Consider the following 121,896-nt stretch of genomic DNA (forward strand, 5'->3'; position numbering starts at 1 on the left):
ATTTTATTTTATTTTAATTGTGAGATCCAATGTGTACTTTTATTTTTTTAACTCTTATTAGTTATTACTATGGATAAATAACAAACTAAAACAACTACTCCCTTTGCCTCTAATGTTACACTTTCGAATGTTAACGGTATTCATAATTGAAGAGAATCTACTAAACTCTTTCCAATACTTAAGAAAAAACATATTCATGTAGGGTCTTGTTTGATCCATTTTTATGGGTACATTAAGAATATCAATGTTATTATTTTGTCTAATGTATTATTAGAGATTAAAGTGATACAAAATACGTATTGGCAAACATGAAAAATAGAAACTGTAATGTCTGATTATTTGTTAAAAAACAATTTAAAGAATTTCCTAGATCATTTTTCTAAATAAACCCGCCAAATCATTACAACATGTGTTATCATATATAAATAGGTGTTTTATAAATTACACATATAATAGAAAGTTAAAATAGATCCCTATTCAAGTTAGAATATAAATATTTTCTTAACATTGAAAATGTTTATGCATAAGAGTCTCATAGAAAAACCGAGTTTATAAAATGGTTAGTTCAATAATGGGAAAACTCGAGTTAGTTATTCATGTGATGCTATTAGAACTCTATTAAATACTTAATAATAATTATCATAATTAAAATTTATGATATGAATTGATCCAAATATCAAACGTTTAATATAAATAAAACTCTATTACATGCTTGATAATTATCTAAAAATAGAAGTTAATCGTATATCATGTGTATGTTATCGCACTTTTATAATAATGTATTAGTAAAGTAATTGTCATTACCTACTTGTTACCAGCTTTGAAACATTAGTTGTTGTTTTCTTGGTAATGTCGTGCTTAAATACTGTATACGACTATAATAATGTATTAGTAATTGTCATTTGAATTAATTATTCGCATCTAGCACTTGAAGAGTTGTAGTCTTGTAGGGGTTTAAATCACGGGTTACACTCTATGTTACGAATATCAAAGGCTTAATGTAAGTAAAACTCTATTATGTTAAAAAGTAGAAGTACGTAGGATAAATTTACGTTGAAAATCTACTATCATTTTGTTTGTTATCATCTTTTCAAATATTTATCTTATCACTATGGATAATTTACACGTAGTACAAAACATGGAAGAGATAGAATATGATAAATTTTCGTTAGGATATTTTATTCGTATGGGGTATTTTAAAGATAATTAGAATGCTATTTTAGTTATCATCTTTTATAATATTTATCTTATCATTATGGGTAACATATATAGAATATAAAGCATGGAAGAGATAGAATATGATAAATTTTCATTAGAACATTTTTCATATGGAATATTTTAAAGATAATAATGATGCTATGTTAATTATAGACTCCTTAAAAAAGTATTAGCATTATCTGACTCAAATTCCAACTGAAAAACGCAATCCAAACTGGGAAAAAAAGTTGGATCATAATCACACCATACATTAAAGAAGTGAATACTTATTAAAAATTAATTAGAAGCTATCACACCATGCATTATTTTAATAGTTCGTCTATTGTTTCAGTATAAGACCCCAAATTTAGATTCGTTTATGTTCAGGCTGACCATTATTTTAGTTTAGTATAATATGTTGGAGCCAACTATTAAAAACAACGTTGTTAATAGCTTAAAGTGTAGCCTAAACTATATCAATTAAAGTTGTTACCGTTTAGGCTAAAATTAAATTGTGTTTACGTATTGGTTTACTTGTTTACCTCTTTTCATCCATCACCTCTCACGGTTGTGATTAACGGTTTTATGTGTGATATTAGGGTAGAGTTCACCTTGCTTTTGTAGTGTACATCTTATATACGGAAAACCTATTGTTGCAGCATTAGTTTATATATGCAGCACATGATCTTGAATCTGTTTTTGTTCTCTCTTTACAGTGCTTAAACAAATACAAATTGTTTATCTCCAACATAATGGACTTGCTTAAAAAAGGAAATATCTAGATATCTAAACATCTAAAGAATAAGAGGGATCTGAGAAGGTAGGAGGAGAATTGAAAAAATGAAACAATTGAGGAGTTTGGCCAAAGTCTTCCTCCTTAATTGAAGCTAAGGGAATTCTATAGTATTTTAAAGGAAAAGGAAATGCAAGCAATTAAGGAGAGAACCAATTTACTTTTATTAATCATCAGCACAGTTTTAGGATTATACTTTATATAAACTCTAATTCAAGTCACGGCATTTATAACGCAACTTCAACTAAAATTGTGAAGGCTATTAAGATGAAAGCTTCAAACACATGAAGGTTCCTTTGAACCATGCAAACTACTTCGTATACCATTATATAATAACGAAAATACTCAGTATATAATTGTGTGCTCGTATATTAATTACGGCTACACGGACCTAATTAACTAAAATTATACCATCAACCGTGAGTTTTTGTGGATTGTTGAAGTAGGATTTTTGGTAGCCATGAGCTTATATGTATATATATACAAAAAGGTAAAAGAAAAGTAAGATAATTTTTTGTTGGAATCTATCTTTATCATATTATGTATCTATCTTTTTTTTTTAATTAATTAAAATATATTAATAATGATTATATTTTAATCCAAGTAGAATTATAATGTAAATAAAATTCTAATGTAAATGTAAATAACATTCTAACGAAATTTTTAGGTGTTAGCACTCTTATGGTGTTAGGATTCTTAACATAAAGTAAGATTTTGATACCTAACATTCCAACGGAAACTTTGATCCAATGGAAATTTTAATTTATCCTTTTTTTTAATTAATTAAAATATATTAATAATGATTTTGTTTTAATTTATCTTTTTTTTTAATTAATTAAAATATATTAATAATGATTTTGTGACTGGACATTCCTACGTGGCGCTCCGAATGCTCTCCAAAAAACTCCCCTTTATATATATATATATTAGATTGATTAAATTAGTAGCTGAATATCAAAAATATTTTCGTTAAACATGTGCAAAATCGACTAGCTACAAGCCGCCTTGATATTTTAAAGTGTAGAAAGTAGAAACTCAACAAGAAAATTTGAAAATTAAGAAATATGATCGTTAAAGTTCAGTGACAATTATTTTCATGTGTCACCTAGTTCTTTAATATTATGAAGAAGACTCAATGATCAACTCTTTATTTAATATTTATAACTAGTTTTTGGCTCGGATAATGATCGTACTATCAAATGAATAACTATATTTATGCCTTATATAAAATTTATGATTGAATCTAACTTTTATTCTCTTCGTATTTATTTAAGAAATATATTTGCCTTTTCCGGCCGTATTTATTTAAGAGATACATTTGTCATTTTTAGTAACTTATCAACCTCACTGTCTAATTAAATAATATACTTAATTTACCATATGACCCACCATCCTATTAAACAAATAATTTCATAAACCCACCCCACCTCCCACCCCACAAAATGACATGGTTCCCACTTGTTTACTTATTAAAATATCTACCTAACCCCACTTGCTTTATTATTTTATTTCATTCAATTTCTTTTCTTAATACTCGTGCCCGGTCAAGTGTATCCCTTAAATAAATACGGAGGGAGTATTAAAGAGCGCTACTGCACTACATGATTCATAAACTTACTTATAAATGTTTTTTTTAATATATTTCACAATTAATTATGCAAAGATTAATTAGTATTATGTTAATGTTAACCTATGTCACAGTTGTTGAATTAATCTTTGCATAATTAATCTACTTTTTAGTTTTGATAATATTAATGGGTGATGATAGAGGTCGCAAGTTGTGACAACATTTAGTTGTCGCAATTTCACGTGTCGGAGTTTAATTGGTACATATAGGCGTCACGTAGGCTATGAGTCATCATAATATTTTTACTATCAATTCAAAAAATTTACTATGAAAACATGTAAATAAGGTAATCGATATAAAGAAAGAAACAAATTAGAATATTAAGATTTTCCTACCTTTATTTTAAACATGTATAATAGGATATATAAGTTAAATATTTTAGATTCCAATTTAAATCATGACACATAAGCATGACATGTAATCATTGTGACACGGCTTAAAGGTCGCATGTTGCGACCTTTATCATTTTCGAATATTAATATCCTATCGTTTGTAATTATCTTTCAACATTAGCATAGTTGTTATTTTGTTTAATATTTGGCGCAACAAGTAGTTCTTAATTGTGTTCCTTCGGTACATTATTTTTCCTTTCAAAACTGTATTTAGACTGCAAAACCTGGTATGCATTGGTGTGCGTGTAAAACTGTGGTTTCTGGATAATTGATTTTATTGAACAAATTGCTACTCGTATGTTACTATATTTCGTTGCCTAGATGGTCATAATTTGAATCTGGGTAATTCTTGATGGTTTCATTAAAGAAATTACTAGAATAGAATATGAATTTGCAAACATTAGAAGTATTTAACTATGTATCTGAAGATCTGAAATGTTATTTCGTTCAAAAAGGTTCCTTAGGGAAAGTTGCGTGGAGAGTTAAGTAAAACCCAAACATCTTTCTATTATTGGCAGTATATTGATAAGGTCACTAAGGTATAAACTTCCATCCTTGAAAACTGCAACCCTGAATGTCAAGAAAAATGGTGGTCATGAGCATTTAGAAGGATTATAACTCGATTTCTACGTTGGTGTACTCAAATAAGAGAGGTATAATTGGATAGAGAATGATTACACGTTAGAGCAATTTGCTGATAATTAGTTAGCATTGAGAGCATGTATGACTCTCGCATATGGTGTAATAGACTAATAGGAGATCAATTGTTAAACTTTGGCATCTTAAACCTCCTAAAAATCACAAAAAAAGCTATGAAAATCATTCTTTGCAGAAAATGACTGTCTATGACTGTTCATGCTATCGATTTTCATGTAGATGGGTCAAGAATCAATTACCCTTGAGGCCTTAACAAGCTATGTGTTCCTACAATACACCTTTTGCGTTAGTATTATGTTTTGCAAAAAACACAACTCTAAGTAATACACTATATGTTGTACTCTATAGCTAATAAATACATATAGTATGTTGTTGTACCATTTATAGTGTATCATACCGAATTACTAATAAACACTAGAACTTCCTTCGTACCTGGTCTAAAATTCCCGGTTACACCGCGCGCAACGCGCGTGGCAAAGCACTAGTTTGTATAAATATTGAAGTTCTTTCCTTAGACAAAAAGCTGTACTCCTATCTTAGCTAGGTTTCAAGTTCCCTACAATAAATCATGATAAATGCAAAGTCAGTATTTGTTGAGGAAGATAGATGTGTTAAAATAACAGTGCGTTGTTCTCAAAATAGATGGTAAAAATTAATTTGGGACAAACGGAAAAAAAAAAAATGCTAAACTAATACTCCCAATGTTCCTAAATACTTGAAATAATTTGCTGATACATTTTCCAAGTCACTAATTTGACCGTAATTATAGCAATTACATATTAGTAAAAACTTAAAAAAGAAATATTTGGAAAATGTACATTAATTAAGATTAATCGAATAACATATTACACAATAAATTTGATTTTTATGTATTAGTAAAAAAAATTGGCCAAAGTTATACTACCTCCGTTTCATAAAGTTCTTTACGCTTTGGAAAATGTGTCCAAAGTATAAATATTTTGACCGTAAATTCTCACAATTATATAGATCAAAACGTTACATGTAAGATCTTGTTAGATTGGTCTCGAGATGTATTTTCAGAATATCAAATTTTTATAATTTTTTCACATACGAAATGGGATAAATTAGTAATTAAATATTGCATTGGAGTCCGTGCAAATAGTAACTGTAAATATCTTTTTGAAACGGAGGTAGTATGTATTAATAGTGCAAAAGTCAAACCGTTGCAATTCAGATACGGACGGGGTATGGATAGAGGAAGTATTGTTTCATCTTAGGGTTCGTTCTATTCGACTTATTTTATCTGAACTTATATTATCTGAACTTATTTGAACTTATCTAAAAAGAACATACAGTTCACTCAACTATTGCCAAACTTATTTTATCTAAAAAAAACATGTTTTGTCTGAAATAAACTTGTATGTAAAAATGTTTGAAAATAACTTATTTTTTCTGAACTTAGATTATCTGAATTTATCTGAACTTATTTGAACTTATTTTATTTGAAATAAGTCAAAATAAGTCGAACGGAACTGACTCTAAGGCCCTGTTTTGTTCGACTTATTTTGACTTATTTCAGACAAAATAAGTTCAAATAAGTTCAGTTAAGTTCAGTTAAGTTCAGTTAAGTTCAGATAAGTTCAGTTAAGTTCAGATAAGCTTAGATAAGTTCAGATAATATAAGTTCATAAATTCAGATAAACTCAGTTAAGTTCAGTTAAATTCGAACAATATAAATTCTGTCAAAATAAATCCAAGAAAACAGAGCCTTAATATAGATGCGTATATATGCGGTATAACCTACGCCCCCTTTTATTTGGCCCATTCATAATCTTTCATTTTAGAATTTTAGTAAAGGAAAATTTTAACCATGAGTATTCATTCATCAATCCATATAGAGTGCTAGCTTGTTTTACATGCCCATTTGGATCCCATATTTAAAGATGAAATTACCCTCGACTCCATGGCTACACTTAAAAAGACAAATGTTTTTGTTAGGGTTTTGTTTGGGTATGAATACATGGAATCCTTGACTAGCAAGTCATTCGGTAAAGACGACGAGAGGTCTTCAAGAGTCTCCTTCTTAGACCGGAGTCAGACGGAGATTCTGGGCTGAAGTTCAAGAATTAGGTTTAGGAATATAGGAAAGAAACCCTAATCTGGTTCCTTGGTCAACACAAACCCTTTGCCCAACCGACTTCTGTTAGGTTTTGGAGCCCATCAAATCGGCGGAGTATAATTGGGAGGATCTTAACGACTGCGGGCTGACCGACCCTTGTGGGCCGTCCTCCGTGGGTCATCCCTAATATATGTACTCTACTCATGTTAAGGTCCGTGTGAGCCTATTGTGTAGGGCCCATGTGTCAACGTGTCGTGAACCGTTTGTATTCCCAAACAGGTTTAAATTTGCAGACCAACAACAATACTACAACAAAGACAAATGTTTACGTACACACATTGTGACCAATACGAATATACGATAGTTGCTCAACTACTCCCATCAATACTTCTATTTTAGATTATTTTTTTTTAAAAAGAAAACCTAGTGGCCGGGTATAATGAATTATTTCTATGTGTATTTGATAAAAATAATGTTGATGGGTTAATTAAGATATAATTATTCCAATTAATATGCATGGCTAAAAAAGCTGCCTATAAATATATGCTCTACGGAGCCTACAGAAGTACACTTGGATTTTAAGTAAGATAAAGTGTTCACTTGATTTCAAAAATATTTACTAAGCGAGGCATCCATTTCTTTTCAGATTCAGCTAAAAAGAAATTTTAAAAATCCATTCATCTCAAAATATTCCTTCTCTTTTACTTCTGTGCACTCTACGTTTCTGCTTCTTCGTATATTGGCCGGGTAAGAGCATTTCTAATGGTATGCTAATTATCAAAGCTTGTCATGTCACCTAAGATTTTAAACTAATTAACTTTATAGCTAATTTGTAATCCAATAGTAAGTTAATTTACTAAGTAATTTGATATTTAAATGGGTCCACTTTTATAATTAACCATTTAATTTTAATTTCATTTTCATTATTACTTAAATTCTTATTGGACCATTTCTTTCCAACCAAATTTATTAAAATCACTTTAATGGTTAAACTAGTACCTTGAAACTTTTGCAAATTGCAAGCAATTGTCTAGCTACAACCATTAGAGATGCTCTAACATATTCTTTTCATGTTTTTTTTTTATGATGCAAATGAAAGACTACCCCCAACATAAATTAAGATACTAGTTATATGTACTCATGTTGTTTGCGCACATTATTTATCTTAAGTTTTGTTCTAATAATGAAAAATTGTTGATAAATACATTTTTCCCTTTTATTGAGGAATTTTCAATTACCACACTGTTAATTTTATTATAACATATCAAATAAGGTGAAATTTAATTAATTGTATCATTATTTAAGACAATTAAGTCATTTTAGGTGGATTACCAAAGTTACCAAACAGACCCTTATTGGTCGTAATTAATTTTACTTATTATTACTGTGTTTTCAAGAGCAAGATGAATTCGATTTTAAGTGCGAAAAAGACATTAGCTACGCTACACACACTACGATTTTCATACGGTGTCTTGTGTTTCGATTTTTGTAGGTTATCGTCACCTTTTTCAGGCTATATATCTAAGTTTTCCAAAAGAAGAAGGAAATGGCGGTTTACACAATGAACTCAGACAAGATATTCCTTCGATGCTTGGACATGGAAGCAATCCAAGTGTATGAATTGGATAGTCCTTACTTATTTCCGGTGAAAGGAAAACATTGGGTCCATCTTGGTTTCAGCATTGGGCATGGTAATAAAAACTATGAAGCGTTGAAGATAGGGGACAAAGAGATTAGAGGTCCAGATTTAGAAAACTTAATCAATGATCTTTTCAAAATTTAAGGTACTCAAAGAGGCTGAAAACGGTATGTACTTTTATTGGCCCTCTACTACCGAAAAACCAGACATGCATAATAACACCTTTAGGCCCAACACAGTCAATTCCAGAAAAGAGAGTTTCATTTCGAGCTCCTTACACTGGTGCCGACTTTGACTTCAATAATTGGCGAGTTTTTAGAGCCGCAATACCCCTTTATGTTGTGAAACGCCAAAAATTTCTCTCAAACTTGTATGAAATATATTATTACGACGGGAATAGGTATCAGGCGGAGGCAGGAGGCTTACACTAGAAAGGAAATAGTTTCCGTTCCATGTCCAGCTGCAAGCCTCTCTAACGTTGCTTCCATGAAATTAAGATATATAATGGCATCCTATTACTTCCCCAAATCTTGTTGAAAAGAGTTGTTAACCATACAACCCCTCTCTCTCCCAGGCATCTCCAGACTTCGATAGGTATACCATCGGGCCCCACTGCCCTCTTGCGTCCCATCTTTTTCAGTGCCATTTCGACTTCTCTCTTTTGAATTCTTCGCATAAAGTCTAGGTTAACCATATCTCGAGGGATATTTGTATCCCCAATATCGCGTCCTTGATCCCCGTTAAAACCGTCAAGTCATCAAGCGTTCACAACTTACAAAGTCGATTTTTCCTCATCTTTCATTTACTACTTCCTCTGTTTCCCTAAATAAGTATATATCGTGTCATTTGATTTTTTGCACTATTTATATTTGTCATGTTTGTGATTCATATTCTTACATAAAGAAAATTGTAGACATGTGGATCTTATTAGAGAGCCGTCAACCATGATGCAATATAAATGAACGGAAAAAGTATATGAATTTTTATTTAAAAAGATGGGTCGTTTTTTTTATCTTTTTGACCGGCCGGCGATCGCAATTTAGAAGGTGTATCATAGTGCACATAGAGCATGGTACACCTTAAGAACACTAGTATGTATTTGAAAGAACTTCTGATTACTAGAAAAGAACATGCGATGTCTTTGTTCATCGATTATATTGCAATATTGCCCATGTTCGGCCTTTTCGGTTTCATGTGATATTTTTAAGCATCATATTGCCCTGTGATCTCAATTTGTGCTTATTTTATTATTAGTTTGTCCTTGTATTTGTTTTTTCTTTTTTTTCCAATTTGCTATTATATGTTTCCTACCCTTACAGCTCGCCATTGTTTATAATCGAGTTTGAACAGATAGGAAATAATCTATATAATTATGACAAACACAAATTTATCCGAATCTATGATCTATTTGACACTTGTTTTTTTAAATATACAAGTATTTGGTTGCAAGACACATGTGGTATTGAACTCCACGGGGCTACTAAAAAGAATTGATACAAGAATTCTAAAATAGGTTGTTCCTCATCTATATCTAGTCAAGGAAGTATTTTGCATCATTGTTATGTGTTGTCAATCGGTTCGGATCCTCATATTTTGAGGGTCTTAGGCGAAATAAGGGATTATGGCCCCTTTTGAAATGATACGTCTTTAACTGAAATAATACTATAATTTTTTTGTTAAATCCATTATATTGTTGAATTCAAATCAATAAAAAAATTAGTATATCCCCTTCGCATGATCCTAGAATTTCAAAATCCTGCTCTAGTCGATCTCTTAAAATATTTCAATAAAATCAATACTTACTTAATTACAAGATAAATGTGCATAAAGAGTTTTTTTTCTATTTAAATAAAAGTTCATTTTGAGCATATAAAAGTATCAATTAATTTTGTCTTCATTAAAATTTGATATCTATTTTAAAACTTATAGACCCATAGTCAAATAAGCATTTTTTTTTCGCCCACATATAGTTACATCAATTAGAACTGAGTACTAAAAAGCAAATGCTATGTACATAAACTTGACGTAAAACTTAATTATCTTGTAAAGGATTAAAGGACAGAGCTAATACAAATAAGGGGTTTATATAATTGAGACACATATACGAAATATTATAAATGAGAAAATTAATTACTAAAAAATAAATTTAAATAAAAAATTACATTACAAGCTAACAAACACAAAAATAAAAATATTGACAAAGTTAAAAAAAGAAAAGAAAAGAGTTGAACGAATTAAAGAAGATGGAAGTCGATCAACAAGAAAAACAACGAGGAAACGAGAACAAAATGAAAATGACATCGAGGGGAGTCGAACTCTAGACGTATGGTAGATATTAAAACTTTAGCACCTAGGTTATACAATGAACCAAGGGGATAACATGTGTATTTAATGTGTTGTTTATTTCTAGTACTAATTTACTAGACATGCTATTATTTTGGGTCCTTTTCTGCCTTGGGCCCTAGGCAGTCGCACCCCTCGCCTACCCCTAGAACCGGGGGATATCAATATATAACATGAAAATTTTGCAAATATGATTAACTTTTATATATGGTTTGTTCATTTTTAAAATTTAATAATATTTTCATGATTATTTTTTGAACTGGTTATGGATACTAAAATATGAAACAATGAAATAGAATAAAAAATTGAGACAATAATATAAAAAGTTGAAACAATGGTATAAAAAATATGACAATGGTATAAAAAATATGACAATGGTATAAAAAAACAGATTTTTCGTGAAATACTCCCGAGTTTTGGCATAATTCATCAAAGGCCCATCAACTTTCAAAAATACACCATGCCCCTCACAAATGACTTAATACTCAAGATACCCTTACTAATGACGGCGTTGTTAGTCCTCCGTTAGCCTAGTTTCTTTGAGCATTCAGGTTGTTACCAGTCAATTCAGTCATTGCTTTGTTCAACCAGTGAGTGGTATGTCTGGCTTTTTCTGTACTTTCATATATGCTTTAAGGATTTTTTGGTATTTACTACCTTAAAAATACACCACTTTTGTATTTACTACCTTATGAAAATTTTATTTTAAATTACTACCTTAAAGTTCCATTTTTTTTGTATTCACTACCATTTTACAGTTTTCTCATTTTAAAATTGAGATATCTCTTTCGTTTATTAATCATTTTAAGTGATTCAAAGCTCATTATTCTCATTTATAATGTAAGGATTCCATAGGGATCTTACCTTTTAACATTTCGTAAAATTTTAAACAAATTAAATATTATTTTTAAAATTTTAAAATATTTATGAATTATCAAACGATTTTTTTTGAAATGACGTACTCAATGAAATCCCTATAGAAAAAGGAAAATAATGAACTTCGAATCACTTTAAACGATTAAGAAACGAAAGAGATATCTTAATTTCAAAATGAGAAAACTGTAAAATGGTAGTAAATAAAAAAAATCTGGAAGTTTAAGGTAGTAATTTAAAATAAAAATTTCATAAGGTAGTAAAAACAAAAGTGGTGTATTTTAAAGGTAGTAAATACCAAAATTTCCATGCTTTAATGATAGTCAAAGCAGGGAAGAATTGTGGAGAGATTTGAAAGCTCTTAACACACCGGACGCTTGGATTTTGTGTGGAGACTTCAACTGTTTCATGAATATGGAAGAAAGAGTTGGCTCTCTGGTTAGGCACACAGAAATTGTTGATATATGTGAATGTATGCAGCATTGTGAAATGGAGGATATTAAAAGTGTAGGTAATTTTTACAATTGGAACAATAAACAGCAAGGCACAGCTAGAGTTTTCTCAAAAATTGATAGGATGATGGTAAATCTTAAATGGCAAGAAATCTATAATTCTGATGAAGTTTGTTTTATGAGTGAGGGGTGTTTTGATCACTCCCCTGGCTTGCTGATAGTTTATGCCGGGGATACAGGGGGGAAAAGCCTTTCAAATATTTTACAATGTGGAAGTCTGCTACTCAATTTAGGACTATTATCCAAGAACAATGGAATAGTCGAGTGCAAGGGAGTAAGATGTACTGTGTGGTTCATAAGCTGAAAAGGTGAAGGTAGCTCTCAAAGAGCTGAACAAAAATAGTTTTAATGATATTCAAGCTGCATATCTTCAAGCTTATAATGATATGATAGAGGCTCAGAATGTTATGCATCAACATACCAATGATCAAACTGTGGATGATGCAGAGTTGTATGTTGTGAATGAGTATAAGATTAAACACCAAGCCTACTTAGACTTTCTGAGGTGAAAGGCTAAAGCTGCATGGATTAGAGATGGTGATGACACTAATACAAAATGTAGAATACACAACACATAATATAGAGAGATTAAGTTGGAAGAGCGTATTCCACAACTATAAAGAGCGCCTTTATTTTACACCAGTTATATAAAAGAATTGAAGTAATATAAAGCGCTTATCTTAGTTACACGTTATTTTTGCTTTCTCCATAATTAATTATATTTAAATTAATAAATTAAGTAAAATGTAGAACAATGCTCTATAACAACCGCTTCGTATCCCTGGCCCCTGCCAACATAAAAACCTAGAGTTACGTCATATACATAATTACATACCCCTCCACCCGCCTCCATCATTCCATCTCTCCTCCATTTTAGGTTCCCTTCTCTGATTGTTCTCCAAATCCTGAAGGTTAAAGGATTCTGCTTGTATAAATTTTCATCAATCCAGAATCACAAGTCTTCGATCAATGATTCGGGACATGGCGAGTTGCTTCGGTAATGTCGGACATGCTGGTTTTTTTTTCTAGAAATCTCTCTTTCCGTTTCAGTATTTTTTAATTTGAGACAAATAGTTTGATTTCTTCCATATTATCTTTGTTTTTGTTAATTGCAGTTTGATGTCGTTGAGCTTTTGGAACTTTTTTTTGTGTGAAATTGTTGAAAGATAGACACTACAAGAAAACTTCGTTTTTCCAACCGGTAAAATTAGTCGGTAAAATGGGCAAAATAGTCGGTAAAAACTTTTCCGACCGAAAGTAGTCGCCAAAGGGTGATCGGTGCAACCCTGGTCGGAATTTGGAAAATTAGCGACTAAGAAGTTGTCGGTAACTTTTACCGACTACTTAACCGACTAAAAAAAGTCGATAAATTAACGACTACAAAAAGTAGTCGTTAATTTTCCGACTACCAATGTAGTCGCGAATTCAACGACTACTTTAGTAGTCGGCAAATTAACGACTACTAAAGTAGTCGCTAATTACCGACTACTTTGTTAGTCGGCAATTTTTCGACTACAAAAGTAGTCGGTATACTTTTTTAAAAATCAAAAAAAATGAAACCAGTAACTGGAATGTCCAGTTACTGGTTTCCATTATTTTTTAATGGAACAAAAAAGCAAATACTTTAATTAAATAAAAAAAATAACCCTTTTCATATTATTAATCCAAAAAGAAAGGAGTATAAGGATTACAAAACTACGAATACTTATTCCAACAACTTAGATCTAATAATAATAAAAAAAAACTATAATACTTGATCAAATCTAAACCAAAAATTATAAGTCAAGATTTTGTTGGAGCTCCTTGTTTGAGATCTTCGTTCGCCTACACCACATTAAAAATAAAATTCAGAAATATCAAATTAAAATAAATAAATTAAATAACTACAACGAAAATAGATAAAAAAACGAAAATTACATAAGAAACACGAAATCAGATTAAAAAACGAAAATCAAATTAAAAAATAAAAATCAAAAAGATTTTGTCAAATTAAAAAACAAAAATCAAAATCAAAAACGAAAACAAAAATCAAAATAAAAAATATTTTGTCAAATTATAAACCAAAAATCAAAATAAAAATACGAAAATCAAAATAAAAACCGAAAATCAGATTAAAAATCGAAAATAAAATAAAATACGAAATAAAAATAAAATATGAAAATCAAATTAAAAAATGAAAATCAAAACAAAACCTGAAAATCAGATTAAAATCCGAAAATAAAAATAAAAAACGAAAATCAAAATCAAAAACGAAAATCAAAACAAAAACCGAAAATCAGATTAAAATCCCAAAATCAAAATAAAAAACGAAATCAAAATGAAAAACGAAAATAAATCCCCAAATCAATTTAAAGCCAAAGAAATTACAAATTTTATGACGAAAATTTGAGGAACTTTTATGACGAAAATTTGAGGAACTTTTATGACGAAAATTTGAGGAGAAGAGATTAAAAAACCAAATTTTATGACAAAAACAAATAAAACCTAGACAAATTTGAGGAGAAAAGATTAAGAAAAAACCTACCAATTTTCGTCGATGATGAAGATCTACAAGTTGAGAGATCGATGATGATGAAGATCTTCGAAGATTATCTACGGTGATGACTGATGGTGATGATCATCTACGGTGATGATGATGAAGAGAGGAATGAGAGAGAATTAGAAATGAAGAGGGAGGAGAGAGAAGGAAGAAACGGCTGAATGAAGTAGGGTTAGGTGGGTTAGTGTTTTGTGTTATACGTGAAAGCCCAAGCCCATTTGTTTTTAATTTAAAAAAAAATACCGACTACTATATTAGTCGGTATTAATTGAAATTTCCGCCTACTATAGTAGTCGGTAATAAATTTTATTATTTTTAAAACAATACCGACAACTAAATTAGTCGGTATTTATTGAAATTTCCGACTAATTTAGTAGTCGGTAATAACTTTTTTTTTTTTATTTTGAAAAAGGTTGGAACTTTTTTTTGGCCGATATTTTATCGACTACTTTTGTAGTCGTTAAATTAACGACCAACATCAAAGTAGTCGGTAAAACTTATTTTAACGACGAACCTTAAAAGTGGTCGGTAAATTCCGACTACATTTAAGTAGTCGGTAAAATATTTAGTCGGTAAGTTTTTTTGAATATTAGTTTTGGTCGGCTTAATTCACGACTATTAAGTAGTCGTAATTTATCTGCAAAGTGGTCGTAAATTACCGACCACTTAATGTTAGTCGGTAATTAAAAATATTTACGACTACTATTTTATTAGTCGGTAAAATTATTTTTTACCGACTACTTTTCTTACGATCGGAAAATTCAGTCGCTAAATCACCGTTTTCTTGTAGTGAGATTTGATTGAAGGAGTAGGTGATATTTATTCCGCACCTTGGAGTTTCTGCAATATCTTATTGTTAGTTCCTGAGTTTTGATGATGACAAGCTTAATTTCGCTTACGTTTTATATCCAAGTAATGACAGGACTAGGTTTCTGTGGATAAACTTAACCTACATTTGATAAGAGATGAAGCAGCCTCGAAAGAAAGAGAACAAGTCCAAACAAGTCTTTAAGCAGCATCGAATGATGTAACAAGTCAAGGAGCTTTCAATATTGACGCAAGGATTAAGCTTCTGTGAAGACTTAGGAAGTAGTTGATGCTTACACAAAGGTACAAGACCAATGTATCAAACATACTGCTAAGTCTGGGAACAATGTCCTCAAAGAGTCAGGTTATCACCTAGATACTTAGGGTCACTAAAATTCCTAAGTATAGTTCAAATAATTATCGGTATTAAAGAGTTTTAATCTGACTAATATAATCTGTTATACTCAAGGATAATTTTTGGAAGAGGTCGAGGTGAATTACAAGTCTTTTGGTTAATATAAAATAGAGTTTAAAGTGGTATCAAACTCTCTGAAAGAGTAATCGTTTTCTAGCAGAAACTTATCTTTAGGAGAGTCCTAACTTGATTAGAATTGGAAGTCTAGGTTTGCTAGGGTAAATCATAGAATCACTATAAATATACCAAAAGGTCGCCTTGTAAAATTTATCAGACTCATTATCATTAAACCGGAGCTTTCAGGTATCGCCTTTAAAGTCTTTATATTTAGAGTTTGTTCCTGTTCCCAGATAGAGCAGTATTGGTTGATTGGTCTTGTGTTTCGTGTTCATCTTAGTCTTTATTTATTCTATATTTTGAATAGAGTTGAATTGATGTATGATAAGCCTGAGTTAGGCTTACTAGAGCAAGAGTGAAAGATCTCAAGAGAGATCTGTGAGTTGAAACAGTTGAGGGACTGTTTCATAGGGAGTCAGGAACAACGAGGGGGTTGTTCCTAGTCATCTGCAAATCAGAGGCGATTTACAGATTGTGGCCCGAGTAGATTAGGTTTGTAAAAATTGAGTTGTTTTGCCTAATTAGTGAATGTGTTTAAGTTCCCAAAGGGGCCGTGGTTTTTTCCTCTCTATTAGGCCTAGAGAGTTTTTCCACGCTAAATCTGCTTGCACTATTTACTGTTTCTGTTCCTAGTAACTTATATTTTATAAAACTGTAAAAAATCAATTCACCTCCCCCCCCTCTCGTTGAACTCCGTGAAACTAACAATTGGTATCAGAGCCAGAACCCTTTACTGCAGGTAATTCTGACGGGAAAAACGATCCTGGAACAATGAACACTACAGAGAAACTGGAAGAGGGGTACTCTACACAAAGACCATCTATTTTTAGTGGAAAGTACTACTCTTATTGGAGAAACAGGATGGAGATTTTTATCAAGGCTGAAAACTACCAAGTTTGGAGAGTCAGTGAAGTGGAAGACTTCCAAGTCACTAAGCTGAACACCTCTGGGGAAACTGTTCCCAAACCTATTGCAGATTTTGACAAAGCTGACTATTGAGAAACTTGAACTTAATGCCATGGTTGTAAAGATCCTTCACTGTGGACTTGGTCCAAATGAGCATAATCGAGTAATGGGCTGCAAGAATATAAAACAAATTTGGGATCTGCTCCAAGTCACCCATGAAGGAACCAACGAAGTCAAAAGATCGAAGATTGGCCTTTTGATGCACCAATATGAATTGTTCTCCATGAAGACTTCTGAATCAATTCAAGACATGATAACTCGATTCACAAACATCATCAATGAGTTAGACTCTTTGGGAAAAATCATAACCCTTGAGGAACAAGTAAGAAAGGTGCTGAGAAGTCTCCCTCGGGATCCTTGGAGGGCCAAAGTTACTGCCCTTCAAGAAACAAAGGACTTCACAGAATTCAACCTGGAACAACTGGCTGGATCTCTCTTGACCCATGAGTTGCAACTGAATTCCAGACCCTCAGAGAATCCACAGAATAGAGCACTGGCTCTAAAGATTGAAAATGATGAAAACTCAGAGGAAGACGAGGAGACTGCCCTCTTTGCTAGAAGGTTCAGAAGAATGTTCATAAACTACAAAGAAGGAGATCATCGAGGCAAACCTAATCGGAAATTCTCCAAAACTAACACTGGATGCCACAAGTGTGGGAACTTGGAACATCGCATTAGGGATTGTCCTCTATGGGAACAAGAAAAGGGAAAAGGAAAGGAAACACCCAAAGAAAGATTCAAAGACAACAAGAACTCCTTCTCCAAAACTGAAGTAAGAAAGGCCATGATTGCTGCATGGGGAGACTCATCCTCAGATGAGGAACAGGAACAACCAAATGAAGAAACTGCTCACCTGTGCCTTGTAGCTGAACACGAAGAAGATGGATCAGATTCAGAATTAGACAAGTTCCAGGCAAGTCTCTTTCAAATAAAAAAAAACTTGATTCCCTGTCTAAATTAGAACTATTTGACTTGCTTTCTTGTCTCACTAGTGACTATGAGGATCTCCTAAAAGAAAAATTAGATTCTAAAAAGGAACTCAAATCTACTGTTAAGGAACTTACAGAAGAATTAGAATGGACCAAAAACACCAACATAGACATTGATAGTCGTTTCTTTAATCTCTTTGATCAGAACATTCACATAAAAGAAATGTGCGAGGCATTGCGGAATGAGAACACTTGGCTAAAACAAGAACTGATTAACCTAGAAATAATCAAGACAAAAACCCTGTACAAGAGTGAGCTAGAAAGAACACAACTGGAACTAGTCAAGGTCCACCAAGAAAAGGCCAACCTAGAAGAAGAACTAGCTAGAAAAACTAGGAACATAATAGAAGGAACACCAAAGTGGATAGAAGAAGCCAGAACCAAACGAACAGAAGGGTTGGGTTTCAATCACAAAAAACATCACCCTAGAAAGACCAGAGTTGATCTCTACAGTAACATTGTTTGTACCTTCTGTGGACTAGTCGGCCACTATAGAGTCACCTGTCCTAAAAACAAAAAGTGTCTGGAAAAGAACATAAATCTTACTAAGACTAAATGGGTAAAGAAAAGTGATTTAATTCCAAATAAGGAACCCAAGCTAAGCTGGGTTCCTAAGAACTCTAACTAAACTTATCATGCAGGTCGAAGTGAGGGGGAACAACACATGGTACCTAGACAGTGGTTGTTCCAAGCACATGACAGGAGATAGTAACAGATTTCTCTCACTCACGACCTATGAAGGTGGAACTGTGACATTTGGCGACAATAAGAAAGGTAACATTATTGGTATTGGCAAAGTCGGTAAGTCAAAGTCTCACTCCATCAATAATGTGCTTTTAGTTGAAGGTTTAGGACAGAGTCTATTAAGTATTTCTCAATTCTGTGACAAAGGAAATTATGCAAAATTCTTCTCAAATAAATGTCTAATCATCAACAGTAACACTGAGACAGTGATCTTAGAGGGACAGAGAAAAGGGAACACATATGTGGTCAATCTTAACTCTGTTCCTCATTCCAATCTGACCTGTCTCAGCGTTATTAAAGATCATCCATTGTTATGGCACAAAAGATTTGGTCATGCTAGTCTTTCTCTGAAGAACAAGTTGAATTCAAAAAATCTAGTCACAGGTCTTCCACACACAAAGTTCGCGAAATTATCAGTTTGTGATGCCTGCATCAAAGGTAAATAAGTGAGAATGTCATTTAAATCAAGGGGAGTAATCAGCTCAACAAGACCGCTGGAACTAATCCACATGGATTTATGTGGACCAATGAGAACACAGAGCAGAAGTGGAAAGAAGTATGTACTTGTAATTGTAGATGACTTTTCAAGATACACGTGGGTGATTTCCTGGCCAGCAATTAAAGAGGAAACTTTTGAAGAATTCCTGGCATTCGCCACTAGGGTTCAAAGACAAAGCAATCACAAACTGATACACATCAGGTTCGATCATGGAACTGAATTTCAAAACAAGAAGTTCAATGATCTATGTAAGGATTCAGGAATAAATCACAATTTCTCTACTCCAAGAACACCTCAACAGAATGGGGTTGTGGAGAGAAATAACAGAACTAAGCTCTTGAAGATATGACAAGGACCAGGATAGCACTCTTACCAAGCTGATGGACAGGTTGGATCAATTGCAGCAGGACAACACGGCCATTCATGCTTCAATCAAGGTGCTACAGGAACTGATGGTCCAGGTGCAGATGGATCAGGCTCAATTCTTTAATGATATGACTGAGCTCCTAGCTGATATGATCCAGGAGGAGGTGATCCATACTGAAGAAGTTGCTGAAGAAGCCATTCCTGCCTCTCCTCAAGCCTGAACCTACTTCGACCCTTCTAAAACCCCCCCATTCTGATTACCTATAAACAATTTTTTTTGGTTTTTGTTGTGTAAAACTTTTGAACATTTTGTTTGGTTGTGTGGCGCCGGGTTTATCATGGCTAATATTCATTAGCGCGCTTTTCCTACGTTCTGATGATTGGCTCACACTAACATGCAGGGTTCTTACTCGTCTTGTCTTCTATGTTGCTATTACCTTGTTTTGCTTGCAGGGGTGCGGTCAAACTCGTTGATCGACTTGAGCTGCAATGAGGTTCCCTGTTTGGAAGGGTAACATTGTTCTCATTCTCCTTCTTTGAAATCGTTTTTCAACCCACCTTTTTTATCATTCCAAAGGGGGAAGATATTATTATTGGCAACTTGTTTTATTTTGCGGTTTTTTCATGAAATGCCCCCGAGGTTTGCAAAAACGCACCAAATACCCTCGCATCTTTCGAATCACATAATATACCCCTTTTTTTGCCTAAGTTTGCACCAAATAACCCTAATCCGACCTTCCGTTAGTCCTCCGTTAAGTCCTCCGTTTATAATTCACAGAATGCCCTTATTTTTAAACTTATTGCACAATATACACCTATTTGTAAACTAAGTTGCACTAAATATCCAAACTATTTTTTTTTTCTTTTTTCTTTTCTCTCCTTCCCTTCCTTCTCTTTTCCTGATCCATCTTCTCCGGTGCACTCCATTGTTCTACAACCGCCAACATAAGAATCAACGTGCAAACAATCAAATTCGAAAAATCAATTACTTCCATTCACACTAATCGCCCACAAATTGGACTGAGATTGGAGAAACAAGAAGGGCGGACTCAGAGAAGAACATACGGGATTGAGCTACTTAAAACACAAAGGCTGCAAAAATTAAGCCACTTTATCAAAGATATTCAGATCAACAACACTTACAACAACATTTACAGGGAATTCCTTAACTAAGTGCTTCATACTATCTTAGTAGTAAGTCAGAAACCTTAGAATTAGAATTCGATTATGGAAATCCACCACCATAAATCCATAATCAATGTCTACACTGACTCCCAATTTTCTTCAAACAGTCTCCACTCAATTTTACTCACTCTCCCAATTCCCAATTCCCAACACCCTCAACTTCTCGAATTTCATTCAATTGCAAATCAAAATACCCAATTTCGTCAAAATCAGCTTCAATTCTAACCCTAAATGCAGCACTTTTTGACCCTTTTGTGCTTCAAATTGCAGAAACTTTTGAAGACTCTCTCTCCTCTTCATCTTCTTCAACTCCCTTACCTTTGCAGAAACTAAGGGATTCATCCTCCGAATCCCTTCTTTCTCTATTGCTCGTTGCACTTGAGTGGGTCAATAAATCGACGGTGCAACCGAGGATGTTGAACCCTGGGCCGAGATCGGCCTCCGCCGGCGACCAGAGAACGGAAATCGGACGCCGTCGGCGACCAAAGAGCAGGAGGAAGAACAGCTTCGTTTTTTTTGCACCGCCGCGAAACTTCTGCGCCACCGGAGAATCGACAACCTTCCCAATGCGGCCACCGGAGAACGACCACCCTCCGCAAAGCCAAGTCGACCACCATCAGTATCTGATTTAAGTGATCCTCCGGATCACTGCCGGCGACCAGAGATCGGCCTCCGCCGGCGACCAGAGAGCGGAGATCGGACGTCGCCAGCGACCAGAGAGCAGGAGGATCTACCCAGAATTACTGGGTTTCGAGGAGGTTGAAGCTTGAAGAACAGGGGAGATGAGAGAGAAATAGAAGAATATGAGATTCTTTTTTGAGTTTCTGTCAAAGGGAAGGTAAGTAAATGGGGTAATAACACAATTAAGGGCAAAATAGTAAAACTCCACTAACGGTAGACTAACGCCGTTAACTGTTAGGTGCATCTCATGAACAGTACGGATAAATAGGGGTATATTATGTGAATCGAAACACGCGAGGGTATTTGGTGCGTTTTTGTAAACCTCGGGGGTATTTCATGAAAAAACCGTTTATTTTGATTATACTCATACATGGTTCTGACTATATTTCTGAATGTCTGTTTCCATGTTCATTACTTATTCAGGATCTCACCATGTCTTATATTATAGTTTATCAAGTTGAAAGGTTGTCATCATCAGAAATGGGGAAATTGTTAGTTCCTGAGTTTTGATGATGACAAGCTTTATTTCACTTACGTTTTATATCCAATTAATGACAGGACTAGGTTGTTGTGGATAAACTTAACCTACATTTGATAAGAGATGAAGCAGCCTCGAAGGAAAGAGAACAAGTCCAAACAAGTCTTGAAGCAGCATCGAATGATGTAACAAGTCAAGGATCTTTCAATATTGACGCAAGGATTAAGCTTTTGTGAAGACTTAGGAAGTAGTTGATGCTTACACAAAGGTACAAGACCAATGTACCAAACATACTGCTAAGTCTGGGAACAATGTCCTCAAAGAGTCAGGTTATCACCTAGATACTTAGGATCACTAAAAGTCCTAAGTATAGTTCAAATAATTATCGGTATTAAAGAGTTTTAATCTGACTAATATAATCTGTTATACTCAAGGATAATTTTTGGAAGAGGTCGAGGTGAATTACAATTCTTTTGGTTAATATAAAATAGAGTTTAAAGTGGTATCAAACTCTCTGAAAGAGTAATCGTTTTCTAGCAGAAACTTATCTTTAGGAGATCGAGTCCTAACTTGATTAGAATTGGAAGTCTAGGTTTGCTAGGGTAAATCATAGAATCACTATAAATCTACCAAAAGGTCGCCTTGTAAAATTTATCTGACTGATTAGCATTAAACCGGAGCTTTCAGGTATCGCCTTTAAAGTCTTTATATTTAGAGTCTGTTCCTGTTCCCAAATAGAGCAGTATTGGTTGATTGGTCTTGTGTTTTGTGTTCATCTTAGTCTTTATTTATTCTATATTTTGAATAGAAATTGATGTATGATAAGCCTGAGTCAGGCTTACTAGAGCAAGAGTGAAAGATCTCAAGAGAGATCTGTGAGTTGAAACAGTTGAGGGACTGTTTCTTAGGGAGTAAGGAACAACGAGGGGGTTGTTCCTAGTCATCTGCAAATCAGAGGCGATTTACAGATTGTGTCCCGAGTAGATTAGGTTTGTAAAAACTGGGTTGTTTTGCCTAATTAGTGAATATGTTTAAGTCTCCAAAGGGGCCGTGGTTTTTTCCTCTCGTTTTCCACGCTAAATCTTGCTTGCACTATTCCTAACTTATATTTTATAAAACTGTAAAAAAATCAATTCACCCCCCTCGTGTGGAACTCCGTGAAACTAACACTTACTAACCTCAGTTGTTTTATGATTGCTCCTTACTCCCAATAAAACCTTCGGTGGTCCATTTTTTGTTAACAAATTTACATATGAAATTGGTTTTTTTTCCCGCAATTGTCATCATGTGTTCGCATCTCACATCTCTCTAATATCATCTCCAATTAGTTGTTGCAGCTAAATAGAGGAAGACAAAGAATCCCATTTCTCAAAGACTTAGCTGTAAGTAGTTTATTTAAAAACATTATCTTTCGTTCTCATTTTTCCATTTGTATTTAATCTAATTATAGGGAAATGTAAAATCAACAAGTATGATCAACAACTCTACGATCTCCGACGGTATAGTATGCCCTTTTTTTTTTCTCTGATTTGGATTTTAGTTGCTTTCAATTTGGGTTCATTGTTTCTTTCAAATGAATTTTATAATGTTGGATTTGTTTATATATTTTTTGTGTTCGGATTTTTTCCAAGTAACAAATTTAGTGTAATGTATGACATTTCGACTGGGTTAATAATGTTTAAATTAAATTGGCATGTTTTACAATTTCACTTTTTATTGTTAAATGCATTACTCTCTCCGTTCTTGAATGTTAGTCATTTCTATAATATAAGACGAATACCGAGAGAGAAATAATTAAGGGTTTTATTGAGAATAAAGTTGTATTGAGAGTAAACAAGTTGGCGATTCGGGTATTTAGGATGGTATAAAGAGGATAAATGTTGGACAAATAATAAAATATTCCAAAAGTGTTATGAAATATAATAATGGATGCCCATTATACCCCGTCCTTATTTCTGGAATACTCTAGGGTTTTACTATTGTATCCTATATATACCCGGTACTATATGGAATAACTGACAACCCGATTCTCTCTCTTATTCTCTCCTGTTTATTCACAACACGTTATTAGCACCAAACCATAGCCGACGGAGCAAAACGAGAAACCAAGAAAATCAAACACCTATCGTTGAGGTAAGCATCAATATTCTTCTTATCAAATTGACGAGTGTTGTTTTTGATGGATTTAATTAATTATACATAAAGGAACAAACTTTTAATATATCAAATTGACGTGTATCCAATTTGCCGCATGTTATTGTTTATCTCATGGAAAATCTTATCAATTATGTCTCTTTGTTTGATTATGTCACTTTGTTTGTCTGTATTCCAAAGCTTAAAGATTATGTACGTCACTTTGTTTGCCTTTGTTCCAATGTTTGTTCCAAAACATTATACATCAATTAATTAATATGTTGCGACGAGTTTGTTTGAATTAGTCAGTTTATCACCAAGGATTTGTATATTACACTCTGTTTGATTAGCAATTTAGTATTTAGTAATTCACATATTATTGCCGCACATGATTCGCAAATTCGCAAATTGTTTATTGCAGACACATAATTCGCAAATTGTTTGACTATTTAATGATAGTCTTATATGCACGCGATGCGTGCGAATATAAAAAAAGTAAATTTGATCTCCTTAAGCAAGCATAGTGTAAGATCAAGATTAAATCATCAATATTAACAAATAACACAAAAATTTGTTATTGATTGGGTTTGCTGAAGGTTTTGGGTTAATCGTTTTTTTTAAATGATTTTCCTGATTTGTTGAATTAAGTTTTTAAAATGAATTAATATCCAACATTTTTTAAATCAGTATATAATCAGATTTTGAATTGAATTTAGTTGTGCAAGTGTAGAGGGTATATTAGTATTTTTGATTGGGGACACCAAAAGCGTGATTACGCAAATAACCCTTCCCTCTTCCCTTATGTAATAGAGATTGTTGCCGGCGCAAATTATTACGAGTAGTAATTTAGTATTTAATGATTGTTGCCGCACATGTTTTTTTTAATGTTGCAACATACTGTTATTAGTTTAATGTTATTGCTTATTTGCTTATACTCCATATTACTATTTGCATTCAGTTTATGTTTAAATAAAGTACCAATCTTTTATAAGTTTAATGTTATTGTACCGTATCAGTTACTTTAATCATAGTTTGTGTTTTCTCATATTTATTTAATCATTCGGTTTGATGATACGGACAAATTTATTTATTTTGAGAAAACATATATTGGTATTTAATCATAGTATTGCGTCGTATCAGTTTATTATGTGTGTAGCAGCATTGTGTGTAAACTATGTAAACTGTGTATCTCTGAAATCCTAATTCATTATATTATCTTATATAGTGAATTATGTCGAATCTTACAAAACTTGAATTTGCGGCCCTTGATATTACTGGAAAGAACTATTTATCTTGGGTGTTAGATGCTGAAATTCACCTAGATGCAAAAGACCTTGGTGATACAATCAAAGAAGGAAATAAATCAACAAGTCAAAACAAAGCTAAGGCTATGATATTTCTTCACCATCACCTCCACGATGGGCCTTAAGATTGAGTACTTGACTATAAAAGATCCACAAGTCCTTTGGAGTAATCTAAAGGAAAGATATGACCACCAGAAAACTGTGATATTACCTAAAGCTCGTTATGACTGGTTACATTTAAGACTACAAGACTTTAAGTCTGTAAGTGAATATAACTCAGCTATGTTCAGAATTACTTCACAATTGAAGTTATGTGGAGAGAAAATCACTGATGCAGAAATGTTAGAGAAAACATACTCTACCTTTCACGCAAACAACATTGTCCTGCAGACACAATATCGTGAAAAGGGATTTAAGAAATATTCTGAACTTATATCATGTCTCCTTGTGGCTAAGCAAAATAACGAGCTATTACTGAAAAATCATGAATCACGTCCAACTGGCTCTACTCCATTCCCTGAAGCGAATGTGACATCCCATAATGGGAAAGAAAAATATCATGCCAACAATAGTGGTCGAGGACGTGGTCAAGGACGTGGACGTGGACGTGGACGTGGACGTGGATATGGATATGGTCGAGGTAGAGGCCGAGGCGGTTCTTTCAAGAACTCGTATCCCCACCAGAAGTGGGACAATAAAGATGGTAACAAACAAGAGAAAGATAAAAGCGAGAATGTGACCAATGTATGTTATCGATGTAAAGGAAAAGGTCATTGGTCTCGTACATGTCGTACACCAAAACACCTGGTTGAGCTCTATCAACAATCATTAAAGCAAAAGGGAAAGAAAGTAGAAACAAATCTTGTGTACGAAGATGGCGAAGGTGACTTTGATTGTGGCGATACAACTCACCTGGAAGTTGCTGATTTTCTCACCACCCCTGAAGGGAATAATTAATCCTTAGAGTCGTTTATGGTCATTTAAGAATAAAAATTTGTTTTCTTGGATTCATGTTATTTTATTTTGGATTTTGTTTGTTTTGAACTATGGTTTTATATGACATTGTTAAATTTCGGTTATTAAGTTATTCTTATTGATATTTCCTTTATTTGAAGAACATGAATACCCCTCAAGTTCAGTTAGCAATGAATGGTGAAGATTTATGCTTAGCAGACAGTGCAACTACTCATACCATATTGAAAAGCAAGAGATATTTCTCTTATTTGACAATGAAAGAAACTAGTGTGAGTACTATATCAGGTAGTACAAATATAATTGAAGGCTCCGGAAGAGCAAATATATTATTGCCTATGGGAACGAAATTTGAAATTATTAATGCATTATATTCTCCCAAGTCTCAAAAAAATTTACTGAGCTTTAAAGATATTCGACATAATAGATATCACGTTGAGACAACAAGTGAAGGAAATATTGAATACCTTCACATCACGAGTATTACCCAAGGCACTAAGCATATTTTGGAGAAATTACCTGCATTCTCCACTGGTTTGTACTACACTAAAATCAATACAATTGAAACATATGCTACGGTAAACCAGAATTTTATAGATAATTTCACTGTTTGGCATGACCGGTTGGGCCACCCCGGTTCAATAATGATGCGAAAAATAATTGAAAGTTCGTGTGGGCATTCACTGAAGAACCAGAAGATTCTTGCTAATGATTTCTCATGTGTTGCTTGCTCACAAGGCAAGTTTATAGTACGGCCTTCACCAGCCAAAATAAATTTTGAATCTATCAATTTTCTGGAACGTATACAAGGAGATATTTGTGGGCCAATTCACCCACCATGTGGAACATTTAGATATTTTATGGTTTTAATTGACGCATCTAGTAGATGGTCACATGTATCCTTGTTATCAACTCGCAACCTGGCGTTTGCGAGACTACTTGCTCAATTGATTAGATTACGAGCACATTTTCCAGATTTCCCTATGAAGGCAATTCGTCTTGATAATGCTGGTGAATTCACTTCTCAAGCTTTTGATGATTATTGCATGTCCATTGGGCTAAATGTTGAACATCCTGTAGCACATGTTCATACACAAAATGGTCTGGCTGAATCATTAATCAAGCGTCTCCAGTTGATTGCTAGACCATTACTTATGAAGTCCAAACTCCCAATCTCTGCTTGGAGACATGCTATATTACATGCAGCAGCATTAATCCGCATCAGGCCAACGAGTAATCAAAAGTTCTCCCCATCACAATTGGTTTTTGGTCAGGAACCATATATTTCCCATCTGAAAATCTTTAGATGTGCTGTATATGTTCCAATTGCTCCACCACAGCGTTCTAAGATGGGCCCTCAAAGGAGGTTAGGAGTATATGTTGGATTTGAATCCCCATCAATAATGAAATATCTAGAGCCATCTACAGGGGATCTATTTAAGGCTCGATTTGCAGACTGTCATTTTAATGAGTCAGTCTTCCCAACATTAGGGGGAGAAAATACACAGCTGGAGAAGGAAATCAGTTGGAATGAATTATCATTGTCTCGTCTTGATCCTCGTACTAAACAATGTGAATTAGAAGTACAAAAGATAATTCATTTACAAAGCTTAGCAAATCAATTGCCAGACGCATTTACTGACCCAAATAGAGTGACCAAGTCACATATACCAGCTGTAAATGCTCCAATTAAAATTGATCTCCCAGCAGGACAATATCAAACTGCTAGTGAGTCTACAGCACGCATGAAGCGTGGTAGACCTATTGGTTCCAAAGATAAGAATCCTCGGAAAAGAAAAGGAGCGGCGATTGATAATGGCCAGACCGAGGAAGCAAGGAATTTTGAAGGATCTCCAGAAGAGACTTTAGACATGACGAATGAAGAAATTCAGGTACCTGATAATGAGGAGATCTCAACTAATTATGTCATGTCTGGAATAAAATGGAACCGAAATAAAATCGACGTCGATGAAATTTTTGCATGCAATGTAGCAGTTGATGTTATGGATGAAAATGAGGATCAAGAACCAAATTCTATTGAAGAATGTACACAAAGTGATAATTGGCCAAAATGGAAGGAAGCAATTGAGGCAGAATTAAAATCTCTTGCTAAGAGAGAAGTATTTGGACCAGTAGTCCGTACACCTAAAGGAGTAAAACCAGTGGGACATAAATGGGTCTTTGTGCGAAAGAAGAATGAAGATGGAGAAATTGTGCGATACAAAGCACGTTTGGTTGCACAAGGATTCTCACAAAGACCTGGAATCGATTATGAAGAAACATACTCTCCTGTGGTGGACGCAACTACTTTCAGATTCCTTATCAGTCTGGCAATTAGAGAAGGACTTAATTTACGTTTAATGGATGTAGTCACAGCCTACTTATATGGGCCACTGGACAATGACATTTATATGAAAGTCCCAGAAGGATATAAACTGCCAGAAGCAGCAAATTCTAGTTCTCGAGAACATTACTGCATAAAATTAAATAGATCTATTTATAGATTGAAACAATCAGGGCGTATGTGGTATAATCGCCTAAGTGAGTACTTGTTAAAGGAAGGCTATAAGAATGACCCCATCAGTCCATGCATTTTTATAAAGAGATTTGGAGCAGGATTCGTAATAATTGTAGTGTATGTTGATGATTTAAACATTGTTGGGACTCCTGAAGAGATATCACATACAGTGGAATATTTAAAGAAAGAATTCGAGATGAAAGATCTTGGAAAGACAAAATTTTTCTTAGGGCTACAAATTGAGAACCTAAAGAATGGAATCCTTGTGCATCAAACAACATACACAGAAAAGGTACTGAAAAGATTCTCCTTGGATCAAGCACACCCGCTGAGTAGCCCAATGGTTGTAAGATCACTAGATGTGGATAAAGACCCATTTCGCCCTCGAGAAAACGATGAAGAAATCCTTGGTCCTGAAGTACCATACTTAAGTGCAATAGGGGCATTGATGTACCTTGCTAGTCATACGAGACCTGACATATCATTTACAGTAAATTTGTTAGCAAGGTTTAGCTCATGTCCAACTCGAAGGCATTGGAATGGGATAAAACATGTACTTCGTTACCTCCAAGGAACGAAAGATATGGGATTATTCTTTTCTAACCAGTCCAAAGAAGACTTAATTGGCTTTGCAGATGCAGGTTATTTGTCTGATCCCCATAATGCTCGATCACAAACAGGATATGTTTTTACATGTGGTGGTACTGCCATTTCTTGGCGTTCCATGAAGCAAACTATTGCAGCTACTTCTTCTAACCATGCAGAAATTTTAGCTATCCACGAAGCTAGTCGTGAATGTGTATGGTTAAGGTCTGTAATTCAACATATACGAGAAGATTGTGGCATATCCACAGGGAAAGAATCTCCAACAGTTATGTATGAAGATAATGCAGCATGCATTGCACAACTCAAGGATGGATACATCAAAGGTGATAGAACAAAGCACATTTTACCAAAATTCTTCTTCACCCATGACCTGCAGAAGAATGGTGATGTACAGGTTCTGCAGATTCGTTCAAGTGAAAATTTGGCAGACCTATTTACCAAGGCGCTTCCAACTGCTACTTTCAAGAAATTAGTTTACCAGATTGGATTGCGTCGTCTCAAAGATCTCAAGTTATGTAATCATGAGGGGGAGTAGATGCGCGCTGCACTCTTTTTCCCTTAACCATGGTTTTTCCCACTGGGTTTTCCTGATAAGGTTTTTAATGAGGCAGCATAGTTCACGCATTAGGAAATATTTGTTTTAAGAGAGAAATTTTTATTTTTGTATAATGGACATCCAAGGGGGAGTGTTATGAAATATAATAATGGATGCCCATTATACCCCCGTCCTTATTTCTGGAATACTCTAGGGTTTTACTATTGTATCCTATATATACCCGGTACTATATGGAATAACTGACAACCCGATTCTCTCTCTTATTCTCTCCTGTTTATTCACAACAAAAATAGACTAGTTAAAAAGCCTCATTGAGGAAAAGAGACTAACATTCAAGAACAAAAGGAGTACTTTTATTTGTTTTGATTTGTTTTGAGTTAAATTTTTACAATTTTTTACTATTATTGATCAATTATGCTTAATCAATACCTAGTATTTAAAAAACATAACCATCATCATTTTAATGACACGTAAGCCACTCCATCTTGAAGACATGTGTCCAAACCTTATTAATCTTCTATTTACTTTTTGTTAATAAAAAATAATGGACATTCATTATTCAACTTTATTACAATTAGTTTTCATGTAGTATACTACTAATCCCTAATTTATTAGAATTGTACTCCCTCCGTCCTATGTTTATAGCCCCGTTGACAAAAAACACGGGTTTTAAGAAAAATGGAATATAGTACACGGGAAATTGTAATATATTACATTGATAATTGATTTGTATGAGAAAGTGAAATATATTACATAGAAAAGGGAATATAGTACATGAAGAATTGAAATATAGTACATGGGGAAGTTTTGTTGGGTTTTCAATGCATTTTAGATTAATATACACTACTACAAAACGCGACCTTTCTGGACGCTTGGTCCTCGACGCCAAAGATAGTGAGTTTGCGGGGGGAAGAAATTCCGTGTGGCCTCGACGCTTGTAGGAGTCGAACAATGTGGGGACGTTTTAAAGCGTCCAAGGAGCGTGGATAAACCACGTGAAAAGCACGTGATGCTATTTCTTTCAATTTTGAGGAAAATCGAATCGCGCTAAACATTTGGAAAACCGCCCTACTCCACTACTCAGTCCTCCTAGCCACGTTCAAACCCTAAATCGTTCTTCTTCTCTGAAAATCGGTCTTGTGTTTCCACCATAAGCCTCTCGCCATTGTCTTCAGGTTCGTTCATTCGTCCACCTTCAATTCAATTCCTATATATGCTGCTCGATCTTCTCTGTTTTTATTTTTCTTTTTTTGTCAATTTAATCTAATATTTCCAATTGTTTGCTAATAATTTATTCATATTCATCCTCCCACGAGTCACAATGGCGGAAAATCCCATCAGATAAACGAATTTCCAAGGGCAGAATTTCCAAGGGTTGAATTTCCAAGGTAAACGAATTTCTCATCAGATAAACGAATTTTTTTTGTTCATCAAATTATACCTTTCTTTCAAATTTCTTTGAAAATTTCAGTTTGATTGTTGTATTATTTTAGCTTTCTTTCAATTTTCTTTCAATTTTCAATTTTCTGAAAGTTTCGCAGGGCTTTTTTAATGTGCAAGGTATCTAATAATATTTAATTTGCAAGGTATCTGATAATTTATCTGTCAATATTTAATTTGCAAGGCATGAGGCATCAAGCTATGATCAAATGAGTTAACATCTCCCAGCATGAAAATCAACCTAATAAAAAAGAACATGATTTTATTCTGATATTGAATTCTGAAATAACTAAAAATATTTGTGGTTGATGAATTAATTGTGTTCACATTTCAATACTATTCGCATTTCGGGTTTCCGTATCCCTTATTCCCTAGGTCATTTTCCAATATTCGTTCTTGTTCTCTATTGTATTATTTCTGACTTATGTGAAAAGTAAATAGCAAATTCTTTTTAGTTGGGATAAAAGTTCGATTTTGGAAATATTGAGCTTGAAACTTCCAACTGGTATAGTTCAATTTGAAATTGGTTGTTTGGCTATGGGCTGAAATTGGGTAAAACAGTTTGTTGCCCTGCTGTGTTGCCAACTTTATAACACTTGCTTTGATCTGCATCTGTTGAAATTGAGATGGAATATGGGCACCAGTAACATATCATTCAATATTTTTTTGCCTGATATTTTGTTTGTTTCCTAATTAGTGCTTATATCTTTATTACATTATGAGTTAATTTATCAATAATTTCTCACGTATGTGCTTATATCTAACTGTATGTACTTCTCACGTGTGGGAGTCACTGCTGTCACTCTCATTCCATGTTATTTCTCTTTTGCCTGCTGTCACTGCTGTCACTTCTCACGTATGTGCTTATATCTTACTGTATGTTGTCACTGTCATTCCATGTTATTCCATGCATCACTCCTGTCCTATTTGTTTTTAACTATAGTTCCATGTTATTCTCTATTATTAAAACATACGGAGTACATTGATTATAACCACTTTAAACATGGACACATTTAAAGCCTTGATGCTTAAACAAGGACACATTTAGACCAGCGGTTTGCAAGTTCTAATTTGAGATAAACAAGAACAGGTGATTAACAGTCTGTGATCCGTCCTTTTCCTCAAAATAATGGATTTAAGATTCTTATTCGGTTAAGTACGCAGTCGAATAGTAGTTTTTTTCAATTATTTTTGAAGTTTTATTAGAAAAGTCATTGGCTTACCACCCACACGACCATCCTAAGTTTTAGATTCTATTAGGTCTGTCCACTCATCTTCCAATGGGATTTACAAGAATGTAGAAAATAGTTGAAAAAGAAAGTAGGTAAACGGCATGAATAATGTGCAATTTGGTTTTAAACGGGGCCGAAACATAAGTCTACAGGGAAAAAAGAAGTGAAAATGGTGCAAGGACAAACTGGAGTTATGTATTTCGCAGTGTTCCAGTGTGAATCATAATATTTTTTAGATCTTGTCCTGGCCTGCCATTTTAGTGTTTCTGGTTCTGGTCCAATCGAGTTCTGGTTCACCCCTTCCAATTTTGTATTTTGTGGATCAAGGATTTCTGGTTGTCAGTTGTCCAGCTGGCGTGTTTTAGGGAAGTCAAAGGAATGCTCTCCCTGGAGGATATGAATAGTCAATCTAAATAATGTGAACGGGATGAATCAACTAGAACTGTTATTGTCTATCTGTTAATGAGATGCCAGTTTCTAAATGGTTTCTAAATTGTTAATTTCCTAGACCCAATAAATTGTCTACTAAGACGACTAAGAATCAAGGAATTATCAGAGATTCAGAGCAAACTCTGAATGAAAGATGGTCTGCGGAACATTTAAACCTTGAGTATTTCTATGTTCTTTGTTCATTGGGTTGAAGGAATCAGTGATCGATGCACCAATCATATGCAGAGAAACAGTGACTAGGATTTAGTACTCGTGCGTCTATGGAACAATTATAAAAATGAACCAGCATACATAATGTACAAAAGAGGATTGGAACTACATTCCCCCTAAATGCAGTTCGTTCAGTTGTTTTCATTAGTTCAGTTTCGTTCAGTTGTTTTCATTAGTTCAGTTTGTTCAGTTGTTTTCATTACCATCGGTAAGTTCACTTACTACTGCTCCTAGTATTCTTAATCTGACACGGCTAGCCAGCAGAATTATGATTAGTTGGTCCTATTTTTGAACCTATGGTGTCATTTCTGACCAAATTAGGCAGTCAATGATCAACTGAGTGGCAGAAATATTGAAAGACATACATAAGCACCAAAAATTTGCAAACTTAATTACTAGCAGTCAAGAATATGACAATTAGAGTACCATTACCACACTCTCATTATCTATTTAACATATTATCCAAAAAGATCATTAGCATACTACTTCTTGCTTAAATGATAACCCTTAGAACTTTTCGGCCAGTTTACAATTCTAGAATAGTCGACAATATGCTGAAATGAAAAGATAGTTGAGATGTTTCTACTTCCAATTTAGTTCAGTCAGAACTAGCTACACTGTGTTCGATATCAATCAAAATAAAAATGTCTGTATACAATTTCAACAAGTTCAACAGCTATTTCTATCAAATATTTCTTGTAAAATCAATTATTGTCAAACTCTCAGCTTTCATCTTGTTATTCATCCAACTCCCCTTAATAGACTCATAATCTAGTTCTTGTTTCTTTGTTTTTCTTCTCCAATTTTTACTTTAAATTGCTTGGCACTTTTTAATTGTATTTAGCTAGTGCATACACATCAGTACCAGTTTCCCAATCTGCTATTTGATTCTCTGTTTACTTATTTATGCCCCTAGGGAATAATAATATTTATATTTTTGTATAATACTTGAAAGTAGTAAGAACACATGGGAAAGCCTGCCAAGTGAATTTATCAAAGTCCTAATAACATAGGCCACAAGTTATCTAGTTATAGAAAACATCAAAGCAACACAAGCTCTTACAACTCTTATTGGACAATTTTCTCAACTTGTAGGCCAAGTTCGTACAGGAAGTGCTTCAACACAAGCTCTTGATTGTGCACAACAAGTCTTGGGAATGGCACACAAAAGGGTAACTATTCTAATTTCTTCTCATTGAACTGTTTTTTCATTTGACGCTTCTCTAATTTCAGTGTTCTCTTGTTCGACTTCTTGTTGTATTTCCTATGAATGGTGTAACATATATGCTTGTTACAATCACATTTTGAAAATATAAAGTAGATGTAAAATTCTCCAATGAACTGAAAAATAGGATCAGTAGTGTTTCTTAGTGTTCTTTGCGGTTAGGTGCTGAATTGTTTGGTTACTTCAAATAGGATCAGTAGTGTTTCTTAGTGTTCTTTGCGGTTAGGATCAGTAGTGTTTTTTAGTGTGAATTGCGGTTAGGGTATGATTCTACTGCAAAGAAGAATTGTTGTTCCACGTTCCTTCTCCAGATTTGACTGTAAACTTCCAGATTTATCGTGTTGTCTATCAGCACATGCATTTTAGCTTCCAGTGTCTTAAATAATATTCTTTGCACAGTTGAGGAATCATCTACTATTAGTTTGTTACCATTCTCAAGATAAAACAAAAGAGATACACCAAATCCAACTTATTTAGATCAAAAGAGTCTTAAAAAATAATCCAGCTTATATGCCTTACAGAACTTATATGCCTTCCCTATGCAATACAAAGCACACAATGACTTTCTCTCTTTCTCTAGTACTTATGCACTAGAATCTGCTTCCTAGTACATTTCATTTGATGAATAGCTGCTGTCCTAAATCTGCTAGCAGTAGTGGAAAGTTGGAAACGACCCTTGCTTGGTGCCCTGCAGATCATCATACTAAACTTTCAAATGCTTCCTGGAGATCTCTAAGGCCTTGCATCTAAACCTCATGATGACTTCCTACCAAACTTTCCTGTTTCGATGTTTCCCCAGATAACTTTATCTTCAGCTTAGCATATGATGAAACAAATGCTGTTATTCGACTCCCTAGTGCTAAAGTCCAAAGATAAGTAAACAATTTGCGTGATTAAACAATTTATATGGAATTCTCCTCATGTTGTATTTAATTTCCTTCGTGGTTTTGGTTTCCGACTTATTATGTACTTATTGCATTTGAATTGTATTTTTCTTTGAAGGTTGTCCAACGTGATAAGGTGCAAAAGCAGCATGAAGGCCAAGACAGTTGAGCTTCATATGAGCTACTACCATCGATCATCTATATATATATTTAGTATATATAGTACATCCTAGCTAGTTAGTTTTTCTAGGTTTTAGTTTTAATTTCTTGGGTTTGATTTATGATGTTGTTTAGGACTGTTTGGTTAGGATTTCGGTTAGTGATATAGATGCATGTATGTATGGATTCTGGTTAGTAACATACGTGTAAGTACTATGAAATTTAACTACTTAAAATTTTGTAAGTTAATGAATATTTGATCAGGTTTCATTGATCTAGCTTGTGTTGCAGTTATTAATTTTTAAATTTATAATAGGGATGAATAATGTTTTATTATATATGTATATATCTTATATATATGCGATACAGGAACATGTACGTGGAATAAAAAGAGCATGTATGCGATACACGAATACGTGGAAAAAAAAAAGCTTATACAAACAAATGTGGACGCTTTTTGGAGTCGTGTATAAAGCTTATTTAGATTAAAACTCACGCCAACAGCAAAATTATAGACGCTAGCAAGAGTAGATAATCCAAACTTTTCGACGCTTTAAAGCGTCGAGAACATTAACTAGTTAAAAGGTGGGCATAGCGGGAAAACTATGTTGTCGACAGCAATATAAAAAGTCTGGACGCTTAAAAGCGTCGAGGGCCTCGACGCCAAAACTGAAATATGGTCCGCAAAAAGCGTCGAGAATCTCGTCGAAAAAAGGCGTCGAGAAAATTCTCGACTTCAATTTTCTCGTCGCTTCTGCAAAGCGTCGAGGGCTGAATTCTCGACGCTTTTTGCCGTCGTTAAATGGTCTAAAAAGCGTCCCCAAAGGACGGGATTTGTAGTAGTGATAGCACATGGGAAAGTGGAAAACTTAATGGCCAAAATAGAAACATGACTATAATTTTGGGACGCTCAAAATAGAAACAGGACTATAAAAATGGGACGGATGGAGTACCAAAAATTAGGATGAATACTAAACTTTATTATGCCTAAAGGCCCTAAACAACCGTCCCCTAATTCATCTTCCTCATTCTTCAACTTCCCATTAACTCTCCAGCCTTAATTACTTTCGATGTCAATTTAATTCAATCCCCAAATATTTTACCCTTCTCTTGTAGCATTCATTCAAAATTTAACCTCTCACTAATAGACTTTTTGACTGATCCGTTTAAAACGGCAGGAGATTATATGGTGTTTTAATTCAACATTTCAATTGTCTATTTTCATGCATGCAATTCAAGTTGTAGTAACACTTCCTCCCCCCCCCCCCCCCCTCTAAGTACATTGTTCTTGATTTTTTATTTTTTTTGGGACGCTCAAAATAAAAACATGACTATAGAAATGCGATGGAGGGAGTACCAAAAATTAGAATCAATACTCAACTTGATTATGCCTAAACAACCTTCCCCGTTCTTCATCTTCACATTAACTCTCCAACCTTAATTATTTTCAATGTCAATTTAATTCAATCTTCTCTCATTCTTTTGTGGCGTTCATTCAAACTTTAACCTCCTACTAATAGAACTTTTTACTGATCCTTTTTGAAATGGTAGGAGGTTATAGGGTGTTTTAATTCAACATTTCGATTTTTTATTTTCATGCATGCAATTCAAGTTGTAGTACCACCTCCCCCCCCCCCCCCCCCCCCCCCTCTCTCTCTCTCTAAGCATGTTATTCTTGATTTTTCTTAAGCATATTGGAAGTATGTTAATTGTTTATTTTTCTTGCTTTATTAGTTGCAATTCATTTTGCAAAGAAGGAAAATCTTATAATGTATGGTTTCCATGCAAATGATTAAAGGTAGGTAAATCGTCATCAACATTTTGAGACTTTTAGATGATTTAATTTATTTGTATACTTTTGTTGTTAGGGGACTTACAATTAGTTTTAGTTCTCCTATAAGAAAAGTTTTGTCAGTATAGTTCAATAGTTAGAATTTGTTAAGTCTTTTTCTTAATTGAATATTATGAGTATAGTCGTACAATATAACAATTTTGTTTGATTTTTGTACAAATAATATGTTATTGGTGGTAATTGGTGATTCAAAGTGGAACTATTTTTTCAGGGGAGATGAACATAAGTAGAAAAATGTAATGATTAAAAAGACCAAGACTTCATAGGTCGTAAAGTTTTATTATTGTCATTTTGTTTAAACACCTTCTAACACCTACTTAAAAACAACATAACTTCTAAACTTCATTACACTACCAATATATAACCAGCTCGTTCATCGAACGGGCCCAAAAACTAGTTATTACTGAAATTGAGAGTTGCTGATTTGGACTGAGGCATGTTAAGACTATCAAACAAGTGGATAGTCGGTTACTATTCATTTTTGTTATTGAAGTAAATGTTGTACGCAGTATATATTTGTTTGATATTAATCACTTTCTCGTTTGTTCTAAATTTTTTCGTGGCGATGATTTCAGGTTTAAATTGTTATGGTCATGGCCGTTATGAAGGTGGTGATTCGAGGTGTTGGTCGAGTTGGGGTGTGCCATAGGAGTTTTTTCCCCTAAATGTTCCTAGGAGTTTTTTCCCCTAAATGTTCCTGGGAGTTTTATTTTATTTGTTTATTTTAATTAATTGTTGTAAGTTTGTAACTTAGTAAAATTACATGATTGTAAATTTAAAGTTTTAAATGTAAAATACTTTTTTTTTTTTGTATTACCGTGTATCCAAATTTCATGAATGTAAATTTGAAGTCTTAAATGTTTTTTTTTTTTTTGTATTACTGTGTATCCTTATTTCATTTATTAGTTCGTAATAACTGTTAAAATTATTACCATTTATTAGTTCATAATAAATTTATTTAAAAAAAAAAAAAAAGAGGATTAGAGAACGGTTGCCTATCACAACTGTCATGTATGCTAATGGAATACAGGTAGTATATAACACAGTTGTCTACCGCAACCGTTACCTATTTTAATGTTTATTTAGCGCTTAATTATGATAGGCGCTCTATATTCCTTCTCCATTTATTGATTTAATGAAGGGTATATAGAGCGCCTTTCTCAAACCACTGCAATGTATAATCAGGTATATAAAGCGCCTCCTCCAACCGTTATATAAACTTTATAAAGCGTTGAGCAGGAGAGCGCCTCTAAGGCGCTTTATAAGTGTATTTTAACAGCTCTCTATTCCCATTTTTGTAGTAGTGTGAGAACACCTCTCTCTTTCACCAGAGCATCAAGGCTAGGAATAGCCAGAATCAAGTTTACAGTATATATGATATGAATGGAGATTGGAAGGATAACCCTGCGGATGTTTCCCAATCTTTCTTGAACTACTACACTGCTCTTTTGGGTACTACTCACCCTAATAGGAAGTCTGTGCTTAGACATATTGTTCAAACAGGCCCACTTGTTACTGAAGCTCACAAAGTCATTCTCAATGCCCCTTATACTGCTGCTGAAGTGAAGGAAGCCTTATTTTCTATTCCTGGTATTAAAGCACCAGGTCCTGATGGCTTTTGTTCTTATTTTTACAAAGATACTTGGAGTATAATTGGTGATGATATTATCTCTGTTGTCCTTGATGTTCTCCAACAAGGTAGATTGCTGAAAGAGCTCAACCACAGAGCTATCACTCTCATTCCAAAGACTAAATGTCCAAAGAATGTGAGTGAATTCAGACCCATGTCTTGTTGCAACACTTTGTATAAATGTGTCACCAAAGTTTTGTGTGGCAGACTCAGGCAGGTCTTACCAGATCTAATTCTTGAAAACCAGGGGGGTTTGTCCATGGTAGATACATTCTGCACAATATCATGGTTGTACAGGACTTAGTGAAGCATTACGGGAGGAAAAATGCTAAGCCAAGTTGTATGATGAAAATTGATCTGCAGAAGGCCTATGATACTGTGGATTGGGGCTTTCTGAAGGAAATGTTGGATCACTTGGGGTTTCTTGGAGTGTTTGTGGATCTTGTCATGGAATGTTTGACCACTCCAAAGTTCTCTTTAATTCTCAATGGGACAATGCATGGCTTCTTCAAGTCAGAAAGGGGTTTAAGACATGGAGATCCCATCTCTCCTCTTTTGTTTGTTCTATGTATGGAATATCTCTCCAAAATCCTTCATAGAATGAGTGAACTCCCTTTGTTCCAGTATCATTCTAGATGTAAAGGTATTAATATAATCTCACACACTTATGCTTTGCTGATGATCTTATCATGTGTAGTAAAGGTGACTTTCCCTCTGTGTATCTGATGCTTCAAGCTTTTAAGCTCTTCTCTGATTCAACTGGTCAATTGGCTAATAAACAAAAATATGCTATCTACTGCTGTGGTATGTCTGAAAGTGACAGTACTAGAGTAGTGAAGGTCTCTGGTTTCACTAGGAGCAACCTCCCTTTTAAGTACTTAGGAGTGCCTATTTGTGCTAAAAGAATCTCTTCAGCTCAGTGTGATGTTTTGGTGGATAGGATGATCTCTAGAATCAAAGTGTGGAGCTCTAGGACTTTGTCATATACAGCTAGAATGCAGCTCATAAATTCTGTCTTGCTTAGCCTTCATATGTATTGTGCTCAAGTGTTTATCCTCCCCAAGCAAGTACTGCAGAATGTTACCAAAGTTTGTAGAGCTTTCCTTTGGAGTGGACAGGCTTATATTCATAAGCCTAGAAACATTTCTTGGGACAGTTCCTGTTGTGATAAGAAATATGGTGGTCTTGGTTTCAGAGATGTGTTCAACTGGAATACAGCTAGTATGGGAAAGTATGTTTGGGCCATTGCTTCCAAGAAAGACAATGTATGGATTAAATGGGTAAATGTTGTTTATGTTAAAGATGGGGACTGGTGGACTTATCAGCCTTCAGCTTCTGCTAGCTGGTATTGGAAAAGGATCTGTGCTACAAAAGAGATGCTCAAACTGGTGTACACTCAGGCAGAGTTTGTTGCTATACCTCACTATTCTGTGAAATCTGTTTATGAGAAGATTACTAGTGCAAAACCACTGGTTCAATTCATTGGGACATTATGGTGTGGAATAGGTTGAACATTCTCAAGCATAGATTCATATGTTGGTTAGCTGTGCAGGATAGGCTCCAAACCACTGTAAAATTGGCAAGAATTGGTGTTTGTGCTTCAGCAACCTGTTTATTATGTGATCAGTTTAATGAGGATCATGCCCACTTATTCTTTGACTGTCCTTATAATAAAAGGTGTATCATGGCTCTTAAAGACTGGTTGAGTATCTCTTCTATCTCTTGTAACCTTCACCAGCTTATAAGAGTGACAGGACACAGTAGATTGACTAAATTCAGGAAGCAAGTGGGGTATGCAGTCTTAGCAGTTGCAGTCTATTTCATTTGGCAAAGTAGAAACAGTAGTTTATGGACTGCTTCAGTTCCAACTGTGCAACAAGTGGTGAGTAGGATTATCCAAACTGTTAGGGAAAGAATCTTGTTTGTTATGCCTAAGAAAGTGAGTAGGAGAAATAGCTTATGGTTTGCTAACTTATAAGCTTTGGTTTAGTTTGTTTTCCTAGCTCTTTGGTGAAGGAGTCCAACCTAGTTGGTTTGTCTTCCCTTTGAGTTAGTTTAGGTTGTAAATTGGTTCTGCTTCTTAATATATTTTACTTGCTTGCCTAGCAAAAAAAATATATATACTCCCTCTGTCCCAGATTAGTTGTTACACTTACCTTTGCACAAAGTTTTAGGTGATAATTGGTTGTTTGGTTATCAATTGTTATTTTATTGAAAAAGTAGATGTGATAGGAGTTAGTGGGGTATTTTTTTTTAATTAAATGAGAGAGGGTGTGGGGACAAAAAATAATTTAGTGGGAAGAGAGAGACAATATAATAATTGTGGGGTCATTCCTATTTTAGAAGTGTAACAACTAATCTGGGACGGACGAAAAAGGAAAGTGTAACAACTAATCTGGGACGGAGGGAGTATTTCACCAAATACCCCTATTTTGAAACATAATTCACCAAATACCCATAACTTAAAATTACTCATTTAGTCCACAAACATAAGAAACAAAGGGAAAATAAGATCCTTCTCATGACTGGACAATGGACACTGGACACAATCACACATTACATGTTATTACAACAAAAGAAGATTAAGAAGAAACAAAAGAAATGGAAACAATTAATAAATCAAATTTCAAAATGTTTGTGCCAAGGCCTAAGGCCTTTGTTATTCAGATGGAACACTACAAGAGGGGGGGGGGGGATTGTAATATGGATCTTGCTAGCCAATTTTTGCGGAATTATAATGGAGCTTAAAGCAAGAGAGATTTTACGAGGAAACTTTCTAGGCCCAATTAACTAGAAAGAATACCTCGACCCACTAGGGATTTCAACTCAAACTCTTTTCACTATAGGGCAACAACTCTGTTACAAACCTATAAGGAACTCAGGCATTACTTGAGTTCCTCTACGAACTCAAGTTCCCAATAGTTGTTCCTCAAACAACTACGCTCTCACTGACTTCCCTAGAAGTCTCTCTTGACTCTTTTGCTTCACTAAAAGCTTCCCTGTTTCTCTCTTACAGACTTCACTCAAAGCCTACCCAAATACAACAGGAACTCACTCATGTTCCTACCCCATACACATCAGGCACTCACTCAAGTTCCTGCCCAAAATATGATACAAGAATTCACTCAAACCCTTAACCAATGCCCCATTACAAGAGCTCACTCAACCCTTAACCAACTCTCAAAATATAGATGATTGATAATTGATTAGTATCCCTCTAGTATGTATCACGTGAAAGAACAAAGAGGAACAAGGCACTCATAGGAATTTGGAACTAATAGACTGACTCAAGAACGTGGAAAACAAAACATATTTCTTTTAAAACATTTTTCCTCTTAAACCAGACATACTATAAAGACTTCTAGAGTCAGACTCTTTAGAATGACCGATGATGCATCCTTTTATAGTATTCAAGAATGCCTTTGCCACTACTCCATGATTCTTTACTTGGGAAACAAGCACAACCACTAACCCACTAACTGTTGAACGTGATATATGAACGCGGAGTATAATGTGATTAATTATACTTGGGGAACAAGTAAATACCAAGTAGTGCATCCTACTCTAGGCATGATCCTATGTCCTAAAAAAAACCTACTAAATGTTAGTTATATTAAACGTGATTTATTAACTGATGTCATGGGATTCCCAAGTTAATAGGAACCTACATAATTAATCTATTCATGAACGTAAATTAATATTTGACTACCTAGGATACCCAAATTAATAGGACTATTATTTAATTAATTAATTAATTCCAAGATACCCAAATGAATAGGACTCTAATTAATTAATTAATGATTTCCAAAATATAAAACATATTTTCTTATTAAGAATCCTAGACTTAATCAAATACATTATTTATCTTATTAAGAATCCTAGACTTAATCAATTACCTTATTTATCTCATTATGAATTTTAATCAAAATAAAACTCTTAAATAGATTATAAATGCACGTTTATATTCTAAGTTAACTGACAATTAGATTAATGCATACAGACGTTATATTTAGGATGTAGACCAAGTTCCTAGACACGAGTTCACTGACACGAGTTCCACGAGTTCCTTTTGACACCTTGTTCCATTACCTTTCACGTTTCCACATACTTACATGAATCCTAGAAAATAAATCTCTTATTTCTTGTCTTCATGTTCCATGTTGCTCTCCATGTTGATTGTTTCTCAGGAACAAGTGCTCCGCATATTTGGTTGTTCCTCAGGAACAATGGTTGCTCCTCAGCATGAGTTCCTTTACATTGAAGTCCGGAATGTAAACTCATACGTTCCAGACTTCTTCTCTTCGAATTTCCATCAGGAACCGCTGCTTCAATTCTCTTTCGGTGTTCCTCTACCTCATCTGAAGTTCCAGTTCTTACGCAAGAACTTTATAACTCACAGCTTATCTAAAGTTCATCCTTAGGAATTGCTTTGCAATTTCAGCTCTGGATTTTATGCTTCTTTATTATAAGAATCTCACAATCATCAACTTCTAGTAATCTCTATTATTGATGACTTGGGCACAACTATTTATTAATAATCCTTGCACACATACAACTTGAAAACCATGTTAGCCAATTACTTTAGTTTGTCATCATCAAAACCATATTGGTTCAACAATTTCCCCCTTTTTGGTGATGACAAACCAAGGCAAACACTAGTAGAAAAAACCCTTATTGCAGCGGGCTTTTAGACCCCTGTTGCAGCGTACATCGTATGCTGCAACTGGGGGGCCTGCAACAAGTCTGAACTTGTTGCAGCGTACAATGTTCGCTGCTAAAAGGTGTTTTTTGCAGCGTACATATGTATGTACGCTGCAACAAGTGCCAAAAAATTGGCAAAATTTTGGACTTGTTGCAGCGTACATATATATGTACGCTGCAAAAGACTCAACTTTTTGCAGCGTACATTTATTTGTACGCTGCAACAAGTCTGAATTTTTGCGAAATTTTTTTCCCTTGTTGCAGCGTACAACATATATGTACGCTTCAACAAAGCACTTTTGGCGGGAAAATTCTAATTTTGTTTAGGGATACCTAGAGTGCCTTGCACCAAATATAGAAACCTGTCAAAACAATAATAGAATAACGCAACATGTATAACAAATATAAAAACAACAACTGGAGTTTTGTATATATCCCAAAACCAAAAGTGCACATACCGATACATTTAAATATATTTACGTTCCAATTTCAACGTACGCATACATTTTAACATAAAAGATTGTTCTATAACATCTAAACCAACACGATCAAGCGCCCTCAGGTCAATAATAAATACTTGGTGGTAAAAAACTTCGCCCATTGCTCACGAACCACATCAATTTCCTCACTAGCATAAGGCGCAGTCCTCGGAGTATAGACCTTACAAAAACAAAAATTTGATGGAGCATTAGATCGATTAAATGCAAATGAAATGTCGCATTTTAACATTCAAGCAACTAATGACAATGTATTAATAGTCTAGAATACGAATCAATTAGTTACTTACCTCATCTAGCCGGCCTTCATAGTCATGTTGTAACGTGACTATCTCTAACATGAACTTCATAACGTAATAGCCACACTCAGTTCCGCCGATTTGTTGAGCACACTGATTAAGAAACATAATACTTTATCTTGCAAGGCCAATAGTTAATAAAAACAAAGCAAAAAGCTAATTAAGAAACATGTTATACCTCTATATGAATGGGTTTACACGACTTAAAACTCGTTTTATTCGGACAATGCCCACCATTGCACTTGTACACTTGGTATGCCCTAGAAAATTAACGAAACATGGGTACTCATGAATATGATTTTGGCTTAGGTTTCTTAAAGACTAATGTAATTTGTAAGCAAAAGAACTTACAAACTCAAGATTCCCCATGCATAATCTGTTCGACGTGGATCTCTAGCAGAATCGAAAATATATACATAACCTCTACGTAGGTCCATCACATATAAATTCCAATGATTTCTGTATAACCTCTACGTAGGTCCATCACATTTATGGCTCGTTGGGTCGTTATAGGTCATATATAGAGCTAAAATGACATTTTCGCTCCCAACTTTGAACTAAAGAACCTAAACACTCATTTTAATCCTATTACATGACTAATATGCATAGTTTTAAGTTTCTAAAACTCATTCCAACCTATTTATGCACATTTATGGCTCGTTGGGTCGTTATAGGTCATATATAGAGCTAAAATGACATTTTCGCTCCCAACTTTGAACTAAAGAACCTAATGACTCATTTTATTCTTATTACATGACTAATATGCATAGTTTTAAGTTTCTAAAACTCATTCCAACCTATTTATGCACATTTATGGCTCGTTGGGTCGTTATAGGTCATATATAGAGCTAAAATGACATTTTCGCTCCCAACTTTGAACTAAAGAACCTAATGACTCATTTCATTCTTATTACATGACTAATATGCATAGTTTTAAGTTTCTAAAACTCATTCCAACCTATTTATGCACATTTATGGCTCGTTGGGTAAACAGAAAACTTTATCACAAAAGGAAAACAAAATTTGTTTTTATGCAAAAGAACTTATTATATTAAAATACAAGGAAAATTCATATTCATGTCATCCACAGCACAGGTGAAAGAAGTGGTGCATTGTTTAGGTTTTGGGGGGTATTATATTATCTGCTTAGCAGTCCATTTTGGTCAAGACAACTAATTTAGCTACAAGAGACGACTTCTTAGGGCACTTAGGCTTCAACCCAAAAAAAAGGGCACTTTGGCTCATGGCTTGTGACTTATTTGGATCATTAAATAACAGAATCCAATCCAACTTATATCTAATTGCACCCGGGACTCTAAATCCAGGAAATTAGTGGAAAAGGCTATTGTGAAACTTACTTTCACCGGTCATAATCCGATCAGTTGCACCAAGCCTCGTGAAAATAGTGTCAGCAACTGATAGCACACACATCTCACTTGGCACATAGCAGCCAAGCTGAAAGAAAATTCATAGAACAAAATTAGATATGTATAACCATCCAGAAAATGACAGCTCATAATAGATTGAATATAGGCAGTCTTTTTCTCTATTCAAAAGAAGAAGAAAAAAGAACCTGTGCCAATATAACTGCTAGACAGGCAGCACGCAAGAGAGTTGATTTTCCCCCCATGTTTGGTCCAGTCAACAGCAGAGTCCGGGGATGATGGCCGTTTGTACCCTCTCCCAGTATCATATCATTTGGGACAGGAACTCCATTTTCTCTTAGAGAAAATGGATGCCACAATCTTTTAATATTCAGTATAGGTCCTTTGCTATTTTGGCAAACCGTATTAGAAGTAGACTGTGGTAGAATAGAAGGCCGGCACATAGATCCACTTGAATCAATTGCGATGGCAGAAAACGATCTTAGTACATCTATGCAACATAGGGCAAATATTACTTGAGACCATTGACTAGCTTTCTCAACAAACAACTCAATCAAAATAGAAAGTGTCTCAGCATCGGCTTCTGTTGCATCATGGTCCTGAACAATTTGATAAAGTTTTTATTAATCCCTAAAGATATATGAACAGAACTGATTTCAGGCAAATAGACAAGATATATTATGCATTATGAAATTCCTGAGGAAGCATAGCAGTCAAGGTGACTTGTTCTGCTATATGTATGATGATGGCATAGGTATTGCAAAATTGGAATATTTCTAAACTTAAAGCAGGCAAGCATTTTGGAGACCATTCTTGTTTTTCATGGCTCAAGCACCTAAAGCAAAATTTTCAAAATAATCATATGCAGCAATCTGAAAGAAGCTGACCTGATATTTGGGGAAGTCACTGTCAATAGCCGCTTCAAACTGGCTAAGAAACTCACTAAGGGCATTATGCTCACTAAGCTGCGGGATGTCCAGGACTTTTGATAGCAACGACATGAGATGCTCGTCATTGTGTAGCAAAATAAGTAAGTTCATCCCAATTCGAAAACCTTTTACAATCGATCCAAATACTTTCACCTGCATCATCTCAAATATAAAGCCTTTAAAAATTACGCATGATGAATAATTGATCAGCCATAATACTGCTTCAAGAAAGTTAATGACACACTTTGCCAATCAGCCACTTGAGTAAGACAGAAGCCGGCTGTGTACCAGATAAAAGGTTCAATCCGTTTCAATGAAGATTTTGTTTAGTGAATCATATTTTTAAAAATTGCCATGAAAAGGGAAATTATTGTAGAGAATCTTTTCTTTACTCTATAATTTATAAGCTCACTATTCTCAATTAACATATCTAGTCCCCTAGAATGCCCATTATATCCTGAAGACTTAAGGTACTAAACATTCAATGATAGAATGCTGAGAACTGGCTACATAATAATGCCAGTACAAAACTACAAACTATGGTTACATACTGATATATTTGTAAACCAATTAAAGACCATGGTCAAACATTCTAGATTACATACAACTATGAAATACGGAGTATTTAACAAACTGACAAGGTGATGTGCCAATTTCAGAAAACAGAATGCTCAACTATCTGGAAAGCATTGATCAAAATCAATTTGATTTCACGAATTATCTGATCAATCCTTCCACCACAATAAGCCACTTACACCAATTTCGAAGATCCTTAATACACACCCCGAATTTCAGGAAAAAAGAATTGGAGCCCTTACAGCTTCACAAAAAACTCTAAACTTAAAGGTGAAATGGAAAAATTCATCATTTGGTGAACTGAGGACACCTTCTACAAACTCAATATGACAACTTCAGTTATTTCTTCATGTTATAGTATTTATGTTTACCTGACAGAAACATCAGCTCAGAAACAACAGTGTTGTTGAAGAGATAAATACAGGTAAGTTTAACAAAGCCAAGAATCTCGAAATGCAAGAATTCATTCGCAATGGTGCTATTAAAACATAACAGAAGTACCCTTACCCTTTGTTTCAATGTTTTCTTTCCTACCAGCGGCATAGTGAGTATAGCTTGCGAATGAACCATAGCTTTAACCTTGGCAAGCAACCTTTCTAAGTCTGGAATCTTGCGCAGATATTGTGCCACAATTAACATGATTTCTGAACGCGTAATTAAGGCCTCGACCACATTAAGTCTATTATTGATTTCCTCAACGTCCTTCAATGGGTGACAAATCCAACTCCTCAAAAGTCGCTTCCCAGAAGGAGTTATACAATTATCAAGATATTTGAATAATGTACCTGAAAACAAAAGAATTAAAATCTACAAGTGCACATTGGAGCACCATGATATTGTTAATCATTATCTATGTATTGAAGAGTTCACAAGAATCACCAGCTGAGCCGCCATCAGCGTTGTTATGAAAAACCTAAAATTGAACCCTAATCTGAAAACGAAAATCAAAAGCTAAAATTGAACCCTAATCTGAAAACGAAAATAAAAAACGAAAATAAAAATTGAACACACCATACCGAAACCACCGGAACCACGACGCCGAGCAACCACCGGAACCACGACGCGACGGGGAGATGCTGAACCCCCGGCCGACCAAGAATATATCTTTCAGTGACAGGCCACGCGAGAATTGAACGGGATGGGGGAGATGAGGCGAGAACACCACACACCGGCGAAGACAGCGACGCAGGGCTGAGCAACGCTTGGGTTCGACGGCGACGCAGGGTTGAGTTCGACGGCGACGCAGGGCTGAGTTCGACGGCTGAGTTCGACGGCTTGCTTGGATATTTGTTTAAGGGAAAAAGCTTGGAGCTAGCAGAGAAGGAACAACGTACGTTTGAGCGCGGTTTGTTGCAACCTAGGAAAGTAAAAAATTTTGAAACGCGGACTTGTTGCAGCGGGCAATAACATGTACGCTGCAATAAAGTCGGGTTGTTGCTGCGGGCTTTTATTTTGTACGCTGCAACAAACACATTTGCTGCGAACAACTAAAATGTACGCTGCGATAACCCTTTAAAGGGTTTGACCCGCGTTGACCGACTGGTTGTTGAAGCGTATTTATACATGTACGCTGCAACAAGGGGGCTGCAACAGGGGTTTTTTCTACTAGTGAAAGTAATAATAAAAACTAACAGGAACTTAGTAGCAAGATCATTATTTAGTAGAGAGTAAAACATAAATAACTATTAATCATCTTATAAAATTAGTAAGTAAGTATCTTTGCATTTTCTCTTCCCCCTTTGACATCATCAAAAAGTATATTTCGTTTCAAGGATTTATAAACAATCTTGCAAACTTATTATGACACCAAACCACCAAGAACATATAGTTAATGGTCAAACACGAGGCAAAAGAAAAGATTAATTTCCTCAAACGCCAATCTAGTAATATTAGCCATTCTCACGCATACATCAATAAACCAGCCAAAGAAGCTAAAGTGTAGTTATCAACAAGTATAATCTCATTTTCACCAAAGTGCAACACGTTAAAAAGAAATTCAATTGTCTAATGAGTTCCAAAATAAAAGATAATTGAAGGAAAAATTTATTAAGAGATAGGCAGGTTAATGGGATGAATAGATTTATTCCTTTGTCACTTGTTTCTCAAGCATGCCTCGTTTTTTCTCGAAATTTCAACTGAAGTTCTTCCTCATAAAATACATCGTTGTTCCTTCTCTTTCTTCTTCTATTCTTCTTTAGCAGTACACAGTTTCCTTTTCTTCGTATAATTTCTTTGAAGCTTTTTTATAGTTCATAGATTCAATTTTTGTAGGAACATTCGTTTATGGTGTAAGTTCCCTTGTGAATCGTTAAAGAACTTGATATTTGTGAAAGATAATTATTTGAGACACTAACAGCTTCATTTGTATGTCAACTTGGAAACTTAACTGCTTATAGGAACTTCTTATCCCTTCTATGTCTTCCTTCACACAAGTCTCCTTTTATTCCCCTCTTTTTTTCATTGTTCTTCTGTCTCCTTTTTTTTTCATCTCCTTTAATTTTCCTTTCAAAATTATACATGACAGCTCTATTAATCACCTTCCTCATTAGTTCCCCCTCAACAATTGCTACATCATTTAAGTGACAAAGGAGGAATATTTAGTAGAGAATTTTTATATAGCGATGAATTTTTGAGAATGTTTTTGAAAAGAAAAAGAAATAAATCTGTGATATGAATTGATTTTGTGATCTCTAATATGTTATAGAGATACGGTAGGAAAAGTGTAGGAAATATTTTTGTGAGGAACAAGAGTTTAATTGGTGGATATCAATGGAAGAAATAAATTATCACACATTTACAGGATTTGGACATTCTTAAGAGTGCACATGATTCGAACAAAAAAACTTGTTTTGTTCCATAAGAAAATGGAACTTCACTTTTTGCTTCTTTTTCCTTTTATTAACGCATAAGCAGTTTGAAAACTAAGGGTAATATTACAAAGACATCGGTGAGTCCTTAATTCAATTTCAGCTCATGACTACGTACAAGACATAGAAAAATTGTAGTGTCAATTTTATAAGGAAGAATAATCACATAAACTCTACATGTATAATACACAATTCCATGAGTCTTAAGGGAAATTCAAGGAAGATTCGACGAATTTCAAACTTATATAAGATTTTCCTACATTATTAATAAGCCTTTTAGTGAGAAAATAAAATATATTGCTAATGAATCACTAGGAACAGCTAGTGCCATGCGTTGTTCCCTCTCACTTAGGCATTCATATAGTCTAGTTTTTAAATCAAGGAACACTACTTTTCTTAGGTTCCATATTAAAATAAATAATAGACTGTTAAAAAGAAACATACCTCATATTCAACTCAAAGTCATAATTTTCCGTTAAATATAATTGAGAATCTTGAGGTGTTACGTTCTTTATCCGAAAGTTCCTCTTCGAATTTTGATCATTGTTCCCATGTGAGGTGCTGATGTAATGTGTCATCTAAATGTTGCACCCTCGTGAGTTTCTAAGTATCATTGGGTCATCAATGATCCAGCGAGTTCCTCAATGCATGTGGAACTTAATTTCATAAGAACGAGGAATGAAACTAGTACGTTGATCCTTTGACACATTAGTGTCACATTTAACTGTTCATGTACCATTTTCTTAGTTGTGGAACCCAACATGATTTGGATGCCTTCTTGTCAGTAATGACTGTTAAGAATATAATTAACACAACTACTACTACAAATATACAATATGCATATATACATATAAATTATATGAACATTCATGAAGCATATAAAAAACAATTTTTCTTAGGAGGAAAATAAAATATGCAATATGTAACTTTGCCTAAAAATAATAATTTCAAGTTCCACAAATTCTTGTATGCATTTTCTCAAAAGTCGTTTCCTTGAAACAATATTAATGTAATGTAGCTTGAAAAAATAAATTGAAAATTCGTCTATTACAAATAGATTTTAGATTTTTCAAATTCGATTTTAAATCAAAATAAAATAGTAGTTCCATTAGAAACAATGCAAGGAACACGCAATAAATTAATGTATGCACACAAAGAAGGTCTAAAGGAATATATATTTACCTTAGAAGATCGTCTGTTACACCTTGACTGGCTTTTATTTAACAATGAAATTCAGATCTCCCTTGTTCCTTTGAATATGTAGGATCGAGTTCCTTTCGTCAAGTTTCTTGTAATTGTTCCTCCTTCCAGGAACTTAACTCAGCAGAGTTGTCTGCTTATCAGCAAGTTCCTGCTCTGAGACCAACTGTTATTCGGATGGAACACTACAAGAGGGGGGGTGAATGGTAATATGGATCTTGCTAGCCAATTTTAGCCGAATTATAAAGGAACTTAAACCAAGTAGAAAAACAATGCAAGAGAGATTTTACGAGGAAAATTTCTAGACCCAACTAGAAAGAAAACCTCGACCCACTAGGGATTTCAACTCAAACTCTTTTCACTATAGGGCAACTACTCTGTTACAAACTTATAAGGAACTCGAGCATTACTTGAGTTCCTCTACGAACTCAAGTTCCCAATAGTTGTTCCTCAAACAACTACGCTCTCACTGACTTCCCTAGAATTCTCTCTTGACTCTTTTGCTTCACTCAAAGCTTCCCTGTTTCTCTCTTATAGACTTCACTCAAAGCCTTCCCAAATACAACATAAACTCACTCAAGTTCCTACCCCATACACATCAGGAACTCACTCAAGTTCCTGCCCAAAACTTGATACAATAATTCACTCAAACCCTTGGCCAATGCCCCATTACAAGAGCTCACTCAACCCTTAACCAACTCTCAAAATATAGATGATTGATAATTGATTAGTATCCCTCTAGTATGTATCAGGTGAAAGAACAAAGAGAAACAAGTCACTCATAGGAACTTGGAACTAATAGACTGACTCAAACGTGGAAAACAAAACATATTTATTTTAAAACATTTTTCCTCTTAAACCAGACATACTGGAAAGACTGCTAGAGTCAGACTCTTTAGAATGACTGATGATGCATCCTTTTATAGCATTCAAGAATGCCTTGGCCACTACTCCATGATTCTTTACTTGGGAAACAAGCACAACCACTAACCCAATAACTGTTGAACGTAATATATGAACGTGGAGTATAATGTGATTATTTATGATTGGGGAGCAAGTAAATACCAAGTAGTGCATCCTAGTTACTAGGCATGATCCTATGTTCCTAAAACAAACCCACTAAATGTCAGTTATATTAAACGTGATTTATTAACTGATGTCATAGGATTCCCAAGTTAATAGGAACCTACGTAATTAATATACTCATGAACGTAAATTAATATTTGACTACCCAGGATACCCAAATTAATAGGACTATTATTTAATTAATTAATTAATTCCAAGATACCCAAATGAATAGGACTCTAATTAATTAATTAATGATTTCCAAAATATAAAACATATTATCTTATTAAGAATCCTAGACTTAATCAATTACCTTATTTATCTTATTAAGAATCCTAGACTTAATCAATTACCTTATTTATCTCATTAAGAATTTTAATCAAATTAAAACTCTTAAATAGATTATCCTAAATACACGTTTATATTCTAAGTAATTAACTGACAATTAGATTAATGCATACAGACGTTATATTTAGGATGCAGACCAAGTTCCTAGACACGAGTTCACTAACACGATTTCCACGAGTTCCTCCTGACACCTTGTTCCGTTACCTTTCATGTTTCCAAATACTTACATGAATCCTACAAAATAAACTCTTATCTCTTGTCTTCATGTTCCATGCTGCTCCGCATGTTGGTTGTTCCTCGGGAACAAGTGCTCCGCATATTTGGTTGTTCCTCAGGAACAAGTGCTCCTCAGGAACAACGGTTGCTCCTCAGGAACAATGGTTGCTCCTCAACATGAGTTCCTTTACATTGAAGTTCGAAATGTAAACTCATACACTCCAGAATTCTTCTCTTCGAATTTCCACTCAGGAACTGCTGCTTCTCATTCGGAGTTCCTCTAGCTTATCTGGAGTTCCAGTTCTTCCACAAGAACTTTATAACTCCCAAATTATCTAGATTTCATCCTTAGGAATTGCTTTGCAATTTCAGCTCTGGATTTTATGATTCTTTGTTATAAGCATCTCACAATCATCAACTTCCAGTAATCTCTATTATTGATGACTTGGGCACAACTATTTATTAATGATCCTTGCACACATACAACCTGAAAACCACATTAGTTAATTACTTTAGTTTGTCATTATCAAAACCATATTGGTTCAACATCCTTCAAATCTTTAACAATACGGCAAGAAAATTAAATAACAAGGATTTTGTTACAAAGTTGGCAGTTTTCAGGATTCAGACTGTGTAAGCATAAAAACACACCCTAACGCCAACACCAAGAATATGTGCTATTTCATGATATTGTATGGCACGCATGTGTTCATTAGAACATAGAGTCGGAATTGATTCCTTGTATTTATTGTGTGTACCACCAACGTAGGCATCCACTCGATACTTAGTTCTGTCATAATATGCTATATGTCTTTGGTATACTTGAAAACCTCTACTCAGTGGATAACTTCTTGCCTCTGCGACATGAAGAACTCGCCAATTGTTACGATCAAAAGACATTGGGATATTAGGATCAACATATGATACACCTATATCTTTAATTTCTGACTAGATTGGTGCTAAAGGCACATATGTAAAAGGAGATTGGCCTACCCTAACTGGAGGCCATGTATCTTGACGGACACTAGTGCTCCGCTCAAAGATAAGTTTTGAAGGAGGAAAGATTTTTTGCAACTTCTGCACCATATTGTTGTAAAAATCTGCAATCACATAACTTTCTAAATTATTCCTCACATATACATATAATTTAAACTCCTTCTCATGATCTTCTACGTACTCCTCCTCTTTCTTTGTCAATTCTTCCTTGTTTCTTTTCTCTATCACTCCTAACTCCTCCTTATGCTTACGCTTTAGTTCATCTATGTTCTCTTGTTTCTTCTCTAACTCTTGTTTCTTTTCACGCTCCTCATCTGCCAACTCCTCCTTGTACTTACGCTTCAAATCAACTATCTCCTCTCGCATCTTCTTGTTCAAGTCTTCTTCCCGTTTACGCTCATTTTCCCTTTCCAACCCCTCTTTCACTAATTTGTCTATCTCTTCTTGTTTCTTATTCAATTCTTTCTACTTTTCTCTCTTTGCCTCAGCTAACTCCCCTTCATGCTTACGCTTCTCCTCCTCTAATTCCTTTTCTTTTTCCCCCAATTCTTTCTCCTTTTCGCTCTTTGCCTCAGCTAACTCCCCTTCATGCTTACGCTTCTCCTCCTCTAATTCCTTTTCTTTCTCCCTCAATTTTTTCTCCTTTTCGCTCTTTTCCTCGGCTAACTCCCCTTCATGCTTACGCTTCTCCTCCTCTAATTCCTTTTCTTTCTCCCTCAATTCTTTCTCCTTTTCGCTCTTTGCCTCCACTAACTCCCTTTCATGCTTACGCTTCTCCTCCTCTAGTTCCTTTTCCTTCTCCCTCAATTTTTTCTTATCTTCATTATTACTATCGGTGGAATTTTGCCCCGCTTTTATAACCATTGGACGGCCATGCACAATGTCTCTTTTAGCCCATCTAGTGTTTCTTATTGTTATGACTTGATATTGAGACCAATCAAAAAGATCAAACAACCTATAATACTCTACTTCAAATAGCGTAGCTCTGACTCGTGTTCTTTTTTTTATATTGAAAAAAATGATCCAAGAAAATGACTATAATTTAGTTAAAGTTGTAACAAGTATATACATACCAAAAGAGAGACGGGATGAAGAGAATTGCTCCAAGAGGCCACTACAACTCACAGCTAGTTACTATTTTGTAAGCCAAATGGATTTGGAAATCTACAATTTTTTGTGAGTTCGGATCCTCTAGAGTTTTAATAAAACTCTACAAGGTAGAATTGTATCTAAACCATACATTTTAAAATCAATGGCTTGTATTAGTGGGAAGGAAAATAAGGGGTGGATATTTATGAAAAAAAATAGGGGAGATTTTGGAAAGATAATATATGAGCCGTTGATTTTTCATTCAATGGTTGATATTGCTCAAACTCTACCTTGTAGAGTTATTTTAGAACTCTAGAAATCCAAAACCATTTTTTATGGCTTTGAAAAGCTTACATTTATAGGCCGCATGTATAGCTAAAGCCGAGATTACTTTTTATTATTCGGTGATTATCATGAGTTCATAACTCAACCACTAGCATTATTCATTGTGTGAAAAGAGCCGCACGGGAAATGATGTACACGAAATATGATCACAAGTCTTGAATAATATTCCCGACTTAACCGGCCAATTTATTCAGTTGACATCTATCACTATTGATATTTTGTTCGGATGTAGAGTATTTGGATTTATTTACCTTAATAAGTTGGAAGGTGTATCTACTATTCCCTCCGTCTCTTTTTGTTTTTTACGTTTGATATTTTGCACGCGTTTTAACGACTAATTAATGTGCATTGATATTCCTCTATATTTTTTATTTAAACAAGACAACTTAGGTTCATTTATAATGTTTTCACGTTTATCAAAATTCTAATATTGGAAAATGAGAAAAAATCAATGTCCCAATGAAAAAGTGTGAGAGATTAAACGGCTCAATGGATTTAATTGGTTAAAATAATAATTGGATACAAATTTTGATAGAATATTAAAGCATTTATGTGATAATATAAGAGGGAATGTAAATAACATTTTGAAACAGCCAAAAAGAAAAACGTAAAGAAAAAAAGAGACGGAGGAGTAACATAAATTTTCAAATTAGAATGGTGGCCGGTAGGATTAGTTGGCAATTACAAGATTGCTTACATAGTTACATGTGCCTTTACAATCAATTGTATAAGCAATAACAAGACTTAATGGTCTGTTGTCAAAAAAATAAAAAAAAGACTTAATGGTCGAGTCTTGTTAAGGAAATAAAACAATTATCAACTTGTTTCTTGTATATACTGTATAAAAGTATTTTTTACTTGCACATTATAACATGTAATTTCACCGTCTTAAAAATCCAACCAGAGATTATAAAAAACTTGACCCTAATATGAAAGTGCCATTCACGTAGTCATATCCTCCGTATTCTTCAGATAGGACCAAATAAATGTTGTGTAATACTATACTTCCTCCGTCTTTTAATACTCGCAACGTTTGAACTTTTGCCACTATTCATATAATCTACTTAGACTCAGGGCCGGCCTTAGGGTAGGGCATAAGGGGCCGTCGCCCTAGGCCCCGTGGAAAAAGCCCAAATATCACTTTAGCCAATTAAGTTATAAAATAAAAAATATACCCTGCACAATTGTGCATGAAGAACAATATAGCTCAGTGGTTTGTTCCAGTGACTTGGTAAGCACATTTACTTGGAACGCGGGTTCGATTCCCACCAAGTGGGCAATATTATTAGTTTTTTCTCTAATTTGTTTGTTTCTTACTTTCTCTTTTGCGCAAGAACGACAAAATATATTAGTGGCCTTAAACGTCGACTTCCAACAATATAGAAATTATTTTTTTCTCTAATTTGTTTGTTTCATACTTCTTTCACCTCGTGATTTTTTTTTCCGTTTTTGTAATTTCTCATTGCTAACTACTGCAATTATATTATATTACCCAATTTGAATCAAGATGATCACCAAAAACAGAGCCATGTAAAATCCTTACAATCCTGATGTTTTCAATTTTTTTGTTAATGTAAAATACACTTTTTGTTTTTATTTGGAATTTAGAAGAAAAAAATTGAGTTTTTATTTTATTTCAACCGACTTGCTAAAGCTCTTAGATGGTCCACTACTACATCATTGTTGTTTCATTTTTATTTAAGTATCCCTTCCTATTTTATAATAGAGTAAAAAAATTTTGGTAGTTTAGTTACATATAGAAAGTAGTATTAAGTTTTAAAAAGCGAATGCGAATGATTTACATAATTATTCAATATAAAAATTACATTATATCTACGAACAACTTTTTTATCCTTGTACCTTTAGAAGTAAGGGTCTCAATTTTTTATTTCGCCCAAGGGCCACCAAAAAGTCAGGGACGGCCCTGCTTAGACTATCCGTAGTGCTTTTTATATAAGATAAAACATAGTTATGTGGGATCTTGTTAGATTCGTCTCAATGTGTATTTTCAAAATATCAACTTTTTATATTTTTTGCATAAAGAGAATTTAAGATATTAATGATCAAAGTTGTGCATTGGCATGCATGAAACTAACAAACGTTGCGAGTATTAAAAGACGGGGAAGTATTATACTAGTAACATGCACGTGCGTTGCACGTGGCTATTTTTTTTAAAAGTATAAGAGACTAATAGTATTTCATTCTATTCTATGATTCTATGAACTAATTATAGGTACACCCAGAAAGAAAAGATATACAAAAAAGAAGGTATGTTAGGCTTTAGATGTAATACATCCAATTTTTTTTCTTCGTTCACACTGACATGGTTGTCGTCATGGGAAAAAATGGTGGTGGGAAGCGGAGAAGCTCATGCAACCCTTAGCTAGTGCCACGTAGAAAGGCATGTCTTTCAAAATTACAAATGAGCTGATTTTTACTTGTAATTAGTTCAAAGAGCAAGGGCAATTTTGGAATCAAAAATTACGCCAAAAAAACAAAGGTGGGTTCGGCTTTTTTATGTAAGGACTCATAAGACCGCTAATATCACATCACGTACTTTTTTTTTTTGGTGGTAGCATTCGGTTCCCTTACGGTTAATTCGGATTTGGGGCGAGTTTTGGGTGGATAGGTTCCAGTCCCCTCCCAATTATTGTTGCGGGGGATCGAACACGAGTTCTCCCTACCAAGTTCAGCCTCAATCACCACTGAACCAACAGACAATTGATATCACATCACGTACTTAACCTTAACAAGAAAACAATAACTATTAATATAAAAATCATACGGTTAACACGAAACTTGTAACGTACTGCTAACAGAGAATCATAACTATTCATTCAAAACTGTAAATATTAATACAGAAATCTTATATTAACACATTTTTTTTTTATTAGAAAAGATAATTAACTAAGCATAACTATTCGTATAAAAAAAACATAGCATTACTATTTGACAATAAATGCAACTTTTTAATCATTAGGGTTGCAAATGAGCCGATATGTTTGCGAACAAGCTCGGTCAAAGTTCGTTTATTAAGTAATGAACGAGCTTGAACAACATCACTTTCAGCTCGTTAATGTTCACGAGTACTCGTTTATAGCTCATTAATTACTCGTTTATAAGCTCGTTTATGTGCCCGTTTATGACTCGTTCAAGGTCGAAAATATAATTTTATTATAAAATAAATATAAGTTTTCTTAATAATTATTACCCTTAAGTATCAACAAATATATTATTTGAAGAAAGTGAACAAATCATATAGTATAATATCCCGCAATCCCGCAGATATTTCATTCAAATCATACATTTTGTCAATTTTCTCCATGATTATATAATTTACCCCAATTTCAGGATTTGATTGATCGATCAATTCCTAACTTTCAAATGAATAATTTATGGGCTCTCCTTGTTTCCAATTTCATTCCATTATTATTGCTTCCCTTCAAATCTCAATGGGTAGTATAAATGCACCTACAAATTCATTACCCTCCCTCGAGCAAAACCAGGGATTTGTTTTAAGGGCAAGACAATTGGGTGCTCTAGTTGTTTGTTTTACTTTAGTTTGAACTCTTAGTGTATCGTTTTGAGTTTTTGACCCTTATAATGAGTAGCTAATTATAAATATTCCTTTAAGTTGGTAATTATTTGTCTGCTCTATAAAAATAAAAGTAGCAAGTTAATTTTTTTCAAAGCTCGATTATTAAGCTCGAGCTCGAGCTAAACAAGCGAGCTCGAGCCGAGCTCGAGAAGGTAAGAAGCTTAACGAACAAAGCTCAAAAAACAAAATGCATAGCTCGGTAAAGCTCGAGTCAAGCTCGAACAGTTAAAATCCTTATCAAGCTTGGCTCGAACAAGGTAAAACTCGGCTCGACTCGGCTCATTTGCAACCCTACTAATCATAAAGTGTAACTTTAATCTTATATTTATAAGGCGGTCTTAATCGAAATTTTGTAAACAGGATTAAAGGGGTCTAGTAGTTATCTTAGCTAATAACACAATCAATTTGTATAGTAAAACTTCCACCACTAAGTACTGAATTAATTCATAATTACATCTAAGCAGAGTGGATAAATAATGTCAAAATTCAAAAGAAATTGACCTTAACAACACCAGCTATGACTTGGGTGCAATCAACACCACAACTTTTGACTAGCCATTGCAAAGGATGCAATGCGTACTATAATTCATAAATGATACCAACAACCCTAGCTTCCAAGGAAGATGGAAAAAAAATTCATCAATATTTGAATACTTTTTTATTTTATTTTTGAAGGTAGCAAGTCAAGAACAAAAAAGGTGAAAAATTATGATAAAGTCGAGTTGAGAAAAGAAAAATAATATATGATTTTTTTTCGTCTCGATCAGAATTTAGTGTCGCCGTGTCATTTAGTGTCGCCGTGTCATGTATGACATCATTGCACCTTTTTACAAAAGTTGGTATTATTTTGGCTATTAATCAAAGGTTTTGCCGAGGGTTACACCCAAGCATCATAGTCCATGTTGTTGAGGCCAATCTCGTCAATTTCAATCTCGTCAATTGCGCCAAATTGAACAACTAACAAAGTCGGATGAAGTACCACAAAACGGATATCAAAACTGAATTTGTAACAATTTTCTTGATACCAACTTCACAAATTAGGAGGGAATTTATATAACGGTTTGGGCCTTGATTTTGACTTGGAAAACCGAGTAATTTGACCCACTTTGAGCTTCCCCAATAATCAACTCAGAGTTGAGGAAATCGAGCTGAATGACAAATTGAAAAAGGAGCAACGAAGAAGCATGAACATAGAAATGGAAATGGCATGCGAATCAAAATGCATGCCGGACATTATATATATGTATGTTTGTGTTTCAGGCTCATTCTCATTACCTGCACAATTATATCGAAGGCCGCAACAGAGAAATACAAAGAAAGAATAAGACATTATTGCAAATAAAATGCCATGCTCGCACGGCTGCCCTAGACACATATATACAGATTACAGAAGATGAATTAAAAGTGTGAAAAGCATCCCATATAAATACGTCTCTCTTCAATGGTTTCTGAAAAGCCATCCTCTTTTCTTCTTTTTCATCTCCATCGGAGGCGGCACCTCTGCACGTGGTATATTCAACACCTTAATTAGCCTTCAGATAATTTAACAAATCAGTTCAATTCAAAACAAGCCATTATGGATTAGTACTTGGATGCTCTTCCACAGCAAAAACACATAGCTAATACACGACTGTGTCACGCTCTCTGATACATAATCCCAATTTCAGGTAATAGAATCACAAACTGTGGAGTGACATACATACATGATATATCTGTATGTAGCAACCAGGCTCAAATATCTGCAGTATTTTGACATTAGGTCACCCATCCATTTGTCAAAACGCTTCGCAGCTGTTATCGGGATTTACCACAGCATACAGGTTTTGGAACATATCTTAAGATACGTGAGGGCATTGCAAAATAATATGGGTGGAGACCCTATAAGAGTCTTGTGATTACATGTTTTATAACTACTGGACTGCAGCGGCATCGCAAGCTCCCCTCTCTATCCATTACTCTGGCCTTGAAGACCCAACACTCATAAAATTATCCATTGACCTTCATTTCACAATTGGAGGACAAGGAACACAATGGAATTTTAGGCTAGTCTAGGGGAGAGAGAGTTCACCTTGATCTTTGGTCTCATAAACAACCAAGAGATGTTGGATAAACACTCCAATTCAATGCCCTTCCATGTCTACACACAAAAAGTTACTGTAAAATTGCATGTTTCTTACTATCCAAACACCACTCTTCCATTAAATTTGATTCAATGTCCTTCATGAGACAGCCCCCTCCTATCCTCTCTCCACACACACACACACACCCAAAAAGACACACAATAATTGAAAAGCATAACAATTGAGAGAGAACTAATAATTCCATAGAAACTGAACTACATGTATGGCCACTACTCTTAGTGGTAAACGAATACAAAGAATGAAAGAATTGAATTTACCTCCTTGTGGATAGATTGAATTGTAGTGCACTTCAGCCCAAAAGCTAAGAAAGATGACTGCATAAAACCCCAAAAATAGAGAAATAAGATTAATTCTTCACAGGAAGAAATTGGACCACGACATTATGAATATGAAGTTGAAAAAAGCTCTATCATGAAGTTAAGCTATACTCCCTCCGTCCCTGTTTTTCTAATCCGGCGTCCCAACATTATAGTTCTGTTTCTTTTCCATATTCTCCACTTTCCCACGTACTATTAATTAATATGCATTGGAAATACAAAAAAACAAAAACATCTGTTATATACTTATATTCCACTTTCCCATGCAAACCAATTACCAATGTACTATATTCCACTTTTATTAAAACCCGTGTTTTTAGTCAAAGAGGACTATAATTATTATGGACGGACGGAGTATATATAAAACTTCTTTCGAGTACCAAAACAACATCAGCAAAAATATGGAGACTAGATTTTTTTTTCCAAGTTGAAAACTCTTCAGTTTCATGAAAGTATTATTATATTTGTTGAAGCATTTGCAACATCAATTTAGGGATTAATACCTACTGACAACTTCCGATCTCGAAAAGTCTTCATCAACCTCATATTACTAATTACAACAACCCATAGGACCCAATGTCCAGTTTAAGTGATGAAAATGAATAAGATAAGTACACAGCTAGTACATATCAGGGAACAAAAAAGACGGGTATCATGCTCGTTAAAAAAAGGGGTGATGGAGAGTGTAAAGGGTGATAAATTATCAAATAAGATTTTAAAGAACAACAAAATGGAGCCATGATGTACTCAAAGACAACAGAAACAGCTCACCTCGTTTTGACTTTTGAACCTTTGGAATAATCTCCATATAACAGGTGTCCTTGAAAGAAGTTATGAGGAATATCTTAACACCATACTGCAAGAATAGGCTCCTATATATCAGTCAAGTAAAATATTCCAGAAGCATAATACCATAAAAAAAATTGGGTAAAAACAATTCATCAAAACATATGCACAGTATAACACAGAGCACTTCATCATTCAACAGCAGAGCCACATCCTAGTCTGTACAGCTTAAAGGAATGAAGGGGAAATTCGAAGTAAGGACTGGTGACAATCTCACCTGTATTACAGGATAGAATTAGAGAGTAGTGAACTAAATTTCCCTAAAATTGTGATGTGTCGGCAGCAAAGGCCAAGAAGTCTCATGGTGTTAACAGACAAGCGGGTAACTTAATGATTCATGGAGCAATTTAAGATTTTAAGATTTTTAATCGACAACCCAAGAGGCCAATACACATTTACACAGAAAGCATGAAAACACGTTGAAATTGATTGGCAATGCCTGTTATCTACTTCCTACTTTTTCACACACTTTAAGAGAAAGGAATCGAACTTCTTTATTATGAGGGCATAAATGGAAAGTTCCATTATTTTATTAGGTGGGTGAGAGGTTAGAAGTTAATAAAGAGAATAAAGTGAGGGTATAAATGTCATTGCATACAAAACTACTCTCCATTTATAGTGTGGTGCAAGTATTGTGATGGTTCCGTTTCAGAGAAGTGTTGCAAATAAAAAGAAACGGAGGAAGTACATTATAAGAAAATGCAGTTATGCATATTTTCAAGACTTATTCTCCACTATCCTGATAATAATACTATGCAGAATATGAAGTATTATGACTTCAGCAACTGCAAAGAATTCAACGAGGCCGAAAATGAAAAAAAAAAAAATCGGTCTCCTGCTTCTAAAAACAAGCACCAGGTTTCTTGATCGAGAGTCCAACAGTAGAAAAGACGAAAAAGGAGTAAAAATAAATCGAGGGCAGAGCTATAAATTCATGCATACCGAGTCAGCAGCTGCCTGCAAGGTGACATGATCTCCCCATTCACCACTCCTATATTCCAAATATGTAAAAAAGTTAAGACATATTGAACATAAATAATAACCACATTGAAAGTTTTCAGAAAAACAACCGAAACAACTGTCAAACAAAATGTTAGAAAACTGAAATTTCCTTCAACAAGGAAAAAATGAGGGGGCATTCAGGAAATAAGATTCCTGAGAAGAAAAAAACTCAAACACCAAGGAACCAGAATAAGCTGAAGCAGGTTGATGACCACATTAAGAGTTTTCAGAAAAACAACCGAAACAATAGAGTGAAAACTAAAAAGTGGTGTTTAAATAAGAACTAGTTAGTGCCCCGGATGATGCTCCGGATAGTAGAAAAATGGATCAATTAGATTATTATAACCTGTTTGATGTCTAATTTAATTTGTTACAATACAATATATCTTTCTTTGTATATGTTTTAATAAATTTTATCATGTAAGGATTAGTAACTCGTAAAAATAATGACTAATTAGTGATGTGATACTATTATGAAATGTTTCAGATCATTTTTATAATTATATTGAATTAATATAATTTTGAACGTATAAGAAACAATAAAATGAGTTGTGGCATAGTGGTTAAAATATGTAATCAACAAATGAGAAGTCACAGGTTCGAAACCCATGTGAAGCATCGTTATAGAAGGAAGCGACATGCGGCGAGATAACATCCCTTGCCTTGGAGTTTTAGTAATAGTATAGATAAGCACACTACTATAATGAAAAATATACATCTTAATGGACCACCTGTATCCCAATAGAGTGAAAACAACATCTAAGCACATGGCAGAAATGCAGAATGCCAATCCTTACTGATATTTAAAACCATAAAACAATTCTTCTAAAAGATTAGATGAAGAAGTTAAGCAAGATTTATACTTACTTGGACATCTTGTTCAAGTATTCACCATACTCCATGGGAACATATCCCTCGTAAGACTCTGGTTCTGATTTGAGCTGAAATAACCAACAATTCAAACGAATAAAGGCATACACTACCAATGGCACAATAAAAACAATCAAAAAGGAAAACTCTCATAGCAACTCATATTTCAATTTCTCAAGAACCCACCTGACTCACAACCTGTTGCCTCGCAAACTTATGGTGTTCTGGAGTGCGATAGAATTGATCTGACAAAGCACGAAACTGAGAAAGTGCATTACAAGTTCAAAAGTCAGACGTTAGTGATGCAGTTGTACAAGTTTACTACTCTAGAGGAGTAGTGATGATACTTGAAGGCAGTAATGACAAGATTAATTGCGTTGCAGGCAATACGACCAATGGGAAAATGATACACAGTATTGGCAATATTAGAATGTATTAGCTTCAATCATTGGAGCTCAGTGGATTGAGAAATTCTACTAGCACAATGTAACCCAACCAATTGTAAGATACACACAGAAACCAAATGCTAACACAATCAAATAAAAGAATTGGCCAAGGTTGAATCACTAATTATGCAGCATTTTACAAGAATGAACAAGTATAAAACAACTAACCTGGCAATTGCCATCCCCCTGAACCTTGCGCTCAACCAAATCATATAACTGCAATCTGATCAAAAGTGCCTCTGTTATAAAAGCCATAACAGTGACAATTGGAACGAAATTACTGGCAAGAACTATAATAGGAAACATAACAAATTAATTTCTCCAAAGTGGCACCAAGCAGCCACTGAAAAACACAGACAACAGCAGCAAGAACATGCCACCATAAATAGTGTGTAAATTATGTAATGGATAAATTTTAGGACAAATTGTTTTTTACCACCTATAAAAATCAAAATATTGTTTTTTACCACCTAAAAAACTAAAACTTGTATTTTACCACCTAAAAAAAACTTAAAACTTGTATTTTACCACCTGAAAACGAAAAAGTAGATGAAACCTTTTTGTCGCTACCTAATTCAATTTCCCTCAAATTTTTTGCACTCCCTTTATGATTTTCTTTAACTCTTTCACCCTTCTCTCTCTATTTCATTAAATTTTGTTAATTTTATGAATTAACAGTGGTGACAAATTATGTGAATTCATGGAAAATAAGAAAGCGGGAGAAGAGAACAGATTTAAATACATGAAATAGTGGAAGAAAATAACATATAAGAAATATTACCGTTATTGTGGCCCCCCACATGACATTTTCATCAATTTTCTCATTTTTCATGTGGTAAAAAACAAGTTTTAAAAATTCTTTAGGTGGTAAAATACAAGTTTTAGTTTTTTAGGTGGTAAAAAATAATTGTAAGATATTTTTAGGTGGTAAAAACAATTTATCCTAAATTTTACAATGGAATAAAAAAAAAAAAAACTTCACAAGACAAGGTTGGTCTACTCTTTGATCAATCTCCCATCATACCCCACCAGCCCACCTCCCAACAGCAACATAAACCCCCACAAAGATACATCCATACCTATCTAGTAGTCGTTGATGATCTGAAGTTGCTTCATCCATTGAAGGAATTTCCCCATTAATTCGAGGGACATGCTGCACAGGCAAAACATATTGTTCATTTGAATGCTTCCCTTTTAAAGCTTGACCAAGAATACTTGATCATAAGTTGATTTCTACTAATTAAAATATACGAGACAATAGACATATAACAATGACATTATACAACAAGCAGTATTTCTAACATCAACAATATCCCGAGAATACACCATCGATAATGATTCATGGGGTGGGGGAGGGTAACATGTTCCAGGTCTCCAGCTTTAAACACCATTTCCATGGAGTTCGATTTTATCATTGACATAGGAGCTACGGGGAAAAGGTCCACGTAACATCAACACACAACTAGAAGGTTCAAAGCAACGTCAGAACTGTTATAAATTTACATTCTAGTTCTCTCCTCGTGAAAGGAGGGGGATGGGGAATGGAAGCCAGAAATTAATGGACAGAAGAAGCTAAAGCTTAAAAGAGTTGCCTTCTCTTTAGGTGTCTTCTTCTTCCCCTATTATGCCTATAGACTAGCATGATGAACTCTGATATGAAAGATATTGACCTCAGAAAGGGACCTTCTACTGTGGAACATTTACACAAGTGGGCTAGAAATATGTGACAGGACCATACACTTAAGGATTACTTACTGGCACAGGGATCATCTGGTTTAACCTCTTCCCCAGTTCTCCATCAAGTGCTGACTCATCCGCAAATTCCAAAGAATACGAGTAATCTTCACCATCATTGGATCTTTCTCCTGGGCTAGAACATGAACTCGTATCATCTGCCTCCTGGGCGTTCTCATGAGCTGCAGTTCAAGAATATGCACATGAAAATGGAAGAAGAGCAAGGAGAAGTGTCAAGGCAACTAATCAAATATATATACCGGGACAGTAATTGGCGGAAGATGGTACAAGCCAGTGTGATGATAAATTGGATGAATGAAACAGCTCTGGTTCTGTATGTAAAGATTGAGCCGCATTATCAACTTCTAATCTAGAAAATTCTTCTTGTAGAGAATGTGCAAGTATTGCATCATGTTCTACATAATTACAGTCAGAATTACACACTGTATCGTAACTATACTCTCTCATATATTGTTGATGATAATTGCTCCCTTCTTCTGTGTTATAATCCCCCCCATAAGTACTATTGAACAGTGGTCCAAAATCAAGAAGATCCAAACCCCACCGAATGACATCTTGATCTTGATCTTGTTCATCGGTAGTCATCTAGTATTAGATGACCAAAAACCTGCGCAAGATGCCAATGATAAAAGAAGTCAAACTCCAGCAGTTTGACACACACAAAAAGTTACAAAAACTTTAGCGGAAACCTAAAAACTGAACTAATTTGAACTTATCAGAACTGAACTAATTTGAACTTATTAGAACTGAACTAATTTGAACTTATTAGAACTTAGTGGAACTAATTAAAGTTGATTGACCTGATAGAACCTTGTTGATTACTAGATAGTAAACTTATAGAACGTGATTAGAACTTATTAAACCTTATACGACCTGATTGCAACTTATCTGAACTTATTAGACCTAAAATTTTCTTGTTTAAGAACGCAACCATAATACAACTTTGAAAATAATAGCTACGGTATCTCTAAGGACATGAAATTTCAACAAATAAAGGACCACTTCAAGTCAAGTTAATGGGGTTATATAATATGGACAAAGGCCCGTCCCTGAGGCCGGGTAGGAGGAGCGCCCGTACCTGAGGCAGGGCAGGAGGGGCTCCCGTTCTGGGTCCAAGAAGAGATGACCTGTGATTGTCAGAAATATTGAATCATATAAAGAATGATTATACGAATTGTCAAGTAGAATTAAGTCAAACAACACCAAAACAAACCCAACAGAATACAATTAACAATTTGAAACCCATCATATCAGAATAATGGAATCAGTAATTCTAATCAATCTTATGAGAATCACATCAGAAACATCGAATCATAGAAAAACAAAGCTAATAAAAAACCCAACAGAATTTATTTAACAATTTTACAATCAATAAAATACAAATAAAATGAACAGTAAAATTGATACAAAAAACTTGTAGATAATTACCGAGAATAGAAGCAGCAGAGAAGGAAAGTGGTTGGCAGAGGCGCCACCGACTAGAGATGGTGAACCACAAGATGTTTCTTTTGTTGTTAGGGTTTTAAGAGGAGGATGCGATTGCGATTGCGATTCCGATTGCAGGAGGAGGAGGAAGAAGATGCAGAGGGCATGCGACTGTGCGATTTGCTAGATTTGGAGTTTGAGGAGCGAGAAAATTATTGATTTTGTTTTTAGTGGACACGTATGCATTTATTTAAATGTTTTTTTAGTTTACACGTTTCTATTTTTGGTATGTTGCGTCAAAATATGGTTTATGCACCCGTGTGCACAATGTTCACTGTGCATCTTATTTTTAAATAAACATATAGTTTAAATACAAAGAACATATTGTTCATACCCAAAGAACATATAGCCAATGAACATATACTCCAAATCCATAGAACATATACTTTAAATATTTCATTAGTACATGTACATTGAAATCATTCTCAATGTTCTTTAGATTTTCAATAAATGTTCTACATAGTGAACAATGAGCACTGTGCACCCGGATGTATAATCCAAATTACGATGTTACGTAAAACGTAAATACTTAATCCGTATTTTAAATATTGCACCATTTTTATTTTTATATTATTCAATACGGATATATGGTGAAAGTTTTAATACCAGAGGGTATACTTAACAGTGATTGAATATTTTATGTAGCTTTGAAGTTATTTTAAGGAAATTGTAATCTACTCCGTACTACGGAGTATTGACTTCCTATGGTCCTATACTCCCCGCTTGATATGATTATGCTCGGTCAAACGGACTTCGCAAAATTTGGGTATTAATTTAGGGTGAAACGGACTTAAACTAAACAACTTGATCAAACGGACCAAATTAACAACTTGATCAAACGGACCAAATAATAAACCAAACTAGAAACACTAGTACTATGTATCATCATTTCACCTACTTTCATAAGTTTTATTAAAAAAATCAAAACGCACTCTATTAATCTCAATCACAATGTCTAAATAAAATAAAAATAAGGGAACGTCTGAACGACATAAATAGTGATTGTTTATTTGACCCTTTATTAAAATAAAAATAAATAAATAAAATAAACACAAAACATTTTATATTACAATATAAATGAGAATTAATTTTAAAAGATATTTACTAAATTAAGAAAACTATCAACAAAAAGGGGAAGTAATTAACCAAATAAGTATTATTGTATGTGCATTTTTAAATTACAAGCATACATCTCGTGCATAAAAAACTTACAAACTTTTATATAAGGCGGTCTTACACAAAAGACCACATTGGTGTCATATAAGTTAAGTAATGAAACCAATTAGTTAAACAATAAAACCAATTAGTTATGCACTGTAATCAATTAGTTAAAGTACTGAAACTCATTAGTTAAACACTGAAACCAATTAGTTAAGCAATGTAACAAATTAGTTAAACAATTAAAGTGGTCTTTTCGGTAAGGCGGTCTTACACAAAAGTTGCCGAAACTTACAAACTAGTGTCTAAATAAAATAACAATCTAAGGCCCTTTTATGTAGACAATATATAAGAATTCTAAATTACTTAAAGCATGTGCATTGGTTGGCTCTTCAAATAGCTCTTAGAGGTTTCTCCACACTCTCTCTACCACTATCTCTCTATAAGATACACTCAAGAATTCATTCCTAAAACCACCAACATTGGTTGGTTACTCAAATGAGCTCTTCAATCTCTTTTTAACCATTTGGTGGTCCATTATTAATTGTCTTTTAAAACAAAATTAATATTCACTTTTCAAAGTTACTCCTCATTTTTCAACAGGAATACGAGTAGGAATAGGAAGAAAAGATTAATTAGAGTTATTCAGCATACGATAATACACAACCAAAACAAATATAGGAAGAAAAAATTAAGAGTTATTCAGCAATTAGGAAAGTGCAAATCTTGTATGTCAAGTTTTTATCTTTTTTAACTTTCCTAAACCTATATGTACTTTTAATGTTTCCTCTTTACGTAAGTTTTTGTTTCCTATTAGGTTTAGGTAAATAGTTTTAGCTTGTATAAATACAAGGCTAGGCCAAGGCAAAAATCACAAATCACAAATCACAAATCACAAATCACAAATCACAAATCACAAACAAAACAAATTAGCCTGATTCTTATTCTTTTATAGCTCTTAATTATCAAGAACGATCGAATTAAGAGAGAAAAACATGTTGATCTACGAGGATCTGATTAGTGGTGACGAGCTTTTATCGGACTCGTACGAGTGCAAGGAACTCTTCAATGGATGTCTATGGGAGGTAGATGGAAAGTGGGTTGTTAAAGAAAACCGTGGTGTTTTCAACATTGGTGCTAATCCTTCAGCTGAAGTTGGAGAAGACGACAACGAAGCTGTTGATGATGGTGAAACTGTTAAAGTTGTTGACATTGTTGACAACTTTAGACTCCAAGAACAACCTGCTTATGATAAGAAGCAATTTGTTGCATGGGTTAAGAGATACATCAAGACTCTTGTTACCAAATTGGAGGCTGATAAGGCTGTTCAGTTTAAGAAGAATGTCGAAGCTGCGACTAAGTTTCTAATGTCGAAGATGAGTGAACTTCAGTTTTTTGTGGGTGAGAGTATGCATGATGATGGTGCTACTGTTATGGCTTACTATAAAGATGGTGCTACTGACCCGTCTTTCTTCTACTTTGCTCATGGTCTTAAGGGAGTCAAGTGTTAAAAGGGCCAATTAAAGCTGTGTTTCTGGAATTTTAATTGTTTTCTTTCTGCAATATTTTGGTTAGTTCTGGTAATGCTGTGTATCAGATCGTTTTCATAAACGAAATACAATTCTTAGCATATATGGAAATTATATGTTTTTTGTCAATGTCTTTAATATTTACAAATAGCCCGAAAGAGCCCTAATTAATTGAATGAATTATAATTATAAATACAAATAAGTTTTAGGACTTGAAAGTATGACACAGCTATAAATACAAATAATATGGAGGAATTTCAAAAATCCTTTATAATTAGAGAGCAAAATCGAATAGCATTATAGCAGCAATTGGCCATAGCACCCAGAAGCTGGTTTTTCAGCAACAGTACGTATATTGGTCTCTGGAATTCCACATTGTTCCTCTGACCAAAACTTGACTGTAGATTGGTCTCTCCAATTCCAAATTGTTTCTCTGGAAAATACTCATTAAGGGCATTTTGTGTTATTGTTTTAAATCTAGGGGGTATTTGGTGCATTAAGGCAAATCTCATGGGCAATTCATGAAATATCCGAATAATAATTCATCTATTTCTAGAAGAAATATTATTTAAAACAAAAACATGATACTTTCATTTATATAAAGAATTAGGAAAATTTGTCAAATACAACTGCGAAAAGTTGACACTTTGTAGGTTACAACATCAAAATTCACGACATTTGAAATTACAATGCACGGTCGGATTCCGACAAACGGAGACCCAAAATGATGTCATTAATTATTAACATAATTAAATGCTTTAAAAGTGAAAAAACAAAAACCAATTTTAGGGCCTTGGGAGAGTTAATTTAATTGAGTTTTTTTAAAAAAGTTCTTATTACATTAATTATGAATTGAAAATTAATAATGACATCACTTTTAGTCTTTTTTTTGTCGGGATCCGACTAAAAGTCGTAGTTTAAATGTCAGTTGGCTTCTACGAAGTAGGTTGTTATTTACATGTACTTTATTCCACTTTTCCATACAACTCAATCATCATTTGTGCTTTATTCCACTTTTTTATGTACTACATTCCACTTTTCTTAAAATCCGTGTTTTTGGTCAAACAGGAAGATAATTATGGGACGGAAGGAGTAACTAGCAAATTGATAACTTTTGGTAGTTGTATTTGACAAAATTTCTATCAGTTATTCATCATCAAAACTCAGGAACTTTTTGACATTTCTTAATTTTTTTCACAAATCTAGCTATCATAATACAGATTAATATATAAAGTTGAGTTTCAGTCAAAGTCACGAGACAATAACACTTGAAATTCCAAAATTTCGCCAATTGTTGGGTCTCATACAACAACAACTCGACGTAGCAAATATAATTTTTTTGAAGATCCAATTTCAAGCATCTCCTTTATTCTTATAAACAATGGAATCAAATTACTAGAACTACTGTCTGCAAGAAGTCTCTTCTTCCTGCACTACAAAGTTAAAAGAAGAAAAAAATCATAAGATTGATATAGGTGGTTACAACAATCATTGTAGAAGAATTTTAAACTGAAAAACAAGCAAAAAAATGCTCATAAAAATTGGTACACATTTGCTCGTAAATGTACTTGAACTGGGCAAGTAGGAAACAATTTTTGGAAGCAAATGGAATGAAGATGTGGTAAGCTTCATCAAAGAGTGAAACATAACTTAAGGGCCAATTTCGGATCGCTATGCTGCTGTCTTCAGAATCTCCTCCGATGGAACCTCCAATGTTGCACCAGCGTGATCTTTACTTGCTTTCACTTCTGCAACGCATAAGTACAATTATTGGTCCAAGACATATAATGCAGTAATGTAAATAAAGCTCAATAAGTTAACTCGAGAGACGTAAAATACAAATGGCTTCAATTCTTAAACATAAAAGAATGATGTGAGACAATAACACAAAAGAGTCACAGGTCCCTTACAGTCTATAAGCAGATGATACCAAGAATGTCACACAGAAACTCCACCTGAAGAATGGAACTCAACCATATATTTCGACATTACCAACTTAACTTATACCTCTGTTGCATAGTGATGGACGCCTGGGTGTTAAATGAAATCAGCAGTCATCCTTCGGATATGAAACTGTGATGTTCCCTAGTAATGGAAACTGTTGCTGCTATAAAATTGAGTCAAAACTCAAAACAGTAATAGCTAATACTCTCTACCCGTCCTAAAGAATAGGCCACTTTAATATTTACTAAGTTAAACTGTGAACTCTTCCATATTACCCTTAAAAATACCCTCACAAAGATATTCAAATAAAGACTCAATTGGTATGGAAAGATATAAATATGTTTTAATAGTGAAGGATGATTATGATATTTTAATTCAACTTCTTATAATGACTGCCAATCAAATGCGGCTTTTTTTTTTGCCTTTAAGTATTTTGATAAACCACCAAATGAAGGTTGAATAACAGAGCAAAGCAAAACTCAATAACCTAATATAGCTTCGAAATTGCATCAGTATCTTATGTTGCCCACATTTTAGAAAAGGTGATAACATGAAGACTCTTCATATGCACACAACTATAGGGTCATAAAATCTCTCATATATTTCCTTTTTTTGATAAGTAAAAAGGATAATACTAACAGCTCAAAAAAGGACTACAAACATTGAGGACAGCTATCCTCTTGATGCGTGCAGCAGCATGGTTCTTCTTGAGTTGGTGTTTAAGTGTCATGTTGTTTTGCTAACATGTTTAGTTTAAGTGAAATTTGTTGGCTACCATGCTTTTGGCACTCGCTTGAGTGAGTTTTTGGTGGTTTTATTTCGTCTTTTGTGATTTCAATTCCTAGTTTGTTTAAGATTTGTTTTTTTCAGTTTTCTAGTCCCTAAGTAAGGTAACATTTGCTTTTCAATTCCTAGTGTTTAAGTGTCATGTTATTTCACGCATCACCTATGAACATGAAAACAAAGATTACAGATAAACCCCAATTCCTTTGAACCTCCCCAACCGTGTAACTCTTGAAAGCCCCAGCTCCCTAAGCCCACAACGACGCTAAATAGGTGACCTTATCCCACATTGGATTAGAAGACAAACAAACTCGTGATGAGATCCTGAAGTTCCTCTCTAACCACACACCACATGACTGCCATGAAAGTATTGTTTTATAAACACCTTTTTCTCCTTACCCTTAACAAAACCCTAAAACAAGTCTGCAACCAATCCAAATCTCTGTATGCAAACTCCAAGTTCTTCATGTAACAAAAACAACCTCTCAAGGTAACTCACCAATTCCCTAGTTACAAAACAACCGTCCCCAACTATAACAGAAATATCAGCAAATTACACAATCAGCAGTCAGCAGGTCTTTTTGCTTTTCAGCAGCTCTGCAAGCTACCTTAAATAATACGGAGTACTTCGAATGTTTTCGATGACAGCTTGCTTACTCTTGCATTTCTGACTGAAGATTTTTGCATTCCTCTAAAATTTCTCACTTATTTGTCCTTTGGGTTTTCTCGACGTGAAATAAAAGAGGTCAATCATCTTCCAACTCAAGGCTCTAACATAAACAGAAAGAGCCAACACACAGGGGTCCCTTACCCAGTCCAAGATCAAAGTTTCAATTGCAATTCATCATCCACTATCAATATAAGTTCGGGTTTTATCCCCAGTACCATATCAGCCAATTCACTCAATTGGTCGTTTCCTTGCTAGATTCCAACTATCTTTCCAAAATGACCACTCTACAGAAATACATATGGCCAAGTAGCAAAAATAGCATCTAATTTCCCAAAGTTTTTAAAAATATAGACAGAAAGCTAAGGCTTAGTTAGCTACGGATTATGAAGGCTAGTAGATAGGGGTTCCCAGAAAGAGGAAGCTCCCGAACTTCAGAGCCAAAAATCATCATATCACATCGCCTTTCCTATGAGTCATATATATTGTCTATTCCTTCTCACTCCTGCAACTAATAGTCTAACACTCAGTCCTCATTTGCTAAGTGAATACAAAATTATCTGTTTGAGCAGGCTTGGAGCTTTCAATGTTTTGTTCAACATTACAAATAATTATGAAAGTTCAAATTCATGTAGCGAACTTGAAGTTTGCTTCACGTTCCTCTTTTTACAGCAAGCCTAGATTTGTGTCCTAGAGAGTAATTGGAGGGGGGGGGGGGAAATATTGCAATAATAGCCAATAAGATTTAATAGATGGAGAAATTTTTGCATTGAAACACAGTTATATTGTTCAGCATCAGAACTATAGAATCCAGATGTTAGAGAGATTACAAGAGAGGGGGCAGATCAAAGACAGAAAGAAAGAGGTGCTGTTAATCTGTTATCTCCTATTTATCAGAGATCCCAACAATAAGTAGTTTCTTCCCTCCGATCTGAGTCTATTCAAACATACGTGTTCAAAATGTAGCACCCAAAGTTAAACCAAGCAACAGCTTCAACTTTCTCATTTGAGGAAATACCAAATTGATTACTCGGGGTAATAGTTTAATGTTTATCCCAGTTGTTATTTTACTAACTAGAACAGCACCAAACACACAGCTAGAATTTGACCCGCTTAACACTAAAGTGGAATGTGCTTGCCACATTTCACAATTTCGCCGTCAGAAACTCCAAATGATTGGAGTTCGCTAATCACGCATCGAGGTTCTCAGGAATTTTGGAGCAGATATAGCACAAATCACATGCAAATAGATGAACACAAGAACAAAACTATAGGAAATCAGCAAAATCCTAGGAGATCAATAAGCTAAAGTTACTTCGGCCATCCAACACACTATAGGAGATCTTAGGGAACCAATAACTAAACATCATCAATGGACTAGCTAGTTCCACTTCCAAAATTTGGAAAACGTACTTTTAACTAAGCCCTAATACCTATCCAATCAAGCTGATCAGAATAACATAATAACAATATAATCTGATTTTCCATCTAGCAAACATTCAACTAGCAGAATGATCCTCCAATTATCCAACATCCTCATTCAGACAATTAATCAAACATTTGCTGGGCAATCTAGTATCGAAAACGAACTTCGAAACAACAACTTTGCCTCCGCAAATTATAAGCATTTCGCAATAACCCAACAATCAAATAAAGTCTACCACCCAGAAAGAAAGAGGTGCTGTTAATCTGTTATCTCCTATTTATCAGAGATCCCAACAATAAGTAGTTTCTTCCCTCCGATCTGAGTCTATTCAAACATACGTGTTCAAAATGTAGCACCCAAAGTTAAACCAAGCAACAGCTTCAACTTTCTCATTTGAGGAAATACCAAATTGATTACTCGGGGTAATAGTTTAATGTTTATCCCAGTTGTTATTTTACTAACTAGAACAGCACCAAACACACAGCTAGAATTTGACCCGCTTAACACTAAAGTGGAATGTGCTTGCCACATTTCACAATTTCGCCGTCAGAAACTCCAAATGATTGGAGTTCGCTAATCACGCATCGAGGTTCTCAGGAATTTTGGAGCAGATATAGCACAAATCACATGCAAATAGATGAACACAAGAACAAAACTATAGGAAATCGGCAAAATCCTAGGAGATCAATAAGCTAAAGTTACTTCGGCCATCCAACACACTATAGGAGATCTTAGGGAACCAATAACTAAACATCATCAATGGACTAGCTAGTTCCACTTCCAAAATTTGGAAAACGTACTTTTAACTAAGCCCTAATACCTATCCAATCAAGCTGATCAGAATAACATAATAACAATATAATCTGATTTTCCATCTAGCAAACATTCAACTAGCAGAATGATCCTCCAATTATCCAACATCCTCATTCAGACAATTAATCAAACATTTGCTGGGCAATCTAGTATCGAAAACGAACTTCGAAACAACAACTTTGCCTCCGCAAATTATAAGCATTTCGCAATAACCCAACAATCAAATAAAGTCTACCACCCAAATATCATCAGGGGAAAAGCAGAATTTCACCTAACAACAGAAAATTTCAAAAAAAAAAAAAAAAAAAAAAAGAAGAAAAAAGCAAAAATTGGAAAAGAAAGAAATTACCATAGCCACCACGTTCATTGAGCTTGGCTTGGACGATCATGGTGGAGATGAAATGGGAAGCCTCCTGAGCTTCGGAAATGAGTCTCTGAATATCGGCTTCGGATTTGACATTTTTGTTCTCCTCGAATTTGGTGCGGACTTCCATGGCAGAAGCTTGAAGCATCTGGGTATCTCCAGAAAATGATTTTCGAGTGGCTTTCAGTACTTCTCTGTACACTTTAAGCACTTCCGTCCTCATCATTTTTCTTACTTTCTCTCTCCTCTTTTTTCTGCTGATTTGATCGTTGATTTCTGGGTTTTACGGTTGTTGAGGGGGATTAGCGGTGTTCGAAGGTGGGTGATTGAAGGGAAGCTCGAAATATGACCCGGAAAGTTCAACCCGATCCGATTGATACGGTGAAGGCCGGAAACTATACCCGAAACTAGATAGTTAATTTATTTATTTTTTGAGGGGAACTAGATAGTTAATTGAAATTAATTCCAAACGATTTTTAAGGATTTTTTTTTTGTCATAATGGACTTCTTATAAAAAATTTGTTGTAGAATAGGACTTAAAATTGATTTTTTTTTTTTTTTTTTGTTGTGAATTGAGATGTTTATCCATTTTTCAATGGTTGATTTCAATATTCAAGTGTTGACTAGCACATACAGGTCAAGTGCGTATTAAAAAATTATTCAAAATCTTAGTGCTCACTTTTATTTGTCTACTAGACTAGGTCCCGTGTTGTGCATGCACGAATATTTAAAAATTATTATTTGATCATCTTTTTTATAAAATATTTAATTGAAATATTTATCCGCTAAAACTAATGTGTAATTAATAAATCTGGAACATACCCATTTATTCATCTAATATGAAACTTTCTCCCTAATACGTACTCTCTCCGTCCCATAATACTCAACTCGGGTTGACTGCCACAGAGTTTTAAGCAATTTAATTGACTTATGAATTTGTTAGGTGGTACATAGTATTTGATAGTGAGGTATTTTTTTAATATAGTTAGTGGAAAATGTATCAAACTTTTTTGAGGGATGAATGAGGGGTTGAATTTTTTTAATGTTTTTATAGAATTAAAGTAGGAATATAAGTGGGTCTTTGATTAAGTGACAGAAATGATATTAAGAAAGTATGTCATTTATAGAAACGAGACGAGTATTAAGGGACGACTTTATAAGGAAAACAGACGGTATTAAGGGACGAATGGAGTATTATATAATTCATCCGTTCTTTTTTAAATGATACATTTATTTAGGCACGTTTGCTAATGCACGATTTTAAACACCAATATCTTCAATTATGAATACTCCCTCCATTCTTAAATATTAGTCCTGTTTTGACTTTTCAACTCGTTTCAACTCAATATTTAAACGTAAATATCTCCAATTGTGTATGTTAAAAAAATATAAAAATTTGATATTGTTAAACTACACATTAAGACGAACAAAATAAGATCACATGAATATGTTTTGAAATACGTATTGGAAAGAAATTAGAAGATTCTCTTCAAATTGTGAAAAGTGTCAAGATTCCAAATGAGACTAATATTCAAGAACAGAGGGAGTAAGAAAAATTAATATTTAAAAAATATTTATTGTGACGAATCTAATAAGAACCCACACGAGTATGTTTTTTCTCGAATATAAATCACAAAAGGAAGTCAAAAGAGCTTGTGTGAATAGTATCTAGAACTCAATTGTGTCATCTAATAAGAAACAGATGAAGTATTTAGAGGTTGAATATGACAATTTGGCCAAAATATTTGATATGCCTAATATCTTAATTTGACCAAAATATCGAGTAAATATATTTTGTAGAACTGATATATCATTTGACTAAAGTATTACCAAAATCATCTGACACTGTAATATTCTATAATCTTATATTGTGTTATTTTTTCATACAAAGTAATTTATACAAAAGGAGAGAAAATAGAATAGTAATTAAAGTAGATATATATGTTTTATAGTAAATAATTTTTTGACGGAAAAAATTTACACTAGGAAATGACATGTGTCATTCCTATTGTTTATTCAGTGCGTCTCATGTGTGACGCGCGCAACTAATATGGAGAAAGTTATAGAAGAGTGTTACTTGATTTCTATGCTGATGTTAGTTATACATTGTATTCGCCGTTACTTTTTTTGTTTTACTGCAGTTTCTTGAATTTTATGTTAGAGGTTGCTTGTATAGACGAGTGTTACTTGATACTCTATGCTGGTGTTACTTATACATTGTATTCGTCGTTATTTTTCTTATTTTATTGCAGTTTCATGAAAAAGTTTCCTTGTATAGACTAGTGTTACTTGACTTTCTATGATGATGTTACTTGTACGTTGTATTCGCTGTTATTTTCTTGTGTTTACTACATTTTCTTGAATTTCATGTTCGAGGTTCCTTGTATAGACTGGTGTTACTTGATCTTTTATGTTGATGTTACTTTTAGTTATTGCATTTTCTTCAATTTCATGTTAGAGGTTCCTTGTATAAACTAGTGTTATTTGAATTACTATGCTGATGTTACTTATACCTTGTATTCGCGGTTACTTTTTTTTGTTTTATTGCAGTTTCATGTAAAAGGTTCCTTGTATAGACTAGTGTTACTTGACTTTCTATGATGATGTTACTTGTACGTTGTATTCGCTGTTATTTTCTTGTGTTTACTACATTTTCTTGAATTTCATGTTCGAGGTTCCTTGAATATGCAGGTGTTACTTGACCTTTTATGCTGATGTTACTTTTAGTTATTGCATTTTCTTCAATTTCATATTAGAGGTTCCTTGTATAAATTGGTGTTACTTGAATTTCTATGCTGATGTTATACTTTGTATTCGCGGTTACTTTTTTTTGTTTTATTGCGTTTTCTTCACTTTCATGTTAGAGTTTCTTTGTATATACCGATGTTACTTTATTTTCTATGCTGATGTTACTTTATTTTCTATGCTGATGTTACTTTACTTTCTATACTGATGTTACTTTATTTTCTATATGTTAGAGTTTCTTTGTATATACTGATGTTACTTTATTTTCTATGTTGATGTTACTTTATTTTCTATACTGATGTTACTTTTTTTTTCTATATGTTAGAGTTTCTTTGTATACACTGATGTTACTTTATTTTCTATGTTGATGTTACTTTATTTTCTATACTGATGTTACTTTATTTTCTATGCCGATCTTACTTTATTTTATGCCTTTAAACGCGTTGGGTTTATTTATAAGTGTGAACATATCACACCATCAAGTTGATGGTGTGGCTGGTCTCATATAACACTTGAAGTTGTCTATTTTAATATGATGTGCTGTAATAGATTGTTCCTTTTCCCTTACCCATTTAATAACAACCCCCTTAATGTTGTCTTGCTATTGACCTGTGATCAATGATCATCATTAGATTCATCACCCGTCTTGCCTTTGGCCCGTCATAAGACAATCCTTTTTAACCCGACCCATTATTGACACGCCAAATAACCAAGGCTAGGAGTGGGCCTAGTGGCTAAAGCCTTACAGTAGGATAACATCATGTATCCCACGCTCCACTATTACCATGTTGTGCGGGTATTTTCGAATAATAACCCAAGATTCAATTATTCACCGGTTCACCCCAACAACATTACCTTGGGTTGAAAATGCTGAATTTACTTTGCACTTTCGCAGCACCATTTACTGTCTCTGATCGATCCATCCCATATCTTAAAGACTGCAGTACAATAGTACACATCCACATTATTTCATCACTGTAATAATTTTTAAGTTTAACTAGCTTTTAATCCCGTTCAATGAACGGATAATTATATAGTGGTTGTTAAGCCGTCTTTTAAAGTGCTAATTTTATCGAGGGCTTGCGTTTTTAGTGGGAATAGATGATTCATATAGAAGTGAAAGTTGAAAAAAAAAATTAGATGGTGAATTAATTTGAGTGTTACAGAGGGAGATGGAGTGACCGAGTGGAAGCAATTGAATGAATATGAATTAAATTATGAATTGATGTTTAATGAGGAAGATGAAATGAAATAGGTGTTGAAGCTGTAAAATATTTCGTATTACAAACAACAAAATGAGAAATTGATTTTTTTTTTATGGATGAAAGATATATGAGGGTGACATGTGTCAACTAATCATATATGGTAAGGTGATACGTGTCAACTAATCATATATGGTAAGGTGACACGTGTCAACTAATCATATGTAATTATCCTTTTTAAATACTAGGTATTGATGAATGAATATTTCCTCCGCCCCTATTTTATCGTTCTGTAGATTATGTTTCATTTTGGATGTAAATTGTGCACATAAGCTGAAAAAGTGTGATCACAAGGAGAGATATAGAGAAAATGTAAGTGGAAAAAGCTACTCTGTATGTTTTAGTTATGAGGCAAATTGAAGGGGAAATTCCTACAAGAAATATGAGACAATTAAAAAGAACTGAGGGGTAGGTATTATGTAAACTAGCTCTTGAGCCCGTTCCAAGAACGGGCAATTTGTGGTTATTGAACTGTCTTTTAAAATTCTAATTTTTGGAGGGCTTGTATTTGAGTAGAAATACAAAATTTAATACAGGTGAGAAATTTGAATGTTAAAAGAATATATAAAATTAAATTATAGATGAATTAATAATAGTGTTAAAGAAAGAGATGAAGTGGAAAAGATTGAATATGTTATATGAATTAAAATTGAATGGAGAAGATGAAGTGAAAGAGGTGCTAGAGTTGTGAAATATAAACATGAGAAACAATTGAAAAAATAAATGATGGATGAAAAAAAGGAATGCCACATATCAAAGGATGAATGAAAAAAGGGGATACCACATGTCATCTTTTTTTTTTTGAGGGAAAAGACGAGCTAGTTCATTAATCAAGGGACAAAGTGTCCATGAGTACATACGGAGAGATTTCAGGAGGACAATGATTCTCCCAAATCTGTTCAATACCAAAAGGAACTAGCCTCGCAAGGTGATGAGCGACAAAGTTGCCATCCCTTCTAACATGTGACCAAATAATAGAGGTAAAATAAGTGCTAAAAGACATTATATCTTCCAAATCTGAATCAAGATCGGAAAAGAAAATGGCACCCTTCGACAGACGAGTAATCAAGAATTGACAATCCGACTCCAATATGACCCGTGTAAAACCATACTTGCGGCCCAATTTAATTGCGTTTGCAATTGCTTTTGCTTCGGCGATTTCCACCGGCCAATACGCTCTGACTCTTCTGCACGAAGCAAACAAGACCTTGCCGTACGAATCTCTAGCTACTACACCCATGCCGACCCAACCGTCTACAACAAGGCAAGCATCCATATTAATCTTTATCACTCCAGGAGGAGGGGCGACCCATTTGTTTGGGATTTTGGTGACAGCTTGGCTTGGTCTCTTGTAGATGCGTAAACAATACTCACCTTGTTCCACCACCTGACGTTGCATACGGGCAATGAGCACATTATCAGGAGCTGATTTCTTTTCAAAAACATAGCTGTTGCGTTCATTCCATATTATCCATGCCAAGCAAGCTGCTCGCTGCTGTATCTTCGCATCACAACCCACCCAATTTGCTAGAAAATCGCACCAAGTAGTCGTGCTTCTCCATTGAGTGAGTCTCTCACACCCACTATTTGCCCACAGCCCTCTAACCCGCACACAGTAAAAAATAACATGGTCTATGCTTTCCGCTTCCAAACCACACCAAGGACATTTCGGATCGTCTATGAGGTGCCTCCTGTGCAGTAGCTCGCGGACACGCAGTGTGCCCGTACTAATGCGCCATAAAAAATGTCGGACTTTCGGAGAGACCTCCAACCCCCAAATCACAGCCCATGCCTGGTGAACTGCTTCTAGGTTCAGTCCCTTGCCAAGTAGATATGTTGTTTTGACAGAATAATTACCGTCCTTCGAATATGCCCATGTGAGGACATCGTTTGGGCTTCTCCAACTGAGGGGTAATGCGAGTATGCATCTCCTATCACGATCATTGAACGACTCCTCAATCAGCTCATTGTTCCAAGCTTCAGCTTCGTGGTCAATTAAGTCGCTTACCAAGGCAATGCCATCCTTTGGTGTAGAAGTTATGAACCTGCCCTCCTCGTCTTCTACCCACGGCTCTGACCAGATATTCACCTTTACTCCATTACCAACACGCCATATAACCCCCTCCTTTACCAAGGCTTTTGCACTCCACACACTTTTCCACGAATAACTACACCCATAACCTAGGGAGGCCTCGAGAAAAGACGTGTGTGGGTAGTATTTGGCTTTCATCACCTTGCCTAACAACGTGTCATCACCATTCACTAGCCTCCAAGCTTGCTTGCCAAGTAGAGCATCATTGAACACCAATAGGTCTTTAAAACCCATTCCCCCAGCACACTTTGGTTCGCACATTCCAGCCCAACTCCGCCAGTGTACCTTCCTTTTCCCCGCCTCCGAGCCCCAAAAGAAGCGAGCCATAGCTGCGTGAATGTCATTGATTACCGAAACCGGGAGCTTATACACCCCCATAAGGTATGTAGGAATGGCTTGTATAACTGATTTCAGTAGGATCTCCTTCCCGGCTCTTGATAAGAGCTTCTCCTTCCACCCTTGGAGTTTTTTCCATATTCTATCAAGTAGGGCACCAAAAACCGCATTTTTCGATCTTCCTGCTATTGTAGGTATCCCCAGATACTTTACATGTCTCTCAACCTCCGGCATATTTAAGAGACCCAACAACTCCTCCTTGCGGTCTGACCTTATACCCCTCTACTAAATGAAACTTCCGACTTTTCAAAATTAATTTTCTGTCCAGATGCTGCTTCGTACTGGTTGAGTATATCAACTATCAATGAGCATTCCTGTCGGTTAGCCCTTGTAAAGAGAAGGCTATCATCGGCAAAGAGGAGATGTGATATTTCGGGGCCGTGCCGGCTGGCCTTAACGCCATGTAACTTCCTCTCCTGCACCCTCGTTTGCAACATACGGGAGAAGGCGTCTGCCACTAAAATAAACAGGAAGGGTGATAGAGGGTCTCCTTGGCGGAGGCCTCTTGATGGAGCAACCGACCCACAGACTCCACCATTAATTATAAAGGAGTACGACACCGACGTCACACAATCCATTACCAAATTTACCCACCTACCGTCAAAGCCCATAGTAAGCATTAACTTCCGTAAGAAGCCCCATTCTACACGGTCATAGGCTTTGCTCATATCTAGCTTCATCGCTATGTAGCCTTTCCGTCCCTTGCACCTCTTCTTCATGGTATGAAACAGTTCCAGAGCTATGAGAGCATTATCTGTAATCAATCTTCCTGGCACAAAGGCACTTTGATTTTCTGTAACAATACTCGGAAGAATAGATTTTAATCTGAGAAAAATAACTTTGGAAGCCAATTTATACAGAACGTTACAAAGACTAATCGGCCTAAATTCAGAGATCGTTTTTGGAAACTTAACTTTAGGAATCAAAGCCACATTAGTTTTGTTAACGGTTCCAGGGAAGGAGCCACCATGCAGTATATTACTCACGTACATAAAAACGTCATCACCAATGATATGCCAAAACCGTTGATAGAAAATGGCATGCATACCGTCTGGCCCCGGGGCCTTACATGGATGCATCTATTGGAGAGCTTCGTGAACTTCCTCCTTGGTGTACGGTTTGAGTAATTCCGCATTATTTTCCGCCGAAATGGTGTTTGGCACATGCTGTAACACCTCATTGAGATTTTCTGCTGATGGGCTCGAAGAGCTAAAGAGCTCTTTATAGTAATCCACCACAATCTCCTCTACTCTGACCTCATCATCCTGCCACACACCGTCCTTATCCGTGAGTCCAGAAATGTTGTTGCGTTGCCTCCTTTGAGAAGCTTTGTGATGAAAGTACTTAGTATTTTTGTCCCCGTCTTTAACCTCCAAAGCTCGGGATCGCAAGTACCAATAAGCTTCGTGTTTTGCATGGAGGTCGTCAAGGGTTTTCTCAAGGATAGTGCTTTTCCTCACAAGTATCCGATGTTACAGGCAACTGTTGGACCGCATGGAGTGCCTTCTCTGTGTCACTGATTTTCTTACCAAGGCCTTCGAACCTCGTCCCACTCCAGCCTACCAAACTACTAGCTACAGCAGCTAGCTTCCTCTCTACTGACTCGCCCACCGCCCTGTTCCATGCCTCCTTGACCACTTGTTCACACTCTTCGTCAAGCAGCCAGCTAGTTTCAAATTTGTACCCCTTCCCCTTCTTCTTTCTTTTCTGTTTTCCAGCCGTTTTTGCCCTTACTAATAAAGCAGCATGGTCTGATTTGTAACGCATTAAGGGTTCAACACCAACACCAGGAAACAACGAGTACCAGGATGGAGACGCCAGCACTCGATCAAGTCGCTCACGTACACGTGTTTCTGGAGTTAAACCCCGTTCCCATGTGTACCAAGTGCCCTCAAAGCTCATCTCCCGAAGACCACATTCATCTACTGCTTCCCGAAATTTTCTTATCTCCCTTCGGTCAGTGTCTACCCCACCCTCTTTCTCCTCGTAGCCCAAGATCTCATTGAAATCTCCACCTAGCATTATTGGTACATCAGCATCCTCACACAAATAGCGAAGTAGGTTCCAAGTTTTATACTTGCTTGCCCCGTCTGGCCATCCGTACACACCCACAAATCTCCAACTTCTTGTCCCCTCTTTCACCTCTCCACAGATATGATGTTGAGAGTACGAGGTCAGCGAGAAACAGACCCTATCAGATTTTCAGAATAGGGCTAGACCCCCATCTTTTCCCCTACTCGAAACACCGAAGCAATTAGAAAAACCCAACCTACTGCGCAAAGCTTCAACATCTTGCTTACTTATCATGGTCTCCGACAAGAAAATCATATCCGCGGCATACGAACTACTCCAACGACGGAGTTGACGAACAGTCCAGGGGTTGCCGATCCCCCGACAGTTCCAAAATAGGTAACTCATTGATCTTGGCGGGGTTGACCACTGCCAACCTCCGCCTCAACTTCAGTACTGGTGGTTGAGGGGAACTCTACTTTGCTTCGTTTCCCATCAATGCCGTCATACTGATCGATAACCATAGCCTCTATCTCCCTATTGCGCTTCTGCTCCACCTGCACTACCTCACTCCCACTGGGAGTATGACTATCTCGGGCCATCCTCTTCCATCCCCTACCCTTCTTCGGGGCACTCCCCACACCTGCAGAGAAAACTACGGGCACTCCGTGTGTTAATTCCACTTCTCTTGGAATTTGATCCACCTCTCTCGTTGAGTGAAGGGTCGGTTGTCTAGCTCTTTCTGAAACCTCTCTACCATCCACCACGTACCTCACAGACCCATCAGCGAGTATGAGGGGGTTAATCACTGGCTGGTTGCTTTCAAAGTTCGTCGAACCTTTCTCCTCTACCGTAGTTTGCATGGCCTTCGAGGGAATCAAGGATAGTGACACATCCTGCAGCTTTGCCATAACCTCTGAAATGTTCTTTATCGGTTGTGCACTAGGACCATGCTTTTTCTTAGTGACAAACAAGGGCCTAGCACACGAGGTCGCCTTATCCGTCGTCATCTTTTCCCCTTTATTGACTTTCCATGGAGATGCTCGAAGAGTCTCGTTGAAACGTCGCTCCACCTCAGCTTCTCCCATGTTAGCATCACAATCTTTGTCACCATGCCCCAACTTCCCGCACACGTAACAGAAAACTGGTAATCTCTCCAATTTGACTGGGAGTTCTTGGACCTGCCCGCCTCTCAGTTTCAGTTTTACAGACCAAGGCAGCTCTTTCCGTGCGTCAATCAAGACTCTTATTCTCAATGACTTGTTGATGCCAATAACATCTGACTTGTCCATTCTAACATACGTACCCAATATCTCTCCAAGAGCCCTAGCATTGTTCTCGTTGTTCCTACCCCGTAAAGGCAAATCGTAAACCCTAACCCAGAAAGGCACTTGGTGCAGAGGCAGTTCAGAGGGGCGAACCGTGCCTGTGATATCTGAAAGAATTAGGGCATGATGGTCAAAGTGCCATGGTTGGGACTCCATAACGAAAGCCTTATCCCTCCAATGGTGGAATTGAAAGAAAAAAAGATTTTTCTCTATACAGTTTGCCTCTAATCCGTGTTTAGGGTTCCAAATTCGTTTCATAGTGCCTATCAAAGCATTCGCATTTACGTTCCTCTCCGTCCAAAGCTTCCCCACCACGCCAAGACTGATCTTTGCTTCCTCCTCTTCATCCCCTTCCTCCTCCCAAAAAACCTCCGCTTCCTCCTGCAAGGGTAAGTGATCCCAGTCTTCGTCCGCCATAATCGAACCAAAAATTCAACAAAAGCTCCGAGTAAAGAAGAATAGGCTAGTATGGAAACTAGAGCGGCAAAAACCCTCCCAAGAGAAAAACCCTAGAGGGAACAAGAATATGTGCTTATACCACATGTCATCTAAACATCTATGGTTTTGCTTTTTAAATACTAGGTATAGATTATGCTACCACTTCTCTGATACGGATATTCGACTTTCATATATTTCGTATACGTATATACGCCTTATTTGGCACCTATAGTTTAAATTGAGTTGTTTACTATTTGAATTAGCAGTTAGATTATTATCTTTTGTTTAACGTATTTGACTATGAATTTGACTAGTTGTTTGTATAAATTTGTTCGGTAACTTATAGAGGTTTGCTAAAAATGAGTAACCACAAAGTATTTTGTTGTGTAAAATGACATTTATGGACCTTTGCCTTATAGCATTTATTTAATTTTGTAGGTAAGGAAATTAATTATAGACAAAAATTAATTTGAAATTAACAATCTTCTAAGGAAAAAGTTGGTGAAATGAGCTTTTTCAAAATGAGAGGTTTGAGATCAATCATCTTTGCGATCCTCTTTTTAATTAAACACCACTTTTAAAGTTTTTATAAGATTTTTACTAGACAGACCTGTATAAGTGGTCCAAACCTCTAAAAAAAACCCCTCAAACCTCTATTTACCAAACATAGTCATATAATTTACGGCTTACATTAATACAAGTGTCATATACTTAATTGGTGGCAGAAATTGCATTGATGCACATACACCTACCATAACTCCTTTAAAAAGTTCATGAGATCTCCGCTTCAACCACTCACATGTACATTCATCTTCCTCACATGCACCAATCTTTTGCCCTTTAAAACTAAACCATTTAAGCCAAAACTCTTAAATTAGCCTTATACATTTATGTGTCACAAGTTTAGTAATAAGTGAAATGACAATACTCGCATTATTCCTCGCCTTGTTAATTTCAACATTATTACATAATGTTGTTGTTCATGGTGAGAATTACTCGTATGTTAATGAAGCATGTAGTGTGACAAGATACCAAGACCTCTGTGTCAAGTCCTTATCCTCCTACTCAAACAACGCGAAAAGGAGTCCTAGCCGTTGGGCACGAGCCGGGGTGTCGGTGACCTTATCGGAGGTCAAGTCTGTGTCACAATACGTTAACACTATGACGAGTGGTGGTCATATGCGAGGAACACGAAACAGGGCTGCTCTGGCTGATTGTGTGGAGTGCATTCAAGATGCGCTAAACAATCTTCATAAATCACTTGGAGTGTTAAAAAGGCTTAATAATAATGGTGGGTTTAATGAGCAAATGAACGATGTTTTAACATGGTTAAGTGCTGCTTTAACTAATCAAGATACTTGTATTAACGGTTTCGAGGGCGGTCGGAAAAATAAGGAAATTACTAGTTTGTGTGATAAGGTTCAGAATGCTAGTTATATTACTAGTAATGCTCTTGCTCTTGCTCTTGTTAATAAGCTTGCTTCTACTGGACTGCAACACTATTTGGGTGCCAATCCATAGATTTCTTTCGTCGAGAAAAAAAATATATAGGGAACTTATTAAGCAGCTAATTAAATTAATTTTACGTTGTTTAATTAGTGGATTAATTATATTAATCAGATCGAAGATGATGAGTGTCTGAGGATCAATTGTTGGTTGTTATGTCTTTCGATTTCAGAAACGAGAAATTTAAGCATCATACGATGATACTATGTTATTATGTTATCGTACGTTTATGCTAGTTGCTTGTTTGACATAGCTAGCGAAACAAAGAAATTTAAGCATTGTATTATGTTATCGTTTATCATACTACGTTGTTTGTTTGACATACCACGCTATTACGTGTAGTATATAACAAGGTTGTCACGAGTCTCATAACATATTATCGGTAGATGTTATATCACGCCATGCATGATACGTGTTGGAGATTGCCCTCTTGCATATGAAGATGCAAGTCAATGATTGACTAGGTTGTTCTATACTTTCGTATACGTATATACGCCATGCATGATACGGTGTAATAGATTTAATAAAATTCACATGTACATAGTATTTGATTTTCAAATCTGAACTATATATCTTATCCAAATTCGAATTTGACTTGTACTTGTTTTAAATTAACCTTAATTAAAAATGACCCAACTTGAATTGAATGCATGATAATAGATTTAATAAATTTCACATGTACATAGTATTTGATTTTCAGATTTGAACTATATATCCGATCCAAATTTGAATTTTACTTGTACTTGTTTTAAATTAACCTTAACTAAAAATGACCCCATTTGAATTGAAGCAATTGGAAAATTAATTTGACTAATGTTCATTATTTGATCATAATCCTGATTAATATGGCCAAACTCAACTAAACTTGAACCAATATAAAACTATATTAAATCATTCATCACCTATAGGAGTCCATATGACTTGAAATGAACTACAGAGCATTACGTATATTAACTTTAATTATATATTGAATAACCTGGTTCTCACCCGTTAATTTGTCATTTTTTTGTGAAACGATGTAGTACGTGTCGTTTGATATTTATTTCCAATGAAATTGTTTACCAAAATTAATTTTAAAATCTAACATGAGTTTACAAGATTACAATAAGTAATGTTAAAATCTAACTGTAAGTGTAAGGAGCTGGCCATGATAACGGTCTCCCTAACCCACATACAGGCTCCACAGCAACAGGGTTCATGACACAATACCCATTTGAAGAAGAACCATGACTACCACCACGATCACGATCACGACCACGACCATGACTATGACCACTACCACGGCCTAATCTCTTAATTTCGTCACAACTGACGTCGGAATTCCTAACTTGCCTCATTTGTTGTCGTTCGTTTTTCTCCCTCCTTTTCAAATTCTGATTCCTAATAGCATTACACAAAACTTTCTTACTATTATCCCTATTACTATTGTCTCTATTAATATTATTCTTAGTTTTGTAAAGACTACTAACAGGCAAAGGCATAGCCTCTAACCCCATTAACGTAGCCACAACCCCTGGCTTACACCATATAACATTTTCCCCACCTACACTCCCCGGCAAATGCAATATCCTCCCTAGTTTAACCCCGTCAATAACACGTGGCCCGGCGGCGTTACTTTTACGGAAGGAAGACCTATACATGGCATCCCTCCCATCAAGGGAGAATCGAGGGTACTGATTCAACGCATTCCTTGCTGATCGTAAGATATCGGAGTTGTTCACACACGACATCCTACGTGGGAAGTTCATTTCTTCTTTGTACTTGTAATACCCTGCTTTCTCCTTCCTTGCCATTTCCTCCTCTAATTCGAGTTGAAGAATCATTTCTTCTAAGGTTACGCTTTTCCTAGCGGGCACGTTGAGGTTATTTTGGTCATTTTCCATGTAGGTTGTCGAACAAGAGGACGGTCGTCGTCGTTCTTGGGATGATATTGGGGCTGTCGCCGCCGCCGACGAAGAGGAGGGTTGTTTTGATTGGTTGAGAGTTGAGGTGGAGTTGTCGTCGTTGCAACCGTTGCGAAAGCCTCGGCCCATTTTCGAACCCATCAAGCTCTTACGGAAGAAGAAAGAGAGGTCTTTCATGAGGGAGTTTATAGTTGGGAGGCCTAGCTAGTATAGCTAGGAGTTGAAGTAAGAAGAAATGTGGTAAGAAAATGGATGAAGAAAGGGACATGGTTTTAAAAGAGATTGTTGTAAGATTTTGAAGTTGTGAATGATTTGAATAAGGAGCGGTGGTCTTTAGCAAAGGGGATTAAATGAGAATCACATGATTGAAGTGGGGGGACATATATAGCTTCACAAGTTTTAGCACTCTGCCGTTCTTGGTGGGGCATGCATATAAAGAAACCAATGTTAATTGTTAAATACCAACTATGGACTATGCGTCTACACGACATTTGTTATCAAAGAAGAGACTTCACCTCACAAGTCTAAGTAAGGTCTTTTTTAAAATCATATATAGGGTGATAGGAGATTAACTCTTTAACCCGTGTTCGATCCCCCGCAATAACAATTGGGAGGGGATTGGAACCTATTCATTCAGAATTTGCCCCGAATTCGAATTAGCCCTACAGGTGAACCGGGTGCTAACACAAAAAAAATTAATTTGGGTCACTGATATATATTGTTTGGAAAAGTTATGCTTTAAAAGCTCTTAAATCTTAACTTTCGTACTAGGGTTGACTACCGACTATCGAGTCATCCAGGTTAAGTTGATTTGAGTTGTATCGTCGTATTCGAGTAATTCAATTCAGTTTTGAGTCAATTGAGGTTTACAGTATTCAATGGGATGTATTTTGATTTTTGCCAATCAAAACAGTTTTTAATTAAATTGATAGGGGGTAGAAATTACTCAAGGTAATTAATAGGTATTGTACTCTTGTCAACCGGTTGAGACAAGTCCGCATTCAGTTTTGAGTCAATTGAGATTAATTTAAATAGGGTGTATTTTGCCAGTCGAGAATGCTTTTAATGAAATAAATTGATACAGGATAGAAATTAGACACGGTAATTAATAGGTCTTGTCAAGTGGTCGAGTTTGTTCGAGGCAAGATACCAAGTTCGTCGGAAATCTAGGAACTATTTTTGTTCGGTCAATATGGGGTCATGTAACATTATTGGTTGTAGCTTTGTAGATAGGGAATTCAAATTAGGTAATTAAACGGAGTGTCAATTCAAATTTTTTTTTGACAAGAGGACTAAGAAAACAAACATAAAGCAAAAATTAAAAACGATGACGAATTGGTTGGAGTGTCAGTTTTATCCGATTTACTAATTTGCATGTACAAATATTATGCGATGTATGATCTCCTGACAAGTCCTCGTGTTATACATATTTCTTTAAAGTCAATCCCCCTATGTCGGACTGGATTGACCCGTACAGGGTTTCGACCCAATAGGGAATTTTATCTTGCCTTCTAAAAAATACTCGTACAATGTATCAAATGATTGCCTCATACTTTCAAGGTCAAAGGAAATCTTTTGGAGTTAAAATTTTCTAATCTTTCATATTCCCTCCTAATGAGATTGATCATCTAATTTAAGTTACTAAATTTGTAGGATTGAATTGAGTTGTATACTCGTACTACGTTTGTTGATTCCGTTTACTCTATGTATGAGAGGTAGTTGGAGAAAAAAAATGCTTAACACTGTGTTTGGGAACCAAGTAAATTTGGAAATGTGAGGAAAAGTAAAACTATGGAAATCTGATCTGTAGAAAAGAACATCTGAAGAAATATGTAGAAATTACAAATTTTAATTTGTTAGGCTAATTATTATGGAAAACAAGAAAAATTGAAATATCTCATATATTTCAGTATTTCACTTCTTTAATTTTGTTTTCCTCATATTTCCACAGTTTTTCCATCACTTTTGAGGGAAAAGTGTGGAAAATAAAACAGGCAAAATGTAACTAGTTGATTTTCACAGATTTTCATACATTTCATTTTCCTCACTTTTCCATTTAAATTACCAAACAAGCTAAAATTAAGGAATTCTCATATTTCCACAATTTTACATATTTTTCCTCATTAAACTAGAGTTCCCAAACACAGTGTAAATTTGGTTACATTTTCATAGTTTCTAAATTTTTCATTAATTTTCATTTAAAATACTTATATTTAGTAAATTCTTCATTAATTTTTAAATAGTGGCCTCACGTCCTCACTTTAGTATAATTTTTGAATCCGTCTCAAAGTTTGTTTTTGGTAAGTATGAAAATTAATTAGAATCGAACAAGCACAAACACATACAAGCAACACACATACAAGCAACACAGAGAACTTGAGGAAGAGAAACCTTCTAGAAAGGACTCCTCCAACCTCAAGCCTCAAAAGAACAAAAAGTCAACAGGCATAACTAAAATCAACTAAAATAGAACAAAAGCTAAACACTCAAATTACAAAGAAGCAAACCAATCGTTGTCATGATGAGCGACCTTCTTACTCATTATACTTCTTATCCTGACTCTCACGATCCCTTTAACCCTTTTAGCTACCATGTTCATACTAACCAATGTAGACTCCCATAAGGCTTCATTCCTAGCATACCAAATCTCGTAGAGAGTGGCAGTAACTACAACAGTAGCTACATGCTTCCAAAATTGAGATTTTGTAGTTTTCTTGTTTATCCATCGTATAAGAACAAAGAAGGTAGTAGTTACAACATTAATATGCAACCAACCTTTAACTTCTTGAATGATTTGCTTGTTGTATTCACAGTTGAAATCCCTATCACAAATAGTACATCATAGTCGCTAACCTGGAGGTGGTGTAGACATTGTCTTGTTTGTAACCTCCCAAGCATAGCCAGCCACAAAATAAACTGGTGTTTAGGAACAGAAAATATGCACCACACCAATTTACACCATTATACTATTTGCTCCTGCACATAACTTATAGTATATGTTGCTTATGTTATATATAGGCCCTGATATCCAACCATTACCTGATAACATCAAGCTCAAATCATGTTTAACCTTGCAAACATACTTCCGTCTCAAAGCTATGCATTGGTAAACTTACAATGTTAAAGTGCAATAACTAAAAAGAACCGAAAAAGTTAACATAGATAATTTTTTAACATTTAAGCCCAAACCCAGTTTTAGAATGAGATTCTTGCAGAGTATATAATGTTTTGGAGAGCCAATAATTACATTGTACTATGCGATTGCGGTCTCGGATCTTTGACTATTGAAGATCATTGGCTCATTGCTAGTTACGGAGTATAATATGATTTCCTCAGATGTGAGATAATCTTAAAGAATGTTACATCGTTAATGGTCATCGCATAATTCATTATAAACGAAAGCTCATTTTTGTGTCAAAAATGGATGAATATGATTCGTTGACTAAATAACAAAATTCAAGGCATTATGGACTTGTGTGATAGATTGTATGGAATCGAATAATATACGTGCTTGGCTGCTCCCAAATTGAATGTAATACTACGGATATGTTAGAGTGAATGTGGCTTCACAAAAATAAAAAAATATTAAATACATAGTACTTCGTATTAATTAATTTAGTTGGTTAAAATAATCAAATATTTTATATTACTTTGATGATATTCAATTCTATCATACTCATTAACAATTGGACCCAGCGCAACTTTGGCCCAATTGCTAACTGCTGTATTCGGGTACAGCCAGCTCTGGCTATACCCCAAAAACGACGCGCTCATATTGTTTGTTCATTCTTGTCGACTGTTTGTTCATTCTTATTGTACTGTTTGTTCTTTCTTGTTATACTGTTTGTTCTTTCTTGTTGTATTGTTTGTTCTTTCATGTTGTTTTTTAAATTCATCATCAAATTTTCATAATTCTTGTATTTTTTTTTCTTTCTTCTGGAATTTTATGTTCTTTTTTATATTTTATGTTCTTTCTTGTTTATTTGTTTGTTTATAATAATCATATGGTTAATGTTCATAATTAAGCTCTTCATTAATCTTTTATTCTTTCTTTTTGTATTGTTTGTTCTTTCTTGTTGTATTGTTTGTTCTTTCTTGTTGTTTTTTAAATTCATTCGTCAAACTTATTGTTGTATTGTTTGTTCTTTCATGTTGGCTTTAAAATATCATCATAAAATTGTTCATAATTATTGTATTGGTTGTTCTTTTTTCTGGAATTTTATGTTCTTTTTTATATTGTTTGTTCTTTTTTGTTGAATTATTTGTTCTTTCTTGTTTATTTGTTTGTTCACAATAAATATATGGTTAATGTTCATAATGAAATTGTTCACTTCATTGGTCTTTTATGTTTTTACAAGCGCCTATATTGTTTATTTCCAAATAAATAAATAAATGTTCATTTCCAAAATAGTAAATGTTCATTCCAAATAAATAAATAAATATTCATTTCCGAAATAGTAAATGTTTATTTTTGTAGTTTATTTCCAAATAAATAAATAAATGTTCATTTCCAAAATAGTAAATGTTCATTCCAAATAAATAAATAAATGTTCATTTCCATAATAGTAAATGTTCATTTTTATACCAGTATATTAATGTTCATTTTAAACAATACAAAACGACATCGTTTTGGATGGGGGTACAGCCAGCTTTAGCTGTACCCGGGTATAGCCAAAAATTTGCGACTTTGGCCTATACAAACCTATTTTGGGCTTAAAAGCCCAATCAGATAGCGTGTAGCTTGACTCTACTTCTCGGCCCGACTCGGCACTAGCTCTAGCTCCTCTAACCCCTAAGAGCTCTCCAATTGCATATTGTAGCTTTGCTTGACACGTTAAACTTGTAGCTTTCAAGATACATTTTCCCTTCATTTACTTTACCAACACAAGTTGGTGGAGGTCATAACATGGAATACCATTAGTTACAAAAATGCACATGATCTTAGAGAGTGATAGAAAAGCTCATTTAAAGGATCAAGATTGGTCTACAAGGAGAAAATATTCCGTGATTGGAATATTGGTGTGTGTTATAATTTTTTGATCATGTCATAATTCGTATAGATTGTGTACGGAGTAGCAAGCATGGATAGTATAGGTAATTTATAAGGAGGACACGAACGGTCAAAACTAAGAAGTTCGCTTATGAAAATAATAGGGTGTAAACGAGACGAGTTCGGTGAGTACTACCCTATTTCAAATCATGTTCGCTTAATTTAGGCGAGTTTTAGTTTGAGTTCAGATATGTTTAAGCTCAGTTTGTTAAGGAAATTTTGTTTTCATCATTCGTGAACGACTCATTTTTTAATCTATCTGAGTTAATTAGCGAACTTTTTACATTAACTAGTTTTGAGTTTTTAACATTTGAAAATCTCGAAAGTCAAATATGTTATTTTTTCCCTACACTTCATTTTCCGGGAGTTTAAAAGTAAATATGATTTTATCTATAATACAAAATTGTATATATGCAAAATTGGTGATTATACAGTGATTAAGGAGTATATATTTTCTAAAATAATGATTTTGTTCATGAATATAAATAGGCAAGCTTGTTCATGAACTTATAATAAAGGAGTTGTTCACAAACTTAAATGAAAGAGGGCGTCTATGCTCATGTTCAAGCTCATTTTTTAAATAATCAAACATAAAAGAGGTTCATCTGAGTCCGAGCCCGAGTTGTTTTAAAAGTGTCGGCTCATTTACACCCCTAAAAAATAGAAAATATAAGTTTCATATCCAATATATAAGTTCGATCAGGAAGTTAAAATCGGGTCCTATACGCTCCAATAAGTTTAATAAAAATCAATTAGCGCTAATAAATTTCAATCACCCTCAATGAATCCCTATCAAATTATATGTAGCTGTAAAGAAATATTCCGATCTAACAGACATCCGATAAAATTCGAAGTGACCAAAAAAAAAAAATTACACATTCAATCCGCATGAGCACAATGATCTCACATAAAACGTTACCCAATTATACACGACACGTAACAGACTCGTGACCCAATTTGACAGCCCTAATTAATACGCTTGAGTTTCATAAACCGTTATGCAAGTAGTATTATAAATTGGCCTAGCCACCTAAAGTTTACCATTTAGGTCCATATATACAATTTATTTTCCTCTTCCTTGAGTTTGAAACTCTACATCACGTTTTGAGTAGTGGGTCATGTAATCACGTTTACGGTTAACCTCTAAAAAGATAGTCGTATTTATCAAACAATGTTAACTTATAACATTTGTTAATTGTGATTACTGGAATGTTTCCTTTAATTAACAAATTTAACAACACCTTTTTGACCAAACTTTCATCCGAAATATATGTTAATCATGTGCTTAAGTCTTAACCTAATTAGATTTTGTTAATCTTATTTCAATTGAGATGACAAGATGCCGACACAATCTATAGCTCTCTAGCTTAATTAGAAAATTAGTAATAATTAAAATAGTGATGTACCATCCGGCAGTTTGTTAGGTTGTGCTAATGATAATAAAGCATTAGCTAATAATTGACATGCATTTTGTCTTCCAACCCCAAAATCATGGAAATTTAATCATTTCAAGGCTATAAACATTGGAGTAATTTTGTGACTTTCGTCTCAACTAACTAATTAACTAAAGGTGACAGATCTTGCTTCTTTATACATTTTCTATCAGATGTGGATCCAAACAAAATGAACATGTTATTCCAATTGTGTACTACGTACTTTTTCGAACTTAATAACTAAGTGTCATCCCAACAAGTATTTTGAGCTTTATACATATAGAGTCCTGATAAAATGAGTCAAAACATATAAGTATTATAAAATAAACATGACAAAAGTCACAAAACTTATCCATATATCATAATGTAGTACGAATTTGGATGAGGATCAAGGTTGGCCTAGTGGTTGTAACTTGTAAGACTCTCCTTTCACCTCTGTGGTAGGGGTTCGATTCTCACCCCTTACAAAAAGGATTCTCCATTTCTCCCCCCTTCTCACACGAAGTACGAAGTATTGTATACCTATGATTCAAAACATTTGTGTGATTCTTACAGTTGCTTTTTTTATTTTTATTTTATTATTTTGTTTACATAGTAATTTAGATGAATGAGTTAATGTCATAGTTTGATTTGTGGTCAAACTCTTCTCTCATTCTAGTCTATTGAACATTTAATACCAATTGATTGATCATCGTAAGTCAAATATGTCGATAAGATACACTTGGTAAAATAAGTTACATTATATTCAACGTCTTCTCAACAGGCATATAAGTCAGTTACTTTTCTTACAAGGTAAGGAGAATGATCATAAATTAAAAGAATATGAAGTACTTCGTATGGATTTTTGTTTTAGTATTTGTAGGCCATACACTTAAGAATAAGAAGAAGAAACAACGATAGATCCTCATCCTCAGACGCCGTCACTTGATAAGATTATTCTCATTAAGGTCTTGTTCTCTTTAACTAATAGGACCTTATTTTCAGGTTCTATAAATTCAGATAAGTTCAGATAAGTTCCAATAAATTCCTATAAGTTCCAATAAGAAGTTCTTATAAGTTTCAATAATGTCCTATAAGTTACAATAAGGTCCAATAAGGTCCTACAAGTTCCAATAATATCGTACTTCCTCCGATTTTTAATACTCGCAACGTTTGGACTTTTAACACTATTCACATCTTCTACTTTGACTGTTGTTTGTGATTTATATGTAAGATAAAATATAGTGTTGTGGTATCTTGTTAGATTTATCTCAATGTGTATTTTCAAAATATCAAATTTTTATAATTTGTAAATAAAGAGATTTAAATATATTAATAATTAAAGTTGTGCATTGGCATGTGCGAAAATGACAAACGTTGCGAGTAAAAATAAACGGAGGAAAAATAAGTTTCTATAAGTTCTTAAATAAAATATGTAATATTATGATTATTTACGTTGTTATATTAAATACATCATATTTATGTTATTATATTAAAATTCTTTATGATCACTAATCGAAGTTAATAATTATCAATTATTTGTAAGTATTAATGAATATGTTATTATTAATCATTATCAATATAATATAACTTTAAGGAAAAAACTTACTTTTACATATTACGTGTACTTCACAAATCAATTGATATCTTTTGGTGAGATTGTAACAAAAAACATGTACGTAATAGTAATCACAACGTTTTTAAATATTTAGAGGTAACATATTTTTTTTCTTAATAATAATGACACTTATATATCTTATCAATATATTGATTGCTTCAATCACCATAGTATAAATTTTGGATAATTATTTTCAACATTCTAATGGTTAAAAGTTTATGAATAATCTAATTTACTTTAAATAAAGTCTAATAAGGTTTAATAAGATCTTATAAGGTCCTATAAAGTCATATAAGGTCCAATAAGGTCAATAAAGTCCAATAAGGTCGTATAAGTTCATAAAAGGTCCTATAAGTTAAATAAAGCCATATAAGTAAATAAAGTCATATAAGTTCATATAAGTTCCTATACGTTCAGATAATATAAGTACAGATAAGTTCAAGCCTTATAAATTGAAAAAAACACCCCTAAGAGTCACTACTTAAAAAGTAGTAATTGAGAGTATACGATTAAGTAGTGAAATTCATGATTCCTTGGACGTTAGATAGTGCGCTAGAAGTGGAGTAAGGCAATTTTCAAGCGGTGGAGGTAGATTGCCAAATTGGTAAGTAACAGCCCATGATAATGCAAGCAAGACTACAACACTTGTAAGTTGGTTAAATTAAAATTAAGAGAATGGTCAATTTGAAAGCGCCAGTTGAATAGTATTAGCGTCGTTAATTGATTAGTCAACGAAAAGGATGGAGCGTCGATATCACTCCTAATTCCTAAATTCTTCCCCCAAATTTCTGTGCCTTTAAGTGGAACTTGGTTTTCTTCCACCAACGTCATTTCTATTCAACTCGGGATAAACGTTGTTTCTAATTAGCCAAGGGGCGTTTGGTATGAACAACGAAAATGAAATGGGATGGAAACGTAATTTAAAGCCAAAAGTAATTATTTTTGTTGTTGTTTAAGTTCATTTGGTTAAGTTAGTGAAATGGAATCACTCGCATGAAGTATAAAACATTTTTTATTTTCTTACGGAAAATAAATACTGCAATCATATTATCATTGCAGGAAATTGTATGTTGAATCTTGGGTGAGTGGGGTGAAGATGAGAGAAAGACAACTAGAAGCCATATAATATTTTCTACCGCTCGGTTGTGAGCGGCATAAATTAGGTGGAATTCGTTACCACAAATAACAATTACGATTACTCGGGCCACTAAAACCGAACATTCACTTTTATATTTTCGTTACCCACCACAAATATAATATTGTTCAACCAAATATGTCTTAAATGTATTTAATCGACTTAAATACGTCCAAGACTATCGATTATGTAACTTGTACGGGTTAATCGATCCCGTGGATTAGCGTGGCAGGTGGTGGTGGCCATTTATCTAGCCGATTTGGTAAGCTTAAAGCCTTGAATAATGGACCATTCACAAAATCCAAAGCTTTGCGAAGAATTTTCAATGGTACGGTATATGGTCCATTGAGTTTGGAGACACCTATTTGTCCTAAAAACCGACGGACAACCAATTCTTGCGATTTGTAACTTTTAGCTTATGTTAAACATTCAAATTAACTTATCAACCCCAATTAATTGTCCCAATTCCCAAATAGACTAATATATTTATTGTTATTCTTCAAAGACTGCATCTCTTCCGTTACAAAAACCAACCTCACATAAACATAATAAGTTAATAACCCAACTTGGCTAGTGTGACAAAATTACCCTTCAACATTTTAGTGCTTGTTTGATTTTGAAAGGTTTGTAACAAATTAGAGGTTTAATTAGGGAAAACTTGCAATTAGACTATTAGAGTGTTTGATTGAGATAAGTTCGAAGTCAAAAACACTGTTTTTGAAAAACTAATAATGAGTACTTAGCTATTGACAAAATCGCACAATATCACTTAATATGGCAAAGGTACACTCAACAGCACGACCTAACGCGAGAGCATTCAACGTCACCAACTATGATAAAGGGCACACGAGGGTGCACATAGTAACATAAATGACGTCGGAGATCGTAAATTACTTCAAAGGCACATTGGGCACATCTGGTGCTATTGTGGCCAATTTTGTCTAAACTTTTTTGTGCGAGGGGTTTGAATTGTGGAGAGAAAATGACTCATTTATGTTAAAGTTGATCAAGTTACTATCCTTTACTAATATTGTTCAATTATATTGATGGGACATTTAAAAAATACCTTTTAATTTTTACACAAACAACTAATACAATAATCGAATAATCAGAACATTAGACAACCAAATACGAAGTACTAAAACTAACTAATAAAAACCGCTATCAACGAATCGCTAATAAAAACCATCTTGTGACAATCAAGCACTCCTATCAATTTTTAGTTTTTTTACCCTATACTCCAACCAAACACGGAGTACTAGTTGTGTGAGTCTTACACTTTGTTGCAATTAGACTTCTTAAAAATGTGACTCGTGTAACAACAACAAAAAAATCTCAGAATAAACCAAACAAAGGAAGAAAGAGGGGTATCGTCGTAATTACACGCTAATCCCAAACTCATATTTAAACATTAACCATAGCATTCTTAGTTTTCGGACACCTACAAATTCCTCATTTCCTCCTCCCTCTCTCTTTCTCACCTCACTTTCTCTCTCCCCCCCATTCTCTCAACTCGGTCTCGATTCCATCTCAACTCTTCACCGAGTCGACTCATTCCCACCGCTGCCCTTCCCGAGCCGGCTCACATGGCTTCGGAGCTGATCTTCCGAGGCGGGCACGAATCCCCTCTCAAATCCGATGAGTACGATTCACCCAAGCCACAAAAGCCATGGCTCACCGTGACCCGTCCGATTCACTACCTCCTCCGCGAGCAACGCCTTGTATTCCTCATTGTCGGCATTGTCATCGCCACCCTCATTTTCTCTCTCCTCCCCTCCTCCACCGTTACCACCACCCCCTCATTGAACTACAACATGCACGATTCAATCGGCGGGGAATCGTTCCTCACCGCTGAGTCAACTCGGTTAATGCCGACACACCGAGTCACCGACGGGTTTAGATCTGGGAAGGTCCCATTGGGGCTGAAACGTAAAGGGCTGCGGATTGTCGTCACCGGTGGGGCCGGGTTCGTAGGATCGCATCTCGTGGACCGTCTGATTGCCAGAGGCGATAGCGTGATCGTAGTGGATAATTTCTTCACTGGAAGGAAAGAAAATGTGATGCACCATTTCGGAAACCCTAGGTTTGAATTGATCCGACACGACGTCGTTGAACCGCTGTTGTTGGAGGTTGATCAGATCTATCATTTGGCTTGCCCTGCTTCCCCTGTTCATTACAAGCACAACCCCGTCAAAACTATCATATCCTTTTCTATATAGTCATGCTTTTTTTATTTTATTGTTTTGTTTCATTTCATATTTTGAAGGTCCAAAATGATATTTTTCGCCAATTTTTCTAAAGAAAAGTGCAATTTTTTGGGGAAATTTTGATTGGAATTTTCAATGGGTTCACTTTTTGGAGATGGTTGCATGTGGGTCATGTGTTCCGCCAAAATGTCCATTATACATACCCCGATACATCTTGTATGACTTATCCCTTGTTAGATCATCTGATACAAGAATTTACGGAAAAAAATTAGAGTTTTACATCGGATTGATATTTGATTATGTGATACACAATTGTTTGGCCTTGACCGAGTGGAATTAACAAGACAAATGTGGTAGGAACGTTGAACATGCTAGGATTGGCAAAGAGAATAGGTGCAAGATTCCTGTTAACAAGCACAAGTGAAGTTTATGGTGATCCATTAGAACATCCTCAAAAGGAGACCTACTGGGGCAACGTTAATCCCATTGGTAATCTCCTTACTCTTTCCTTCATTTATTCCCTTTGAAATTTCAATTTTTTGCACCATAATTTGTTTTAAAAAAAAATATATGTAACGTAATACTTTTGGACCGGCTTTTGGTCATAAAAACACGAGGTTTGAGCGTTATGATATTATTCTATGGTCAATTTTGTCATTTCATATGTATTGCATGGTCCCAAAAATATGTACCCCGTAGAATTTTGTATACATTTGTGAATTATGACGTCATATTTTGTGCAAGAGTTTATGTTAGTAACGTTGCGCGGGAAAAGTAACGGAACATAAGACACGTGGACCTATTGTTAGTAACGTTTGAAAAAATTATGAACATTTTCCCTTTTTTTCATTTTCGCCCTTCACTTTTGGGGTTGTGCTGAAAAGATTAAGGGCAGTGAGCCACGTGGGGGTAGTTGGGGATTAACACGTGTTTAGATCTGGTGAGATCTATCATGGAAAATAACCCGTGATTTTCGGGACCACTAATCATGCTTTCTTAGTCTTAAGCAGGTTACCTAAATGGGGGGCTGATTTGAGAGTGGAGGTCCAATCTATGTAGTCATTTTCTTATTATTTGCTGAATTCATTAAGGCTTGGGATATTTTTTTGGACTTTGCTTAAATTAGCATTACTAATATTTCATATGTTGCTTTTTAGTTGTTACGTTTTCTTAGTCACGTTTGCAAATTTATAACTCTGACCATTAATGTCTTTAAATTGTCCATAAGCAAATTATGAAATATTGATATTAATAAAATGTATAATGAGATGAATGTACCTTATTATTATTATGGAGTATGTTTTTTCTTGAGTTAAAATCACGGTAGTCAGAGTAGAGTAGTCAAAATGTAAGACTTTGTTCCCTTCCCCTTATTCTTATTGCTTATTAAATTAGACTATAAAAAACAAAAATCACTCACATAAAACAGTCAGACCAGAACATAAACTAGAAAAATCAGAACAAATCAGGTGAAGAGAACAAGGCCTAACTCAGAGGAAGAATTTGTTTAATAGAAGTAAGAGTTGTAAAAGGTACTTCCAATGTGAATAATGACAACTTGACAAGGGTTGGTACTTGGTACCCAATGAATTATAATTAATGACAAGTGTTGGTGTTGGACGTTGTAGGTGTTCGTAGTTGTTATGATGAGGGAAAGCGTACGGCGGAAACATTGGCCATGGACTACCATCGAGGAGCTGGTGTTGAGGTCGGTCCAAATTCAACTAATTAAAAATGATTAAGATTTGGTGACTGATTAGTGGTGTATTTTAAAAATGTATTTTAGGTAACTTATTTTTAAATGCACGTCATTCACTGCAGGTGAGAATTGCTAGGATTTTCAACACCTATGGGCCTCGGATGTGCATTGATGATGGCCGTGTCGTTAGTAACTTTGTTGCACAGGTAATCTAGAAAACAATGCTTGATCAGTAGTCCTTAGTCTGAACTTGATGGAACTGGCCTTTAACCGAGACATGTTTCAGGCCTTGAGGAAGGAACCCATGACTGTTTATGGTGACGGAAAGCAAACAAGGAGTTTCCAGTTTGTTTCTGACTTGGTAAGTTTGCCTCTTTAGTTGCTGGCTGCTGTTCTGTTCTGTTCTGTTCTGTTCTGTTCTGTTCTGTTCTTTATCTTACATTTGCACTTTGTGGTGGACTGGTGGTCACTAAGGATCTAATCTAGTTTAATTCTTTATGTATACATTAGTCTTTAATAATGCGTATTAATCAGCTGAGCATGTTCTCTGACTAGGAATTGTTGCAACCATTTAGCCATTTGTTTATTAGATTAGGGTGGGTTAATCCCATGTGAAATAGCATTTACATTTCAGAGAATAATTCTACTATACAACTTTTATGCCTGAGGTCGTTGTAGTGAACTGGTACTGCCTGGCTGTCCTCTGTTAAAACTCAGTTTGGGGATCTTCACTAGGTTGCAGGATGATATCTTCCCTTTACCTGTTAAGAAATTTGGAATTTTCATGTTGTCAAAGAATACATGATCGCAGAAATTTACAGTTGTGCTTAACTATTTATATACAAATCAAGAATCATTCCATAAATTCTTTGTTTGGTACCAGATCTAAAAGATTTGGTCAGTACATGGTTGAACTTTGAAGTAAGCCAGCTTAATAATAACAAAGTTGCGCACTTTATGGAGATCGATTAGTTAAATATATAAAAAAACAAAGGTCCTTGACAGTGTCAATCCATTTGTTTTGCTTATTTATTGATGACGCTTATTCCAATTCATTTGTAGATTTCCTTTGCTTAATTATTTCTTCGTACTTGCAAACACGATCTATGGCTGTGGCACTAATATTTTATAAGTTGCACATGGTCCCCAATCAACACAACATTTGGCTGTACGTTAATTTTGAATGAATTTGTCCCCCCTTGTCTATGAAAGTAGTTGAAACTTATATCAATGGTGTAAGTTTCTTAAAATATCCCAACTGCATACCTTAGGTTATATAACACATATTTTTCACCTTTGATTTGATCGAAGGGGTTATGTAATTTGCGAAATTAGACTGAATTACTAATCGGATTTACATGATCGGTCATTTGTGTAACAGGTTGAGGGTCTAATGCGCCTAATGGAGGGTGAACATGTTGGTCCTTTCAATCTAGGAAATCCCGGTGAATTCACAATGCTTGAACTTGCCAAGGTATTTACACTGTCAAATTCTTTTTTTTTACCGTTACAGTATTCATGTTGTCGGTGTAAGTTTCTACCTAAGTTTCCAAACTTGGAGATGTTTAATCTATTTATAGACAAGGACCACTCTTCATCAACCATTTGGTCCACCATGAACTATTATTTTGAGTCTTGTCTCCCAGAAGTGTCCTACCATGTCCTGCAACTAAATACAAAGTAGTATGTAGTACAATGTAGTTATGTTTGATTCTGCCATCGGAACCCAATAGAAATATTATGCAGAATAGTTGAAGCTTGGAATAGAAATATTGAAGAAAATATCCATTTCTTGTGGTTGTTATTTTCAGGTGGTTCAAGAAACAATAGATCCAAATGCAAAGATAGAATTCAGGCCTAACACAGAGGATGATCCTCACAAGAGGAAACCAGATAACTCAAAGGCTAAAGAGTTGCTAGGATGGGAGCCTAAGATAGCACTTCGTAAAGGTCTGCCAATGATGGTTTCAGACTTCAGGCAGCGTATCTTCGGTGACCAGAAGGGAGGAGACACCACCGCATTTTAAGATAAAAGTAGCAATTTCCGGCACATAAAACGATTTCTGCTCCGAACTCCATAGCCGTTACTCTAATGTTATATCCCATCACAAAGCCTCAAAGTGGTTGCAGATTTGGCCTCCAATTGGTTCCCTTCTCTAGATTATAGATGATATGTAGAGTTATAGCCTTCAGCATTTATATTTCATAATGTCCTATTTTTGTTCGTTCTTGCTCATATTCATGTAGACGTTGCATTAATACTAAAAATTATTTCTCACCTTTGGAGTTTCTTTTTCTATTTACAACTTTACCTTTTTCGAAAAAATGGTTACACTTTTGGAAAACTAGAGAGAAATGAAAATAGTGGAATATTGTAATCGAACAATAATAAAATAAGATGTTTAGGGTAAAACATCCAAAAATAGAAAAAGGTTACAAAACCATTATGAAACGACAAAAATAGAAAAGTGTATAGCATTTTTTTTAAAAAATTAATAGAAAATTGTAACTATTATTTCAAATATTTTGTTGTTTGACTATTTAAATGATGTTTACTTATTTTCTTTCAGAGGGATTCTAAAATGTAAACCCTTTTGCATCATTTTAACCTTTGTCACCTCTTACTTTAACCCTATTTTCTTTTACTATGGAGTAAAAAATAAATACAAACTAGCTCTTAAGCCCGTTCCAAGAACGGACAATTAGTGGTTGTTAAACTGTCTTTTTAAATTCAATTTTTTTGGAGGGCTAGCTTGTATTTGAGTAGGAATATAATATATATGATTTAAAAGAGGTGATAAATTTGAAGGTTAAAAGAAAATACTTCATAAAATTAAATTAAATGATGAAATTAATATTAAGTGTTAAAGAAAGAGATGAAGTGGAAAAGATGGAATAATGATATATGAATTAAAATGGTAAATCGATGTTGAATGGAGAATATAAAGTGGAAAAGGTGCTAAAGTCGTAAAATATAAGAAACAATTGGAAAAAAAATGATGAATTAAAAAAGAGGATACCACATGTCAAAAAATGATGCATGAAAAAAGGAGATGCCACATGTCATCTATAGATTTATGGTTTTGCTTTTTAAATACTAGGTATAGATGTTATTGAATTTTTTTATTTTTTTTTTAACACAAACTACGGAGATTATATTAACTTATAAAATCAGATTGTTCTTACATAGTGAAAACAAAATACTACTTCTGAAGTAGGACGTGAAGGAAATAATGCCCTTGGTCCAAATATGCATTCTATGTTAAGTCTAATAAATGCGGTTCAGTATTAATTAACAAGTTAATAATTCAGTGAGATCAAGTGAGCTGAATGCCTAGCTAGAGACCGCTTCAGTTCAAGTGGAATTAATGATATTAATCCACAGCTTACTCTTGACTGAACCCGTAGGGTCACACAAATAGTACGTAAACGGATCAAGTATTTAATGGCATTAAATACTCCAACTATGGATATTCGGAATCGACGGATCTTGGTTTCAGTGGGAGCTGAGATCGTCACAGGCAAGAAATGAATATTCCGGAAACGATGATATTGCCGGAAACGGAAATATGGATCGTATCGGAAATATAAATATTATCCAAGTCGTAGATGTTGCCGGAAACGGAAACATGGTACGTATCGGGAAATATTATCGGAAATGGAAATATTGCCGGAATCGGAAATATTGCCGGAAACGGAAATATTGTCAGAATCGGAAATATTATCGGAATCGGAAAATAATTCCGGAAACGGAAATATTAAATATTTGTTCGAAACGGAAATTAATTCCGGAATCGAAAATATTAAATATTGTTCGTATCGGAAATATATTCCGGAATCGGAAATTTAATCGGAAGCGTATCGTACGAATAAGCATCGGACGAGGCCTGCCGGACGAGGTCCCAGCACGAAGCCAGGCCATCGCCCAGCAAGCCAAGCGCGCCACACGAACAGCCAAGGCCACGCCAGGCCCAGCGCAAGGCCAGGCCCAGCAGGCCGTGGCAGCGCGCACAGCGCGCGCAGCTGCGAGCAGTGGGCTGCGAGCATTGCTGCAGCTCGCGTGGGCTTGTAGCTCGCGTGGGCCGTGCGGCCGTGTGGGCTGTGCGCGGGCATGGCCTGCACGCTTGCGGGTCATGCTCGCGTAAGTGTTTGTGTTCGCATACGAAACCTAAAACGTGCAGAATTCGTTTAATGATTAAATTCCTAATTCTATTTGATAAATTAATTAAATAAGAGTTTTATTATAATTCTAATTTAATTAGTTCGTATCCTAATAGGATTCCAATTCTCTTTCCATACCCCTATAAATATGTGGCCTGGGTTCACAATTTATAACGAGTTATTCAAGTATTCAAAGTGAGTTTTTGAGAGAAAAATTCAGTCACACATCTTGCTCAAAAGTGCCGAAAATTTATAGTACCTTAGGGGCGATTCTAGTTGGTCAATCTTAAGGCGGATCCGAACGTGCTGTGGACTATCTACGGAGGGACGACACTTGGAGTCCTAAAGACTTGTTCTTGTTCGGTTCGGGCGCAGCTAGGGAAGGCACGCAACAAAGAGTATGCATCTAAACTATGCTAAATGATTATGTGTAAATAATATGTATTCCTGGCTAAATGGTTTTTCCGCATGATTTATGAATTGTCATATGTATCATAACCTAACAGTGGTATCAAGAGCCTCTTATTATTTTCATAATCTAAATTGAATGAACATGGTTAAATATTACAAATTTGCAAGAATTAAAAGGGGTGATTAATTTTCGTAATTGTTAATTAATTGCAAATTGCGTTTATTTAATTATACGTACGCAGTTTTTCGGCAGTTTCTTCGTTACTCATCCAAATCAAGTGATTTTTGTGTCAATTCCGCATGTAAAAGGCATTCTAAAATTTTGACAAAAATAATGTTTTTCTGCCGAACCCAGAATTCTCAAATTCGAAGCCTAACTATGACTTTTCGAAGGTTTTAGTTTTTCGAATGCAAAATTTCGTAAATTTAAGATGTTAAATTAAAAGGTCAATGCTATGTTCATACTCAATGCTAATAAAAAAGTTTAGAGAGAGAAAAGTTTAGAGAGAAAAGTTGCAAAGTCCACTTTGAATTCTTTCAACCCTAGTGATAATGGAGGAGGAACCGCCTCCTCCTCCTTCGCCAATTCCTAAAGATGTAGAGATGCAAGATGACAATCATGAAGGGATTAATACTCAGCAAGCTAAATCTACAACACAATCTACCATGCACAATAGTGGATTGTCAGACGAGGGTCCTATTGTTCAACTATCAAACAAGGTAAGTTCAATTTCTTTTAGAGAAGTTGTTTCTAAATCTACACAATGGTTTGAAGAAGCCAAAAAGATTGTCGTTGCCTCAAAAGATTGGAATGATGACGAGGAAACTATGGCTCCTCCAGGTGAATTTGTAGTTCAATTCGATAAGAACACTTTGAGCAGGTTAAGATCATCATGGAAGCTCACTTTAATGGGCAAGTGTTTAGGAATTAATCCAAAACAATCTTTTATGGATGCTAGAGTTCGATCTATGTGGAGAATCAAAGGATCTCTAGAAACTATCGATGTAGGAAAAGGGATTTTTTTCTATAGATTTTCCATGGAGGAGGATTACGAGCGAGCCCTCTTTGGAGGGCCATGGTTTATCCTAGATCATTATATTATGATTACCACTTGGAGGCCAAATTTTAGACCATCTATTAATGAATTTGATAAAATGACTGTTTGGGTTAGATTTACGGAATTACCAGTTGAATATTATGATAAAGAGGCTCTTTTTAACATAGCAAAGATTGCAGGAAAACCGATAAGGGTGGATTATTCTACAGATAAATTAACAAGGGCTAGATATGCTCGAGTTTGTATTGAGATTGATCTTCAAAAACCTCTAGTAACTAAAGTTTGGGTAGGAGGAGATTGGCAGAATATTCTTTACGATAATATAGATACGCTTTGTTTTCATTGCGGTATAATAGGCCATACGCATTTTAATTGTCCAACTAAGCACAATACGGGTGAACGGGATACCAACATGCAAATTACGAATAATAACATTAATAATACCACTCATACCCTAGGAAAACAATCTGATCCAGGTTTATCTAATAATATAAACCAAAACAATGATAAGGTTTTGGAAAGTGGAGAGAAGGGTTTAGGTTTAGAGCATCAGAATTATGGGCCTTGGACCCTTGTCACAAATAGGAAAAGCAACAATAAAAACAGATTGGAGAATTCTAGAAATAGGGTCCCTAATTCGAGAATTAATGAGTATGGAAAACATAAGCCTGCTGCTTTAAATACCGGAGCAAGTAACCCTTCTTCTTCTTTGTCTGGGAAAGGCAATTCAATAAACAGTTTTGGCCAATCAATGGAGAGCAGGAAAACAAATCTTTTAAATTTACAGAGCAATAATGATAAATATTTACAAGATAACTTAACTAAGAACTGCGGAAAGGAAGCTGAAGAACTTCACCAACACGTGGCGAAGAGTTCTTCTCAATTGGTAGTTTCTCCATTGGTGGAATCCTCTTTAAACTCTTCGACTTCCTATTTTGCCTCGGTTTTAAATACCGCTGCAAACCACCAACTTCCTCAGTCTCTCTCCTCTACTTCTCTTTCTACTATTCCCAACTCTTCTAAACACTCGCCTTCTTCAATTCTTCAACCTCTTTCTCTCTCTATCCCCCATGGAACCGGAATATCAAAAACAGACGCCGGAGATTCTCAATTCACCACCACCCATAACTTACCAACGAAGACCAGTAGAACTAAGGAAGAGGAAAGATCACTCACAAATCCCAGTCAATGCCACACCAACGCTGCCGGAGGATCCATGGGGAATGAAACCTCCAAAAACTATGAACCTGTTTCCAACATCTCCGATCATGACATGCAAGACTACGGAATCGAAGACGGATTCACTGGAGGAGCTAAAGGGCAGTCTGACCAAGTTGAATACTCTCAATTACCAAGCCCGACCATTTCATGCACACCGCCACTTTCAGCCTTCCAACAGGAACTTCGGACCCAAATCAACGATAGCAGTGGGTCCTCGACATTTATACAGCCCGAAAAATTGGGAATTCTCACCACCAGTCCACGGCCCGGTGTTACAAAGACAACCTCTTCCACCACTGCCAAGAGGGGTACCAATAATGCCCTTAAGGTTCGAAACACTAGGTCAAGACATGGGGCACCACGAACGCCTTACAGCAATGTACATGTCAGGGGAGGAGGTGGTGGGTCTTCAGATTCAGGGCCGTTATTGGAACCCACCTCTTGCCCAGCGCCAGATATTCACATATCTAACACCGATTCGATTGGAGGACATCCCCAAGCTAGGAGCTCCACAATTCTGGAAGGATTGGGAGAGTTATCTGATCAAACAGCCATCTAGTTTGCAAGGTTTGTTTAAGGTTAACTCATCTTTATCTAAACCCGATTTACAAATGAAAATTTGCATGTGGAATGTGAGGGGGGCGAATAGAAACTTGTTTTTACCTCATGCAAAGGAAGTTGTTTTTAATCAAAATCCAGATATTTTCATTTTTTTAGAAACTAAGGCTGATGGTTCCAGGGCAAGAGAAACAATGATAAGTTTAAAATTTTCGGATTTTAGGGTGGTTAGACCAGTTGGAACAAGAGGGGGAATTTGGTTGTTTTGGAAAAAAACTGTTGATTTGGTTCTTTTTGATGCTGAAAACACATATTTTCACTCTCTTTTTCATTTTAAAAATCTGGGAAAAGAGGGCCTTGTCACCGCCATGCATGCACCAAGTTCTTGTCGTGAAAAATCCAATCACTGGAATTCTCTCCAATCCAACTTACCTCCTAAGAATACTCCTTGGCTTGTGGTGGGAGATATGAACGAAATTACCAGCCAATCTGAAAAACAGGGTGGAAGACCCTTTCGTGTCAATCAAGGAAAGGAAATGGTCAATTTTATGGACGAAGCTGGTTTAGTAGATTTGGGGTTCAGTGGTTGTCCTTTTACTTGGACTAACGCCAGAGATGCGCATCATCTCATTCAGGAAAGACTAGATCGTGCGTTAGCTAACTCTCCATGGATGGAAGCTTATCCTCATACTAAGGTTAATCACTTACCTCGTACCTTCTCTGATCATTCGCCTATTTTAATTACTTTATCTAATATTACTGCTAATGGGCCATTTCCTTTCAGATGTAAGGAAGTCTGGTTAACTCACCCAGATTTCACTAATTACTTTATTAGTAATTGGAACTTTCCTCACAATTCTTTTTTACAAGGAAGAAACGAATTTCTTAATTCTATCCCTATGTGGAATCATAATATATTCGGGAATTTAAAAAACCAAAAGAAAAACCTTCTAGCGAGAATTGATGGAATTCAGATTGCTTTAAGTAGGTATTACTCACAGTATTTAATCAATTTGGAAAAAAAACTCATACAACAATTAAACGACATTTTAAATAAGGAGCGGTTGATTTGGGCTCAAAAATCTGGAATGAATTGGAGACAATATGGGGATTTTAATACTAAGTATTTTCATATGATAGCTAATATTAAAAAATCAAGAGGAAAAATTCAAACTTTAAAAAACAGTAATGATGTTTGGATTACTGATCAAAATCAATTGAAAAATATAGCTACTATTTATTTTCAGAATCTTTTTACCACGACTCGTTTGTATGGCAATCTAAATTGTGATACTCATAGTAATTTGGCCGTTAATGTGGAGGAATTTGACATGTTGAATTCTCCTGTTTCTATAGATGAAGTTCGTAACAATCTTTTTGCAATGGATCCTATAAAGGCTCCTGGCCCTGATGGGATCCAACCAATTTTTTTTCAAAAGCATTGGGTTCAACTAGGATCTATTATTTTTGATTTTTGCAATGATTGTGTTCTTAATGGTACAATTCCGGAAGATATTAATCAGTCTTATATTACCCTTATTCCTAAAAATCCTTGCCCCGCTACCATTGCGGAGTTTAGACCGATAGGATTATGTAATACTATTTACAAGCTTGTCACTAAAATTATTTCTTCTAGATTAAAAAATATTTTAGGTCGTATTATAAGTCCGTTCCAATCTAGTTTCATTCATGGTCGGGGTATAGAGGATAATGTTATCCTTGTTAAAGAAATGGCTCATCATTTCCATAAGGTTAAAAAAAGAAATAAGATTATGGCTTTGAAATTAGACATTACCAAGGCTTATGATAGTATTGAATGGGATTTTGTTAGAGAAACTCTTCTATTCTTTAACTTCCCTCCAAATCTGATTAGCCTCATTATGTCTTGCATTTCAACTCCTTCCATCTCTATTCTGTGGAATGGAGAAATCTGTAATGCTTTCAAACCATCTAGGGGAATTCGTCAGGGTGATCCTCTTTCCCCTTACATTTTTGTGTTATGCCTTGATAGATTATCTACTATCATTGAGCAAAGGGTTAACTCTCATAGTTGGAGCCCCATTGCTATTACTAGAAATATAAAAATTTCACATGTGTTTTACGCCGATGATGTGTTCCTGTTTAGTACAGCTAACAAAGAATCTTTAAGTAATATTATGGATGCTTTAACTTACTTTGGAGAAAAGTCTGGATTAAAAATTAGCATGGCTAAGTCAACTCTTATTTTCCCTTCCAATCTTCATCATTCTATCAGAAAGGATATTGCTGGAGATTTTGGTTTCAAAATTTCATCTTCTTTTGGGAAATATCTAGGTGTTGACATTCGACCTAATAAGTTGAAAATTTCTAATTATTTAGGTCTCTTAGATAAATCAATGGATAGGGTGAGGGGTTGGCAAGCTAAGCTTCTAAATATGGCAGGGAGATGTACCCTAATTAAATCTGTGCTAAATTCCTATCCTCTTTATGCTATGCAAACTAATATTCTCCCTGCTTCCATCACCCATGCCTTGGAAAAATGTTTTAGGAAATTTTTATGGAATAAGGTAGAAAGAAGTAGGTATATGTCTAGGCTTTCTTGGGACAAGATTACAAGACCAATCAATGAGGGTGGGCTGGGAATTAGGAGATTGAAGGAATGGAACCTTGCTTTTATGGCCAAATTGGGTTGGGCGGTTTTAACTAATCCAGATAAGTTGTGGGTGAAAGTTTTAAAAGAAAAATATCTCAAACATGAAAATCTGTTCAATTGTATTCCTAATAACAATCAATCTCCGTTATGGAGAGACATTCTCAAAGGTCGTCCTATTCTTGAAAAAGGTATCATTATTGGTATTGGGAATGGTGACACTACCTCTCTTTGGTATCATCATTGGATTGGGGCTCAACCATTGTATAAAACCGAAGGAGTTACAATTCCTGATTCTAAGGCTCACTGGTTGGTTAGCCATATTATTCGAAATAAAACTTGGCATCTTAATGATATTGAGCATCTCATCCCATCCCACATCAAATCCTTAATCCTTTCCTATCCTCTTTCTAATAACTGTAAGGAGTTAGATTTTATAAGATGGATTTATTCTAAAAATGGTTGCTTTAACATCAAGTCAGCTTATCATTGCCAATTCAGTGCCATTCATTGCCCTACTTTAAATAATGTTTCTTGGCGCAAAATTTGGAAAATTCCAGGTCCTTATAAATACAAAATGCTTCTTTGGAACTGTGCCCATCAGATTTTACCTGTAGCAGAGAGCTTACATCAGTTTTTACCTCAAATCTCTCCTACTTGCTCCAGATGCCGTTTAAATTCTGAAAATCATTTGCATCTGTTTAGGGATTGCCCCCAATCCAGTATTTTATGGACTTATATTTTTCAACGTGTTTGGTCTAACTCTAAGTTTGATTTTTATACTTTTTACAATTCTAATTGGAGTGCATGGATCACTTTTAACCTAAACAATTCTATTAAATGGAAAAGTTTGTTTATTACAGCTATATGGAAGATTTGGTTATCCAGGAATAGGGTGGTTTTTGATCTCAAAATGAAATCTGCATTTTCGCTTTATAATGATTTCTATGTAGATTGGACTTCTGCTAACAATTGTTCACAGGGTAAGGAGTTAGGTGCAAATCAGGTTCCAGGATTGACTAAGAAAACTTGGTTTCCTCCAAAAGATGGAGTGATGAAGTTAAATGTGGATGGTGCTTGGAAGTCAAATGCAGTGGCAGGAGGTGGAGGAGTCTTCAGAAGGTCAACAGGCTCCTGGTTTGTTGGATTCTCCAGTAAATTCACAGTTAGCTCCCCTCTTGCTGCAGAGCTTTATGCCTTAAGGGAGGGACTAATTATTGCTAGAGATTTCAAGTTTGAGAAGTTGGAGATAGAAACTGATGCTTTAAACCTCAAAGTGCTTTTGGGAAAGATTAAGGAACAAGATCATCATGAGCTGGGTCCTGTTTTGAGGGAGGTTGCCAACCTTCTCAATCAGTCTTGGGTAGGAAACCTCACTCACATTCCGAAATTTTGCAACAAAGTGGCTCATTCTCTCATCATGGCAGTAGGAAGCAAGCTGCATTACATTATCCCTTCCTGTGCAAAAAGTGATTATGAAGCTGATTTTGAAAACGCAAATCCAGAATATGTTGAAACAATTAGAAGAAAGGCAAGGGATGAAGCAAACGCAATTGTGGGTGCTAATCCTTCAATTGATAATGCAGTCACTTTGAATCAGGGGGGAACATCAGGGGGAGCTGCGCAGCTGGTGTTTGGTTCTATTGTTACTGACATCAAGGAAGCCAGAGACAAGTTGAAAAATGTTGATAACAGGAATCAAGATAAGGGTAAAGAGACAGCTTTCATTCCTTTTGTTGTTGGTGGTTCAACAATGGATACTACTATTGAAATTGTTGAAGTAGAGGAAGGGGAGATTACCAACAACTGAAGTGTGTGTTGTTCAGCAGAATGATCAAGCTTTTTGGTGGAAGATTTTGCAGATCATATGGAGATTCATGCTTCCTTTGCTTGATGCTTCTTTACTACAACCTTGTTTTATTAATTTTCGTAAGACTACCAAGGCTATGGTTTGTTAAGTTTTTATGCCCCTTTTTGGCAAGTTTTTGGCTCTTTGGGGGTTGCTCCAATCATGGAGGTGAAGCCTTTTTATTTGCAACTTTGATAGTTTTACCCTTGCTATGCAGGGGTTTTCCCTATGTACATTTTAGTATGTGATTAATATAATGACGTCGGCTTGAGTTAAAAAAAAGATGTTAAATTAAATATTTGCGATTCTTATTGATAAATCTTGAATTTTTGATTGACCTACTGTATATGTTTAACAAGTTTGAATGCCTAGCCTTGTTAATTATGCAATCTAATTTGTAATTATGATTAATTAGTTGAAAATTAGAATAATTTAGAATTAATTTGATTTTCATAATTAATTATAATTTAATTAGAAACCTATGATTAAAAACCACCATAAAAATTGTAAATTTATGATAAATTTTAAATTTTTATGACCTAGGCTTGAATCCATGATAATCGGAAATCAATTGAATAATAAATTTTCGATTTTTCGCCCTAAAATTATGAAATTAATATTAATTTATTAATTTGTCATTAATTTTAAATATAAATTTTAAATTTTTATGCGATTCGTTCATATAACTTGCACGCACAAAGCAATGGACGCTTCGTGTTACCCTTAAGGGGTGTTGTATAGTGCGGGCATGCGACGACGAGCAAGGGAGCTCGTCGCCCGTGCGGCACGAATGCAATGAGCAAGGGCATGGTGCACGAGCACAAGGCAGCAGCCCTGCCTTGTGTCGTGGGCCACGAGCTATGGACGAATGGGCATGGGCGAAGGCAAGGCACGGCAGTCGCGTGTGGGCAGCAAGCGAGCTGCGGCACAACGCGCGCAGCCTCGCGCGCAGCGAGCGCAAGCTCGCGTGCCACGAGCGCTGCGCCCAGCGTCGATCGCGCGCAGCGAGCAATTGCTCGCGCACAGCGAGCGATGGCTCGCGCACAGCGAGCGATGGCTCGCGTGCATCGAGCGCTGGAGCGCGCGCAGCAAGCGCCGGCGAGCGCGCACAGCGAGCGATGGCTCGCGTGCATCGAGCGCTGGCGCGCGCGCAACGAGCACCAACTTGTGCGATGGCTTGCGATGGGAAGATGCAGCAGCTATGCGACGAGCGCATGGGCTGCGCGCACATGGCCAGCGATGGCTGTGTGCGTGTGGCCCATGGGCGTGCGATGCGTAGGGTGTTTGCATTACGATTAGATCGTTTTGAATGTTTAATTTGAAATTTTCAGTTTACGTAATTTTAATTAATTTTAAAATTAATAATTTAAATTATTTTCTTGGATTTTAATTTTGAATATTGTAATTATAATAAATTTTATTTATTCTAATTATTTTATTAAAATTAAAATCATGAATTAATTTAAATACGACTGAAATCAAATTAAAATTTTTGGATTCAATTATAAATTTATATGGGCTTTAAATTTTAATTAAATTTGTATGTTTCCGGTTAGACTTGAAATACATTTTTATGTTTAAAATTAGTAAAGCATATGAATTTATTGGTTTAAGTGGGAGCGCTTTTTAGTCATAAACTCTTGATTAGGTCTACGAATCCTTAAGGTTAAAACAACTTGATTAGAATTAATAAGGACTGAATAATTGGTAGATTATTGGTGCCCTTGATTAATTGCTGCAAATGTTTACGTGATGCATAATGTGTTTTACTAACCAGCTATGTGGGCCATTCATGATAATGAATGGGTGAATGGTATATATTGTATATGTACTGTTTTGCAGGTTATGAAGTGACTAGTATGACCCAAATAGGATAGAAAATATGGTCTGCGTACCATTAATTTGAATGTAATTGGTCTAAAGTACCAAAGTTATTTTTCAATTCAAATATGGTCTGCGTACCATCAAATAGTTGTAATTAGTTTTAATTATAGCTTATCCTATTTGAAGAAAATGGTGCCTCCCACGGAGATTTTCAGACGGACTTTGAAGTCAAAGCTTCAAGATGAAGTCGGGCCATACTAGATCACATTTATCTTATGCATGCTTTAAGTTATTTATTGCTTTAAATATGTCTTAATTATGCATGAGATTGTGGCTTGATTATGTTGCATGATTAAGGATTTTAGTTCACTTAAAATCTAACCAACATAGTAAGAGCCTTAAGTTCCAAACTTAAAAATTGAGTTAAAAGGTGCCATGCCAAAATATACACTTGCTTGGATATCCTTTACATCAATCTAGTAATAGTTTTCGCTCAGCGAGGTGTTACTTATTGGTCCTAAAGGGGCAAGGTACACAAATAATTGTGAGTACATGTTAGTTTTGGTGAAACTCAACGATATAAGTAAGGAGTCCTTTTATGTCGTGGCAAAATCGATAGGTTTACCTAATAAGTTCTTAGACGTACCTATCAACCAATAATAGTTTCTAGACTATTAGCAAAAGGCTTTTGCTTACCTAAGATGTTTTAGGATTAAGTCGACAAACTGTGCTTAGTTCTTCAATGATTTTAGGATCTTGGAATCATTTTATTCACACCTGCCGGAACACATAACTTGAATAAAATGCTTAATAAACATTGAATTATGCATGTATGCTAGAATTTAAGTTTATTAAGAGAAACTGTGAATGGTTATTTATTTGTTTATTCTTTTCAATTGTAGTTTTTAATATGGCAAACAACAATTCATTCAACATTCGATCAATTCTCGAAAAGGAGAAGTTGAACGGGAAAAACTTCCTTGACTGGCAAAGGAACTTGCAAATAGTTCTTATGCAGGAAGAAAAGGAGTATGTCCTAGATGAGGCGATGCCCGAAGCCGCAGGCGACGGGGTCACTCAGGCAGCCCTCAATCGTTGGATTGATGCCAACAAGGATGTGAAATGTCTAATGCTCGCCACCATGAGTGCGGATCTGCAGAAAACGTTAATCAACTCAGATGCTTTCACAATCATCAGTGAGTTGAAGAACATGTTCCAAGATCTGGCTCGAGTCGAAAGATTCGAGACTCATAGGAAAATTCTCGAGACCAAGCTTAAGAAAGGCGAGCCCGTAAGTCCACATGTTCTCAAAATGATTGGACTCATTGAGTATATGAGTCGGCTGGATCAGCAATTTTCTCAGGAAATGGCTATAGACACCATCCTCCATTCTCTTCATAGCGGGTATGATCAGTTCAAACTGAACTACAGTATGAATAGGTTGGACAAAACGCTCACTGAGCTTCACGGTATGCTGAAGACCGCTGAAAAGACGCTCAAAAGTGATAAGCAGGATGTGCTTATGGTGCGTGGGGGCAAGTTCAAGAAATCTGGAAAGAAGAGGAATGCTAAGAAAGGTGGCAACAAGGCCAGCCCAACTAAGCAAACTGGCGCCAAATCTGTAAAGAGGAAGGTCAGTCAACCCACTTCTGAATCCGAATGCTTCTACTGCAAGAAGAAGGGGCATTGGAAGAGAGATTGCTTGAAGCTAAAGGAAGATCAGAAGAACGGAACAGTCGTTCCATCTTCAGGTATTTTCGTTATAGACTGTATACTTGCTAATTCAACTTCTTGGGTATTAGATACAGGTTGTGGCTCACACTTATGTTCCAATCCACAGGGACTAAGATGAAGTAGAAAGTTAAGCAAGGGTGAAGTCGACCTACGAGTGGGAAATGGAGCACGGATTGCTGCATTAGCTGTAGGAACTTACTTTTTGTCGTTGCCCTCCGGGCTAGTTTTGGAACTGGAAGAATGTTTCCATGTTCCAAGTCTTACTAAAAACATCATTTCAGTTTCTTGCTTAGATGCTAAGGGATTTTCCTTTTTAATAAAAGACAATAGTTGTTCGTTTTATTTTAAAGAGATGTTTTATGGATCTGCTAGATTAGTCAATGGACTTTATTTATTAGATCACGACAAACAAGTATATAACATAAATACCAAAAAGGCCAAAAAGGATGATTCAGATCTCACCTATCTGTGGCATTGTCGATTAGGCCATATAAACTTGAAACTCTTAGAAAGACTTCAAAAGGAAGGAATTCTAGAACCATTTGACTCAGAGGATTATGGTAAATGCGAATCATGTTTACTTGGCAAAATGACAAAGCAACCTTTCTCTAAAGTTGGAGAAAGAGAAAATGAACTATTGGGTTTAATCCATACAGATGTATGTGGACCAATGAGTACAAATGCTAGAGGTGGTTTCAGCTACTTTATCACTTTCACTGATGACTTCAGTAGATATGGTTATGTCTACCTAATGAAGCATAAGTCTGAATCCTTTGAAAAATTCAAGGAATTTCAGAGTGAAGTAGAGAATCAATTAGGCAAGAAGATTAAGGCATTGCGGTCTGATAGAGGCGGTGAATATCTGAGCTATGAATTTGATGACCATCTGAAAGAATGTGGAATTCTATCAGAATTGACTCCTCCTGGAACACCACAATGGAACGGTGTGTCGGAACGGAGGAACAGAACCTTGCTAGACATGGTCAGGTCAATGATGGGTCAGGCCGAACTTCCATTAGAATTTTGGGGACATGCACTAAATACAGCTGCACTCACTATAAATAGAGCTCCGTCTAAAGCTGTCGAAAAGACTCCATACTAATTATGGTTTGGAAAGCCTCCAAATGTGTCTTTTCTTAATATTTGGGGATGTGAAGTATACGTCAAACGATTAATTTCAGACAAACTTCATCCAAAATCTGACAAATGTATCCTTGTGGGCTATCCAAAGGAAACAAAGGGGTATTACTTCTACAATACATCTGAGAACAAGGTGTTTGTTGCTCGAGATGGTGTCTTTTTGGAGAAAGATCACATTTCCAAAATGACAAGTGGGAGAAAAATAGACCTCGAAGAAATTCGAGTCGAACAACAAACTCTAGAGAATGCTGAAGATGACATTCAGGATGAAACTCAGAGATCTTTAGAAGAATCTGGTGAGAATCATGGTCAATCTAGAAATGTTACCCCGCGTAGATCGCAAAGATATAGATCTCAACCGGAAAGGTACTTAGGTATTTTGACGAACGAGAGCTATGACATTCTATTACTTGAAAGTGATGAACCTGCGACTTACAAACAAGCTATGACGAGCCCTAGCTCCAAGCAGTGGCAAGAAGCCATGCAATCTGAATTAGACTCCATGTCTGAAAACCAAGTATGGGATTTGGTCGATTTGCCAGATGGCTACCAAGCCATTGGAAGCAAATGGGTTTTCAAACTGAAAAAGGACAAGGATGGGAAACTTGAAGTTTTCAAAGCTAGATTTGTTGCAAAAGGTTACAGGCAAGTCCACGGTGTGGATTACGATGAAACCTTTTCACCAGTTGCAATGCTAAAGTCTATTCGGATAATGTTAGCAATCGCTGCATATTACGATTACGAAATATGGCAGATGGATGTCAAAACTGCGTTCTTAAACGGCGTTTTAACAGAAACTGTGTTTATGACACAGCCTGAAGGTTTTGAGGATCCAAAGAATGCTAAAAAGGTATGCAAGCTAAAGAAGTCAATCTACGGATTGAAGCAGGCATCCAGGAGCTGGAATATACGTTTTGATGAAGCAGTCAGTGACTTTGGTTTCATCAAGAACGCGGACGAATCTTGTGTATACAAGAAGGTCAGTGGGAGCAAAATTGCTTTCCTAGTATTATATGTCGACGACATATTACTTATCGGAAATGACATTCCTATGTTGAACTCTGTCAAGATTTGGCTTGGGAAATGTTTTTCGATGAAAGATCTAGGAGAAGCACAGTACATATTGGGCATCAAGATTTACAGAGATAGATCTAAAAAGATGATTGGACTTAGTCAAAGCACTTATATCAATAAGGTGCTTGATAGGTTCAAGATGGCGGACTCCAAGCGAGGCTACCTACCCATGTCTCATGGAATGACTCTAAGCAAGACTCAGTGCCCAAAAACACTTGATGAGCGTAGACGAATGAATGGGATTCCATATGCATCATTGATTGGTTCAATAATGTATGCTATGATATGTACACGCCCGGATGTTGCGTACGCACTCAGTGCTACGAGCAGATACCAGTCAGACCCAGGAGAGGCGCATTGGACTGCTGCCAAGAACATTCTGAAGTACCTGAAAAGGCACAAAGATGACTTCCTGGTCTATGGTGGAGATGATGAATTAATTGTTAAAGGCTATACGGACGCAAGTTTCCAAACCGACAAAGATGATTTCAGATCACAGTCTGGGTTTGTCTTCTGCCTCAACGGAGGAGCAGTAAGCTGGAAAAGTGCTAAGCAAAGCACCATTGCGGATTCTACAACTGAAGCGGAGTACATTGCTGCACATGAAGCAGCAAAGGAAGCTATATGGCTAAGGAAGTTCATAGGTGAACTCGGTGTAGTCCCCTCCATTAAAGGACCAATAGCCCTGTATTGTGATAATAACGGAGC

The 121,896-nt window shown here is 35.3% G+C and overlaps 10 protein-coding genes and 1 long non-coding RNA gene across 14 annotated transcripts; 6 read left to right on the forward strand and 5 right to left on the reverse strand.

The window, feature by feature from the left end:
• Nucleotides 1-7,273: 7,273 nt before the first annotated feature.
• LOC110796018 (uncharacterized) lies at nt 7,274-9,649 on the forward strand. Its single transcript, XR_002535501.2, has 2 exons — nt 7,274-7,493; nt 8,239-9,649. It is a non-coding gene; the product is annotated as an uncharacterized lncRNA (long non-coding RNA).
• A 15,801-nt stretch (nt 9,650-25,450) lies between these two features.
• Nucleotides 25,451-26,293, forward strand: LOC110796023 (uncharacterized). Its single transcript, XM_022001054.1, has one exon. The coding sequence runs from the start codon at nt 25,451-25,453 to the stop codon at nt 26,291-26,293; it is 843 nt and encodes a 280-aa protein (XP_021856746.1).
• Nucleotides 26,294-45,737: 19,444 nt separating this feature from the next.
• Nucleotides 45,738-54,515, reverse strand: LOC130463574 (DNA mismatch repair protein MSH7-like). Its single transcript, XM_056832743.1, has 6 exons — nt 54,147-54,515; nt 48,337-48,370; nt 47,965-48,242; nt 46,840-47,034; nt 46,141-46,551; nt 45,738-46,022 (listed from the first exon to the last, which is right to left on the reverse strand). The coding sequence occupies exons 1-6, from the start codon at nt 54,513-54,515 to the stop codon at nt 45,897-45,899; spliced, it is 1,413 nt and encodes a 470-aa protein (XP_056688721.1). The 3' UTR covers nt 45,738-45,896.
• Nucleotides 54,516-60,378: 5,863 nt separating this feature from the next.
• On the reverse strand, nt 60,379-68,198 carry LOC110796001 (OVARIAN TUMOR DOMAIN-containing deubiquitinating enzyme 12-like). 4 transcript variants are annotated; one of them, XR_008923478.1, is made up of 13 exons: nt 67,987-68,198; nt 67,637-67,685; nt 66,798-67,165; nt 66,559-66,719; nt 65,883-65,956; nt 64,972-65,026; nt 64,544-64,618; nt 64,355-64,428; nt 63,428-63,476; nt 62,411-62,495; nt 61,580-61,636; nt 61,250-61,318; nt 60,379-60,681 (listed from the first exon to the last, which is right to left on the reverse strand). XR_008923478.1 is itself a non-coding variant. In XM_056831589.1 (13 exons), the coding sequence occupies exons 3-13, from the start codon at nt 67,141-67,143 to the stop codon at nt 60,620-60,622; spliced, it is 915 nt and encodes a 304-aa protein (XP_056687567.1). In that variant the 5' UTR covers nt 67,144-67,165; nt 67,637-67,685; nt 67,987-68,198; the 3' UTR covers nt 60,379-60,619. The 4 variants fall into 4 exon arrangements, 3 of the variants coding, with proteins under 3 accessions (XP_056687567.1, XP_056687565.1, XP_056687566.1); XM_056831589.1 differs by lacking the exon at nt 61,250-61,318 and having other exon boundaries at nt 66,798-66,869; nt 66,993-67,165; XM_056831587.1 differs by lacking the exon at nt 61,250-61,318 and having other exon boundaries at nt 67,987-68,197.
• Nucleotides 68,199-70,078: 1,880 nt separating this feature from the next.
• LOC110796030 (translationally-controlled tumor protein homolog) lies at nt 70,079-70,859 on the forward strand. The gene has a single exon (XM_022001059.2). The coding sequence runs from the start codon at nt 70,197-70,199 to the stop codon at nt 70,710-70,712; it is 516 nt and encodes a 171-aa protein (XP_021856751.1). The 5' UTR covers nt 70,079-70,196; the 3' UTR covers nt 70,713-70,859.
• Nucleotides 70,860-71,981: 1,122 nt separating this feature from the next.
• Nucleotides 71,982-77,070, reverse strand: LOC110796000 (uncharacterized). The gene is made up of 2 exons (XM_022001029.2): nt 76,713-77,070; nt 71,982-72,478 (listed from the first exon to the last, which is right to left on the reverse strand). The coding sequence occupies exons 1-2, from the start codon at nt 76,951-76,953 to the stop codon at nt 72,402-72,404; spliced, it is 318 nt and encodes a 105-aa protein (XP_021856721.1). The 5' UTR covers nt 76,954-77,070; the 3' UTR covers nt 71,982-72,401.
• A 7,231-nt stretch (nt 77,071-84,301) lies between these two features.
• LOC130463575 (uncharacterized) lies at nt 84,302-85,124 on the reverse strand. The gene is made up of 2 exons (XM_056832744.1): nt 84,766-85,124; nt 84,302-84,671 (listed from the first exon to the last, which is right to left on the reverse strand). Exons 1-2 carry the CDS (start codon nt 85,122-85,124, stop codon nt 84,302-84,304), a joined length of 729 nt encoding a protein of 242 aa, XP_056688722.1.
• A 2,686-nt stretch (nt 85,125-87,810) lies between these two features.
• Nucleotides 87,811-88,723, forward strand: LOC110796017 (pectinesterase inhibitor 6). Its single transcript, XM_022001049.2, has one exon. It carries the CDS (start codon nt 87,917-87,919, stop codon nt 88,517-88,519), a length of 603 nt encoding a protein of 200 aa, XP_021856741.1. The 5' UTR covers nt 87,811-87,916; the 3' UTR covers nt 88,520-88,723.
• A 755-nt stretch (nt 88,724-89,478) lies between these two features.
• LOC110796016 (uncharacterized) lies at nt 89,479-90,754 on the reverse strand. Its single transcript, XM_022001047.2, has one exon. It carries the CDS (start codon nt 90,583-90,585, stop codon nt 89,626-89,628), a length of 960 nt encoding a protein of 319 aa, XP_021856739.1. The 5' UTR covers nt 90,586-90,754; the 3' UTR covers nt 89,479-89,625.
• Nucleotides 90,755-101,209: 10,455 nt separating this feature from the next.
• Nucleotides 101,210-105,807, forward strand: LOC110795999 (UDP-glucuronic acid decarboxylase 2). The gene is made up of 7 exons (XM_022001028.2): nt 101,210-101,824; nt 102,172-102,319; nt 103,459-103,538; nt 103,652-103,735; nt 103,816-103,890; nt 104,911-105,003; nt 105,341-105,807. Exons 1-7 carry the CDS (start codon nt 101,210-101,212, stop codon nt 105,554-105,556), a joined length of 1,311 nt encoding a protein of 436 aa, XP_021856720.2. The 3' UTR covers nt 105,557-105,807.
• Nucleotides 105,808-110,991: 5,184 nt separating this feature from the next.
• On the forward strand, nt 110,992-115,377 carry LOC130463576 (uncharacterized). The gene has a single exon (XM_056832745.1). The coding sequence runs from the start codon at nt 110,992-110,994 to the stop codon at nt 115,375-115,377; it is 4,386 nt and encodes a 1,461-aa protein (XP_056688723.1).
• The last annotated feature ends 6,519 nt before the right edge of the window (nt 115,378-121,896 follow it).

The sequence above is a fragment of the Spinacia oleracea genome, chromosome 6 (genome assembly GCF_020520425.1).
Source record: "Spinacia oleracea cultivar Varoflay chromosome 6, BTI_SOV_V1, whole genome shotgun sequence".
Classification (NCBI taxonomy): Eukaryota; Viridiplantae; Streptophyta; class Magnoliopsida; order Caryophyllales; family Amaranthaceae; genus Spinacia; species Spinacia oleracea.

Excerpts from the sequence above, each read along its gene's own strand:
- LOC110796023 (XM_022001054.1), top strand. The coding sequence starts at position 25,451 with ATGGGCCTTAAGATTGAGTACTTGACTATAAAAGATCCACAAGTCCTT.
- LOC130463574 (XM_056832743.1), bottom strand. The coding sequence starts at position 54,515 with ATGCGAGAGGAGATAGTTGATTTGAAGCGTAAGTACAAGGAGGAGTTG. Across the intron at positions 48,371-54,146 it reads ATACATGGCCTCCAGTTAGG|GTTTTTCATAACAACGCTGA; the intron begins GTAGGCCAATCT and ends GTTCAATTTTAG. Across the intron at positions 48,243-48,336 it reads CGCTGATGGCGGCTCAGCTG|GTACATTATTCAAATATCTT; the intron begins GTGATTCTTGTG and ends TTTTGTTTTCAG.
- LOC110796001 (XM_056831588.1), bottom strand. The coding sequence starts at position 67,143 with ATGACTACCGATGAACAAGATCAAGATCAAGATGTCATTCGGTGGGGT. Across the intron at positions 65,027-65,882 it reads CATCAACGACTACTAGATAG|ATTGCAGTTATATGATTTGG; the intron begins GTATGGATGTAT and ends ACTTTTGATCAG. Across the intron at positions 64,429-64,543 it reads GGCAACAGGTTGTGAGTCAG|CTCAAATCAGAACCAGAGTC; the intron begins GTGGGTTCTTGA and ends TGGTTATTTCAG.
- LOC110796030 (XM_022001059.2), top strand. The coding sequence starts at position 70,197 with ATGTTGATCTACGAGGATCTGATTAGTGGTGACGAGCTTTTATCGGAC.
- LOC110796000 (XM_022001029.2), bottom strand. The coding sequence starts at position 76,953 with ATGATGAGGACGGAAGTGCTTAAAGTGTACAGAGAAGTACTGAAAGCC. Across the intron at positions 72,479-76,712 it reads CAATGAACGTGGTGGCTATG|AAGTGAAAGCAAGTAAAGAT; the intron begins GTAATTTCTTTC and ends TATGCGTTGCAG.
- LOC130463575 (XM_056832744.1), bottom strand. The coding sequence starts at position 85,124 with ATGAGCTTTGAGGGCACTTGGTACACATGGGAACGGGGTTTAACTCCA. Across the intron at positions 84,672-84,765 it reads GTAGGCTGGAGTGGGACGAG|CACTATCCTTGAGAAAACCC; the intron begins GTTCGAAGGCCT and ends TGTGAGGAAAAG.
- LOC110796017 (XM_022001049.2), top strand. The coding sequence starts at position 87,917 with ATGACAATACTCGCATTATTCCTCGCCTTGTTAATTTCAACATTATTA.
- LOC110796016 (XM_022001047.2), bottom strand. The coding sequence starts at position 90,585 with ATGAAAGACCTCTCTTTCTTCTTCCGTAAGAGCTTGATGGGTTCGAAA.
- LOC110795999 (XM_022001028.2), top strand. The coding sequence starts at position 101,210 with ATGGCTTCGGAGCTGATCTTCCGAGGCGGGCACGAATCCCCTCTCAAA. Across the intron at positions 103,736-103,815 it reads TTAGTAACTTTGTTGCACAG|GCCTTGAGGAAGGAACCCAT; the intron begins GTAATCTAGAAA and ends GACATGTTTCAG. Across the intron at positions 105,004-105,340 it reads CAATGCTTGAACTTGCCAAG|GTGGTTCAAGAAACAATAGA; the intron begins GTATTTACACTG and ends TGTTATTTTCAG.
- LOC130463576 (XM_056832745.1), top strand. The coding sequence starts at position 110,992 with ATGAAAATTTGCATGTGGAATGTGAGGGGGGCGAATAGAAACTTGTTT.